The sequence below is a fragment of the Artibeus jamaicensis genome, unplaced genomic scaffold, assembly GCF_021234435.1.
Source record: "Artibeus jamaicensis isolate MK-2021 breed Jamaican fruit bat unplaced genomic scaffold, CSHL_Jam_final contig_3126, whole genome shotgun sequence".
NCBI classification, from domain to species: domain Eukaryota; kingdom Metazoa; phylum Chordata; class Mammalia; order Chiroptera; family Phyllostomidae; genus Artibeus; species Artibeus jamaicensis.
Window position 1 is genome coordinate 1,610,416 of NW_026521723.1, and position 144,179 is coordinate 1,754,594.

Consider the following 144,179-nt stretch of genomic DNA (forward strand, 5'->3'; position numbering starts at 1 on the left):
AAGTATGAAAGACACAGAGATGAGGACTGGGGGCGGGAATGGGAGGGAGGGGGGAGACCGGGCGGGGGGTGGGGTGGGATGGGAGAAATAGATAAAAAAAAATGTACTTGAAAAGTAACTAAATAAAATTTAATATTAAAAAAAAAGACTGAAATAAAGAAAATGGACAGTGATTTAGTAACCTGTGGGATAATATCAAGTAATCTAAGGTCCATATAAATGAAGACATCTTGAATTAGAAACTAGGCAAATAGAAGTCTATGAACTGACACACTAAACACACAGGTAAACAAATTAGGTCCACATATATTACAAATATATTTTTAAATGGAAAAATTTGCCAAGTCGCTTACTTTTCATGGTGTGGTTAGGGATGTGAGGAGAACTATATAAGGAAAGAAAGATTCTACAAATGAGAGGAATAGATATGAAATAATATTCTTTAATATATATTGCAATTGGATCATGACAAGGGGCAAAGAAATAATTAAAATATGGATTATTAATATATTCTACTTAAATGAGTTGCCTGAAAGATTCCGGAGAAACAACAGTAGTATTTAAATATAGGTCTATGAGCTCAATAATCATGTAACATCTGAAATTTAATTATGAATTTTTAATAGCTCAGAGATGATATTTAGTTAAAATGTGGTTGAAAAGAAAAAAATCTTCAATCTAAGTAACACATTAAAAATTTGCCCTGTCTTGTGTAGCTCAGTGGACTGAACACGGGCCTGCGAACCACATGATCATGGTTCGATTCCCAGTCAGGGCACATGCCTGAGTTGCAGGCCAGTTCCCAGCAGGGAACTCACGAGAGGCAACCATACATTGACATTTCTCTTTTTCTCTCCTTCCCTTCCTCTCTAAAGATAAATAAATAAAATCTTTAAAAAAAAGTTAAAAAAAAATCTTATGTTTTTCCACCTTTTCCACGGCTGCCTTAAATCTGACCTAAATGTGGCACTTCTGCTAAATTTAAAGGGCTTTCTGTTCTAAGCTCACCAAAAAGGAAGCATAATACCTATTGTGCAATATATCTAGAGATACATTTTAATAGTTTCAATAATTTCCAGAAAGTTTTCTCTAATAGTATTTTCCTACTAGTTTCCATTTTAAAATCTGATGATCAAAAACGGACTCAGATTTTGTGGTACCTAAAGCTTATATAGTTTGGGGGGACACTCTTAAGAAAATAATACAAAATTATGAATGAAATTAAATATGGAAGTCACTATTCATCTAGGATGGGGAAAATTAATAAAAATTATCATTTGAAAAAGCTAATAATTCCATCATAAAATCTAGAAATGGGTCATTTTTTCTAATACTAGGACATATGAGGTCTGTCTGGAAAAAGTCCACCATTGTTAATATAATGAGAATGGTTTGTGCAACATCCATCTAGCCTGGCAGCCAAGGAGAGTGGACTGGAATACACATGCCTGAACAATGATGACATCCATCATATGAACATTCTTCCACAGAGACTATTCACATGATTCAGAAGGCCACAGCTATGGGCAACTGGTGATTGGCAGCTTCATCACTGACAACATGTTCAACTCATGCATTATGTCTCCTGTTGAGTTTTTGGTGAAACATTAAATCACCAAGTGACTCAGCCCCTCTACAACCCAGATTTGGTACCCAGCTACTTCTGGCTTTTCCTAGAACTAAAATTGCCTTTGAAAGGGAAGAGATTTCAGACCATCAATGAGATTCAAGAAAATATGACAGGGCAGTTGATGGTGACTGGGAGAACTGTATGAGGTCCCAAGATGCCTACTTTGAAGGGGACTGAGGTGTTATTGTCCTATGTACAATGTTTCTTGTAGCTTATATTTTCTCCAATAAATGTCTTTATTTTTCAAAATACATGGCAGGATACTTTCTGGACAGACCATATTTGTACATAGTATTATTTCCTAGAATTTTTACTTCATACTATTTAATTGACTCTTCCTATAACAAATATTTTATAATATGACAGTCTACAAAAAGAGATTAAAATATTCATTTTTTGAGGCATTATAAGTTGATTTTTTTACTACTAATGGTAGTTACTATGTCAAAAACATTTAACTTTACTTAGATATACTTGATGTTCATAGTATTGCTAGAGGTTTGTGCCTCAAAACACATTTATGTTAATAAAATTTGAATTTATGTTAATAAAATTTGAATTTATTTATGTTAATAAATTCAGATTTGTGCTATGTATATCACATAAAAGCATGGAAACTTATAATTTTGTAGACTATTTATTGAGTATTTTTTAACTGGAGTTAATTTCTGTTTTACCCATGTCAATACAACTGAATCATCTAGTGTGTTATACATCTGACAACTGGAAGAATTTTCAGAATCTACTTTTTGTTTGTGTGCATTTCAAAACTTAGTTTTATTTACTTTTCAATAATTCTAAAGTATGCATCAATAGACAAATTTTTATCATGTTTTACCCTTCACCTTGGTGTTTGGTTGCTGGGTTTGTCTTTACAATGGACTATAGGTACATTCTTGACATTATAACATGAGTAGAGCTAGCAAAAATTTACTATACATGAATGTGACTGCAAATAACATAAATTAATTTCACTATGGCCAAAGTGCATGCATTTTCAAGTCAGCTTTTATTTTTTGGATCATACCCACATCACTTGATAGCCACTGAAAGGAAGGAGATATAATCGAGGGGAAGTCAGAGTGGAAAAGACAATGATTTCAATTGATTATAGTTAAAATAACTATTTAAAAATAACTATTTTAACTATATTTTACTAAATACTTGCATATTTTATTTGCAAATATTGCATATTTTACTAAAATTTATGACCCAGAAATATAGTGCTAGTGCCCGTTCTCGGCTTTGACAGTAAGGGGCCAGAGAGCTTGTTTTCCTGTGTGTATACGTTCCAATAACACTTTACTTACTGAACGGAGACTTGAATTTTATGTAACTTGCATGTTACAAATAGTCTTTTGAATTTTTTTGCCCCAACTGTTGACAAATATGAAAACCGTGTTTACCTTGCTGGCTGTACAAAATCAAGCAGTGGACCGAATTCAGCCTGTGGGCCTAGGTTGTCAATGCTGCTTTAAGAGTTTACTATCTAGAAGGAGACAGAAGAAAATACACAGACACTTATTTTAATGCTATGCTTTTAAGTCTTCAGAGTAGCATATATACACTTCTTTTAGAGCCGCCAGTAAGAAGGACTAGCTGTTCTGGAATGTCAGGGGGGATTCTCTAGAAGAAAAGGAAGGATTAAGACCCTGCCGTAGCTGGAGGTTGTCAGCACCTCTATAGAGAGAATTTATTTGAGCTGAGAACTGATGGGTGAGACACAGAGGCAGAGTGAGGGTAGGAGGAAGTGCCTCCCAATCAGAAGGAAGAGAAATAAAAAAAAAACAACTTACTAACCAATGTCACCCCAATAAATTCAATAAAAGAGATTTCTTAATGCCAGCCCTAGATGGAAGCAAGAGATATTGCATTAGCATAGCTAATATGGCCGACTGTGGTTCAGATGACATGACATTCTAATCTTTTCTCTCTTCACCCTTGCACTAAACTATGTGCATTTTCTACATTTAACATGTGGTCCCCTATCTTCCAAAGATTCTCCTGGTAGTGCCATTCATTACTAAAGCATTATCATATTCTCAGCTATGTCATATCCATCCATTGTAACTAAGGTCAAGATATCAATTCCAAGATATCTTCCCTAAATATCCAGCTCGATCCAAGTGCCTTTTAATCTGCTTTTCTGGCACTCTGCTCATATCTGATCATGGTGCTTTATTACATTGAATTTATTGATGTAGGGGTCAGTCTCTTCAGCTGGATTATAGCGCATAAAGGAAAAGAGCTATTTTTTTGGTTAATTGTTGTATCTGTGACACTTAGAATAGTTAAGTGACCATTGAATGTTTACTGATGATTTATAAGTTCAATAAACCTATTGAATAATGAACCCAAATTACATAGCTAACTTTGTGGCCTGCTGATGATCTGACTTGATATCAAAACCTCTCACAATGTATCATTAATATATTGCATAATATATCATTTTATGCATCTCCTTAGAAGAGGCCTCCTGAATATCAGTCGTCTTCACTTGCCATAAGACTATTCTGTGCACAGTATGAAACTGAGATCATTAGCATTTAACTAAATGGGTTTCACCATCTAGTTTACCTCCTACACTAATGCTGGACTCCCTCTTCCTATAGAAGTGATAGCTTCTTCTTCTCAGATTCTCTCTGTGGATACACCACCTCCTTTGTTACTTTCTCAGTCTAATCTGATCTTTTCCCTCATACTCAAGTTCATGAAGAAAGTCTCTGTCAAAATCTTTCTGCTGAAATAATGAACATGCTTATTCCCACAGGAGAAAACAGAATCCAGCACTCCCATGACTGTGCTATCTACCATGATACATTTATTTTTAGACTTTTTTATTAAGTGCCAACAGTGTTGTTGCATTAGAATTTTACAAGCGGGTAATAACATAAACCCTCCCACTACAATTCTTTCCAACGAAATCCACATTCAGTTTCAAAACATCTTTTAATAGCTGATTCTTTGTTAGAAAGGTGATGCACTGAGATCACAAGTTTTTTTTCTGTTCCTTGTTTGAATCTGGAATAAAATTGATCTCAGTCCTTAGGCCCAGGGCTCAAATGTGCTTTCCATCATCTGTTACCTTCAAGGAAGCATGGAGGTAAACATAGTATAGACCAGGGTAGGGATAAATGATTTTTTATTGGGGTAAAAAATACATAACATAAAACATTGGATTGCTAGAATACTGGTCTCTGTTGACAGCCATTCTCACCAACATACCAATAAGAGACAATATAAGAATTTAAAAATTTGAATGAGGAAGGGATTCTAGTTGTGGTAATGTCTCACAGTTGCTAGCATTTTGGGTTCTACAAACAATTCACTGTAAATTTCACCCCACTGGAATCTACGGTTTTACACAGAATGATTTATGTTAATTTTTCTTACAGGGCTTCTCTAAAAAAATCTAGAATTAGAACAATTTATACTGAATGCAAATATCTCCTCACTTTAATTGCTGAATTTCTTCTTTTTCAATTAATTTACATTTCCTAGAAGGAATGGCTAGTATTAATAAAAGAAGATAAAGAGAAAACTGGATGTTAGACTACTGTCTAGACACAGTTTATTTTCAGATGCCAAATTCTATATCATAACATGTTACCTTGTTTTATCAGTGATGTTGGTTTGAAATTTTAGGTTGTTCATTTTCTTAAGAAACATTGTGCAATGTTGCTATTGTTTGCTGTATTCAAATTTTTCTTAATATTATAAATGTATATTAGTTTCATTTTTTTCTGATATTTTATATGCACCCTTTTTGATTAGCTTGAACCAAAACCTCCTTCCTAATTTACTGTATCCCTTGACTAAGAAAAGACCAAGTATAATCTAACTTAATTACAGTCTCTGATGGAACGCAGCCCCTGTTAAATAATTCTCAGAATGGTTCAGGATTGGAGCCTTAAAAAAATATTTGGCATTCAGTATTTGATAAAACAGCCAGTTTTCTGGAGGCACATTTTACTTGCCCAGGATGAGTTTCAGGAACAATTAGATTTCATTAACCAGACTACACTATTTGGAGGGAATGTTTCTCCTGTACTGTGCTTGACTGTTGGATTGTGATAAGCCCTTTTGCTTTTGCCAGAAGTGACCTAGTTGATGTTGTTCCCTTTCAATTATGGTAGGAGCCAGGTGTCTCATGTGGTGTTCCTGCATTGATAACCACATAAGAACAATTCTGGCTTGCTTACTAGACCAAATAGCAGGAAAGAGCCACATTACAATGGAGATGCTTTTATTTACTTTGTTATAACAAAGTGTCCTAAAAGAACACCTGGCCAAGGTAGAAGTAAATTGGTTGAATATTTATTTTATGATCTTTTGAAAAATAAATCATAGACAATAATCAGGGCTGCCTCAATGAATACGTTCTTAGTGCTTCTGGGCAGGTAGAATAAAATGTTCAAATTTCACCTGCAACCTCATGTGGTTATTTTAGTTACCCGTTCTAACTCCTAAACATGCCACGTCTCCATTAAAGGCCCATTGGTCTTCACAGCTTAGTTGTTTCCTCTGGGCTCCCATCCAAGCTCTGCAGTATTAGAGGGAGCTCTGCCTGCTTTAGGTGAATTACGTAACCTCCCTGTTGGTGTTTCAGTTCTCTAATTTTTGTTCTCCAGTTTCTATAGAGACATTTATACACACACACACACACACACAAAGACATGTTAGCAGAAGAAGACTTTAAAAACAATCGAATCTATTGGGGAACCTCAATATATATTAAACAGATATATCAGTGGCTTTCCATTAATACAATTTTTTGGAATTAATTTATATTTTCTTTCTATAATCAATAGGAATATTGGAGAAGGTCCAATCAATGGGAATATTGGAGACAATCCATTGTAAACAAAAATTTTAAATTATATACTATAGATGACAATAGGCTTATACTGTATTTTATAACTGATTTCTTGTTGATTTCCTTTTATGATATCAATATGATTTTAGTTCATATATGGAATTACTTGTAACTTACACCAAATTTTTGTTTTTGTCATATGTATTTTATTTTGCATTGTGGCTTGCAATATGTTAGCTTTACCAAAACAGATGCCTTCTCTGTTGCTCCATTTGTTTGTTTTGGGTATCTATAGTAGGTGCTGGGAATACAAATATTTGGTGCATTAATTTGTTGAATATATTTTAAGGTCAAAATAAAATGATAATAAGAATAATAATCATTATTTTTTAAGCATCTGTTGGCCAGAAGAGATCTAGTTGATATAGTTCACATACAAAGTAGAATTATATGTGCTTTACAGATATAAACTCATTTAATACTTATAACCAAAAGATTAGTTACACTTACTAAAGTTCAGAATTGGTCTGGATCAGAGCTGAAATTAAACTCCATACATTCTACCTCCAGAGTAACACTCTTAAATGTTTTGTTTATATATTTTTTAATTTTAAGTATATTTTCTTGATTATGCTATTATAATTGTCCCATTTTTCTCCATTTAGTCTTCTCTGCCCTCCACCACCCCTCCCACCTGTACTCCCCACCCCTTAGTTCTTGTCCACATAAGGGGTACATATAAGTTCTTTGGCTTCTCTGTTTCCCATACTATTTTTAACCTCCACCTGTCTATCTTGTACCTACTATTTATGATTCTTTTTTTTAATTAATTTATTTTTTAATTTATTTTTTATTGATTGTGCTGTTACAGTTGTTCTATTCCCCCCTTCATTCCCCTCCACCCTACCCCCATCCCCAACATTACCCCCCCTTTAGTTTATGACCATGCGTCTCAAGTTCTTTAGATTCTATATTTCCCATACTATTCTTGCCCCCCCATCTATTTTCTATCTACTGTCTATGCTACTTATTTTCTGTACCTTCTCCCCCCTTCTCCTCCTCCCACTCCCCTGTTGCTAGCCCTCCTTGAGATCTTCATTTCTATGTTTCCAGTCCTGATCTAGCTGTCCTTTTAGTTTGCTTTTGTTTTAGGTGTGGTTGTTAATAACTGTGAGTTTGCTGTCCTTTCACTGTTCATATTTTTTAAACTTCTTTTTCTTAGATAAGTACCTTTAACATTTCATATAATAAGGGCTTGGTGATAGTGAACTCCTTGAATTTGATCTTATCTGAGAAGCACCTTATCTGTCCTTCCATTCTAAATGAAAGTTTTGCTGGATAGAGCAATCTTGGTTGTAGGTCTTTGGATTTCATGACTTGGAATACCTCTTTCCAGCCCCTTCTTGCCTGTAAGGTCTCTTTTGAGAAATCCGCTGACAGTCTGATGGGGACTCCTTTGTAGGTTACTGTCCCTTATCTCTTGCTGCTTCTAGGAGTCTCTCCTTCATTTTAATCTTGGCTAATATAATTATGATGTGCCTTGGTGTGTTGCTTCTTGGGTCCAACTTCTTTGGGACTCTCTGAGCTTCCTGGATTTCCTGGAAGTCTATTTCCTTTGCCAGATTGGGGAAATTCTCCTTAATTATTTGTTCAAATAAGTTTTCCACTGGTGGCTGTGCCTTTCCCCCCTTCTGGTACCCCTATAATTTGGATGTTGGAGCATTTAAAGATGTCCTGGAGGTTCCTAAGACTCTCCTCATTTTTTTGAATTCTTGCTTCTTCACTCTTTTCTGTTTGGCCATTATTTGCTTTCTTCTGGTCCACTCCATCGATTTGAGACCCAGTTTCCTTTTCATTGCTATTGATTTCCTGTGTAATTCCATTAATTTCAATTAGTTTTGCCTTCATATGTTTGTCTAATTTGTGGCTATAATCAACCAGTTCTGTGAGGATCCTGATCACCAGTGTTTTAAACTGTGCGTCTGAGAGTTTTGCTGTTTCTTCATCACTTAGATTAATAGGCTCTGGGGCTTTGAGATCTTCTTGAGCCATTTTTGGTCTGTTTGCGCCCCTTAAGTCTGAGGAGCAGAGCCTTGGACTCCCAGGTCGCTGGGTTGTGACTCTGCATATGGAGGTGGGGTCAAAGTGGGGAAATGGCGGCCCCCTCTGCTGTTTCTCACAGCTGGGTGAACCCAAGGTTGTTCACCGGGGCAGGGCCACTTAGGTCGCTGGATTATGATGCTGTATGTGGAGGCGGGGTTAGAGCGGGAAATGGCGGCGCCCTGCGCTGTTGATGGCCGCTGGGGCTGCTGGCTCTCGTCCAATCGCCCACTCCCTCACTTGTCTATCCACACACTAATGCACGACCACAGTCAACCCGCAGCCCTGCTCCCTTGCTGTTTCCCCACGATTGCTTGCTGAGTTGCCCACCAGGTCCAACCCTGAGCCTGGATTCCGCGCGCCTGAGTCCTTCTGACCGAGGTTTCCTGTGCAACCCCGCTCTGCCAGCTGCTGATTTCGCCCCTCTCACCGGTCAGGCTGAAGAATTTGTTGTTATCAGACTTCCGAAAAGTTCAATTTTCTGTGTTCTGGCTGTGTTTTCTGTCGCTAATATTTAGTTGTCTCTAAACTTGGTTGTGTGAGGAAGCACAGCATCTCCACCTATGCCTCCATCTTGGCAGAAGTCCATTTATGATTCTTATTCCCTGTACCTTTCTCTTATCTCCCCTGTCTCCCTTCTCACTGATGGGGGCTACCCATGTCACTGCGTTTTGGTGCTGTATGTGGAGGAGGGGTTCAAGAGGGAACCATGCTGCTTGCTGGGCTCTCGGCTGGCTTTCAGTCACTTCCCCCATTATCCCAAAGAAAACTAGGCCCCTGTTGAGCTGATTCCCAGGTGGGTTGGTTTTGTGTACATTCTATCACCCTATGGATCTCTCCAATAAACTCTCCTGGGAAGCTGGGAGTTTCTCCTGCTGCCACAACCCCCACAAGTTTTAAACATTCTGAATGAATGTTTCTTCTTTAATTCCTTGGTTGTTGGACTTCCATACAGTTTAATTTTCTGGCAGTTCTGGTTATTTTTTGTTTGTAAATTTGTTGTTTTTCATGTTGTGTGAGGACATAAAGTGTATCTACCTACACCTCCATCTTGGCTGCAACACTCTAACTGTTAATGCTGCACTAAATAACTCAAAATGAGCTAAACTTAAAATGATTAAAATTACATATTTTTAAATAAGAAATAAATTTAAATTAATCAAAATTAAATTTAGATCCCTGGCAGTGTGACTCAGTGGACTGAGTGCCAGTCTGACAAGCAAAGGGTCATGGGTTCAGTTCCCCGTCAAGGCATGTGCCCGAGTTGCAGGCCAGGTACCCATAGGGGGCACATGAGAGGCAACCACACATTGATGTTTCTCTCTTTCTCTTCCCTGCTCCTTCCCCTCTCTAAAAATAAATAAATTAAATTTAAAAAATTCAGTTTAGAAAATCAGTTTCTTCATCACAATACTCACATTTCAAGATGTCAATAGCTTCATATAACTAGTGGTTGTTGCATTTAACAGAGCAAATGTAGAGTATTCCATCATCACAGAAAGCTCTGTTCAACAGTGTTGATTTAGAATAGGTATTGGTTGATTTAGAATAGGTATTGGTTGATTTAGAATAGGTATTGTAAGAGGCTGGATAGATAGTTTTTATTCTTCACAGGCCCGGTTGGTCTCTTGCAAGTACTCAACACTGTTATTATAATGCAACAGAACCACAGACAATATTTAAAAAATGAATGTGACTGTGTTCCACTGACATTTTATGTACTGACAATTACACTTGAATTTTATGTAACCTTTACATTTTATGAAACATTTTTATTTTCTCTCAAGCATGAAACTTAAGTTTTCTGATCCATGGTTCAGAATTTCTCTAGTACTTTAATTCTAAAATGCTATGATTTATGGTATTCACAAATGTCAACAAAGTCATTATCTTATTGTGGAGCATTAATACGGACTACCCTTAAGACTTACTCTCCCATGCAGTTAACATAATTTGAATATTTTAGTATTGTATTAATTATTAATGAAAGTGTAGTTAATTGTTTGAAAACTGATCTCTCAAACTAGTTAATTAGTGATGCTAAAATTTATGTCAAATGTGTGTTTCAGTATTTACAGAACTTGGCAAATTTGCCGGCCATCAGTAGAAACTTGGCTCTAGTTTCTTTAGTAAGAGAATAAACTTAAAATTTTGGAAATATTTTCACAAGCAGTTGCTTGTTTTATAGGTATATTCAATGTACCATGTTGCTTAAATAACAAGGGTTAAACAATATAATCCATGATCATAAACACTTTTATAAAATTATATAACAAAATATTAAAAAAACTGGATTAAGATTGACTTTAGTTGAGATTTTATCAGCTAACATGTCTCTTGATGATATATGTTTTTCACAACTTTGTCACTTCTTTTTTTTAATTAGAATTTTTAAAAGATTTCATTTATTTATTTTAGAGAGGTGAAGGGAGGAAGAAAGAGAGAGCAAGAAATATCAATGTGTGGTTGCCTCTCATGTGGCCCCCACTAGGAACCTAGCCTGCAACCTAGGCATGTGCCCTGACTGGGAATTGAACCAGCAACCCTTTGGTTTGCAGCCCGTGCTCAATCCACTGAGCTATGCTAGCCAGGGTACAATCTTGTCATTTCTGAGAATAAATAATGGTTTACCATCTTTATTTGCATATAGGTATGTATTTTTCAAGTCATTTAACTACCAAACCTAATGAGAATTTACTCTGAATAGTACATTTTTATAACTTTCTTTCTGCATAATTATCTAATTGTAGAGAGCAAATTTGTTTATAATCATTTTCTGAGCAGAGTGAAGATTTTTTAAATGATCTAAAAGAAAAATATAATCCACAGATTGAAACCAGTGGTTTTCAATGTAAAGCCCAGGAGCTGCATCAGACCATGAAGTGGTGGTGGCAGGGGCTGGGAGTGAGAGAATGACTGGGCATATTACAAAGTACATTTAAATCACCAACAGATTCTAAAATGCAACAAGAGTTGAGAGCCGCTGATGTGACAAAACAAACAACCAATGTCAATATCTCCCAATTGTTTTATGATATTAAAATTGAAGCCTGAATTATCTCCAGAACTGTCCTAACACGTAATGCACTGCATAGAATGACACAGGAAGGGAACAGAGGGCCAAATGCTCCGCTGGTATAGTGAGCTAAAACTAGTTAGAAGGAGCTGCAAACTGGTTGTGGGCCTTAGAGAAATATATGTATAATTATACCCCAAATCCTGGACAGAGCTGCAAGAAATGTAAGAATACAAATTCCAGATTAGAGGTCACGGTGCTGGGACTCTGAGAGCTGATTGAAAATAAAGATCTTTCTGCCCTGGCCAGGTTCTCAGTTGGTGGGAGTGTTGTCTCGTACACCACAAGGTGGCAGGTTCAATTCCAAGTCAGGACACATACCTAGGATGCCGGTTTGGTCCCTGGTCAGGGTGCACTGGGGAGGCAGCCAGTCAGTGTTTTCTCTCTCACATCCATGTCTCTCTTCCCACCCCCACTTTCCCTCTTCCTCTCTCTCTGAAATCAATAAACACATCCTCAGGCGAAGATTAAAAAAATTAAAATAAGAATTAAAAATAAATATAAGGAAGTTCATTTAATTATTACACTAATTATTGACCAATTTGTTTAATATCATAAAATAGCTTATAATGGACACCAAATATCAGATTCTATAAGAGAACAGAGGGCATAGACAAAATAAGAACATGGCAATATAAAAAAGCATAAGATAAATAATGTCAGATTATTTCATATTAAAGAACTAAGGGATGAAAAATACTTAGGATCCAAAATTATAATGTTAATGCAATTTTTAAAATACAATAATTAAACTAAGTATTAAATAAACATTATTATCGATGGGTCCCTGAGAAGAATAAAGCATTCTAGGGGATGTATTCTATACATCCACATTCTAGAGATGTATTAAAATTGAAGCTAGTGTTCTCAGGGAATAAAAAATAGCAAGGGGCTTATCATTAGGATCAATTACTCTGAAAATGATATCAAATCCTTGTCAGGAAAATAATTGTCAATATTAAGATGAAATGTGAATTGTTATCATTTTAAACCATGTGAAAATGTCTAAATTTCTACAATTACAAACATTTAATGCTCTTTTCTCTTAGAAGATTAAAAATTCATACTGAATTTTATGTTAAGATATTTTTTTTAGTCCTATAACTGGTATTTTGACTTTATCAAGATCAGTTAAGGACACTTAGTCATAGTAAAAATAGGTATTTTATAACAGGTATATGGAATAATTTTGCATAACATGATAGAAAATATGAACATTAAGGTGATTGTATTTAGGAAATTGATGGGCAAAGACTTGTAAAGAGATGCAGTTTGTATATATCCATTTTAAAATCTCATCCAATAGATGTCATATGGATCTGAAGCAGGATTTTATGGAATAATAAAAAAGTAAATTATGGTAAAGTAATAAAATCTCCAGTAATGGAAGTTTAAATTTCCTGGTCTGCTGAGCTTTGAATTTGACAATTTTGCACTTGTGACCTATTTTTATAGATGTAAAATCCTTAGAATGTTAAAACATATGAGAGTTACATTAGTATAAAACTATTAATATGACCAAAAGTCATCAAGGAATCAATTCTGATGGTGGTTTCAGTTCTTTCTTGACAATATTTTTGTACCCAAACATTTTGGAAATGTGTCATTGAAGGATCAATTGTTTGTAGATCTCAGTATTTTCAACAGTACACGAATGGTCCTTCTATCGTGAATCTGATATATATAGTTATAGTACATTATTTGCTTTTTAAATGTTATGTACCACTCATATAGCATAGTTATTAGAAGTCAAGGGGGAAATAATATGCATAGCCAAAAAAGCATTAGTGATTGAGGCTTTCTGGAACATAATGCAGTGATCTGTCATTATGTTTTTTGCAACACAACAGATAACAGTGTAGCTTAATAGATATAAATGAACACATATTTATTGTTCAGAATGTGACCATATATTAATATATAGGCTAATAACAAATGTGCAAAAATTAACCAGGGAAGCAGAACCTGTAGAGGAGAGAAATGGAGAAATGCTATTTCTAAATATAATAGACCAGTTTGAGGAGAAAGGAAAACTTTTTTTACTTACAGTTAGTTCTTATATAGCTTTATGGTTCCTGAGATTTTGGTCAAGATCTGGTAAGAATATTCAATGGTACCTGCTGCTGCAGTGAATTTCACTTAGTACAGGGCTGTCAAACTCATTTTCACCTGGGGGGCTATATCAACCTCACAGTTGCCTTCAAAGGGCTGAATGTAATTTCAACCCCTTGATGGTTAAGGAGTAGTTACATTTGTACAGTCCTAAAATTATTTCAGCCCTTTCAAGGCAACTGCAAGGCTGATGTGGCCCCTGGTGAAAGTGAGTTTGACACTCCTACCTTGGTAAATAATGATAAGCCTACACTCTAACTTTGTTTTTGATTAGGTTAAGTGTAAGCTATGAATCTTGTAAGCTTAATTCACTACGTAATCAACACCTCTGAGATAATACATGTTGAGAGTGTTTGATTTTATTAGCTTTCAAAGACTAGATAAAACATTATCTTGATGGATTCCTAAATATTAGGATATAGTTCTAATTTTTCAGTTATTATTTCTCTAGATTTTCACAAAGTCCATATCTCAGATCAGTTTCCACAGTGCTTCCTTTATTTTAGATTGATGTGTTTAAGGTCAGAGAACTTTTCAATAGTGATGGGAACCTGGGTTTCTCACTACAGCTGTGCTCAAATTTGATGAGATGGTTTCATATGAAAATTTATGGCAAAGGCTCCAAAATCTTATGGTATTGATTGCAACTTAATTGGATTGTGTCTAAACTTACTGGATCATTTTCATGCCAAATGACCTAGTGCCCCTGTGATTTACTATCACTTGAAAAAAGTGCTCCTGATCAGGTGTAGAATTTCTATAGAGAGTGAAATTTAATTCTACTGTTCAGTTTTATGACCAAAGTTTAAATTACCACTTGGCCCTTACTTGTCTTTCTAACCTGACTTAATACCAGGTATCATTCTAAAATTTAGAGTCTAAATTGTCCATGCCCAACCAACCGTTTCCCCTGGCATTCATTCCATGAGCCACCCTGCCTTCTGTGTTTTGGCTCATCCTGCTTTTTCTCTTCAGAATTCTTCCTGCCCGCTTCCTGCCTCCCTTTCTACTTTCCTTTTACTTAAATGCGTCCTATGTGTACTATTTTCAGGGCCCAGTTTTTGTTCCAATTTACCTGAACTCTTTCTTTACTATCTCTCCTCTTGCTGTTTTTCCCTCCCATGAAATCCTCAATTAATTTTTTGCTCTTTGTCTGGAACTTGACCTATGGTCCACTGCTATGGTCCATTGTTACATATGTATTATATATGCATTATGTCCTGTTATTTTTTAATGACACCAGACTTCAAGGGGATGCCTGGGACAGAAGAATCTTGGTTCAGTCTATATAAGCTGCTAACAAAAATTCTCTGCATGCAGCCTTTAGGGGCCGTGTTTGTCCCGGTGCTAATATGTTGGCCTGGAAGAGTTGGGGTTACAAAGATTTATTAAGGTCAGTTTCTTTTATTCATCTCAAGTCATCATTTTAGGTTTTCCCTAGAACAACTACTTATTCAACAAGCACTGATTGAATATTTAGTGACTAAAGAGCACAGTTGTAGGTTCTGGTAAGAAAGTGATTAAAAAAAGAAAGAGAGAGAGACAGGTATTTGTCCCCATGGAACTTACATCTTAGGTTCAGAAAATTGCCTGGATGTTTTTGCAGTAAAAATGGCCTAGAGTTTATACCCTTCATATTAGAACATGAACTATGAACTTTCTTGTTCACAGGGAAAATCAAGTACTCATCACCATACTGCTCTTAAAAGCATAAGCTTGACATTGAAACTGTAGTGGGTTGGTAGAGCACAGTAATTAAGAGCACAGGGCCTAGAATACCAAATCATAGATTCAAAAAGTGGCTCTGGGGACTTCTGGTTTCAGCTCTGATTTATAAAGAGCTTCAAAGTCAACACTCCTCTCCCCACAACAAGGGAAAGCTGAACAGACTGAAAATCAAGGATGGCAGATCGCTGCCCTGGAAACAGAAGACACAGATGAACCCAGAGGGTCACAGATAAGACCTGCTTAGCTGGACCAGGACCGATGCAGGGGTGTCCAACCTGAGGCCCAACAGAAAATCTTAAATTTACATAACACGTGAGATATTTTTGTGATTACATGTAGCAATGTATTTAAATGTGTAGCCCAAGACAACGCCTCTTCCAGTGTGGCACAGAGATGCCAAAAGTTTGGACACCCCTGGTAGAGCCTAAACTGACAGGAACAGTTAATGGTAATTTCGATTCATTGCTGGTAGCTGTGTACAGAGTAGCATGAGAGGAAGACACTCCTGGGGACTGCAGCATTAAGGAAGCTCTGTAGTCACATGAGTTTTCATTCCCAGGAATTATGCCAGGTGCACCAAAGCACCAAGAAAGATCCCTGTGTGCATATGGTAGAGAAATAGTAAAATTGACCAATGTGAAATAATACCAGAGCATTATCTACAACAAATCTTGTTCTTCTGGGTAAAAGAGTACCAGAATCTTATCTCACTTAGGAGAAAGCATTTGGGTTACTTTGGACCTCTTTAATCCCCATTTACATCTACGGGGTATGGAAAAAAAGCTAAAGACATTTGTGAAAGTCCATACCCAAGAACACAGGCCCATTAAAAAGCTGAGATGTAATCACGAGATTATCAATCACTGCCTCTCTTCCACAGCTACTGCATTAGTTTTCTAGGGCTCCCATGATAAAATACCACTGACTGGATTGCTTGAAAAACAGAAATAAGTGTTTACAAAGTTCTAGAGGCTAGAAGTTCAAGATTAAGGCATCAAGAAGTGTGATTTCTCTGGAGGATTCTCTCCTTTGCTTGCAGATAACCGCTGTCTTGCTGTGTTCTTGTGTGTGCACATGCATCTCTGGTATTTCCCTTGTCTCATAAAGACACTGGTCATAGTGGGTTAGAGTCCACCCATACTATCTTATTTAACATTAACTACTTCTTTGAAGGCCCAATCTCTAAATAAGCTCATATTTTGAGACACTGGGGCTTAGGACTTTAATATGTGAATTTTGGAGGAATACAATTTAGTTCAAAATGTCTACCACACCAAGTACCCAGTATAATGACAATGGATTAGAGCTGAATTGCAGAATATGGACTGTTTCTTAGGAGTTTTTAGAGAAACTCAAAGCCAACAGGGAACAACAACAACAAAATACAGTAGAGAAATTTGAAATCCCTGCCTAGTACCTACAGCTGCAAAAAGAAAAGAAAATAAGCACAGCTTAATTCTTAGCCAGCTTAACATAAATCTGATGCTAAAAGTCTTATTACCTCAGTTTTGTATTACCCCATACATTTGGTCTGGCTTTAAAAATGTATAAGGCATAATAAAAGATAAGAAAAACACCAAAATCTGAAGTGACAAAGAAAGCATCAGAACCAGACTCATGTGTGACATAGGGGTTAGAATTATCAGAAAAAGAATTTAAAATAATTATAATTAATCTTAAGGATGATAATTAAAAAAAACAGACCACATTTAAGAACAAATGAAGCAGAGAGATAAACTATAAGACTAAAAGGATGTTCTAGAAATTAAAAACAATGTAACAAAAATAAAGAATGTTTTTATGGGCTTATCTGTAGACTAAATGGTCAAGGAAATAATCAGTTAGCTTGAAGTTAGGTCAATAGAAACTCCACATTAATATGCAAAGAAAAAAGATAATTAGAACAAATAGAGCAGAGCATCCAAGAACTGTAGGACAATTAGAAAACAGGTCACAGCTGTGTAATTCAGATATGAGAAGGAGATGAAAGAGCAGAGTAGGAGAAATATTTGACATGAGAATAACTGACAAGTTTGAAAAATTAATGAGATGCCAACCACAAATGAAGAGCAGGACATAAACCGAGCAGGACATAAACCAAAACATTTCCACTTAGTGATATTATAGTCAAACTGGGGGGAAAAAAGAAACAAAGAAAAACTTGAAAGAAAACCAACACTTTACTTGTAGAGGAACAAGAGTAAGAATTATAGTCAACTTCTTATCAGAAACAATGTAAGCAAAAAGATAGTGGAATGAAATAATTAAAGTTTTTAAAGAAAAAGACACAATCTAGAATTTATACCCAGCAAATTTCTCTTTCAAAAGTGTAAGAGAAATAATAACTTTCTGAAATAAATACAAATTTATACCAAATATAAAATGAAATAAATTTTATTTATATAGTGTATTTATGTATATATAATATACACAAGAAAGACCTTTAGAGATAGAAATTATATATATAGTATAATTATGTATATATGATGTATGTAAGGAAGAATGATATTCAAAATGAATAAAGTTAAAATAATTATAATTTTTAATTGATTCAATTATAACTGTTTAAAATAGTATCAATATATTGTGTATTTATACTATATGGATAAATGTAGTGAATGATAGCAATGTCATATGTAATAGGGAGGAATAATTGGAAATATTCAATTATAGGGTAGCAGTACTACATATGAGGTGGTTTAGTGCTACTCAAAAATAGACTTAGTTTAAAATCTATACTGCAAACTGTAAGGAAACCATACAAATTCTGTCTTTTCAAAAGATTGTATATGATAAAAAAGATTGATTTGCAGATGATAAAATTTAATCATGTAAAATGATCAATTAAAACTAGAAAATAGAGACAAGGGGGAGAAGAAACATCAAACAAATGCAATAAAGCAGGAAACAGTTGCCAGCTTGGTGGACATTATTTCAACTATATCAATAATCACTTTAAATGTAAAAGTCCTAACTGTACCAGTTAAAATACAGAATTATCAGAGTGGATTAAACACACACACACACACACACACACACACACACACACACACACACACAAACTCAACTCTAGTTTGTTTATGAGATAGAAATCTACTTCAAATAGAAAGACTTGGGCCATAAGTACAGAGAGAAAGATATACCATGCTAAAACTTATCAAAAGAGAGCTAGCAGAGTTATATTGATTTTAGACAAAACCAACTTTAGAAGAAGAACCACAATCAGAGATAAAGAGGGATATTAAACAATAATAATAATGGGTGTCATTTATATAATTCACAATTCTTAATTTATTTGTACTTAATGAAGGAGTCAAAATGCTTAAGCTAATCCTAATAAAACTATATGGAGGAATAGACAAAAGCCCTATTTTATACTTGGAGACTTCAGCGTCCCTCTATTATTAATTGACAGATCCAGAAGACAGAAAATCAGTGAACATATTTGCAGTGAATGGCATCATGAATTAACCAGACCCTCAGGTTACTCCCATAGCTCAGCTATTGTAAGTACTGCTACAGTGAATATGGGAAGGCATATATCTTTTTGAATTAGTGCTTTTGTTTTCTTTGGATAAACACCCATAAATGGAATTGCTGGATTATATGGTAGTTCTATTTTTAATTTTTGTGTGGAATTTCCATAATACAGTGGCCACACCAATTTACATTCCCACCAACAGTGCATAAGGGTTCCCTCTCTTCCACATCTTTGCCAACATTTGTTATCTTTTTGATGATACCTATTGTAACAGTTGTGAGGTGGCATGTCATTTTGATTTTGATTTGCATTTTCCTGATGATTAGTGACATTTGCATCTTTTCATGTACCTTTTGGCCATCTGTATGTCTTCTTTGGAAAATAATCTTTTTAGAATCTCTGCTCATTTTCAATCTTTGTTTTGCTATTGAGTTGTATGAATTCTTTATCTATTTTGCATATTAACTCATAAAATATATGGTTCACAGATATTTTGTCTCATTCAGTGCACTGACTTTTCATTTTATTGATGGTTTTCTTTGCTGTGAAGAAGCTTTTTAGTTCCATGTATTCTTGTTTAGTTTTCCTTTTGCTGCCCTTGCTTTTGATTTCAAATTCAAAAAATCTTTGCTAAGACTAAATCAAGGAGTTTGTCACATATTTTCCTCTAGGAGTGTTATGGTTTTAGGTCTTTAAGTTCAGGTTTTTAATATATTTTTAGTTAACTATTTATGATTTAAAATAGTGGTTCAGTTTCATTCTTTTGTATGTGGCTATCCAATTTTCCAACACCATTTATTGAAGAAATTGTCCTTTACCCATTGTATATTCTTAGATTCTTTGTTATAAAGTAACTTAACATATATATGCTGGGCTCTTTAAGCAGTTATATTGGTATGTATTCCTGCTTTTATGCTTACACCACACTGTTTGATCATTATAGCTTTGTAATGTAGTTTGAAGCCACCTTTATATTTTCTTTCTATATTAATATATATGTTTTCTTTTAAAGTTGTCAATAATTCTTTGTAATTTTACCTATGAATTCCTTGACTATAGACTGAGTGATTTATTCCTGGCTACTTATAGTACACATTGTTTTAAGAGATATTTTTAAATGCAAGCACATTTTTAAAAGACTTTATTTTTTCACTATTTTTTAATTTAATTATTGTTCAAGTACAGTTTTCTGTCTTTTACTCCCATCCCAGCCCATCCCTCGGTGCTCCTCACCTCTTTCCCATTTCCACCCCCCTTAGTTGTTGTCTATGTAAGACTTTATTTTTTAAAGCAATTTTAACTTTACAACAAATTGAGAGAAAGGTACACAGATTTTCTGTATACTCTATGTTCCCACATTTGTATAGCCTCCTCCAATATAAACATGAATCACTGATTGCTACATTTCTTTCTTTCTTTCTTTTGTTTTACCAAGGATGAGTTTACTTTGACATATAACATAGTATACTTTTGGGTTCACTGATATTATTGTACATTCTGTGAGTTTTGGACAAAAATATAATGGTGTGTCTCCATCATTATATATCATACAGAGTATTTTTACCGCCCCCAAATTGTTCTTTATACTGCCTACTTAACTTTCCCTACCCACTCCTGGTAACCACTCAACTTTTTCCTTTTAGTCTTCATAGTTTTGCTTTATCCAGAATGTTGTATCGTTGGAATCATACCATTTGTAGCCTTTTTCAATTAGCTTCCTTCACTTAGTAATATGTTTTTAACATATCTCCATGTCTCTTCAAAAGATAATGGCTCATTTGTTTTTAGGGCTCAGTAATATTCCATTGTCTGGATTAACTAGTTTATCCATTCACCAACAAAAGAATATCTGATTTGCTTCCAAGTTTTAGTAATTCAGATAGGTGTGTAGTGGTCTACCATTGTTGTTGCCCAAATCATTTTGTGAATGGCAACTTTTTTGCTTGAGAGATTTTACAGTCATTTCATACCTTTAGTGATGGTAGGACAAGATTGTATGGGTCTCTATTTTTCTCTTGGATCTATTTTGGTAATTTTACCACATTTGTGGTAAAAAATATTTGCTTTGGCTCCAAATATCATAAAGTGATAAGATGCAAAATATACACACAAAATTAGGAAGCTAAATATATGCTTAAAAACATTTATCTTCTTCAATATTATATACAGAACAGAACTGTATTTATCAGTTCTAAAGCCAAAGACAGTTTGAACTGTCTTCTCAAGTTTCTATCTATTCAGTTCATATGTTTAATTTAATAACAAGGATATAGTCTTATTTTATTTACTTTGAGTCTTCAACTAATTTTTAAGGAATGAGTTTTAATTGTGACCTCAGTACTACTATGTCCAGAGATTTTATTTTCTTTTAATAAGTGAAAATCAGGATGAAGATTTCCAAGATGATTTAATATTAATATTAATATCATCAATATTTGATATTAATGATATTAATATAAATATTAAAGAGTTATTGCAAACTGTCACTTTTATTTGAAATAATAGCTAAATTATGAAATTAAAAAAGGTTTTTCCATAGTCCTTGGAATGATGAGATTTCCACATGACATTTGGATTGGGATGTCATGATGATGTCAGGGACACTGCTAATTATTTAGAAAGTCTATTTTTGTTGTTGCCTGTTAAAGACAATGGTGCAAAGTACAAACACTGCTCCATAATTTTCTCAGTGATTTTTCTGCATGACTGTTGCCCTTAGTGGACAATTTATTAGTCAGCTCTGAAAACAATTGCAGCCATTGTGCATATTTAAATATAACAAACAAGGAATATAATTACAAATTAGAGAAAAATTTGTTTTTTTGTATTTCTTTGTGTAGAGACAATAGACTGTTTTCCAAGTTATTCTATTTAAAATTGTTTACTCAACACCTATGAGAAACATAGAGAATGAAGGGAATACAGTGATATGTTTACTCTAACACTGGAAGACAGAATTTTGTAATCTGGTTGTGCATTGGAAATTCTCTGTGGTCCCACAGAAGATAAAATGTAATAATAAGAGTAATTTGTTGAGAAGATACATATATTTGAACAGTAAAAATTTTTCTTCCTTATTTTATTCTATCTTATTGTTATTATCATCATTTATTATTATTTTGTAATTTATCCATTTGGAGGAGGAGTATCAAGCTACATAAATAGTGGGAATTTTCTGTTTTTTTATTATTTAGTTTTAGCATTTAACAGATCTTGCAACTGATTTCTATTGAAAAATCAGTATTTTGTCATTGTTCAGGGTAAAATTATTATTGAAAGACAAAACCTGCTTTTAAACATTTTTAGTTGGTTTGTTGTCCATTAATTTGCCCCTTATTTCTTTACTGGTTTTTTAAAATAATATTTTTATTTTTCAATTACAGTTGACATGCAATATTATATAAGTTTAAAGTATACAACATAGTGAATAGGCACTTGTATAATTTGCAAAGTAATTACTCTGATAAGTCTAGTACCCATCTGACACCATGTGTAGTTATTACATAATACTGACTACATTCCTTAGGCTGTACTTTACATTTCCATCACTCTTTATCACTATAAATGTGAACTTCTTAATCCCTTCACCCATCCTCCAGACCCAGCACCCATCACCCAACCCACTTCCATTTGGCAACCATCAATTTATTCTCTGTATCTATGAGTTTGTTTGTTTGCTTATTTTCTCAGATTCCACAAAAGTGAAATCATATGGCATTTGTCTTTCTGTGACAGACTTATTTCACTGAGCATGATACCCAGTTGGCCCATCCATGTTGTCCCAAATGTCAAGATTTTATTTTTTATGATTGAGTAATATTCCACTATACATACACCACCTTTTCTTTATCCATTTTTCTATTGATGAACACTTGAGCTGCTTCCATATCTTGTCTATTATAAATAATACTGCAATAAACAGAGGGGTGCATATATATTTTTTCAAATTGGTATTTTGGGTTTCTAAGATAAATAACCACAGTAGAGTTGCTGGATCATTTAATGGGCTATTTTTAATTTTCTGAGGAACTTTTATTTTACAATATTAGTAACAGTGATTTGCATTATCTTCTGTGAAATTAGCATCAGTAATGCTTTCACCTTTAAAAATAACAATTCTCCTTTGCTATGTCTTCTATTGAACTTTTAAAATTGTTATTTAAATATTCTTTAAAAATATTATTTACTTTTCTACTGTATGCATTCCATTGTGTAAATGTACCATAGTTTTTTGACCACTCATTTACTGATGGGCTCTTAGTTGCTTCTAGCACTTGGCTATTGTAAATTGAGCTGCTATGAATATTGGGGTGCATAGGTTCTTTTGAGTTGGTGAAAATGTCAATAAATAATATTTACTTAAAAATTAAATATTTAAAAAGATGAACATAATGCTTTACTGTTTTATTATGTTAATGGCCAAATAATGTAGGTGTTCTTATAGATTTTTCAATCATACAAACATAATTCAAATAGAAAAACAGTAAGCAACAAAACTAAAAAAAACACTTCAAAGATTTAATAACCTAATGGTAAAGAAAATACTTGCTCTTCAAACTAAATATTACATTGGTTCTTGGTGGTTTCCTTTCTGTTTGTTCTTTATGGGCATATTCTGGCTTTATTCATTTATTCAGTCCCTTATTTGTAAAGGATAATTTTTTTAAAAGATTTATTTATTTATTTATCTTTAGAGGGGAAGAGAAGGAGAGAGGGAGAGAAACATCAATGTATGGTTGCCTTTCATGCGTCCCCTGCGGGGAACTGGCCTGCAGGGAACCTGTCTGCAACCTAGGCATGTGCCCTGACAGGGAATCGAACCGCGATTGTCTGGTTCGCAGGCCTGCGCTCAATCCACTGAGCTACACCAGCCAGGGCTGTAAAGGATAATTTTTTTAAGTTGACTTTGAAACAGCCAATTAGCTATACTCAATCCTTGCCAGTTTTGCATCGATTTGTAAGCATTCATTTCTCCCTGTAAATGGGAATTAGACAGTCTTCAGACAAGTGTAATTGTTTAGATGAAATATACTGATACTTAGCATCTCCATTTTAGAAACAATAGGATAAAAAAAGAGAAATCATTTGTCTAATATCACTTCAAAAATGTGATTATAGAGGAAGAATCAATATGGCTCATTCTTACTCTGATTTTTAGATAACTCATTTCCCAAAACTCATTGGCAAAAATGATAAACTAAGTAACTACCTAAGAGTTAAAAATTACTTTGAAAATCTATCATTTTGAAAGAAATCACTTTATATCTTAGAACTTATGATCCTATAACCCTAGAAGTGTCATACTTTGCTATATGAACAAATCCAAGAATCCTTAATCACTTTCAAGATTTGCTGACCCTAATGCCAAGCATGGAAGAGGTCACTGAATGTAGAAGATTGACAAGGGAAAGAAAAGGTAAATGACAATGGAGCAGTAATATTTTCCTTACGTCCAAAGTGGAGTAATAATAGTATTTAAAAAGATTATTGAACTCAAATGCTTTTGAAGAATTAATGTTGATGGCAAAGAAAGGGAAAATGCTTGAAAATTACGATTTATCCTGTAGTAGCATGTTAAAATACCTGTCCTATTCTTGTGGGATGAGCATGCTTCGATATTAAAAACTGAGGATGACAGAACTCTGTATTTTATGGGATGAACAACAAGCAGGTAGGTGTGGCTTAAAGAGAACACAAAGAAGGTTAATGTCTAGGTCATTTCCTTATGGTAATATTTAGTTTGAAGAGCAAATATTTTGTTTACCATTAAGTTATTAAATATTTAAAGTATTTTAGTTCTGTCATTAAATACTGTGATAAATATGTAACATGTACTATTGTGATAAATATGTAACACATACTATTTCCTGTGTGATAAGAACTGTGCTAAACTGTCACATTCATTATAGTATATAGTTTCAGAACAAATCTGCTTTGCTGATGAGGAAACAAAAAGAGGTTCACAGAGAAGTGACTTGCTCAAGTTCAAGTTCAGTGAGAGATCTGGGATTTGAACCCAGGCAATCTGATTCCAGAGCCCTAATTCTTGATATGTAGGTGATATGTTAGGCTTAGAGCTGCCAACGTTTGTGGAATTCTGTTACTTATCATTCCAACCATTGTGTTTACAAAGAGCACCACCAAACTCTACTAGAGCATGTTCTTCAGGACACTTCTCTGAATTAATAACAGAGGTGTTTTATTATGCAAACATCTGATTAGAAGTGGATAGGTATATTTTTCCATTTTAGGCTAATGTTTAGGGAAATAAAAAGTCAGTCGTAGCTAGATAAGTTTCTTTAAAAAAGTAGCCAAACTAATAGTCATATATGCACTTACTTTTTAAATTTAACTTTTTCTGACTGAATTAAAGCCTCCTAAATGCAATGATAATTGTTTCCTTTATTTTATAAATTTTACATTAAACACATATGTACACTCTTACTATTTTCTATTGACTAAAATTTCAAAACTGGAAATAATTATATGCAATTTTATTCTAAGCATGAGAAAAATGTGATTTAAAAAATTTTTTTATTGATTATGCTGTTACAGTTGTTCTATTCCCCCCTTCATTCCCCTCCACCCTACCCCCATCCCCACCATTACCTCCCCTTTAGTTTATTACCATGTGTCTCAAGTTCTTTAGATTCTATATTTCCCATGCTATTCTTGCCCCCCCATCTATTTTCTATCTACTGTCTATGCTACTTATTTTCTGTACCTCTCCCCCCTTCTCCTTCTGCCACTCCCCTGTTGCTAACCCTCCATGTGATCTTCATTTCTATGTTTCCACTCCTGATCTAGCTGTCCTTTTAGTTTGCTTTTGTTTTAGGTGTGGTTGTTAATAACTGTGAGTTTGCTGTCCTTTCACTGTTCATGTTTCTTTAACTTCTTTTTCTTCAATAAGTCCCTTTAACATTTCTAGGAAATCCAGGAAGCTCAGAGAGTACCAAAGAAGTTGGACCCAAGAAGGAACACACCAAGGCACATCATAATTATATTAGCCAAAATTAAAATGAAGAAGAGAATCCTAGAAGCAGCAAGAGCTAAGGGGACAGTCACCTACAAAGGAGTCCCCATCAGACTGTCAGCAGATTTCTCAAAAGAGACCTAACAGGCAAGAAGGGGCTGGAAAGAGGTATTCCAAGTCATGAAATCCAAAGACCTACAACCAAGATTGCTCTATCCAGCAAAACTTTCATTTAGAATGGAAGGACAGATAAAGTGCTTCTCAGATAAGATCAAATTCAAGGAGTTCATCATCACCAAGCCCTTATTATATGAAATGTTAAAGGGACTTATCGAAGAAAAATGTTATTTTTAAAAGTTTTCCTACAGGATCTAGTTGCAGAAGGATATGGGAGAGAGATCTCTGAGATACATGTTTTCAGAAAACAAAGGGAACATTATTCAGAATACTACTCAGCTCTCTTAATTTTGGTAAGGTATTCAAATCATGGGTTTTAAAAATAGTCTTACAGTATCCAAGGAACTTATTGATTTCCCATACAAAAGATAAATATATCTTTATGGTCAGAAATCACATCCTCTCTCAATTCCCATTGTCTAATCCACCTGTTTTTCATTCCATATAACTATTACATCACCATACATGAGGTATAGAAAAAAATCACTAGGTAAGTGCTTGAATTCTGAATTAAGTAATTTTTTCCTGTTTTCATCTGAGTAATTTTACAACATGAGTGTTGTTACTATGGCATACGTCACTTTAAAATATGGTCCAGTTTCTGCTTTGGATATTCATGATGTTTACAAGAGGCTGTTTTATATTCACAACTGATGCTATCTGTTATATTACTACAAGATGAGTCATTGTTTTAATACTTCTACAAAGACTTAAGAATGCATTCAGGCATGCTCAATCAATTAGAAATAAGTTTCCCTTTGGATATCACAGAGGACTTTTTTCTATTTCTAATTTTCACAACAACATGTTTTTGATAAAATGTTGCAGATCAACAAATAGCCTGAAAGACTGATGGCCTCTCAAGTCCCCCAAACATCGCCAATGAGAATGATTGCTCCATGAAATTACAACTCTGTTTTGGAGAATGATTTCTTCAGAAGCCATGAAAATAAATGTATGTTTTAAAAAATACTTTATCACCTTTTAAGGCTATGAGGTTTCTGTAGACTAGACTATATACTCTTCTTTTCTCCCTCTTTTCATTTACTCATTCACTGATTCATCAACAAAACTACTGGGGACTTACCGTATTCCAGGTGCCATATTGCATTTCAAGAATGTGAGCATGAATTAGATGCAGTTCCTATCCTTCAGGGTTTTATAATTTATTTATTGAGATGAACAACTGAGAAAATAATTCCCTGCACAGCATTACGTGCTTGCTGGTAAATATTTACCTGTTATTAACATACAACAACCAAACACTTACTTGAGAGGTTCTACCATAGATGCATAACTTATGAAAAGTTTTAAAGACTCTAGCATAATCATATTCTGAAAATAAAGAGGTAAATTTATTTTTCTTGTACTGTATGATATAGGACAGGTAACCTCTTACTGTGATTGAAAACTCAATGTTTTGCTATTATAACTCATTTAAAGATGTATGTTCAATGAGGAGACTCATAATTTAAAAAAATTGATAAACCCCAAAGATCTCTCTTTTCTGGATGAAAAGCTATAGAAATAGGACTATTGTTACAGGATATAAAAATAATTGATAATGCAGAACACTGAATGGAAGCAAATCATGTTCCCTCCCCAGTATCTCCTCTATAGTTCTCCTTGTGAAAATTAAGGTGGTTTTTGAATATATATTTAGTTCTATAGTGTCATCTTCTAATTCATTTTTACACTATTGATCAATTCTTATATCTCTTGTTCTTCTTATGGTAGAAAATATTACAAGATTAATGTATTATTTTAAAATGATGGATACAAGTTGTTTTTCTTTTATGCATATTTTTTCAGGCAGCACAAATACTTCTAAAAACAGTCATTCATGATTATGCATATTTTATTTACAACTTTGCCTTTCACTTAAAATTTCTAAAAATAAATTAGAATTAGTGTTAAATTAGTCTGCTCATATGTGGTGATTGTAAAGTAGAATGTAGAATACATTTTCATGTAGTAACCTGTTATTTTGAAATACCTTTTAAAATTATTTCTCTATTTATACAAACATATTAAGTATGAAATAATACATACTCATAGTAACACAGTTATAATTAACCAATATTTATTTGATTTTGAGCAGAGGTGCTTCTATTCTTTTATATTTCTTAGACACTTGATATCATATTATAATACATGTATAGATTTTAATAACTTTTAAATTAACATTGTGAGTTTTTATATTTCATTAAAATATTCATATTTAATGGATGCATTACATTACATGATTTGGTTCATTTCTCAGTTGAATCCATACTTCAAAATATGAAATATTTTTGCTTACTATTTTGAACTTTCCATATACTCCCTTCCTCTTCCCTTACTGTCATCTGATCATTACTATAATTAAGGGAGCACCCTAACCTTGTCAAAGGTCAGTCCTACATGTGCTTCAGATCCCACGCTATCTCATCTTTCAAGATTGTAAATCCTAAAATTTCTCTTCTGCACCATCAATTCCTCTCTCTCAATTATATTGTCTTCATTAACATAAAATATTCTTTAAAGTCTTCCATCTATTAGAAAAACAGGTCTGCTTTTTCAAAAAGATAATTCTATTTTTTCCTTTCTTTTATAGCACAGCTTATTGAATGAGTTGTCAGAAACTTTATATTTACTTTCTCACCTCTATTTTCCCCTTTATCAAGCTCAGCCAGACGTGTACTCCTGACCAGACCACTGAACTTATTCTTCTTACCTAATTGCCAATGACCATCACATTGCCAAATACCAAATGGTTCATTCTCAGCTCTCAAGTGACCTTATTACTGGACTTATTTTGTACAGTTTGACCAATACTATTTTCTGAAAACAAATATTATTCTAGGTTTTTCTGTGTTACACTCCATTGGATTTTCTTCTGAACCACTGACTGCTCCACTTCAGCTTTTTTGGCTGGCTGCTTTTCTAGATCTGTTTTTCAGAACTTAAATTTGTTACCATTTCCTTCTCTATTTAAAGCTTCTTCTATTTTTGCTCGATCCCTCTACCCACTAAACTCTAAAATTTAAAAAAATAGAAAGAAAAAAGGAAAAAGGACTCATGGACATAGACAAGCGTGGTGATTGCTAGGGGGAGGGATATATAAGGAGGCTAAATGGTAATGGGAATAAATACAGTAAAGATTAAATTTAATAAAATAAAGCTTGTTCTAGAAAACCTTGTCCACTATCATGCCTTTAAATATCTAAATGCTAATTTACATTTTCAGACTGATCTCTCCCCTGAACTCTAAACTTATAGCCATCTGCTACTTTACATTTCCACTTTAACATTTAATAACTATCTCAGGGTTCACATACTCCAAATTAAACTTCCAGTCCACACAGCCTCGGGTATATACATCTCAGTAATGTCATCATCATCCACTAGTTGCTTAAGCCAAAAGTACCAGTTTCCAGAAACTTTACCCTAAGAATCCTGAAACACCAATTCAAAGGAACCTATGCACACCAATATTCAAAGCAGCACAATTTACAATGGCCAGTGCTTGAGGCAACCTAAATGCCCACCAGTAAATGAATGGATAAAAAAACTCTGGTACATTTACATAATGGAATACTACACAGCAGAAAGAAAGAAGGAGCCTTTGCAACAGCATGGATAGAACTGGAGAGCATTATGCTAAGTGAAATAAGCCAGGCAGTGAATGACAAATACCATATGATCTCACTTGTAAGTGGGATCTAATCAACAAAATAAGCAAGCAAGTAAAATATAACCAGAGATATTGAAATTAAGAACATACTGACAGTAACCAGAGGGGAGGTGGGAGGAGTTAATAGGGGGAAAAGGAGGAAGGATTGTCAAGGAACATGTATAAAGGACACATGGACAAAGCCAAAAAGGGGTAGGATTGAGGGTGGGAGTTAGGGATGGCTGGGATGCGGGGAAGAAAAGGGGGGAATGGAGACAACTGTACTTGAACAACAATAAGAAAAAGGGAAAAAGAAAAATCACCAGTTATTGTTGATTCCTCTTTTATCTTAATCTGCACAATCAATCTGCCAAGAAATCCTGTGTTCTTGAACTTATCATGTTTCTATGATAACAGCCCCCCCTTATCTGTGGGGGATATATTCATGACACCCATTGGATGCCTGAAACCATGGATAGTACTGAACCCTGCAAATACTATATATTTTTTACTATGCATACATACCTATGATAAAGTATAACTTATAAATTAAGCACAGTAAGACATAACAACAATAACTAATAATGAAATAGAACAATTATAACAACATATCATAATAAAATTTATAACAATGTGATATCTCAATATACCTTACTGTACTGTATGTACAGTGTGGATATACTGGGAAAAGGCATAATTTATGTCTTGGGCAGGACAGAGCAGGAGGGCACAGGTTTTCATCAAGCTAGAGCTGTGAGCAATTTGAAATGTATGAATTATTTATTTCTAGAATCTTTCATTTAATATTTTTGGACCATGATTGACAGTGGGAAACTGAAGTCATGGGTAATAGAAACTGCAGAAATTAAACCACAGAGAAGAGACTTTCCACCAAGGAGGAGGCCTAGGTAGATACACATTGTCTCCTCGTACAACCATAAGAAGGACAACAACAAATTTAAAAACAAAAAATAACCAGAACTGCCATAAAAATCAAACTTTATGGCAATCTGACAATCAAGGAGTTAAAGAAGAAATATTCATGCAGACTGGTAGGAGGAGCAAAGACAGGCAACTGGGGCAGAGAGTACACACAGCAAAGTGGTGGCTGGTGGACTGGGTGGTCCCACATTTGCGTGTGGATATGTGGGAGGAAACAACTAGGGAGTGAGACAGACTGCACAACCTAGGGTTCCAGCACAGGGGGAAATAAAGCCTCAAAACCTCTGGCTGTGAAAATCTGTGAAGGTTGCAGTGATGTGCAAAACTCCCAATCTCACAGGAGGGTTCATTGGAGAAGACCCACAGGATCCTAGAATGTACACAAACCCACCCATCTGGGAATCACCATCAGAAGGGCCCAATTTATTTGTACATAATGGGGGAAGTGACTGAAAACTGTAAGTCAGCCAAGATCTGAGCAAGATGTGTAATTCCCCCTCAGACCCCTCCCACACATATAGTGCCAAAACACAGTGACCTGGACAGTCCCGCCCTTGCAAATACCTAAATAGCTGCCTTTTACAGCATAACAGCTGTGTTGAGACAAAAGAAATATGGCTCTAATGAAAGAACAAATCAATACTACAAAGATAGAACTAAGTGATGAGGAGATAGCCAACCTATCAGAATTCAAAACACTGATAATCAGGATGCTCACAAAAATGGCTGAGTATGGTCACAAAATAGAGAAAAAAGTGAAGGCTATGAAAAGTGAAATGAGAAATGTACAGGTAACCAACAGGAAAGGCAAGGAAACGGGGACTCAAATCAATGATTTGGAGCAGAAAGAAGAGATACACATTCAACCAGAACAGTATGAAGAAACAAGAATTCACAAAAATGAGGAGATGCTTAGGAAACTCTGGGATAACTTTAAATGTTCCAACATCCAAATCATAAGAGGTGCCAGAAGGAGAGGAGGAAGAGCAAGAAATTGAAAACTTATTTGAAAAAATAATGGAGAATACCCTAATATGGCAAAGGGAATAGATTTCCAGGAAGTACAGAAAGCTTAGAGAAACCCAAAGAAGTTGGGCTCAAGGAAGCACACACCAAGGCACATTATAATTACATTACCTAAGATTAAAGAGGAGAGGAACTTAAAAGCAGCAAGAGAAAAGGAGACAGTTACCTACAAAGGAGTACTCATAAGCTTGTCAGCTGATTTTTCAAAAGAAACCTTATAGTCAAGAAGAGGCTGAAAAGAAGTATTCCAAGTCATAAAAGGCAAGGCCTTCCATCCAAGATTACTCTATCCAGCAAAGCTACCATTTATAATGGAAGGGCAGATAAAGTGCTTCCCAGATAAGGTCAAGTTAAAGAAGTTCATCATCACCAAGCCCCTACTGCATTAAATGTTAAAAAGTCTTTTCTAAGAAAAAGAAGATGATCAAAACTATGAACAGTAAAATGACAAAAAACTCACAACTATCAATAACTGAACCTCAAAAACAAACTAAGCAACCAACTAGAACAGGAACAGATTCACAGAAATGGAGATCACATGGAGGGTTATCAAGCAGGGAGAAGGATGGGGAAAATGGGGTAAAAGGTACATAGACTAAGAAGTATAAATTATAGTTAAAAAATAGAGAGGGGAATGTTAAGAATAGTATGGGAAATGGAGAAGCCAAAGAACTTACATGTACAGCCCATGGACATGAACTAAGAGAGGGAATGCAGGTGGGAGGGGGGATGCAGGGTAGAAGGATATAAAGGGGAGAAAAATGGGGCAACTATAATACCATAATTAACAAAATATATTTTAAAAAAGAAACCACAGAGAAGGGACTATTGTACATGTAATTTTCATCTTCCTACTACCGCCTTAGTTTCTCCCTGCAAGACCTTCTTTATTGGTTCTCCTTTTGCCCACTTGACTACTTTATCCACTTATTGAAATTATCTTTGTGAAACTCAGTCATATTTTTTCACTTATCTTCTTTGCTTATTTGCTTCCTTCAATTATGTGCTTCCTACTGAATTTACTAAAAAGGCCAATTTCATTATTCTGACCTTTGGATCTCAATTTAATCTAATCCTGCATATCACTATGACTTGGTTTTATACAACTCTCTTTGCACTTACTGTTTTCAGCCATGCTATCATTCTTCTAATTCTTGCTGTTGATTTAACGTGCTATGTTTTACACCTTTTGCGTTTGTTCTTACTTTTGGCATGACTCTCCCTCTTTCATCCATGCCTCCTATTTTTCCTATTTCTCCTATTTTTCAGCTTAAGTGTCACTTCTCAGCCATGGCTTTCCCTTAACCCACTATAAAAAGAAGGTTATCAATCTCTCCATAATGTTATCCGTTTTTATTTTTATATTTTGTTGTTTATTACTTTGTTATTTTTTAACATTTTAATCTTCTATGAAAATGTCAATTCTATGAAAGAAAAGACAGTATTATTCTCTGCCTTATACTTAGTGCCTAGAAAACATATGGAATTCAGGGCATAAAATGAAAATTTTTAAACAGATACATTTTTGTCTGAACTTCTGGTATTATCTCCTCAGAATAGATACCTCTAAGTGGAATAATTGAGGTATAGTTAATTGTTTTCTAGGAACTACCTATAGCAAGGTTGTTAGAATTAGCAAAAAAGAAATGTGACTCTGGCTAAATTTGAATTTTAGATGGACAGTGAATAAGTATAAGTTTTTGTATAAGTCTGTTTTATACCATATTAGGGACATTCTTACAAGAAAATATTCCTTTTTTAATCTGAAATTCAACTTCAACTGGGCATCCTGTGTATTACCTGGCAATGCTGTCTTATATACATTCCCAAGTGAAGTGGCTAAAAATGATGATGATATCATGGGCCCTCTTTCATCATTTTGTAAAAACATATGGTGCCTGCATGTGCACACACATACCAGAAATGGGTTCAATAGAAATAACAGAAAAATGTAAGTTTATACTTAAATTATAATATTTTTATATAATATAACTTTTATTTCATTGAAATCCTTCTTGAAGCCCTACTCATTCTATACAATTTCACTGATGCTCAGTGAACATCTTTCTGAATCCATGTGTATATCTTAACTAGGTCATAATATTATTTTGATCCAAATGGACTTTATTCGCCCTAGGAAAGCAATATCATGGAAGAAATATAATTTTGGTTAGATAATGTGGTATGTACATAAAAAATAACAATAGGCATAGTGTCACTTCTCTGTGGAATCTAGAAAACATTTTGAGAATCAAAGTCTGGGATGTGTTAGGTCACTAAGGGTGCTCAAGAACCCGGAAACTCTGGGAGGACAGTTTCTGATCTAAAATTTCCTAAATATTTACCTAATACTTGGCATGCTCTTTGGCCACTCTATAAAAGAATTTTAGCTTATAAACAGACATGGGATTAATTCTTTTTTTAAAAGTATAACTAGCAAAGAAAGTTAGAAATGAATTTAACTTTTCATTTTGCTATTGTGTTTTCCTCTCATTGTAAACTCATATAAAAAAGATGCTAAGTGTAAGAATTATATAAAAATATATTTTTTCATCCTTAATTAATCTATAATAAGGTTTTAACAAGTTAGAAACTTGAAAAAGAAATATGAAAACCTAGGAACCACATTAAATGAAACGACATTTAAAACTCTGAAGTAGAAAAAGATTCTCATTAGGGGGTCTCTGCATTTTAAAAGCATCAAAATTAAAATTGATGTAAGTAATTTTCATAAGTAGATGAAATTTCAGGGTTTTGGTAAATTAGAGACTGCATTAGGTGCTGAAAGTGTCCTGTCTATTGTCCTCAGCCAGAAAGGTTTGACTGTTTTATTTAACATTTCCATAAAATATAATGTTTTCTGAGATTTTACCATTATATTTGCTGGCAATGACTTTCTGTCATCTGTGACTTACATCAGCAGGGTATGTCATTATCATGAGTAACAGTGGGAAAGTAAGAAAAATACAAAGGAACTATACTGCAACTTCTGACTTCACCAGTTTGTAACCATTTTACATTTATATATAGAATTATAGAATAAATAATTATATTTAAGTTACATCTTTATTAAATTATAGTAGCAATGATTAATATGCACTGAACCCTCACTATAGTGTATTTAAGTATGTAAAGTGTGATATAAGCTTTCTGTCCTGTTTATCTCCAAGTGAACATTGTTTAATAATAATAATAACCTTCCAGGAAATTCACCATAAATTTGTAAATAATAGCTAGTGACTCATGTGGATCAGACTGTTCTTGCTTTTTTCTGTGCCTTTATGATCATAAATGTCATTGCCTTCAGGTTCAGGGTATCACAGAAAGAGCAAGGCCTCCAGTCTCAGAGGATCTGAGCTTGACTTTGTGTTATTAACTACATGTCAGTAAATAACTATAACTCATTTGAGTGTCAATTTATATGTATAATATGGAAAGTTGATAAATTAATAAGAAAAATAAGTAACCTAATACAAGACTTACCACCATAATTGATGTGTGTCGTAAATACTCCGAAATGCTACTTCACTTTCCTCTTCTCCCAAGAAGTTCTAAAGCCATTACTCTGTATTAACTCTTTACTCTTATTGAGTGCATATATGTGCCAGACGATATCCAATTATTTTATTTATATTGTCTTATTTAATCCTCACTATGCTTCTACAAAATAGTATCTACTATCTTTTTATCACTACTGTTTATGGAGGAAGAAAATGAAATACTGATGCTCAAAGATACTAGTCACCCTCAGATATTACCTTACTCTACTGTGTCTTCATTATTCACCTGATCACATAAAATTTGAGCACACAGTCTTTTCAGACATATAGTACATTACATAATACTCTCGATCAACTATATTTCAATTTAAGTATCAAAGTGTCTTAGTTGCCTAAGCATAATGAACTATGCTGGGCACTATGGAGAAATACCATACACATCTGACCAACAGTCTCTGTCCCCCAGAAAACTCAATATTGGGGACAATTTATATTGGCTCTAATCTCAAATCTATTGACTGGACAATGAGGCTTATTCTTTGATCACTAGAACAAAAAGATGTAAACAACCATGTTGTATTCATTTATTAGAAATTAGAAATTGTTAATACAGATAAATTGTCAAGATATGCAGCTGAGAATTTATACATACTAATGAAATCTGCTTGCCAGAGCAATTTATGAAGTTAAGGCAACTTAATTAGAAGAAAAAGAATAATGAATATAGAATTAACTCATGTAAGTAATTCTAAATTTACTTATTTTCAGACACAGGGAGTTCCATTTTTCTAACTATACTGCTGGGTGAAATCATAAAATTTAGATATGAATTTATTGCTATTTAATCCCAATTATAATGAGCACTTAAAGAAAAATATAGTTTGGTTTTGTCTCCTATAAGCATTGGAATTTGAAATGTCTTTTTTATTTTGTTTCTTTCAGACACATGAATATCAAGTTTTATCATCTGATTATAAGAGAAGTCACAGAGTGATATTTTAACAAAATATAATTAGAAACTGATAAATAGGAAACTTCATACAGCTTAAAATAAACTTCATGCAGGACAATAAATGTATATTTACTGCCATTTGCTATAGTCTCTTTGCTGTTCAGGGCCTGCATACCCCCATAATTTTAAGTTTCAGGATAATGGGAGCATCAAACAGTCAGAGTGACTTTAAAGTATTCTGCAATGTACTTTCCCATTGTAGCATAAAAGTTAATTCAGGTTTTCATTTCTGAACTGTAATAAGAAGTATATTATCAGGTAGGCATTTGCTTTTTCATTTCAAACAGAAAGATAGCGGTATTAGATTACCTGTAATACTATGTCTTTCTTTGGTTGCTCATTGGCTAAAATACAATCTACTTGATTTTGTGTGTAAATGTGGACAGTTCTCTACATTCTTAACACAGAAACTTGGATTATAAAGAAAACAAAGATGACAAGATAATTAAATTTCTAGCCACTGAAAGACATTTCTTTGACTTGTCCTTTCCTACCTTTCCTAGAGTATTACAATACTCAAGTCTCTATTAAAATAAATGCTAAAAATAATTTCTGGCTACATACTAATATAACTGAGTTTTAAAAGTAAATAGGTCAGGGTACTATAAACCATACAAGTATTGTTTGTCTCAATATTATCTCTCATGATGCTATGCATTTTCTTCAGCTTTTCTACAATTGCTCAAAATACTTTGTAAAGTAATTTTTGAAAATTACCATCACAGTGGAAAGCATGCTCATTTAAATATTCAAAGTTATGGCCAATCTACCATGATATATATTTTTAAAAATATTTATTTATTTATTTATTTTTTAGAGAGAGGAAAGGGAGGAGGAACGAAAGGGAGAGAAACATCAGTGTGAGGGAGAAACATCAATTGATTGCTTCTCTTGCGCCCATCACCCAGGCATGTGCCCTGACTGGGAATCGAACTGGCAACCTTTTGCTTTCTGGGGTGGCATTCAACCAGTTGAGTCATGCCAGCCAAGGTAATACATATTTTTAAATAGAAAAAGAAAGTTAGAGAAAAAAATTTGAAAAAAAAATTATTCCACATTTGAGTGTATATGTCTTTGTGCTGTTGAACATATTTTTAACATTTATTTAATTATTGTTCACATACAGTTTTCAGTTTTTTACTCCCATCCTAGCCCACCCCCCCAGTGCTCTCCACCTCCCTCCCATTTCCACCCCCCTTAGTTGTTGTCCATGTGTCCTTTATACTAGTTCCTGAGAAGATTTTTTAAAATAAATATTTCATTTTTAGTATTGAGACTACATAAGCTTGCCAGGGCTGCCATTAACAAAATACCCCCAAACTAGATGGCTTAAACAACATAAACTTATTATTTTAGAGTTCTGGAGGCGAGAAGACTGAAATGAAAGTGCTGGGACGATCGGCTCCTTCTGAGGGCTGGGAGGGAAGGACATGATCCAGGCCTCTCTCCTTGGTTTCTAGGCGGTCAACTTCCTGTTCACATGGTGTTTTTCTGTATGAATGTCTATCTCCAAATATTCCTTATTTACAATGCCATTGTATTGAATTAGGGCCCACCTGATTGCTTCACTTTAATTTTATTATCTCTATAAAATCCTTGTCTTGAAATAAGATTCCATTCTGAAGTAGTGGGGGCAAGGACTTAAATATATGAATTTGAAGGATACAATTCAACTTCTAATAGGGGCCTATGCTATAAGAATTTTGACTGAGAGAAGCCTGATAATATTTTCTCCTGCCTTCTTAGTTGGAGAAATATGAAAACGAACTGATATGGTTTTACAAGTATCTTATGAAATGTTTATATTTGCAGAAATTATTTCAATGAAAATTATTTTTAGATATATGGCTTTTATTACATATTTAATTTAAACTCTGATTGTTTCCTGAAATATTTAGCATGTAATTACAATATATTCATAAAACTCACAGGATTATAATAAAATATATTTTGGGAGGTAGTAACCACAAGATATCTTAGATTTTCCTTGAATTTAGTTAGTGCGCAAATCAGAGGTCCAACCCTATGGGAACATAGACTATGAACTATTGTGATTACTACACTGTGCACTATTTTTTTTCTGGCAATAGGGTAAAATTTTTTAAGGCTTAATTTATAAATGATCCTTGCTAATGTCTTTATTACTTGTGAAGTATTTTTATTGTTTTTCAGTTACAGTTGTCCCAATTCCCCCCCACTGCTCTCCCCTGCCCAGCCCACACTGCTCCCCCCCCCCCCCGCACTCCCTCAGTCAGTCCCCACCTCGCTGTCTATCACCATGGGTCCTTTACACATGGTCCTTGACTAACCCTTCCCCTTCTTTCCTTCATTTTCCCTCTCCTGCCTCCCATGTGAAGTATTTTTTAAAAAATATGTAGACTCAATGTCTGTTGACTGCATCAAATTAATATATATATCAGATCAATGGTAGTGGTCCTTACATGTGGAAAATCAGGCTAATATATAGCCATATGCTCATGTGAATTGTGGGTGTCCATCATTAACTTCTAAAAATTGTTAAGGGTTTGAAGAAATAACATCGTTGAGTACACATTGACAAGAGACTAAATCAAAAGAAAGAGTGATTAAAATGGGCAAGCTTGGTGTGAAAGCAAATTATGGTAGTCTTTTGAGTTGTAGTAAAGAATAGGGTTTAATTTGAATGATAATAGGGAGTGTGTATTTGTGTGTGTTTGGGGTGCTTATTGAAATATGATTTATATGCAATAAATGCACACATCTTTAGTGTTTAGTTCAATGAGAATTTTAATTTGTACAGTACAATCACCACCTAAAACCAAACATAGATTATTCCCTCCACACAAAACCGCATCTGTGCATGTTTCAATCAATCCCCTCTCTTCTAAAACAACTCATTGTTCAGACTGACATCATTGTAGACAAGCTTTGCTTGTATTCTTTTTTCAACATAATGTTTTTTAAAGATTTTATTTATTTATCTTTAGAGGGGAAGGGAAGGAGAGAGGGAGAGAAACATCAATGTATGGTTGCCTCTCGGGCGTCCCCTGCTGGGAACTGGCCTGCAACCCAGGCATGTGTCCTGACTGGGAACCGAACCGCGATTCTGTGGTTGGCAGGCCTGAGCTCAATCCACTGAGCTACGCCAGCCAGGTTAACATAATGTTTTTATAATTCATTTGTGTTGTTTTATATGCCTGCAATTTGATTTTTTGTTTCAAAATAGTATCTATTGTCTGAATATTTCGAAATGTGTTTATTCTCCTTTGATGGATATTTGAGTATTTTAAAGTGTTGGTTATTATAAATTAGGCTTCTTTGAGTATTTTACAAATATTTTTGTGGACATACACATACTTTTTCCCTCACTTCTCTTAGGTAAGTACCTGTGCCAACCAGCTTTTCAAAGTTGTTCCATATTACATTCTTATTAGCAATGAATAGGAGTTTCAACATGTGAATTTGTCTATATTGCCATCTTCCTCTAAGAGATTGTCAGAACTTTATGAAAAAGGCTTGCCTTCTACTATAATCTCTATGAGGGCAATAAGAACACAAACAGCACTTCTCTCTGACTTACACAGGACTGTCACACACAGTTGAAATTCAGGGTAAATTAAACTCTACCTTTCTTTCTATACCATTCAGCATTAAATCACATTGTGAAATGGTTCACATCAATGGCTGAAGACATTACTGAACAGCTTGCATGAATGGACTCACACAAAATGATAGGTGGAGAAATGCAAGAACTGACATTTTCTGAGGTGGGAGGGCATGGAGGGAATGGCTACTTGCGTGCACATGTGAGACAACTCCTGAAGCGGTCTTGAACTAATCAAGCTGGAATGCAGCCCAATTTCAGAAACTACCAGTGAAGGCTGAGCCTGAAAAAATACCACTGTTACTCCTTGGCAAAATGTTAAAGGAAAATATTGTCTGGTTGAACTTGGACCCTGTGTGACAGAGATTAAGAGACAGGTGCATGTTTTGCATTTGACCTGTATATATAGACTACCATAGAAAGAAAAATGATTTTCTTTCCTAAAAATGAGTTTACTTCTTTATTACTTTATTTAATAACTGGTTTCTAAATAGTTACAGTGGCCGGGTAATGAGGGACTGAAATTCAGAATTATCATTACAGTTGACAATTAAGTCACCGAATTTTTTTGTATTAGGTTGAAAAAAGTGTTTTGTGATGATCTTTGGTTAACTGAATATCATGAAGTGAAGTAATATAAACAAACAAGCAAACACCTTCGATGTGTCTATCATATATGACTTTGGAAATTTCCAGTAATAAATTTATAAAAACTTACCCACTTTAAATTAGCAGAAAGAACATTTTTTTTACAGAATAAATAGTCATCAAGGAACTGTTCCTTCAAATATTTTCTTTTTTACAGAGATGTCTTTATATTTATAATTTTTTGCAAACGTTTATTTATGTTGTTTATATGAGACTCTGAATACATTTTCATATAAATTACACGCCATGTGGTTGCTAGATCAAACATCAAACTCCATGTATTATCATACACAAAGCATAATAAAATCATAAGATGTCTGGGTTGGAAAGTTTATTCTATAATATTGGGTAAAATTGAGACTGGTGAAAATAATTTCAAGCTCCAATTTTAATTCAAGAAATACATTAGCCATGTCTTAGCAGTAGCAGATCAGATTTTCATGTATTTCTCATGCCTTATTTGCATTACTTTGGCCTCCATGTTGTCCCTGGCAATAGTTATATTAAGGTCCTTTGTGGGCTGACTTGTGAGAAAGCAGAGGTTATATTAGCCACCTATAAATTCACATGCGTCATTGAAAGATGTAATACCTTAACAGCCAAAATAATATCCTGTACTAAGCTAACTACGCAAAACCTGAAAAGTTAATAGGAAAGTTTAAGAAGAAGGAGTAGTCACGTAGTCAAAATTGTTGTCCACACAATTAATCAGTTAACTTTAGTCAGTCCCAAGTTGGAATCAGTTTCTCTTGCTCTCATTTTCCCTTACTTTCTTGGTAGTGGGAACAGTTTGAGAGCCTCGCCCAAGTTTTCTGGGTTAAAACAAATGGATTCCAATCATTTATTCTATATTTCTTTCACTTAGCTTAAAATTCAAAGTCCCTGAAAGTTCAACTGAACTTTCAAATCAAGATAATGATTTTCTGTACCTATTCCAAAGTACAGAAAAAAAATGGAAAGGAAGGCACCATTTACCAGAAATGACAGTTGGGGGAGATGTAGTTGGTTCTCCCTTCCCCCAAATATCAGATATTATTAGAATGATGAATGAATATTGAAGGATTGAAAGAAACAAGAAAACTCTACAAAACTTCCAGAATCACAATTCTGTTTGTATGAATTCAAGATGGGCAACATTAAATCATCCACTAACATAGGTTTTTAAATGACTGTTATGTCTAGTAAAAAAGACAAATTATAAAAACAGCAAAAAAGAAGATTCATGTATCAGTCATTGGGCAAAGTATATTGGGTATTGATAAAGAACATTTTTCTTTGTTTGGGTTTCGTTTTCTCATTATCCTGACCTGGTGTGAATACTAGCTCTGACATTTGAAAGCTTTGTGACTGGGGACACCTTATTTTACTCTCTGATCCTCATGCTTATTATCTTTAAAAGAAATAAATTCTTGCCCTGGCTCATGTGGCTCAGTGGATTGAACACCGGCCTGTGAACCAGGGGTTGCTAGTTCAATACCCAGTCAGGGCACATGGCTGGATTGTGGGCCAGGTCCCTGGTGGGGGGCGTGTGAAAGGCATCCACACATTGATGTTTTCTCCCTCTCTTTGCCTCTCCCTTCTCTTCTATCTAAAAATAAATTTAAAGCATCTTTAAACAATGAGATAAATTCTATTGTCTTCAAATGGTTATGCAGAATTAACTGCAATATATATATTGAAGTGTTTTGCACAGTTCTTGAAATAGTGTTATCTCCCAATAGATGGTAATTGCTATAAATATATTAATACTAGTAGTAGAATTTCTTTACAACTATTATTTAATTTTAATTAATTGGGTAACATGTTATTTTTTATTTGAAACTTTTTTATTTTAAAGCATAAAGGAATTAAAATATTTCATACATTCTCTTTCATCTTTGCTTCATTTATTTTTTTTCAACGTTTTATTTTATTTCATTCTTATTTTTAACTTTTTAAATTGTTAAAATTGTTCAACAATTTTAACAATTGTCTCCATTTCTCCCCCACGACTCCACCCCGACCCAGCCTTTCCCAGCTCCCACCCTCAATCTCACCCCCCTTTTGGCTTTGTCCATGTGTGTTGTTATTTATATCATAGAGAAAATTAACTAACTTTTATCAAGTAGATTCTACAATTTCCAGGCTATGAGAAAGAATTTTCAATCCCAATAATCAGCTATTTCATTTTTCTTAATGATTTCATAAGGGTGTTAACCACCTAAAAGATATTGAGAAAATTTCCCATTGCCCTTCATGGTAATGTTTCCATTGTCTTTTATCAATCCACAGAATATGGCTTTTTGAGCAAACACAGTGGTGAATGGAATGCGCAAATATATACAAAATTAGCAAGTAGACATATGGAGGATAAAGACAACAGGTGTTATCACTTCAGAATGTCATAGTTCTTTTTTGTCTTCATTTTAAATTTCTTTGCAGCCTGTACAGTGGAGAACTTTAGACATAATCTTCCAAAAATAATAGTAAAACCTTAGTCTGGTGTCCAGGCTGGTCCAGGAATAAATATTGCCAAGGAACACGGAACATGCAACATCGATGACTGCATTAGCTTGTCAGGGGGGCTGTAACAGAGCACAACTGATTGGGTGGCTTAAACAACATAAATTTATTTCCTGTCTGGAGGCTTAAAGTTTGGGGTCAAGGTGTTGATCAGGTTGATTTTCTCTCAAGCCTCCCTTGGATGTACATCTGCACATCCTAAACCAGACACTTAATGCATTAATCAAGACTTTTAAAAATATGTATATAAATATAACTTATGACTTGTTTTTTGCTCCCAGAATAGGGGAGCTTTGTTGGCCAAATAATATTAAATATCAATATTAAATTAAATGTCCTTCTTGTTCACAGAAAAACAAGGGCATTATTTGTTAAGGGTTCTATTATGCACATGAGATTTTGCTGTTATATTGTGGTTCAAGAAACTAGTATTAGTCCTAGACAAGACTTGAGAGTTAACTGAGAAATTGCTTTATCAGTGGCACCACAACTACCTTGTATTAAGCAAAATTCATTAAAATCACTGTTTCTTTCTGGAGAACTAAGTTTCATAGCTTTTATAAAATTTATAGGTCATATATATCAAAATCAACCTCTTGAACTGGCCTTTTGATTGGCTTTAACATAGTTTTGTAATATCCTACTCCAAAGTTTTTTTACTGATAAGTGCTTTGTTCAGTGCCAGTGACAGTGTTCTGTTAGACATGCAATGCAGGAGAAGAAAGCACAGAAATCTATGCTTTGAAACCTTGTTCAGTGCTTAGATAACAGTCATCTTTAAATCTATTCATAATATAAAAAGTCAGTAAGGAGCAGTGCAAGATGATAAATTGTCTGTTTTGGCCATTTTAAAGACTTTCCAATGGAAATATTATTTTCATAAATTCCAGCTATGCTAAAATGCAAAGCATAAGCCTGATAAAATAGTGCATATGGCTGTTCAATTAGATTATCCTCTCCCTCTTCAAGGAGAACTGCATCTAATGGGCCTAATTGCCTCTGAGAGCTTGGGATGCTTTTGTCCCCCCGACATGTTTTACATTTCATTTGAGCAACAAGAGCTTTCTGTGATAATGTCCTTCCACTTTAATAAAAGAATGGAAGTCTGATATTAATGTTTAAACAGGCTACAAAAATGGAAAATGTAAATATTTTTGAACAAGAAATATCAGCACAAGAGTGCTAAACTCTGCTGCTAAAATGTGGTAAACATGTGCGGGTTTTGTTTCAGAAAGGATACATACCTGGCAACAATACTGAACAAATGTACAAATATAGGAGGAGACTTTTATGCTGAAAAGTTCCAAAGATTTCTCTCAGTTCGTATGTAGAATCACCTGGGAGAGGATGCATCACCTCCAAAATCTGTGGCAAACATTCTGAATTTCACACGGAAAGATGAATTTTGGAGCGTCTTTTTAGCATGAGACCAGATTTTCCCACCTGAAAGCTGAAACGGAGTCTATTTTTATATATGTAAACAATGGGTCATGTTGCAGGGTTTTCAGGTGAATTCAGGAAACAAAGTATCTCAGAAAACACACCCACAAGAGCCATCGGTGTGTTCTCACTGAAAAATAAAGCACAGATACACAGGCATATTAAGTATATATAACTTGCAGTGGTGTGCATTTTATTATCCGTAATTAAAGTTTAGTATTTTTCCCAGGCTGGGTAGTTTGCTTAGTTAGAGCATTGCCCCAGTAGGCCAAGGTTGCAGGTTGGATGCCCCCGTGGGGGGGGGGGGATCAGTAACCTGATGGGGGGATCCAACCTGTAATAGTTGACCAGTGAGTGCCTAAGTAAGTGGAAAACCTGTAATAGTTGACCAGTGAGTGCCTAAGTAAGTGGAACTGCAAAACTCTCTCTTTCCCTCTCTCTCCTCTCACCCCTCAAATCAATAGACAGAAAAAATTAAAAATAAATACAATGTATTGTTCCTGTTGGTTATCATTTAGGGAGTATATAAAATTTGAGGTTATATGTGAGTTAGAAGAGAAGATGAGAGAGTATAACATATTCAGTTGGAGTCTGTGGTCACTGGCTCTTGTATAGGCAGTGGGGTGTGTCCTCTGACCACACTCTTCTTCCGTAACCCAGTGTCCCTACAGCAGATGAGTGGTGAAGTGAAGACACACATAGTATCTCTGTCACAAAAACTCATTTTATACTTTCTCTACGTAGCAAGATACTGCCAGGAGAACTCCCCTGGTGGTGTCTTTCTACCTGATGATAATTCCAGCCTTCTTCACTAGTGTCTAGGTTACCTGACATGCTTATAAACTATGATAGGAATAGCATACATGTGAAGAGCCAGCAAGAGAAAGAGCAAGAGGGAATTTTTCATTGAGGAGAGGCTATTTTTTAGCTTTTGTAACTATCTCTATTTCTCTCTGATTATTCTGATGAAGCTCACTAACAGTCAGGAATCTGTTTTCCCAGAACGAGTGCTCATGAGTTTCGAAGTTAGAGACTCACTACTTTCTTTTTATTCCTGCTCTTATACCTCTGTTACGCCTTTTACCACCAAACAGCCAAAGGACTGCAAAAGGGAGAAAATAAATAAAAGAAAGGAAGACTGATAAAGAAGGGGAATGGAGAATAAAGGGAGGGTTTGTGTACAAAGATGAGGTTAGAAAATAAGAAGGAAAGAGAACAGTATGGGGGTTATTAGGGTTTAGAAGAGAAATGACCACAGCTGTGATCTCATCCTGTTTGCCTTGCTTCCATTTTGAGGACACCACATATCACCAGTGTTTTGACTGACACTAAGTCCTGAAAACACAAAAACAAATCACATGAGTCAGTAAAGGGTTTGAGACATTTGAGAGCCCAGAAAACTAGAAGAGACCCCTTCAAGAAATAGGAGTACTTCCTAAACCCTAGTTAGTCTAATTTACCACCTAACAATCTAACATTTTAATTTTTATTTATTTTTTAAATTTTTTCTATTTTTTGCATTAACATTTAACCCTCTTATACCACACCCCCAATCCCCAAAATCACTGCACTGTTGTCCATGTTTGTGAATTCTAACACCTTTTTGCTTATTCAGTCTACCCTCTAGTCCCTCTAACACAGATATCTGTCATCCTGCTCTCCATTTATAAGTCTGACTCTGTTTTGCTTGTTAGATCAGCTTGTTCATTAGATTCCACATATGAGTGAAATCATATGGTATTTGTCTTTCGCTGACTTATTTCACTTAGAATAATGTTCTCTAGGTCCATCCATATTCTTTCAAAGGGTAAAATTTTCTTCTTTTTTATGGCTGAGTAGTATTCCATCATGTAAATGTTCCATAGTTTTTTTTTCCACTTTACCCATGGACACTTGGGCTGCTTCCATATCTTTGCAATTGTAAATAATGCTGCATTGAACATAAGGTTGCTTATGTTCTTTTGAATTAGTGTTTTGGGTTCCTTCAGATATATTCCCAGAAGTGGGTTTGCTGGGTCAAAAGGTAGATCAATTCTTAATTTTTTGAGGTATCTCCATACTGCATTCCACAGTGGCTGCACCTATTTGCATTCTCACCAACAGTTCAAAAGAGTTCCCCTTTCTCCATAGCATCACCAGCACTTGTTAGATGATAGCCATTCTGACAAGTGTGAGGTGATATCTCATTGCAGTTTTAATTTGCATTTTTCTCATGATTAATCATGCTGAGCATTTTTTATATGTCCATTGGTCATGTGTATGTTCTCTTTGGAGAACTCTCTATTCAGGTCCTTTGCCCAGTTTTTAATTGGATTGAGTGCTTTTGGTGTTGAATTTTGTAAGTTCTTAACAAATTTTGGATATTAACCTCTTATCAGATGTATGGACAAAAATGTTCTCCCATTCTATAGATTGTTCTTATTTCATTGATGTTTTGCTGTGCAAAAACTTTTTGTTCAATGCAATCTCATTTGTGTATTTTTTCTTTTGTTTCCCTTGCCTTGGAGATATATATATCTGATAAAATATTTCTATAAGCCATGTTTGAGATTTTCTTGCCTATATTTTCTTTTATAATTTTTAAGGTTCCAGGTCTAACATTTAAGTCTTTAATCCATTTCAATTTATTCTTGTTTGTCGTGTAAGAAGGTGGTCTAGTTTCATTTTTCTGCATATATCTGTCCAAATTTCCCTACCCCATTCATTGAATAAATTATCTTCATTCCATTGCATGTGCTTGCTTCCTCTGTTGAATATTCATTGACTGGTTCTCTGAAAAGTTAAACAAGGTAGACAAGCCTTTAAACAGACACATCAGAAAAAAATAGAGAGGGCCCAAATAAATAAAATCTGAATTGAAAGAGGAGAAATAACAACTTACACCAGAGAAATACAAAGGATTGTAAGAACATTATTATGAACAACTATATGCCAAAAATTTTGACAACCTAGGTGAAGTGGATACATTCCAAGGAACATAAAATCTTCCAAAACTAACTCAGGAAGAAACAGAGAATCTGAATAGGCAGATTACACCTAGTGAAATGGAAACAGCAATAAAAAAACCCACAACGAACCAAAGCTCTATACTGGACGGCTTTACAGGTGAATTTTACCAAACATTTTGGGAAGAATTAATAACTCTTCTTAAACAATTTCAAAAAATGCAAGATGAAGGAGGACTCCTGGGCCCATTTCACAAGGCCAGGATTATCCTAATTCCCAAACCAGATAAAGACACACACAAAAAAGAAAATTGTAGGCTAATATCCCTGATGTACATAGTGGCTAAAATCCTCAATCAGATATTAGCAAACTGAATAAAACAATACATCAAAAGATCATACATGATGATCAACTGGGTTTCATTCTGGGAAAGCAAGGTTGGTACAACATACACAAATAATAAATGTGATTTACCACATAAACAAAGTGAAAGATAAAAACCACATGGTCATATCAATAGCTACTGAGAAAGCTTTGATAAAGTCCAGCACCCATTTATGATAAACACTCTCAACAAAGTGTGAATAGAGGGAACAAACCTAAACATAATAAAGGCTGTGTATGCCAAAACCGCTGCCAGTATCATACTCATTGGGCAAAAACTACAACATTCCCCTTAGTACTGGCAACAAGACAGGGATGTTCACTGTCACCTCTCTTATTCAACATAGTACTGGAAGTTCTAGCCACAGCAATCAGATAAGAAGAAAAAGTGAAAGACATCCACATAGGAATGGAAGAAGTAAAACTGTCTTTGTTTGTGGGGGATATGATACTGCACATAGAGAACCCCAAAGATTCCACCAAGAAACTACTACATCTGATAAATAAATTCAGAAAAGTAGCAGGATACAAAATTAATATCCAGAAATCAGTTGTATTTTGATATGTCAATAATGAACTAACAGTAAAGAAAATTAAGAAAATATTCCCATTCCCAGTTTCTTCAAAAAAGATAAAATACCTATGAGTAAACCTAATCAAGGATGTAAAAAACTTGTATTCAGAAAACTATAAGACAGTGAAAAAAGAAATTGAAGAAGATACAAGTAAGTGAAAGCACATACCATGTTTATGGAAAGGAAGAATTAACAACCAACCCAATTAAAAAATGGGAAAAGGACTTGAGCAGACACTTCTCCAAGGAGGACATCCAGGACATCCAGAGACACATGAAGAGATGCTCAATATCATTAGCTATCAGAGAGATGCAAATTAAAACTACAATGAGATACCACTTTACACTGGTTAGAATGGCCATCATAAACAAAGCAACAAACAACAAGTGTTGGAGCGGGTGTGGAGAAAAGGGGTCCTTAGTTCACTGTTGGTGGGATTGCAGACTGGTACAACCATTATGGAAAACAGTATGAACAGTATGGAATTTTCTAAAAAACTAAAAATAGAACTGCCTTTTGACCCAGTAGTTCCACTGCTAGGATTATATCCTAAGAACCCTGAAACACCAATCTAAAAGAACCTATGCTCCCCAATATTCATAGCAGCACAATTTACAATAGCCAAGAGCTGGAAGCAACCTAGGTGCCCAGCAGTAAATGAATGGATCAAAAAATTATGGTACATATACACAATGGAATTCTATGCAGCAGAAAGAAAGAAGAAGCTCGTACCCTTTGCAACGGCATGGATGGAAATGGAAAGCATTATGTTAAGTAAAATAAGCCAGGTGTTGAAAGACAAATACCATATGACCTCACCTTTAACAGGAAGCTAAACAGCAAAACAAACAAGCAAGCAGAATAAAAACAAAGACACTGAAATAGAAAACAAGGGGACAGGGACCAGAGGGAGGAGGGGAGGGAATTTCAGGGGAAAGAAAGGGGAAGGATTTAGAGGAACGAGTATAAAGGACAGATGGACAACAACTAAGGGGAGTGGAAATGGGAGGGAAGTGGGGAGTACTGAGGGGTTGGCTGGGATGGGAGTAAAAGACAAAAAACTGTACTTGAAAAATAACAAAATAAAATTTTAAAATAAATAAATAAATATCACTAAAATGTCTAGCTGTCCAAAGCAATCTATAGATTCAACACAATTCCCAACAAGATTTCCATGTCATATTTCACAGATTAAGAGCAAATATTTTAAAAATTTATATGGAGCCACAAAAGGCCCTGCACACCAACAGTGATCCTGAGAAAGAAAAACAAAGTTGGGGGAATCATGCTACCTAACATGAAACTACACTATATGGCCACAGTAATCAAAATAGCATGGTACTAGCATAAAATTAGACACATAGATGAATGGAACAGATGAGAAAACCACTACATGAACCCACACCTTTTTCTTTTTAAATTTCACCTGAGGACATGCTTATTGATTAGAGACAGAGGGCAAGAAGGGGGGAGAAATGTTGATTGGTTTTCTGTTGTACACTCCCAGACAAGAGACTGAACCCTCAACCTAGGTACGTGCCCTGACCGAGAATTGAACCAGTGACCTTTTGGTTTATTGGATGATGCTCCAACCAACTGAGCCATACTGGCCAGGGCACGATCTACCACCTTTTAAAAATTCCAGCCATGGAGAAAACTGAAACAGAAGCTAGCCCTCAGGAAGCTCCATTCCTCCCACAGGTGCGCCCTCCTGTGGCCTGATGCAGGCCTGGTCCGACAGCACTCTGGAGGTGATAGTCTAACCTGTCCCCCGGATGTGCAACTCTTTCTGTGTTTTACCTGAAATTGCTTTTAGATAAATGTTTATAAAATTCTTCTTCTGATCTGTCACCACTTATGGATCATTTAAAAATGGATTTCTATTACAAGATAAAATACAAACTCTGAGTCTGAAATTCAATATCCTACCTCTACAATCTTTTCCCTGACTGCCTTTGTAAACACTCTCCAGTTATTTTATCTATTACAACATAAACACTGTCCCCACATCTTTTATCTGCCTGGTGAGCCTCACAAATTATTTCCACACTTGAGCCTTTGCTTACATTGTCCCACCCACCTGAGCTCCTTTCTTTGCCCCTTCAAATCCCAATTACTTTTCTTCATGTCCCATTTTCTCTGTCCGATAATAATTCCCATGACTCCTTTTTTTACATTCCCCCCCCCCCCCCCCCCAGTCCTCATCTCTGTGTCATTCATACTTGTCCCATGCACTTTCTAAATGACTGCTTCATAGCACTTATATTATTGTATTGAATTTGCCATGGGTATCTTTTTCCTCTTAATAAAATACAAATTTTGAGATAACTGATGTTAACTTAGAGTTTTCTTTTTATAATTTATGTTATCTGGTGTGGTATGATATTCATAGCATGCAGTTACAAACTATTCAATGAAATACAGACTTCAAAAATCTTTTGGTTTCAATCCTAAAGGTAAGTGTTTAAGGCCAAGAAATAACCTTAATAACCAAGTAATTGCAAATTAAGAGTAAAATAAATACTAAAACTGCAACAGTTTAAAGGCATATATGAGTTATACTATAACATGAAAGTAATTTACAAAATTTTAAATGTAAGTTATAACCTTACAATACCACACACCTTGTTTGATATTTAATAAATAAAAGAAAATTTTATAATACCCTTTGTTGAATTATAAGTCTTTATATATGCTTAAATTTTATTAACAATGTAACAAATTAAAAGTAAGGACAGGTTGACCTATGGTTAATGAACATCGTTCTGAGGATGCAAATTGTATTCCAAATAAAAATAATATAATAAGTAAAAAACACATTCATTTAGTGATATTTTAAATTATGAAGATGCCTCTGAAATTCTGAAAGTTCCCAATTAAATTATTCAAGTAGTTGGATGTTCTTAATTCAAGTATCACAGGCACTGTACATTGAGATGCCTTTAGTACATACTGTGATAGCAAAAAACATTTTTCCTATTTTGTTATCAAAGTTTTTGTAGGAAATATAGACAATAATAAAAAGGCTTATGCTATCTACAAGAAAAATATGGTTAGATCATTTTCTCCTTTCTAATAAAAACTTTAAAATATTTTATCTTTGATACTCTCTTCTTTTAAATCATAAACACATTCTGCAAGTTAAAGCCAAGAATAAACTTGATCTCTTGGTGAGTTTCAGGCATTTGACAATTACATAGGTCAGCTTATCAGGTAGGCATTGATTGTTAGCTTTAACCAGCAGTATATAAACCCTTATAAATATTTCATGCAGAAGTGAAACTGCACTTAGATGGATGATTAATAGTTCTGTTGTTGGTAATCTATTGTATCTCTTTTGCATGGAAAAAGCAATTAGAAAGACATTTCCGACTATCCTAGACAGACTTTAGATGCTTCATAGCGGAAAATTAAAATTTTAGACATTGCAAAGAGTGCAATAAATGTGTCGTAAGTCACCACATAATAATAATACCTGGGGGACCCGAATAAGTACATAAGACCACAATTTGACCTACCTTTCTTCCTTCTGATAGTCTATTTAGATAAAGCCATACAATTATTTATTGTAACAGTAGATTTTTGTGCATGTGTGCAAGAGTGTATCTCTGTGTGCATGTTGTGAGCAAGAGAAGAAAAAAGGAGAGAAAGAAAAAAAACTCACTGCAGAAAAGTAAATATTAAGCACAAGAAACATCAACTTTGACAACTACACCAAAATAAATTTCTGTGCATGTAGGTCATATATGTAGAACAACAATTTGGAAATGAATTTTACTATCAAACTTCCAGAATATTTTTATAAACTTGAGTAAAGTTGATTTTTTTCAATATGGAAAAAAATAACCTTGCCCTGACTTGTGTGGCTCAGTGTATTGAGTGCTGGCCTGCAAACCAAAGGGTCACTACTTTGATTCCCAGTCAGGGCACATGCCTGTGTTGTGGGCCAGGTCCCCAGTAAGGGGCACAAGAGGCAACTACACATTGATGTTTCTCTCCCTCTCTTTCTCCCTCCTTCCCCCTCTCTAAAAATAAATATATAAAATATTTGAAAGAAATAATCTTCTAATATCCTTAGAGTCATTTTACTCATTGTAAACTAGGTATTATAAATCAGATAAATCATTCTGGGTTAAAAACTACCCTATCAGGTTTCTGTCTGGAAATAAATTATGATTTGTATTGTTATTATTATCATCATTTACACTGAGGAAATGCTCACATTATAAGAAAACTTAAAGTTGAGCAGAAAATATTGAGTTAAGTTCATACTATTAGGAATCCATTGAAAATCCTTCACAGGCATTTCTTTGGCTCCTTTACATTAGCAAAGATAATAGTTTTTTGGTCTTTTTTTTAAAGAAAAGAAATCAGACCTACAGAGGGCAAAAGGTCTGAATTCAGTTATCAAATATATCTGCATCTTTTATTATTATTATTCCATGTAACATGATCAATATTTGAATGATGAAAATATCAGAATTATAATATTGTTTTATTTTATATTTTTTAAAGACTGCTTTTATTTTTTAGAGAGAGGGGAAGGGAGAGACAGAACGGGAGAGAAATATCAATTAGTTGCCTCTTTCAGGTCCCAACCAGGACCTGGCCTGGAACCCAGGCATGTGCCCTGACCAGGAATGGAACTGGTGACCTTTCATTTTATAAGCTGGTGCTCAACCTGCAGAGCCACACCAGCCAGCATTTGAAGATATTGTTTTAAAATTAATATGGTTGATAGCTATCTTATGCTGTTTTCAGAAATATAGACACAATTTCAAATACATAGAATATACATTCATACAATATATACTTTCAAATTTTAACTTCAAATCCTAAGTGGTATAACGGTAGTTTTCTGACTAGTATAACAAGGACTTATAATAAAAGCTAAAATTTATGCAGTGCCTCTTTCTTTTGTATTCATTGTACTTCATCCTCCAGCCCATAAAACAAAGCTTTGAATTGGTTAAAGGTGAGTGTTGAGGGTCATGGTAATAAAATTGAGGGAAGTGAATGATTGTTCTAATTTGCTGTTAAAACCTATGCTTTTTATGTATTGTCATCACTGTATCTGTTCTCAGAATTCTAACACTCATTTATATTAGGGTTTATGTCTGTGATAAAGTGATTTTGGACAAAAAGAAATGACAGTGAGAAGAAAAAGAGAGGAATGAGAGGAGGCCCTTATAAATAATTTTCAAATGGTACTTTTATGGGGAAAAGGTGGGATAACTATAACTGAACAACAATAAATAAAAATAAATAAAAGCACATCTGATACATATTTCATCATAGTTAAAATTTCACTTAGTTATAGGTACTATAGTATTTCCATATAGAAATAAAATTCCTACATAATGTTCTAAATTAACTAAATATATACCTAGCTGCTTCAGTGGCACCTAAATGTTCATTTTAATGGCAATCATTACTCCTCTCCAGAAAACAGGTTACTAAGAGAAGGCTTCAAAAACACAGGGGCCAAGACATGAAAACAACCAAAATGTCCTCTGATAGATGATTGGATAAAGAAGATGTGGTACACAAACGAGGTCTGTCTGGAAAAATCTGATCCATTTTTCATACAAAGAGAATGGTTTGCACAGCATAGATGTAACCTGGCAGCCAAAGAGAGTAGATGGAATGGGCATATGTGAACAATGACAACTTCAATGAGTACTTTGAAGTGGTGACAGTAGATATCCTTGAGTGAGCATGTGTAGTGTGTAGCTAGCTGTTGCATTCAAAATGAGTGAGTTGAGAAATGAATCTGCATCAAATTTTGCATTAAGCTTGAACATTCCTCTGCAGAAACTATTGAGATGATTCAGAAGGCCACAGCTATGGACAGCTGGTGATTGGCAGCTTCATCACTACAACACACCCACTCATGCATTATGTCTCGTGCAGAGTTTATAGTGAAACATCAAATCAATCTGGTGACTCAGCCCACCTACAGCCTCGATTTGGTGCCCTGAAACTTCTGGCTTTTCCCCAAACTGAATCACCTTTGAAAGAGATATAATTTCAGATCATTGTTGAGATTCAGGAAAGTACAACAGGGCAGCTGATGGCAATTAGAACTGTGTGAAGTCCCAAGGTGCCTACTTTGAAAGAAACTGAAGTGCCATTGTCCTATGTACAATGTTTCTTATATCTTGTATCTTCTTCAGTAAATGCCTCTATTTTTAATATTAGTGGCTGGATACCTTCTAGACAAACCTTGTATACAATGGAATACTACTCAGTGGTAAGAAAAGATAACATACAGCCATTTGAGACAATATGAACGAATCTTGAGAAAATTATGGTAAGTAAAATGTCAGACAAAAAGAACCATACTCATGTGTGGGGTATAAAACTGAAAGCAACAAATGAACAAACAAAAGAACAAAAACACTCCTAGATGCAGACAATAGTAGGGTGGTTACCAGAAGGAAAGGGCCTTGAGGTATAGTAAATGGTAAATGGGGTCAAATATTTATGGTGAAAGATCTGACTTTGGATGGTGGGCACACAATGCAATATATAGATAATATATCATAGAATTGTGTACTTGAAACCTATATAATTTTATAACCGATGTCACCCCAATAAATTAAATTAAAAATGCCACTTCTCCTCTCCAGAGAGAGGGTTGAGGGAGCCAGAGACATGATTTAGGTATTGTATCTCTGACAGCTTTGTGGCAGAGTCTATCCTTAATTGCCTGTCTAGCTGTGGGAACATTTTATTAGACACATTTATTTTTCCCTTTGCAACTCCTGTTCTGAAGTACTACCCTCCAAGTCAATTGTGTTGCTCTTTTCTCGGCCATGTGGATAATGGACCACCAATATAGTCATTGGTTATTTTAACTAAAAGAAGTATCTAACCGTATACATTTTATGAGAATCTAATTATTTGCTAAGAATTTGACTTACATTAAAAAAGGAGATTGACCTGATTTTATATATCTGTTTTTTAATGTACAACTACCTATAAAGAGCCATTTATATTTAGAAAATTGGTGTAAAACAAAATATGGCCACAGTTTTATCACAATTCTCAAATGGGCATAGATACACACAGCCTATCTCTGCCCTGGTTCATTCGCCTGCCTTCTCTCCTTATGTCATCAATAAAACTGCTTCCCTTCTGCACTCTGAAGAAAGAAGGCAAGATGTGGGCCACTTCATCTCTGAGAATGATTCTAGCCTTAGCATTTCTGATCCCTCTAGTGCTATTTTTCTGAATGGATTTGTTTTTGTTCAGTGATGTTTAGAGTTCACAAACCAAACTGCATGTGAAATATTGCCTACCTGCAAAGGCTCTCCAAGGGCACTAAATGAGGTAACTATTGCCGTGCAAGAATGATTGTTTCTGAGATAAGAGGATGGAACCACACAAAGGCAACACTCTCTAGGTAAAAATGAAGTGAGTCATTTGATGAATTTCAAGGGGCAAACTGAACAACTTTAAAAGAACTTTTCTAATAACAGAAAAGAAAACAGAATTCCTAGAGCTATGTGTTAGTTTACTTAGATTGGTCTCACATTTGCCAGTCCTAAATATTACTTTTTTTGTGTGTGTGTGTATATTCTTTTATTCACTCCTTTCTTCATTCCTTCCTTCTCTCATCCCCTCTTTTCTTCCTTTATTTTTTCTTCTGTCAAGAATTTCCCAATGCAAATCTCTTCTTCTAAGAGCATGTGACAATTTCTCCAAATTCACTGTGCTTTCTTTTTCTTTGAAATCCCTATAGATATTATCTAAATGTTTAATTATGCATTACCTTATAATGATTTGACATCATTTATTAACATAAATATTTTCTCTGCTGGCTTGTTGTAGCTCGAAAATCATTTGTGCCATTAAATTAGAAAATAAACCAATGTTTATATAACCTAGATTAAATATAATTATTACTACTAATGTGGAAACCCTATGTGAAATATGTGTTCATGTCTTTTATCACATCTATTCTAGCACATAGTCTTCTTATTGATTTGTAGGAGTTAATTTTATATTCCAAATGGAATTCTTCCTCAGCTATGTGTTACAAAATCTACTCTAATTCTCTCTCTCTCTCTCTCTCTCTCTCTCTCTCTCTCTCTATATATATATATATATATATATATATATATATACATTCTGAATGGATTTGTTTATTTAAAAGAAGGTACAGGATCATGTTTTTCATGAACTTGGGATGAGGAAGGATTTTTAAAGTATATTTTACTGATTATGCTATTACAGTTGTCCCATATCCCCTCCTTCATTCCCCTCCACCCTGCATACCCCCTCCCACCCACGTTCCCCCCTTTTAGTTCATGTCCATGTGTCATAAGTTCTTTGGCTTCTCCATTTCCTATACTATTCTTAACTTCCCCCTGTCTATTTTGTACCTGCCATTTATGCTTTTTATTCCCTGTACTTTTCCCCCCATTCTTTCCCATCCCTCTCCCTGCTGATAACCCTCCATGGGATCTCCATTTCTGTGATTCTGTTCTTGTTCTGGTTGTTTTCTTAGTCTGTTTTTGTGGGACCACCCAGTCTGCCAGCTACCGCCTCGCCCATCTGGTTTTCCAGCCACTGCCTTACTGCATGTCTTCTCTGCCCTGGCTGCCAGTGTCCACCCAGCGCCCAGTCTGATTGAATGTTTCTTCAACTCTTGGGTTGTCAGACTCCCATACACTTAGATTTTCTGGCAATTCTGGTAATTTTTTTGTTTTTAAATTTGTTGTCCTTCTTTTGTTTTTTCAAGGATACAAATTATATCTACCTAAGCCTTCATCTTGGCCGGAAGTTCCAGGAAGGATCATTTTTAAACAAAACATAAAATACAAACCATAAAGGAAATAATTGGACATTTTTACTACATTAAAATGAAATTGCATTTTATGTAAGAGCAAAGAAAATGAAGAAAACAAGTCATACCACTAACAATTATACTTAGATCAATTGGAAAATATCATTTCATTGTCTTCAGGCTTCTTTTTTTTTTTAATTTTATTTATTTATCTTTAGAGGGGAAGGGAAGGAGAGAGGGAGAGAAACATCAATGTATGGTTGTCTTTCGTGCGTCCCCTGCGGGGAACTGGCCTGCAGGGAACTGGTCTGCAACCCAGGCATGTGCCCTGGCTGGGAATCGAACCGCGATTGTCTGGTTTGCAGGCCCGTGCTCAATCCACTGAGCTACACCAGCCAGGGCTTCAGGCTTCTTTTTTTATGAAAATAAGCTATTTGTCATTCCTTTGCATTCAATTGATCTTCATCTTTGCTTTTACGACTTTTTTCCCCTTATTTGCTCTGCTATTTTACCAGGCCATGTCTAACTGTGGGTTTTTTTTTTATTAACTCTACTATGATTCTTTGAATTTTCTGAATCTGAGGAAAGATTCTAAAGAAAATCTAGGATATTACTGTGATCTCAGTGAAAATGGACTTACCTGAAATCTTTTTATTCTCACCTTCTCTAAATGTTATTAGACAGATTGTAGACTTAATCACTTATTCTCCCTGTTTATTTTATTTCTTTATGTTTTTATCTTTCTGAGTAATTTTTGTGGAACTACGGCCCATTGCATTAATTTTTTATGCAGTATGTCTAATTGATTTAACTTGAAGTATTAAAATTTAACATTTTAATATTGGTAGTATTTAATTTTCTATTTTAATACTAAGAATATTGAAATTTTAACATAAGTAACCTTTTTTATTTTTTAGACTTTAATTTGTGCTATTATTTAAAATTTTCATAGATATTTTGTTGATTTATTATTCATAACAACTTTAATATCCTTTGTTTTTTTACATGTAAATACATTCATTTCAACTACTCATCTAATGACTCCATTACCTATAGTGTAAGAATTAATCGTAAATTGATTCTTTGGCTTAACTTTTTTTTCGGGTTTACATGATTGTGTGATTCTTGATGAGTTTCATTACGTTGAATGGAGCTGTTCTTTGCAGTTTTATCCAGAGGAAGAAGCTTCAGTCTTTTTTTAAAAATGTCTTCCTCCAAACAACATTTACATTTGTTTTCCCTAAATTTTTGTCAGCAAACCAGTATGGGACTGCATTAGGAGTTAATTTTAGGAATTAATTAGGGAGGAGATCTATGTACAGTTGCAGATACTGCATTTCCTGATTTTTTTAAATGTAAGATTTACTTAAAAATAGTAAGATTTATTTAAACATATTTACTCTAAAAAATAAGTAGTTCCTGGGCAAAAATTTTGTTCCTCTGTATCCTGGAAGATGTTAGATCTGAGACCACGGACCCCATTCTGACCTTCCGTGTTGCAGCTCGGTGTTATTCACATGAAAATTGTTTGGGATTCACATTACTTGCTGGGGATACACATTTACTTCTCCATTTCAAACAGTACATGCTGATTATTTTTATAAAAATCCTTTATCTGTTGCCAATTCTTAAAATTATAATTTTATATAGGAAAATATCATGATGACTTACATACAATGAACTGATAAAATAAATCTAGAAATGATTGATCACATAAAAACATTTTTCTTCACCTCCATCAGGGTAAAATTTATTTTACCCTGGAAGCCTTGTTTCATATCCACTATCAACTATTTGAGATTGACCAAGAGGTCTTGGGTTATGTCCACACAGGTATAAAGAAATGGAAAAATGAAACAATGTCAATTTTTTTGCGATACTATAACACTCAAGGAAAGCATAGATTTAGGCACTATGACCTGTAATATTTCACCATATTGGGTGAACTCCTCAGATACGTATTCAATCCCATCTGCTCTCATGCAAATTTGACCCACATTTCAAGGTCAAATATTTGATTAATCATTTATAATGACCATTGCAATATTATTCTATAAAATTCCAAGATGAGAAAACATTTACCATTTGAACTCTCTAATTGCCTAAAACTAAAACTAGACCACTTCATCTTTCAGTTTACAGACATCAGGGAGCGGTCCACGTCCCTGTGAGGAGCCTCCCACAGCAACAGCAAAAACCTCTTATTTAAGATCAATCGCCATATACATTTTTCTTGTATGCATCCAGTTTACAACTCATTTTTAATATCATTTAAAAGTACATAAGCCAGTCCTACATGACATTTTTACTACCATTGTAATATCTCAAGTTTAATTTTGGCAGTAAATAGAGTATGGTGCAAACTTTGAAGCAAAAAAATAGAAAGAAAAATGAATTTAAATATGTTTTTGCTTTATATGATAGTTTGACTTTTGGGGGTGAATGACCTCTGTGCATGTAACAAATCTAAAATAGATTTTCAAATGACTTCTAGGTTATTTTAAAGGTGTTTTTTAATAAACACTACATTTTAGGAATCCTACCAAAATTAAAATTTTTATTTTTGAAATATTTCACAGAGTTATTGGTGCGTCAATTGATTTAATTGGCCTAGTCTATTAATTTGTATTTTTTTGAAAAGCCCCAAGTTCATTGTAAAGTTCAAAGATTCAAAATGATTATTTTATCTTTGAAGACATGTTTAGACATTAATATTAATGTTTAGAATCCATTAGACAGAAGGAAAAAACAGGTTCAAGGTCAAGACTCCTACATCATACAGACTTTGGGTTTTAATTTCTATACTGCATCTTCAAAGCTGGCTAATCTGGGCAGAATAACTTTCTCTACATCTCAGTTTCCTTATTTGTAAAAATTTGAAAATAGTTTGTATACAGTTATTGTAAGAGTAGGTGTTGTAGTACTAGTAAAGAGCACAGAGAAGTACTTAGTAGTCACACGGTAAATGCTATTTTTTTATTAGCACTTTTTTCTGGACTAGGACTGAGTTGGTGAGGGTTGACGGAAGATGGATTAGTGCTCCTTAAATGTGTGCAGGAACCCAAATCTAAATTAGGGTTCCCCAGAACTCACACCCAAGGGCACTCAGCTATTACCTTGGCAACGTATAGCAATGGTCCCCAAATTCTGTAGGTAAACCAAAGCAGCTATGACTGCATAGGTTGCTTTTTCTGACTTACAATTCTTAAACCTCAGAAGTTTTTTAGCATTAAACAGTGATATCAGTTTGAGTTTTTAACAATGAGTCAACTCCAAAAACATGATGAAATATGTGCTCATGTAAGATTCACAAAGATAATGATTATCATTATTGATAAAGTAATAATCAAGTTACTAGAGCTGTCTAACCTGTTTGTAAGGGTAGGACAATGATGCTTTCTTTGGCCCCTTTTTATCTCTCCCTTTTGTGTTACAAACAAATATATGTAAGTGAAAACTCCTGAATGGCTTTGAACAAAACAATAAAATACAGTCATTCCAGCCTAGTGACAGAGTTATAGTCTTTGAAATGCATTGCTTGCAATTTCATCATTGTGTGAATGTCACAGAGTGCATGTAACACAAACCTAGGTGACATAATCTACCACACAACTGGGCTATATGGTAGAGCCTATTGCTCTTAGGCTACAAGCTATGTAGCACGTTACTGTACTCAACACTGTGGACAACTGTAACAAAATGGTATAAACCTAGAAACCTAGAAAAGCCTAGAAAAGGTACAGTAAATATATGGCATAACAGATAAAATGGTATACCTGTGTAAGGTACCTACCGTGAATGGAGTTTGCAGGACTGGAAGTTGCTCTGGGTGAATCAATGAGCAAGTGGAGAGCGAATGTGAAGGCCTTGGCCATTACTGTACACTACAGTAAACTTTTTAAACACTGGCACACAAACCCTGTCCCCGCTGCCTTCTAACAGGGTAAGATATAGGGCATCAAAGCTGTTAATGCTGCTCCATGGACAGACATAGGCTGGATTGATTGGAAATATCAGGGAGAAACTGGCTCGAAGGGTGTAGGTCACCATAATAGTGACTGTCACCAAGGAGTGAAAAGATGGCTTGAGGATCAGTAGGAATGACAAATCAAGATGGAGGGATACAGAGATGTAGGGGATTGTCATGACAATGTAGTTTTGATGGTTGCATGGTGAAGCGGTGGTCAGATTAGGAAGCTTTGTGGTATTCATTGACCAGAAAAGGAGGTGCTTACCATAGGGAGGGTGTAGAACCTAGAACTTAACACTTTGACTTTGGAAATTTTTGGTTCCATTGACTCTGCCTGGCACAAAGGGTTCTTGCTGGCATTGTATTGATGGAAAGCAAAACTTAGCTATGTTTATCATTATAACCAGAAATTACATTTGAAGTACAGTGACAGGTTGGCTCTACACCACCACAGAAAGCTTTTACTTAAAGTGTGGGTGGCACTTAATTCTTGCTCAGGTACCTCCTGTGGACCTGTGACCTGTACAGGACCTTAGGTCCCCAACAAAGAATTTACAGCAAAGCACTCTTTAGACCATCGCATTAGATCTGGAAGGGTGTAGCACCCTGAGTAGGAAGCACTGGGAGGACTAGCTCCTAGTTGAAATAGGTCAATGGCTGACTCACTGAGCTTCAAAACGGAGGGGCTGTGAGTGAGAAGGAATCTGTTGCCCCGCCCCAGAGATATAGCTCCTGTAAGAGAAAAAAATCCACTTGAACCACATGTCCTCTCATTTCTTACAGGAAATTCAGCTGCATTATAATCTCAAGGGACCACTGTTGTGTATGTGGTCTGTCATTGACCAGATGTGGTTAAGCACCACATGACTATAATAAAAATGTTATTATTGCTATTAACTGACTTTATGAAAAAGACTCAAAACAAACAATTATAATAGGAATTGTGGTATTATATGTGTGAATTTGAAAAAAAAGATTTTTCAAGGACCTACTAGCTAAGGAATTTCACTTTTCATAGTTTTATATCCAAGAAAACCAATAATTTACAAAATAGGTGCATTTGAAGTTCATTCAACCATTATGTGTTTTAGTAATCCAATCTGCAAAGCTTTTAATTTCTCACTGTGTTTGGAAGCTGCTTCTGCCAAGCATCAGAGATCCAGCAGGGTGACGTCCACTTCTTGGCATCTAGTAAAGAATGTTTTAATGACCGAACTCTCACAGCATGCTCAGGCTGAATCATTAGCACTATGTAAAAACCATATGATTTACTTAATGTACTTTCTATGCTGCATATTTTGTTAGTTTTAAATGGTAGCATGCAATGGCTGCCTCAAATCATGTCACCTAAAAACTCGGTGGTTTCTGTACCTTATTGAGTTAGGGTATTTTAAAAATAAATTGCTAAACACATTAGAATCTTCAATGCAGTATTAAAACATTTTACTATGCAATAAAATTAGTTATGTGGAGTATTAACATTTCAATTTAAATGCATGATGATAGATGGAAATGAACGAGATGTCTACACCACTGATGTCAATGAAAGTTGATGTGGAAGGACTGCTATACAGTCATATTGCTTAATATTGTACAGAAGGAATCTAAAATAACTATACTACTTCATGAGATCAAATTCCAATCTGCTATTACCTGGGCTACATGCATGTTTCCCATTATGGCCATGGTGCCTGGTAGAGAGACGTATCTGAAATACATGTATATCAGAAGCTCTTTTGCCTGAACTCACCCAAGAATGCTTTCACAGAATATTATGTGGAAAGTGATCAGCATGTCAACTCCTTTATTGAGCTCCCTCTTCAAAAAGCTTTGCAAATGAGTTGCGGGCATTAGTGATTAATATTATTTTCTCTCTGATTCACTTACATTATATATTATAATGCAACATGTATATGCATTATAACATATAATTTTAATGTATAAATAACACTTACGATTACATTGGGACAAGACCAAAACCTAAGAATAATAACAGAGGAAACATTTGGGAACAAGCTGTCCATTAAAAAAAAAAACATTTAAATAGTTCAAAGAATAAAGCTATGATCATTTCTTCATATAATACAAAAAAAAGAAAAATAAACTATAGTCAAATACCAGTTTAATATACACATATAAATTGATTAAACTGACATAATAATATCTGATCATCTAACCTAATCTAATATATATGTATATATGATTAGAGTTCTTAAGAAAGAACAAAGCATCTATCTGTCTCTCTATAGAACAGAAAATAACATAAATAAATGAAAATAACTCACATTATTACCCAGTCTATGGGAAAACAAAGAAATTTAAATATTGCTAGCTTCAATATAGGCACCATGGGAACTATAACGACTATGAAAACTAGTTTGTCAGTATTGAACATAATTATAAATATACCTATTCTTTAACCCCCAAATAATATACATATATATTTTAATTCATATATACATATGTATATCTATTTTAGATTTAGCCTATGGAGACATTTTATATGTGAGTGAAATGACATATGCTTAGAAGATATTCATTTTAGCATTATTTAAAAAATAACAGATTAGAAACAACCTATATATGTATCCTTAGAGGACTATTTAAATAAATATGAGCATAGTAATTAGAAACACAACTGTTTGGGCAGTAATGGAAAGACCTCTAAGCTTCCTTAGAGAGTGAAAAAGAATATACGAGAGCACTTGCTATACCTACAGAGTAACTGGATGTAAAGGAGGATGCATTGCAGTGATAGAGCTGACAAGTGGGTGGCTGTGAGAACAAGACTCTTTGATGTGCACCCTTTTGTACCTTTTGATCTGGGAAACATGTGACGGTACTATCTGTCTGAACAGTTATGAAATCAAAATTAAAAAATAGGAATGGGGTCATTAAATTGGGTGAGGTATTCCCACTTTCAGGTAGTTGTTTTCTGTGGACATAAAATCAACATTGATACCTACATACAATGATTTCTTTAAAAGTCATACCTGGAACGTGTATTAAGGCATCAAAACACTGATAAGTAGTGATAGATTTACACTGATCGAAGTTCATAGCTGTGGGAATTGATACGCTGAAATTTCACATCTCTTTGTCTTTGTGTTTTGTTCATTGTACCTAAAATTTCCTTCTCCTGTGTCTCTTGTTTTGTTTTGCTTTGGAGAGACACTATTCTTTTTCAAAGGTGAGGTTTAAATATTGCTTTTAAAAATTCAAACACTGTAGACAATTAGCTTCTTGCTTTCTACTTTCCTAGGGCCTCTGAATATACATATATTTATATAAAATTTTATATACATAATAATTGTATTTTTCTTCTACTTTCCTCTCAGATACTATAAACTGCTTGAGATTAAGGATTGTACCTTGCTAATTTTGTATTCTCAGTATTAGGCGGTGTTTGGCACATAGTAGGAGAGCAATAAATGCTTTTGAAATAATTGAACAATAAATAAAATTCATAAGGCAAGTTTGCATGGATATAAACTAATTTAAAGAAAAATATAAGAATATAAAAGAAAATGGCTCTTCGTGCTATAACTATTCTTTATATTTATGACTGGAGTGAGGTGCAAAGGGGTGTAAAGAAATGCTATTAGAGGAGCATGGCAGCAACAATAATTTTGAACGGTGCGCTCAGACCTTTGTGCTATTCCAGTTTTGCAGGTCAGTTACCTGAGGTGAGTAAAGGTTATGTAACCTTCGCCAGACAAGACAATTAAAAAATTGAGGAATTAGGGTTTGACTACAGTCTGTATTTCCCCAAAGTTGTACAGTCTGCACTATGATTCACAGACACCCAAACCACGATGATGAAAAGGACTAAACAAGAATCTATATTCCAGAACCTACTTGCCGATCAGGAACCCTTGGGGCAATGAGGACAAAATACAGATAACTGGTTAGCGCCACATCTTTAGTGACCCTCAGCTGCGGGTATTCACGCTACTCAGTATTCATGTTGGATGTAGGAGATGACAAGATGAATCCAAAGACCATAACTTTTTCAAAATATATTTCTTGAGAGAAGGAAGCACTACCAAGTTTTCTATAAGGGTTTGTGGACATTCCTATTATTAGTCTTCTTAAGACAGTACACTTATCTGGCAACTAACATGCTTTGGATTTGCCTCTATCAAAGACTAGGTTGGTGAGTCCTTAAAATTTTACTTCCCAGTTTTTAAATTTAATCTGAGTGTTCTGAGTGTTAAATAAATAAAGAATTCAGTTTTAGTTAGCAATCCCCATATTACTTATTCTTATTTATTTCTAGCCCATTTTACTTAGTAATAGACACTTATTTTGCCTGGGATATTTTGCTCTACATCCAGTTAAATTTTTCACTCCTCATTTAATTGGTTTATATGTATGCAAGTTTTTGTTTGCATAGTTATTACATATCAGTGGAAATACCATTGCTTGTTCAAAAGCAAAAAATAATAAGAAAAAATAAAAACTCGGGAAATTAAGCTCAAACTTGCTTAGAAAAAAATTAGTTTGTTCTGTTCAATTAAGCTGATGTATGTGTTGTCTGTGATTATTCTATTTTATATAAAATTAGCAAAGTTATTATGTGCCTTAAATTATAGAAATGACATGGAAGTTCTTGATATGTATTAAATTGTTATAATGGAAGGTGATATCTGTAGACTTACATTTATTTTTATATATGACTGACATTTACAACTTTTTTGATGCTTGACATATGTTTACTTTACAAAGGTCATTACTCTAAAAGTCATGATTCTACTTTGACCTTGAGATGCTAAGATACAAATTGTTCAGATAAAGGTCATTTAGACATATTAAAATAGATCACTCAAGGTTTTATATGATAGAGACAATACATTCTGTGTTCTCAGAACAGTCCATTCTTACTGAAAATTATTCTTTGGTCATATGAATCCATCAGAAGTAAAGGGAAGAGAAGAAAAGTAGTTTATTTATTTCACAGTCTTAAGCTTTTTTCTTAAAAACCTAAGTCACAGATCATGAACTAGTGAAAGCTCAGTGTGTTATATCTAATGACAAGTTGAGCAGAAAAGGACAAACTTATGAGGGACACAGAATAGGAATAATTTATATTTCGTAGCACAGTTCTTTGAAGGAGCTCAAGGCAAGTGATGAAAAAGATGATACTATATACGAAATAATTTTTTCTCAGAGACCATATCTAAGAATAAAGAATACAAAATATTTTCTGGCACATTATGTTGTTTGCTAAGGAATTTTTATGGGCCATTTGTTCATCTGTGATCTGATCCTGACCTGATGTAGTGATAGGCAAGATTTGTACATTTCTCTGTTGATTGACTATTTACTCATTTATCAAGGCTTGTTTCAGCTCCTTCTTCTGTGAATTCCTCTTGAAATACTTCAACTCAAATAGCTGCTCTCTTAGAAGACCTGTTAGTCTTTTAATTAGTTAAAACCTTATGCGTTAGCCTGACCTGACAATCACTTTGACACTTGGACATCAAATCAGCCCTTTGTTGAAGGAAAACCAGTTAAGCAGCTTTTGTGATTGTTATTTTGTTTGGGAACTCTCAAAAGATATAGCATTGTCTTTTCTTGCTGGAATGGTATATACTTTAAATGTGATCAAGATGATCAAGTATATGTACCAACATGACTAAGTCATGTGGTGCCCAGATATATAAACATTCTGAGTTTATCTGTGACAGCGTTTCTTGATCAGATTAACACTTGAATTGATAGGCTGAGTAAAGCAGATTGTCTTTCTCCAAGAGAAGGGAGGCTTCATCCAATTCAGTGAAGGGCTGAAGAGAACAGAAAGGTTGAGCCAGAGAAGTTTTTCTCTTTCTTTCTGAAGGTCTGGAGCTGGGAGATTGGTCTTCTGGTTCTCAGACTTTCAGACTCAGACTGGGACTTACATCATTGGCCTTCCTGGTTATGGGCCTTCAGACTGCAGATCTCGGGACTTCTCAGCCTCTATAATCATATGAGCCCGTTTCCTACAGTATATCTCTTTACATATAGTTTATTGGTTCTATGTCTCTGAGAACACTGACCAATAATAGTGATCCATGGAGAATGACCTCTTAGAAACATATGTTCTGAGAGAGTTGGAGGAAGGGAGGAGAGAGGGAAGGAACTAACATTCACTGCCATTTTAGGATGTTTCATAAAAATCTCTGGTATGGACTTCATTTAACATATAAATCAAATCTTTCAATGCATGTGTTGAACTCCAAGGAATTATGGGAAAAACCAGTGTGGTCCAGATGTTCAATGGCAACTAAATTGAGTGGCGTTAATTCAAATGTATTATCTAAAACGAAAGAAAAGACTGTCCTTTTTTGCATCCTCTTTGCAACTCTAATTGATTTCTTTCCCTTTTTTGCCTTATATTTTCTATAAAAAGAATAAATAAGGGAAAGACATGAATATTAATTCATAGCTCTCCATATCATAGGAAAAAAGCAGAGCATCAGGGGACCTCTCTGGAAGCAGGGGAATACACATTAAGTTTTTAACAAAGGCCTAGATATTAGATGTTTTCATCCATGATACATTTTGAAGTCGAACTAGCCAAAAGAGAGACCATGTCTGCCAGTGTGCTCAGCAAGTCATCTAGACCTGACAACAGGCTTTGCAGCAAAGACTGGCTGTGTTATTGAAAACAGCATCACCCAGGAGAACGAGAAAGCCGGTGCTAATGCCCCAATGGCATACAGACAAAAGGTTTCATAGAGCAAAAAACATGAGTAATCATGAGTAAGGGTTTTGTGGGTCTTGGGTCTCACTGATGGGTCCTTGACCACTTATGCAGTGAATTTTCCTCTAGTGGAATGTTTCCCTATTGGTGTCACCTTTTCCAGTTTCAGCAAGATAGTAGTGGGGTGATCATTCATTCTGTGGGCTGAAAAACATCTCAACCGTGCCTGCCAATAGGTCACCTTGATGTGCAGGAGTGGGAGCTATACATCCTGTGACTTACTCACTGTGTACTCACTCTGCTGTCTTGGTTACTTGTTCTTCCAGTGGTATAAGTGGTCTGGTCCTGGGCTGGGCACTTCTGCAGTAGTTAACAGGGAGCCAAGTGACTTCCTTCTAGTGTCCATTAATTTAAACAATTTACAAATCTTTGCATTAAGCATATTTTTCTAAGGGTATTAACTCTCCAGTTTCAGGGGTTTTTTTATTCACAGTTAACAATGTTAACTTATAACTTACTTATTTTATATGTGCCAATTCTTATTCCAAACATTTGTTACTAAGATCAATGGCATTAAAAGTGGATTTTCATACCCTTAGAGTCCTCAATGTCTTCACCAATGTGTGGAGAGTTTTAAGAGATGAGGATGTCTTAAACCTCATTCTAATGCTGATGGATCTGTCTGAGAAGCTAGGAACTTGTGAGGGAAGGCTTAATGTTTTTCCTTTCTGTTTTTTCACAATCTCTCTTCTTCCTTGAAAAATAAAGACATGAATCTAACTCTCTTGAGAGTTATTACAGTGCGTAGTCTCCTGATAGTGCACTGAATGTAAGATACTTTTACCATCTCTTTAATCAAATCACCCAAACTCATCTTATCTATGTCTGTAAGGTGTGCATTTGCATTGATTTTTTGCATAATTGTTTACATTAAAGTTTGTAATTTTGTCATTTTGATTAGATGTGTGTTACTTATTAGTCATGTGCCACTTAATGACAGAGGTGCGAGTAAGTTCTTTGAAATGCGTCATTACATGATTTTGTTGTGAACAGCATGGAGTGTACTTGCACAAACCTAGTTGGTATAGCCTATAATGTAATCGTATGTCTAAACTTTTAGACAACTGGCAACACAATAGCTTTGTTTATATGAACGTAATCACACACACATAAGTAATGCCTTGCACTGAGGTGTCACTATGAAACTGGAAAAGCCAGTGTGTGTGCCTCCTGTCACTACCAGAACCAGTAAGCAGAGCCAGGGATTGAATCTTTGTGGGTGCTGTATCCAAATGGCCAGTGATCTGAAAAGATGGTGGATTATATACTCTAACAGACCATTTTACATTTGCTTTCAAGCCAGATTTTTCATAAGGAGAGAAAAATGTAGGTAAGGGATTTGGAATTGAAGGGGAAAAAAAGTATAGGTAAGGGATTCGGAACTCAGGAAAGGGGTTAATCAGATAAAGATTGCAGTCCAGCACTTTCTCTAATATCCATTGAACAGTGATTTTCTATCCAGATCCTGTGTCCTGTGTGATTTCCTTTATCTGTCTCCTTGGTGGTAGACTATATCTCCCAGGAACACTTTGATCACTTATGGTCTTTTCTGGAGCACAAAGGTCGAATTGCTTGTGGTCTCCTGGAGTCAGGTGGGTCATACCTTCAGTTCCTAAAACGATAGTTTTTTACATGCATTAAATAATAGGTTTATTGTCTATTACCTAAAACTAAACTTTTCCAGTTCTTGAGTTCCCCTAACAACTAGGTGATGTGAATTCTTCAGCTCCATTAAAATGTGGTGGGGCCACTTCCATATATGCAGATTATGTGGTATTTGAGTGTAATTGTGTGCTAGTAATAATTGTGCTAAGAATAACTCAAGATAAAACAGCATATTTTAACCTAAAGAAATTTGAATTTTTATTCCCTGAGTTATAGTATTCAACAAAAAGTTTTTGTAGCAAACAAATACATTGTTAGGGTAAAATTTTGTGAAATATTGGAATGTACACATAAGCTAAGAACATATATAACAAAGTTTCAGACTAAAAAAGACAACTTGTTTATATTGTTATGGAATAGGTAATACACTGTAGGTATCAAATCATGATGGTATTTATGATCAAATCTCTATTGAATGTCTTTGAGAGGAATGTTCATCTTTCACTCAATTTTTGCTTACTAACAAGAACTGTTCACTAACAGGAGCCAGGATTCCTTGGAATAATGGACAGCTTTAGGTCAGAGACAGGAAATATACAAAATAATGCTGGGGTTGCTTTTTTCACATGACAGAAAGCAAGTGAGCTGTAAAAATGCAAACAAACAAAAAAGAGGAGAAACTGAATGGGTCAGGTCAAAAAAAAAAAAAGGCTTCAAATTGCCAAAGATGAGAGGATAAAAAAAGAATAGGGAATACAGTTAATTTAAGAATATTCAATAATATTAAATTGTCTAAAATGTTATGAAAGAGAAAGGAGAAAGAGGAAGGAGAGAGAGAGAATCAACGAAGTCCCAAATACAACTGTTTAGCTTCTATTAAAACTAACTGGGATGCTGATAACTTACTTGGATATATAAAAGAAACCCTTAAACATAAATTCTGCATTTCTTGCTCAAACCACATTTTAGCTTAATCTAATAGTCATAATTGTTAAGGGAAATTCCTTTTTACAGAAGAATTCAAGCAACTAAATATGGATGGAATTCTATAATTTTAGAAGTACTGTTTTATAGCTTCTAATCGATTTTTTAAGATAATAATCATCAGTGGATATAACTATAAAAGGAATGAATGAGAATAGACTTTATAATGCAGGGGACTGACTCATCAGTTGAATCCACTCAAATCTTTGTGTGCCTAAAAAGTGGTTCAATTATTTTTTTGTCCTAATAATAATATGCAATGTAAAGCCCCTGATACACCCTTGGAGACATCGTTGTCAAAATACTTTTACTATTACCTAAAACTAAACTTTTAGCCTAGAAAATGGTTAATTTTTATGAAAAAATATAGGGGATAAAAGAACAAGCTAAATAATACTGCAAAGAAGCCAAGTGACAAATTCAGAATATGAATGAGAATTCTGGTGGGTAACTGGTTCAATTCTGTAAAGAATTATAGGCACACACACAAAAACTAAAATGAAAGCAGGACATCTATAATTTAAAATATTAAGTGCTATAACATCAAATGGGTTATATATCAGGTGAAACTGTTTTGAATAAAATAACTTTAAATGAATTTTTTGAGAAAAATGAAAAAAATTGACTCTGAGCTGCTCTAGATGATAGCAAGGACTTACCATTATGTTTTTAGGTATGATGACAGTTATAACAGAATGTGCATAATATTTAGAAATGCATATGAAATATGAGAATAAATGACAGCACTTGTTTACAATACCACAAAGAAGGAGAAAGAATAAAACAGGATGAAGGAAGCAAAATTCAAATAATTGTTAAATCTGGATAATGGACAGAGTATTATTGCACTGTTCTCTTTGGTGTAGCATAATTGACTAATAAAATTTGAAGTTTAAGGGCTCAATTTGTACAGTAATGAAGAAATATATAATTTGTAGTTAATTAAATATATGATACAATTTGAATTTCAACATAATGTGTAAAAATTATAGTACTTTTCAAAGTTATTTTAGAGAGTATGCAAAATGTTGAAGAATAAGGCCACAGTATACCACCTATCCTATTGAACAATGCAGATGGCCTGACCTTGAATTTAGTTTGGCATCTATAACCTATTTAAATGTGGTTAGATACTATAACCAAAAAACAGTTAATATGACTGCAAAAATTGTAGGGTTGGGTATTTATTTATTTACTTACATATTACTTAATTGACTGACGATCTGACATGCAGAGTTTTGTTCCTGGGGTCTAAGTGAAAATTCCTTATCTGACATCTTTCTCAGGAAAGATTTCCTCTATTGACTGTTCCCATGTCTTTTTGCAGCAGAACCTGGGATATATTTTAACCCTGTTTCAGTTTCCTGTGCGAACTTGAACTTAAATTTGTAAATTTCTTGCTTCCAACTGTGTGACATGTAAATCATATTTAATTACTTTAAAATGGAAATCAGGATTGTGTGTTGTGAATTTAGTTGTAAAATATACCTTTTTCTACCAGAGCAAAGACTATTTCCAAATATGGCACACATTTAAACAAACTTCATGATAAAATACTCTACTTATAAGAGCAGGCAGTGAGGGACAAAAACCCTATCATCTCACCTTTAAGTGGAACCTAATCAACAAAACAAACAAGCAAGCAAAACATAATTGGAGACTTTGAAATAAAGAGCAACCTGACAGTAACCAGAGGGGAGGTGGGAGGGGACAGTAGGGAGAAGGGTTTTCAGGAACAACTATGAAGGACACATAGACAAAACCAAGGCAGGCGGTGGAAGCAGAGAAGGGAAGTGGGGATGGCTGTGGTGAGGGGTGAAGAGTGGGGGTAAATGCAGACGACTGTACTTGAACAACAATAAAATAATATTTAAAAAAAGAGCTTTCCCTGAGGTAGAATATTTTTTCAATTTATTTTTAAATTACAGTTCATATTCAATATAATTGTGTATTAGTTTCTGGTGTACGGCACAGTGTTTAGACAATCTTTTACCATATAGAGTGGTCCCTCTAATAGTTTAAGGCCCCACCCTGGCACCATACATTGTCATTACAACATTATTGACTGCATTCCCTATGTACTTCCCCTCCCTGTGACTATTCTATAATACTAACTTGTACTTCTCAATCCCTTTGCTTTTTCAGCCAGTTCCTCAGTCCCTTTCTTCTCTGGCAACAGTCAGTCTGTTCTCTGTTTCTATGGATCTGTTTCACATTTGTTTATTTATTTTGCCTTTCAAATTCCATGTATCAGTGAAATCATATGATATTTGCCTTTCTCTAGCTGATTTATTTTCCTGGGCATGGTACCCTATAAGTCCACCTCTGCTGTAAAAATGGTAAGGTTTCATTCTTTTTTCTGGCCAAGTAGTTTTCCAGTGGGCATATGTACCACAGCTTTTTTATTCACTTGCTTATTGATGAACACTTGTTTTGCATCCATATCTTGGCAATTGTAAATAATGCTGCAATGAACATAGGGGTACATGTATTCTTTTGAAATAGTGTTTTGGATTTCTTAATATATGTACATTATGTATATATTTCTTAATATATATAATAGAAGTGGAATTGCTGGGTCATAAAACAGTTCCATTTTCAATTTTTTGAGAAACCTCCATAATGTTTTCCATAGTGGATGCACTAATCTGCATTTCTAGCACTAGTGCCTTTGGGTTCCATTTTCTCTACATCTTTGTCAACACTTGATATTTGTCGATTTATTGATGATAGCCATTCTGACAGGAGAGAGGTGATATCTCATTATGGTTTTAATTTTCATTTTTCCAATGAATAGTGACATTGAGCATCTTTCCATGTTTATTGGCCATCTGTATGTCCTCTTTGGAGAGATGTCTATTCAGGTTCTTTGCCTATTTTTTTAAGTAGATTGTAAAGAGCTGTATAACATAGTTAATTTTATTGGATTCATCTATGCATATACATGTACATATATATATACAGACAGAGTCACTACACACATATAGACACAAATATATTTAGTCAGCTATCCAATTAGTTTAAGAAAGGTTTTTCCTTTATCTTATTTTACTGAATATTCAAATCAATGGCAATACATAAAGTTTTTCACCTATTAATTATAATATATATAAATTACTATTAACACCTTCTTACACCACCTACAAGAATAAACTCAAGATGAACTAAACATTTAAATGTAAGACTTGAAACAATAAAACTTCTAAAAGGAAGCATAGGCAGTATAATCTCTGATATTTCTCTTAGCAATATTGTTTTTTGCCATATCTCCCCAGGAAAGGAAAACAAGAAAAATGAACAAATGGGACTATATCAAAATGAACCTTTTTTTGCACAGCAAAGGAAATCATCAACAAAATGAAGAGACAACCTACTGAATCAACCAACCCAATGATACACCTGATAAGGGGCTGATATCTAAAATTTGTAAAGAACTCACAAAACTGAACACCAAAACCCCCCAAAATTCAATTAAGCAACTGTTTTTAAGCAAGTGTTTTATATGAGATTATGACAACTTTTTTATTGGCCAGCAGATGGCATGATTTAGTGCTAAATTACAGCATCAAAATACAAGTTTCAAGTTGTATTGCAATGAAATACCATTTCTTGGGCAGCAAATGCTAATGAATTGGGGCATTACAGGCCCTAATTCTCTGGCAAAAATATTGAGAGTGAAGTGGATTTTGCATTTGCACTTATAACACTCAGACATTTACCATAAATCTCTCCCTTGAATAGGACACAGCTGCTTCTGTATTAAGTCATTTTAGTGGCATGAAAGGAAAATTCAGTGAAAGATGTGTGCACCATTATTTCACATTGAAATTGTTTTTCATTGTACACTTTTGAAAGGATTTGCTACTTGAGGAATATGTTACGGTAAACCTGGACTGTGGAGTGCTGGTGTGCTCTTTTTCTATTATATTGAAGAAAAAAGCCATGGGATAAAGCAGTTAGGAGGGGAGGGTGGGCCCAGCAGCACACCGACTTCACACTAGTGGTTGGACCGAATCAGTCCTCAGGACTTGCATTTCACAACATGCAATCTCCAGAGAGCAAAGTGTACACAAATCCTCAGAAATAGCAAGAGTGGAAGGTAAAAGGGTGTGTCGCTGCTTCAATAGAGCCCTCTCTACCTGTGTTCATGTCAGATCCATGCACCACTTGCATGGGGGGAGTGAAAATTAAGGTGTTGGAGTGCCCCAAGGCCATCTAGGGACAGTTAGGCAGAGAGGGCCCTAGTGAGCTTCAGAGACACAGCAGACAAGGTCTCACAAGAGCCTTTCATCTCCAGAAACTGTACAGCTGAGTCTAGGTTTAGATAGAGTCATTAAGTGGGGCTTACAAAAGACCCTGAGCAGAGAACAGCATAAAAAATCAGGCTTATCTGCGGGTGAAATATGGTGTTTCTTCATAATGTGAATCAAAGGTTTTAAATGGGCTCTCATTCTAAAATGTCCTTTCCTTCACAATCTTTCTTATCCTTTAAATTTTTATTTTTAAATAATCTACTCTGGGAATATTTTAAAGATATCCTATTCTTTTTTAATCTCTTACTTCAACCTTTAATTTTCCCCTTTCTTTACAAATAATACTTTAGAGATTTTATGTTTTCTCTTTCCTAATATTGTACATACTTCCTCATCTTCCCACTTTTCCATCCAAAGGTAGATGGGCCCCAATGTGAATCTTTAGATGGAGACTGATTTCACTTTTCAGTTATTTTCAAAGGGATGTTATTCCATGAACTTTCCTTTTTCCCTCCTATTTCTTGACATTCTCCTCTCTACTGACATTTTTTCCTGCGATGTAAAATAAACACATCACTCTTATCTTAAAACGATACTCTCTCTTGATCCCCATAGCCCTGTAGCTTGTACCCTGTGCTTGTTTACCTTCAGAAATAAGATTAGTGATTACAAAAGAGTTCACCAATTCTCCATTTTTACTCACTGAAATTGTGCCTCCCCTATTTTGTTACTGAAGCTCACTAAAGTTTATAATATTATAAGCAATAAAAGTTTATAAGATCTCACATTTCCTGTATTTTGGACACACATTTGTTCATGATAATCACAACCCACAGTCACAGCTGACAGAACAGAGATAGACAGGCACCTGACTCCTGCTTTGTTAATCTGAATCCCTCCGGGCAAAGGAGTGACCTAGAGAGAATCAGGCAGCATGTGTACCTGAGCCCGAGACCTGTAAACTCAGGACTTATTAGATGCCAGGTTTAGCTGTGCATACTGCAAATAGAAGAGGTCCATCTGTATGGATATAACAGAACTCTAGAGATAAGTAGAGAGGAGCAGAGGGCGCAGTGTATTATAGATTAGCTGAGGTCCCAGTGGCTATTCTATTCTTAACTTAGAGTTCTTACCACTGACTGGCTAAATTTTTGACCCTGAATTTCACAAGGTTGCCTATATCGTTATTCCTTCTCCTTAATCTTTCAAATTGGTTTCTAATACTAGTAACTAAAGAGACTTGCTCAGGAGATTATTATTCTGTTTCCCATTATATCATGGTTTGACCTATATATTTTATGCTGTATTTAATTTTTAATTATTTTAAAGAACTTGATACATTAATCTTTTAGAAGCTAACAATTCAAGTTCATTACATAACATAGAAAAAACAACTAGAAAAATTAAATTGAGAAGAATTTGTTTTACTTTTATTGTGAAAACAATTTTTTATAATGAGGAGTGATATGAAAACTAAGAAAATTCTAATCTAATTTATTATGTTATGGAATAGTTTATAAATTATATACTGGGATTTATAGCTGCTGTTTTATTTCTTTATCAGTTGCAATGGAAACATTAGTGTTTGGTTGAATTAGATACTATAACTCTAGCTACAAACCTTGTCTGATGTATCTACTCAATCCTAGAGTCAATAATACATACTGATTTGCATGCACCTTTAACAAGATTAAAAACCATTAATAAAATTAAAATCTATATGTAAAGGCAAAATAAAAAAGCTACTTTGTTACCACTGAATTGCCGTTCTGGTAGAAAATAGCAGCCAATATGGCATAGACACGCTGTTCAACAAATTAGAGGCAAACAGGCCAACCAAATAGCTAATCTGGTTATAAACAAGTATGATATGTAGGTAGAACAGAAGTAATATTTGAGATGGGACATTTGGCTGCATAGTTTCAGAACACTATGGAAATGAGTAATGATAGTATTCCCATAGACATGCTATTAAATAATTTCTGTTGAGAGTCCTTTTGACTCGGAAGTGATAGATATTCATGGTGAATGTCTGAATCCAGAGGGGGCAATATTCCCTAGTCAGTATAATAGGGAAGACAGCTAGATGCCTTTTTCATTCCATAAGAATGTTACAATATTTTTAAAATATTAAGGCATAACAAATCTTGTGTTGTGTTTTTTGTTTTTGCTTTTATCTTTTTATCTTAACATTTCACTTTTTCAAAAATAATTTGCTGTCTTTTTTCTTTATTTCCTCTTGTTCTCCAGTGCTTTATTTCAATGAAATTTTCTATTTTATCAGTATAGCTATTTTTAGCCAGTTCTTACATATCCAATTAATTTAACTCATACCATGATGTAGATAGACTACTAGTAACAAGGAGTTTCTAGTCCTGACTGGCTAGCTGAGTAGCTTAGAGTACCATCCCGATATGCCAAGGTTGGGGGTTTGATCCCTGGTCAGTGCACATGCAAGAATCACATAAAAAAGTGGAACAACAAATTGGTGTTTTTCTACTCTCTCTCTTTCCCTTCCTCTCTCTCTAAATATCAATTTTAAAAAAGTTTCTCCCTTCATCTGTACCTTCAGTTATCAATTATTTTTTATTTTTATTTTTTTTTATTTTTTTTCTTTTCTTTTCTTTTTTTTTTTAATTTTATTTAGTTATTTTTCAAGTACAGTTTTTTGTCTATTTTTTCCCATCCCAGCCTCCCCTGCCCCTTGCTCCCCACCCCCCTCCCATTTCCTCCCCCCCCCCTTAGTTCTCGTCCCTGTGTCCTTCCTATTTGTTCCTCCAAATCCCTCCCCCTTTTTCCCCTTAACTTCCCTTCCTTCTCCCCTCTGGTCACTATCCCCTTGTTCTCTATTTCAGTGTCTTTGTTTTTTGGGTTTTTTTTTTCTGCTTACTTGTTTGTTTTGTTGTTTAGCTTCCTGTTAAAGGTGAGATCATATGGTATTTGTCTTTCAGCACCTGGCCTATTTCACTCAGCATAATGCTTTCCAGTTCCATCCATGTTGTTGCAAAGGGTAGTAGCTCCTTCTTTCTCTCTGCAGCATAGAATTCCATTGTGTATATGTACCACAATTTTTGGATCCATTCATTTACTGATGGGCACCTAGGTTGCTTCCAACTCTTGGCTATTGTAAATTGTGCTGCTATGAACATTGTGGTGCATAGGTTCTTTGATATTGATGTTTTAGGATTCTTAGGATATAATCCTAGCAGTGGAATTGCTGGGTCAAAAGGCAGGTCGATTTTTATTTTTCTGAGAAAAATCCATACTGTTTTCCATAATGGTTGTACCAGTCTGCACTCCCACCAACAGTGAACTAAGGACCCCGTTTCCCCACAACCCCTCCAACATTTGTTGTTTGTTGCTTTGTTTATGATAGCCATCCTGACTGGTGTAAAGTGGTATCTCATTGTGGTTTTAATTTGCATCTCTCTGATAGCTAATGATATTGAGCATCTCTTCATGTGTCTCTGAATGTTCTGTATGTCCTCCTTGGAGAAGTGTTTGTTCAAGTCCTTTTCCCATTTTCTAATTGGGTTGGGTGTCTTCTTAGAGTGGAGTCTTGTAAGTTCTTTGTATATTTTAGAGATTAAACCTTTGTCTGAGGTATCATTGGCAAATATGTTTTCCCATACAGTTGGTTGTCTTGCTAATTTAATACTGTTTTCTTTAGCCATACAGAAGCTTTTTATTTTGATGAGATCCCATTTGTTTATTCTTTCCTTTACATTCCTTGCTCTAGGGGACATATCAGTAAAGAAGTTGCTGCGTGAAATATCTGAGATTTTCTTGCCAATGTTCTCCTCTAGGACTTTAATGGTGTTATGACTTACATTTAAGTCTTTTATCCACCTTGAATTTATTTTGGTGTATGGTGTAAGTCGGTGCTCAAGTTTCATTTTTTTGCATGTAGCTGTCCAGTTCTCCCAACACCATTTGTTGAAGAGGCTATCTTTACTCCATTTTATGTTACTGCCCCCTTTGTCGAATATTAATTGACTGTAGAGAGTTGGGTTGATTTCTGGGCTCTCTGTTCTGTTCCATTGGTCTATGTGCCTGTTTTTATGCCAGTACCAGGCTGTTTTGATTACAGTGGCCTTGTAATACAGTTTGATATCAGGTATTGTGATCCCCCCTACTTTGTTCTTCTTTCTCAAAAGAGCAGCTGCTATTCGAGCTCGTTTATGGTTCCATATAAATTTTTGAAGTGTTTGTTCTATGTCTGTGAAATATGCCATTGGTACTTTAATAGGTATTGCATTGAATCTGTATATTGCTTTGGGTAGTATGGACATTTTGATAATGTTAATTCTTCCAATCCATGAACAAGGTATATGTTTCCATTTGTTTGTGTCTTCCTTGATTTCGTTCTTCAGGGCTGTGTAGTTTTCTGCATACAGGTTTTTTACCTCCTTGGTTAGGTTTATTCCCAGATATTTTATTTTTCTTTTTGCTATATCAAATGGGATTTTTCTCTTTATTTCTGCTTCTGCTGATTCACTGTTGGTATACAAAAATGCCTTTGATTTCTGGATATTGACTTTATAACCAGCTGTTTTGCCAAACTCATCAATTAGTTTGAGGAGTTTTTGGGTAGAGTCTATAGGATTTTCCATGTACACTATCATGTCATCTGCAAACAGTGACAGTTTTGTTTCCTCCTTTCCTATTTGGATGCCTTTTATTTCCTTTTCTTGCCTGATCGCTGTGGCTAAAACTTCCAATACTATATTAAATAGAAGTGGTGAAAGTGGACAACCTTGTCTTGTTCCTGATCTTAGTGGAAAAGCTTTTAGTTTTTTCCCGTTGAGTATGATATTGGCTGTAGGTCTCTCATATATGGCCTTTATTATTTTGAGAAATGCTCCTTGTATTCCCACTTTGCTGAGTGTTTTTATCATAAATGGGTGTTGTACCTTATCGAAAGCTTTTTCTGCATCTATTGATATGATCATGTGATTTTTGTCTTTGCTTTTGTTTATATGATGTATTACATTTACTGATTTGCGAATATTGAACCATCCTTGCATTCCTGGGATGAATCCTACTTGATCATGGTGTATGATCTTTTTGATATGTTGTTGGATGCGATTTGCCAATATTTTGTTGAGGATTTTAGCATCTATGTTCATCAGCGATATTGGCCTGAAGTTTTCTTTCTTTGTTGTGTCTCTATCTGGTTTTGGAATTAAGATGATGCTGGCTTCATAAAAAGAATTTGGGAGTTTTCCATTCTTCTGAATTTTTTGAAATAGTCTGTGGAGAATAGGGGTTAGCTCTTCCTTAAATGCTTTGTAGAATTCTCCTGTGAAACCATCTGGTCCGGGGCTTTTGTGTGATGGGAGTTTTTTGATTACTGCTTCAATTTCTTTTGCTGTTATTGGTGAATTTAGATTTTCTGCTTCTTTTTCACTGAGTTTTGGAAGATTGTATTTTTCTAGAAATGTGTCCATTTCCCCTAGGTTTTCAAATTTCTTGGCATACAGTTCTTCATAGTAATTTCTTACAATCTCTTCTATTTCTGTGGTATCAGTTGTAATCTCTCCTTTTTCATTTCTGATTGTGTTTATTTGTGTCCTCTCTCTTCTTTTCTTGATGAGCCTACTTAAAGGCTTGTCTATTTTGTTTATCTTCTCAAAGAACCAACTCCTGGATTCATTGATCCTTAAAATTGTGCTTTTAGATTCTATGTCATTTAATTCTGCTCTAATCTTGGTTATTTCCTTCCTTCTGCTTGCTCTGGGCTGTCTTTGTTGTTGTTCCTCAAGTTCTTGCAGGCGTAGGGTTAGGTTGTTTGTTTGAAATGTTTCTATATTCTTTAGGTAGTCCTGTATTGCTATAAACTTCCCTCTCAGGACTGCCTTCGCTGTGTCCCATAAGTTTTGGGTTGTTGTGCGATCATTTTCATTTGTTTCCAGAAATGTTTTGATTTCTTCCCTAATTTCATTCTTGACCCATTCATTGTTTAATAGCATACCATTCAGTCTCCATGTTTTTGGGTGCTTTGGGTTTTTTTCTTTGGGGTTGGTTTCTAATTTCAGTGCCTTGTGGTCAGAGAAGATGCTTGGTATGATTTCAATTTTCTTGAATTTGTTGAGGCTCCTTTTGTGTCCTATCATGTGGTCTATCTTTGAGAATGTTCCATGTACATTTGAAAAGAATGTGTATTTAGCTTCTTTGGGATGAAGGGCTCTATATATATCAGTTAAGTCCATTTCATCTAGGGTGTTGTTTAATGCCACAATATCTTTGTTGATAATTTGTTTGGAAGATCTGTCCATTTTTGATAGTGGGGTGTTCAAATCCCCTACTATGATTGTGTTGCTGTCAATATCTTTCTTGAAGTCCTCTAAGATTTTCTTGATATATTTGGGTGCCCCTATGTTTGGTGCATATATGTTTACAATGTTAATGTCTTCTTGGTGGATTCTTCCCTTGAGTATAATGAAATGACCTTCTGGGTCTCTCTTTACAGCCTTTTTTTTGAAGTCTATTTTGTCTGATATGAGAATTGCTACCCCAGCTTTTTTTTCTTGTCCGTTTGCTTGGAAAACTTGTTTCCAGCCTTTCACTTTTAGTCTGTGATGGTCTTTTGTCCTGAGGTGAGTCTCTTGTAGGCAGCATATGTGTGGGTCATGCTTTCTTATCCATTGAGCTATTCTGTGTCTTTTGATTGGAGAATTTAATCCATTTACGTTTAAGGTTATTATTGATAGGTACTTATTCATTGCCATTTTTGTACCTGTGTTCCTCTCTGTCTCCCTCTTATCCTTCCTTCCCTTAAAGCAGTCCTTTTAGTATTTCTTGTAGAGCTGGTTTGGTGGAGGCATATTCTTTTAGACTTCTTTTGTCTTGGAAGCTCTTTATTTGGCCTTCTATCTTGATTGAGAGCCTTGCTGGGTAAAGTAGCCTTGGTTGTAGGCCTCTGGTTCTCATTACTTGAAATATTTCTTGCCATTCTCTTCTTGCTTGAAGTGTTTCCATTGAGAAGTCGGTAGCTAATCTTATTGGGGCTCCCTTGTATGTTATTTCTTTTTTCTCCCTTGCTGCCTTTAAGATTCTCTCTTTGTCTTGGAATTTTGCCATTTTGATGATGATGTGTCTTGAGGTGGGCCTCCTTGGGTTCCTCTTGATTGGGACTCTCTGTGATTCCTGGATTTGTGAGACTTTTTCTCTTATCAAATTAGGAAAATTTTCTCTCATTACTCGTTCAAATACGTTTTCTATCCCTTGTTCTTCTTCTTCTCCTTCTGGTATTCCTATTATTCGTATATTATTACGTTTCATATTGTCTTGCATTTCTCTTAATCCCTCTTCATTCTTTCTGAGCCTCTTTTCATTTTCTTGCTCTTTCTGTGAGATGCTTTCTACCCTGTCCTCCAACTCACTAATCCTATCCTCCGCTTCATCTATCCTACTTTGGAAACTTTCTACTGTGTACTTCAATTCGGAAATTGTATTCTTCATTTCCTCTTGTCTCTTGCTGATGGTTTCCATTTCCTTTTTGATGTTGCTGTAGTTTGCAGAGAGATCATTATAATTTCCCTGTAGTTTCTGGTAGCTCACTGTGAGCTCTTTGAGCTCTTTGAACTTCGTAATAACCAGTGCTTTGAATTCACTGTCTGATAGTTGATCAGCGTCTATTTCATCTAACATTCTTTCTGAAGTTTCTGCTTTTTCTTTCATTTGGGGATTGTTTCTTTGTCTTCCCATTGTTTGAGACTCTTCTTGTTAGTCTCTGCTTCCAAAATTGATCTGTTCTGAAACACTGGTTTTATGGTGTAAACTTCTGTGGTATGTTCCTTGTGAAGTTCAGTGGTACAGACTCCTTGAAGTTTCTTGATGTAATTCGTCTCCACCTACACTCACGCTGGTCCTTGCACTGGTCTCTGCGTTGGTCGCCTACCACTGCTGAATGTCCCGGCTCTAGTAGCCGCCTCCTCAAGCACCCAGGCCCGTTACTAGGGCAGTGGCACAGAGGCTGGGAATGTCCTGGCTCCCGTATCTGGCTCTCTCTGCCGCCCAGGGCCGTCACAGGGGCTTGGAGTGTCCCGGCTTCCGTACCTGACTCCCCGGCGTCCAGTCCCGTCGCTATGGCAGTGGCACAGGATTTGAGAGCTTCCCGGCTCCCGTAGCTGGCTCCTCAGCTGCGTCACAGGGGTTTGGAGTGACCAGGCTTCCGTACCTGACTCCCCGACGTCCAGTCCTGTCGCTATGGCAGTGGCACAGGATTTGAGAGCTTCCCGGCTCCCGTAGCTGGCTCCTCAGCTGCGTCACAGGGGTTTGGAGTGTCCGGGCTTCCATACCTGACTCCCCGGTGTCCAGTCCCGTCGCTATGGCAGCGGCACAGGATTTGAGAGCTTCCCGGCTCCCGTAGCTGGCTCCTCTGCTGTGTCACAGGGGTTTGGAGTGTCCGGGCTTCCGTACCTGACTCCCCCGGCGTCCAGTCCCGTCGCTATGGCAGTGGCACAGGATTTGAGAGCTTCCCGGCTCCCGTAGCTGGCTCCTCAGCTGCGTCACAGGGGTTTGGAGTGTCCGGGCTTCCGTACCCGGCTCCCCGGCGTCCAGTCCCGTCGCTATGGCAGTGGCACAGGATTTGAGAGCTTCCCGGCTCCCGTAGCTGGCTCCTCTGCTGTGTCACAGGGGTTTGGAGTGTCCGGGCTTCCGTACCTGACTCCCCGGTGTCCAGTCCCGTCGCTATGGCAGTGGCACAGGATTTGAGAGCTTCCCGGCTCCCGTAGATGGCTCCTCAGGGTCTAGGCCTGTCTCTATGGCGGCGTCACAGGGGCCTTTGGTGTCCCAGCTCCTGCAACTGACCCTTCCGTTGCCCAGGCTAGTAGCTATGGCATCGGCACAAGGGTGTCCCCGCTCTGGTTCCTGACTCCTCTGTCTCCCAGGACCGTCACAGGGGCTTGGAGTGTCCGGCTTCCGTACCTGAGGCCCCGGCTCCCAGGCCTGTTGCTCTGGCGGCAGTACAGGGGCCGCGTTAGACCCAGCTCCGGTAGCTGACTCTGCCGCCGTCTGGTGTTTCAGCGTCGGTCACAATCTCTGGTCTTTTAATTTCATAAATGCTGGGTAACCGATGGTTTATTGTGCTGTTTTTCCATAGATCTGCCAAGATTTTCACCCATGAGTACAGGAGCTAGTATCCGCTCCATCTTACTCCGTCGCCATCTTCCCAGCATCTATCAGTTATCAATTATTAACTTTCTACCATGTTCCTCGCTTTGGAAGTTACTAAGACATGGAGTCTGCTCTTTTAGGAGATCCCATAGGCAGACCTGAAAAACAAAAGCTGCTATGAACAGTTGGTTATCTTAACAGATGTATTCAGAGCTTATACATACAAATTGGAACATGGCTAACTCTAGCTGGTGGTGGAGGTTAGAGTAGTTTTATTGTTAAATTTTAAGGGGGGATGTGTAGAAAAAAGAGGAATACATCCTGAGGAAAAGGACTATTTGAACACTTGAAATTTTGGAGTTATTATTGGCAAATAATTCACTTTGGTTGTATCATAGAGTGTGCAAGCAAGGGTATGTCAAAAATGATGCCAGAGAGAAAGGAAATGGTTTAATCATAAAAGACTTTGTATAATATGATAATGTGTTTCATATACTTTAGGCAAAGGAAACTATTTTAACAGTGGAAAATTGTAAGGGTGGAAAATTGTAACCCATCCCACAATTCTTTTGACGTTGTTTCTGTTAAGTGCTGACTCTGACTAATATTTAGCTTGTAGATAAATAGCATGTTTGCATAAGAATCCTAGAAACTAACTCCAAAAGATACAGACTCCAACCTTCACGCATCCCCGCTCTGGGAGATTTGTTGACGTTCAACCGTGGAACCAGGATGACGTGGGACCAGGATGACTAATTCAGGATGATGCACACTGGGCCATCACTGTCCTTATCAGAATGGACTGTGCTTGTCTTCATGCAGAAAACTTTTCAACCCCCTCCCTTGATCTCTTTCTTCTTATTTCTTTCCCCTTCCTTATAAAAACTTCTGTCTCCACTGAGGCACAGAGATGGGCTTTGTGACATGAGTCCTCCATCTTCCCAGGAGATGGGCTTTTAGACAAGAGTCCCTTGTCTTTTTAGGGAGTTGGACTTTGAGACAGTCCCTTTGAGATAACCCTCCTCCCAAATGGCTGGCTTCTGAATAAACCACTTTCCTTTACATCAGTACCTGCCTATTGAGGACTGGCTTTCAAGGTGGTAGGCAGCCAGACCTGCATTCCATTACAGTTTTCAGCGACCCATCCGTGACAACATGGATCTTCACAAGGCCCAGAAGGCCCAGGTTGGGAGTTCCAGCTGATCTTGCACTCAGTTACCCTATGAAATATTTTTAAACCCTGGAGCAGAAACACGGGTTTATATTTACAGAAGATTCAGGCTTAGACTTGGAATTCATGGAAGGTATATTTTGGAAAATGACATGTTAAAAGACAATTATCAAAAGAAGGTAAAAAAATCAGACCTGGCTGGTGTAGCTCAGTGGACTGAGCGTGGGCCTGTGAACCAAAGAATAACAGTTTGATTCCCAGTCAGGACACATGCCTGGGTTGCAAGCCAGTTCCCAGCAGGGGATGCATGAGAGGCAACCACACATTGATGTTTCTCTCCTTCTCTTACCCTCTAAAGATAAATTAATAAAATCTTTTAAAAAAGAAGGTAAAAAAAATCAGGTAAAATACTGAGTGTCATGCAACTATAAAACAAACAGATGTTGAAGATTGTATTTCAGTCATGACAGAAACATACAGATGTTATAACTGGTTGAAAGACCAAATACACAAATGCTTAAATACAGTCCATAATTTAGGTCATGACTTACCTAGGGAAAGATAAACGCTCTCTCCTGGTAAACTAAAGACTATGTAAACATCCTAGGTTCTTATAAAGTTGAATTGAGAGTATACCTAAATTTAGCATATTGATATTGCAGACAATATCAAATGGGTGAAATTTCTTCTGAGATTGTGACACCTCTTTACGGGTTGACAGTGTCCCCATAGGTAAGTGACAGTAAGTGATCACCTCCCCTGGGAGTTCCAAAATAAACAGATTTTCTGAAACCTGAAGAAGACTTGTCCCTAGGAATGACTAATATCTGTGTATGAGCGATCTGCACAAACCTTGGGATTTTAACTCCACTTCATGGGAACCATCAAAAACCTATTGTCACTGAAAAAAGGCAAGAAAAGGAAATTAAAGGTATACATTAGGAAGGCATAAAACTACCTTTGTTCACACCAACATGATTATTTATGTAGAAAGTCTGAGAGAATTAACTAAAAACCTTTCAAAACTAATAAACTATTATAAGCCATGTTGCAGGATAAAAGATTATTATACAAAAGACAATCACATTCTTCTATACCAGCGATGAATGAGTAGAATTTGAAATAAAGAAGACAATATTATATATATTAGCATGGCCCCAAATAAAATTCTTATACATAAATCTAACAATCTGCGCAAAAATTACATGAGAAAAATATAAAAGTATAGTGAATAAAATAAAAGAACTGAATAACACAAGATGTTCCATATTCATGTGTAAAAAGACTCAATATTATTAAGATATCTGTCCCTTCCCACTTGGTCTGTAGATCTAGTGCATTTCTAACCAAGACTCCAGAAATTTATTTTATGGATATTGAGAAACTCACCCTGAAGTTTATATAGAGAGGGAAAGAACACAGAATAACCAACACAATTTTAGGGGAAAAACAAATATGGAGGACTGATGTTATTCAACTTCAAGACTTACTATAAAGTTATGGTAATCCAGGTGGGGTAGTACTGGTGAAAGAACAAATAGATCAGTGGAACAGAATGAAGAGCCCAGAATAGTTATCTGAATTTTGACAAAAGAGCAAAAGCAATACAATGAAACAAAGAGCATCTCAACAAATGGTTGAACAACTAAATATACACATACAGAAAAAATAATGAATCTCAACACAGACCCTATATTCTTCACAAAAATTAACTCAAATGTAAAATGTATTTTGACCCAAATGCAAAACACAAAACTATCTCTTAGGAGATAACCTAGATGACCTTGGGTATGGTGATGCCTTTTTTGATACAAAACTAAAGATGTAATTTATGAAATAAATAATTGATAAGCTGAGCTTCATTAAAACTAAAACTTCTACACTGTGAAAGACACTGTCAAGAGAATAAAAAGACTACCCACCAACTGAGAGAAAATATATGCAAAACACAAACACAACAAAGGTAATATATATTACCCAGTGTATACAAAGAACCCTTCATACAACAATGAGGAAACAAACAACCTGATTAAAAAATGGGCAAAATACTCAAAGAGACATCTCACCACTGAAGATACACAAATGTCAAATAAGCATATTAAATATGTTTCACATAATATGTCATTGGACAACTTCAAACTCGAAAAAAAGACAATTAAAATGCATTACACACTTACTAGAATAGTCTAACAGGGAAGACTGACAACATCAAATGCTGGTCAGGATGCAGAACACCAAGGGCTCTCATACATTGCTGATGAGAATCAAACTGACATAGCCACTTCAAAACACAGTCTGACTGTTTTTTGTTTTTACAAAACTAAAATATGCTCTTAGTTGTAGCTAGTAAAGCCCAAGAGGTGTCCAGAGAAATGGAAGTCATTTATTTAATTGTAGCATAAGTTATATCTAGAAGGATGATAGAATAGTATGTTTTTAAAACAGAGGAAGGGAGGTAGGGGGAGAAGCTTCATTGACCTACTGAGAAATGTTTGCTTTTTGAACTGAGGCAATCAGGTGTCACTGAAATATTTTAAGCAAGGAATTGGCATAATATTATGTTATTTTAGAAAGGTTGATCTATCAGCTATGGGCAGGGTGGATTGTAAGAGCTTACCATAAAAATAGAGTGATTTTAAGTTGGGGCAAGATGTAAACCTAAATAACAAGACAAACAAGCAAGCAAAATATAACCAAAGACACTGAAATAGAGAACAGGCTGACAGTGACCAGAGGGTAGAGGGGAGGGACTTTCAGGCGAAAGGGGGAAGGACTCACAGGAACTAATAGAAAGGACACATGGACAAAAACTAAGGGGGGTGTAAATGGGAGGAAGGTGGGGAGCACTGGGGGGGTGGTTTGGAATGGGAGTAAAAGATAGAAAACTGTACTTGAACAATAATTATATAAATAAAAATTAAAAGAAGCTAAAAAAAGAAGTACAAAGAGGTAGTTACAGACTAGCCATGGGGATGTAAAGTACAGTATAGGATATGGAGCCGAACAACCTATGCATGACCCACTGACGTGAACAATGGTGCAGGGATTGCCTGAAGGAGTGGGGTGTACTGAGTGGAGAAGAGCAAGTGAAAAATTGGGACAACTATGATAGCACAAGCAATAAAATATAATTTAACAAGTTTTTTTAAAAAGATGTGAAGTTTAAGAATATTATATTTGTCTTATCACATTTTACTATCTACCTAATAATACCTATTCTCATGTATTATCATTTTGAATCTGGTTACTAGAAAACCAGATCAAGAGGTTAATGGAAATCAGAAAGAAAAATAGGAGTACCATATTTTGAAGAAAATAAGAATTCTTTGGGTGGACTTTATGTAAGATAGGATAAAAAATGAAAGGTTGATTTGGATTGATCACATGTTTTTAATTTTAGATGTCAGAGAATGGTATGGCAAAAGTAGACATGTCAGGTGAAAATATGGTTTGAAGGAAAAATAATTAATTTATGGTCTGCTGAAATTTAGTATTTTAGGACATCTCCAATGTGTGCATCTAGAAATATAGTTAGACTCTAGGTACTGGGCAGTATTATTAATAAAGATTTGGAAGTCGTTCATATATACATTAACATCTAATTTATGAGACCATATTAAATTACTTAGTGACATAAATTTACACATGCATTTTCTTCTAAGCTCCAAATCCAACTTATCACATTAAAATAATTTCTCATTCATTTCACCTACTCAAATAAGAATTTGTGATACTTTGAAAGCAGCTATGTCATCTGTGAAAAATAGAACCAAGTAAATCCAAGGGTAGTCAAATTTGTCAACTGAGGAAAGAAATAGTAAATTGTTCAGGAGGAAAAAAATGTTTTCAAATATCTAAATGTGTTGAGGAAAGTAGCCATTTAAAAAAATTATGTACCTTCTTCAATAGATTACAGACTGTCAGAGATCAAGAACGACATTTCATATGTAAAACTGGTATACTAATTGAAGTACCTTGGTCATTGTAAAATACTTATTGACGGAAGAAATAATTGACTACACTATTTCAAAGACTCCTCCCAACAGAAGCAATAGTGCTGAGAACAAAAATTGTAGAGGCTGGCACATGAGAATGGGAGCCCTGGCTGTGGTATGTGCCAGAGATGTGAGTTTGGAAAAACATAGCTAACTTCATAAATATAATAATAGCTACCTAACAGGTATATAATGAAGAATAAATAAAATAATGCATATGAGGAAAGTAATGAAAATATAATTTATACTCAATAAAATTAAGATGAAAACAACTCTATTCGATAATGCATATTAATAGAAGCTTGATGTTTCTTCCACTCTAACCTTTTACTCCTAAAAAGAATTTATATTGATATATTTTAGTTGAGTAACAATATACTGACTGGGTCACAGTACCTTCAGTGGAGTTCCAGCTCTTCTGAAAAAGGAGGATAAAGTTGATGCCCACATAGGTCTAGACTGTGGCATGCAGTCTCTTTTTTAATGAAACTAGAGAATAAAGTCAAGTTGAGAGGTGTCTGTGCTTTGAGATCTGTTTCTCCACAAGGACACCTGGGGTAGGAGTCTGGGACAGTTCTATTTCAGGTATTGGAGGAAAAATAATCTTTCATTAGAATATCATTCTCGAGATACCTTCTTGATGGCTGGTATGCTTTACCTTGACTGGTCTTTTGTGCCACCAAAACTGTGATAGTATAATTGAATATTATTGTGGACTGAGGGATAGTAGGTTTGGAAGAAGTTCCTCTGTCCAAATGAGTTTCAGGCCTTAGAACTGACTGATTTCATTAAAAGCAGTCCCCCTAATTGTCCATTCAAGGCATATGGAAGATTATGTTAGCATTTGTGACCAGACATCATAATAATATAGAATTAAAATGGGGAGAATGAAGAGGTTACTGTTACTTCTCTGAACCAGGAATTTGAAAGTTTTTTTTATCTTTTTCCATCTCTGTATTATGTATTTGTATATTTATTGTTTCCCTTTATAATATTGTATTTTTACTTTGATTTCTATTATATATATATATATATATATATATATATATATATATAAAACCAGACCTACTATTTACAGTAAGTATCCTTAATTTATCTATAATATTGTGCATTCCAAAAGTATTTATAAGAATCTTCTCTTTGTAGGTCAATATGCTAAGAGCTTGGAAGCATGCCAAAAGGAGTTAGATACACATTGCCCTTATGACACTCCCAGTGTAATATGGGAGAAACGTAGTATAGATAATATAATAATATGAGGGTAAGTGTTCTAAAATCTGAAAATTGTGATGACATTAACATAAAATAGGTCTCCTTGAAATACAAGATGAAGAGTTCAGTTACACATACAAAATTTGAGATAAAGGCAACATAAATAGGCTGAATATTAAAAAGGCCAGCACTGAGTGGAGCAAGCTAAGGAGTATATGACAACAAAATAAATAAATCTATGAAAGCAAGGATGTAAAGAAAGACTTTTTCATGGCTTGAACTGCAATACATTTTTGCAACAAACTCTCAGGTTCTTCTTTGGCTTTCACTTTTTTTAATAAAAATATTTATTGATCATCAATTATACATGTCAGGTCCTGTGGTATTGGCCACTGAATAAAATAATCTAAAAACCTCTGTTTGCATGACGTTTACAATCTAACGAATCACACAAAGCAAGCAATTTAAAATCATGCAGAATATTCTATATCAGTATAAGAGCTTTGGAGAAAGTTGGACAACATGAGTACAGAGAGTGCTAAAGTTGGGAAGGAGAATCTCTAGTTAATATGGATCCTTGCTAAGCAGGTTACAAATCTTGAAGTGTGTTGGATGGCTGGGGAAGGGACACTTGTGGCAGAAGGAATAGGCATATATATTCCCTGAAGTGGTGACATGTTTGAAATATTCCAGTTGTCACCAGATGGGACTGGGCAAGGAGCAGGTCTGCCTCGGGCCAGCCTGTAGTATGTGGATTCTTGACTTGGTAAAGTTTCACAACATGAGTCCAGGTGACTTTGAGAGTACATTTATTAAAACTGGGGACAGTGAAACAAGGAAAAAGAAGAGCAGGAGAGCCTAGTCAGTCACTGAGAAACAAAAGTCACAGTGAAAAAAGTAAACCAAAATTGGGCTACTGTCAACTCAATGGAAAGTCAGAGAAAAGAGGGTCTTAGAGACACAGTCAGGGGTTTAGGCTGGGAGGAGCTGCTGCTGCCCATTGCTCCCTGGTTGCAAGCCTCCTGGGGTCCCTTAGAGTTTAGGAGATGCTTGCCTGTGGGGAAGGAAGAGGAGAAAAGGAAAGGCATGAGTGTGCTCACATTGGGAGAGAACAGGCTGTGTCCTTTGCCTTGAGTGTCTTAAAGAGTAGGGAGTTTCGAGGAGGTCTTAGGGGAGATTCATTCCCTTAACTCCATCTATTCTTGGGTTCTATTGGCACAAATGGCACTAATTGGATTTCTGCTATCTATCTTCCTGAGTAGGGTTATTTAAGCTATTCTCCCTCTGGTTAGGGAGAAGTGTAAACCATTTTACTTTTAAGTGTCCTTGGTTACGCAGGTAGGATTTTGCAGTTTACTAGATGGCTGTAAACTGCTTGGCCTTTTTTAATTTCCCTACTCCATTTTTCCTGGCTGTCTCACAGTGAGTCTAATGTAACTGAATGAGAAAGGTAGAGAGGAATAGATAGCTGTAGAAATTAATTTGGGAGTGAGAGGGTTGTATTGGGTAGAGACATATTGTAAGAATGTTGACTTTCTCTGAGTGATGAGTAGGATGTCATTTTGAGCAGAAAAGGGAGTGGCATGATCTGAATTACCTTCTTGCTGTGTGTAGAATAGAATACAGGGAGACAAAAGAACAGAGCAGGGAGATGAGTTAAACATTGATGGAAATAACTCAAACAAAAGATGAAGATGGCCTGATCCAGCATGTTAATGTGTAAATGATGCAGAGACATCTGGTCAGATTGATGGGGGGAGTAGGGAGGAGGGCCGGAGGAGGTTGCCTGAGGCAATGGTAAGCAGTCTAGGACAGGGTTGGCTGAGCTGCTGAATGCCCTCAGAGCACACGGAATTAAGGGCCAGAAGATTTAAAATAAAAGGAGGGCAGAGGTTGGCTCTCTGGCTCTGTTCCTCAAGGATGCATGGATGATCATGTTGCAGCCACCTGTGTTTCCCATAGGACAGTATTTTGGGTGTGAGAAGAAACTGGGGTGCTGCCTAGGATTGGGCTGGCCTGGCAGAGGGTGGCAGGGTTATTCTTTCGGTGTTCTAGAGAGACAGGCTCTGAGGCAGAAGCCTGCCATTCTTCCAAAATTGTGTAGCTTTTGTACCTTATGTTTTAGTTTATAAACTGATCCTATAGAAATAAGATAATTAAAAACTAACAAGGAGGATGATAGGAGAACTCAGGAATTAAATGTTAGCCATGATTGATAGACTTAAATAATTAAAGCTGTAACTAAAGTGTTAAAGAGTTTAACTTTGATTGTTAGGCTTAAGTGACTAATTCACTTAAAGCTGTTATTCCAAAATTGTGTAGCTTTTGAATAAAGACTCCTCTCCTTTGTCACCAAACCTTTGCCTCTGGAGAGGGTAGTAGTAGGCAGCAGGACCCTGCTCACTGTTCAGTAACATAAATGCTTAAATATAATGATTTCAAGGTATATTTTGAAAGTTAAACAAGTTGAATTTGCTGATATGTTGACTATGTGGTTTGAGCGACAAGTTCTTTTGCTCCAGGCAACTGGAATAAGTGATGTTGACTTTTACTAGGATGGAAAATAAAACATATTTAGGCAAACAGCTGGAATTTTGTTTTAGGGATTTTAAGTTTGAAATGCCTATTTTATATTCAAGCAAAGGCAGTTTAATATTTAATTTTTGTATTCAAAAAGGCAGCTTAACATTTAATCCTGGATGAAAAGTCAGGTCTAGAATCATGAATGTGGGGGCTTCTCAGAGTGTGGAGAGAACTTAACACCTTGAGGCTTGGTGGGTGTGAAGAGACAGGGAGAAGAGAGTAAACAGAGTGTCCATGGACTGGATGAGAGACTCAGGTCTCTCCAATGTTTACAGAATTTGAGCTAAAAAATATGCAAATTAGAGAGTGAAACCAGTTAGTAAGGAGGAAAAATAGGAGAAAGCAGAGATGGAATCTGAATAAAGTTTTTTTTTAATAGAGAAATAGCTTATGATATCCAATGATGCTCATAGTTCAATTAAGATATGGATTGAGAATTAAACATAGGATTTAGGGACAGGAAAGTCATTGAGGACTTGATTTTGCATAACCAATAAGAGTTCAGCCAAGAAAGAATGGAAAGAGTGTGACAAAGGAGTAGAATATCCCAAAATGGTATTGTGTTCATTCAGGGTTTCCTGCTGCAACAAAAGAGTAACTTTTTTTCTTCCTCCCAGCAAAAAGACTTTATTATCTTGTAGGCCCCAACTAGAATTCCCTAAGCAACTCAAATTGAAATCCATTGGCACCAAAATTGTCTACATATCTTCCCACTAATAAAGTACATTTCTTAAAATTGCTTTGTCAAAAATTAAAATAACAAAGGGCAATGTCCATGCAATGAAACACAGATCCACCTTTTATGACAAGTGAATTGAGCAAGGTCCCAGCAGGACACTGTGGGATGATGAGTGCTTGATGGAGAGTTACCTTTCTTTCTTTTACTGAATTAGTCTCGTAAGTTTCCTTTTTTTCCCCAGTGAAAGCTAGTTCTTAAACCCACACAGTGTAATGTGGAATCTTACTCTCTGGAGTGTGAAGGGATATGGTATATTCTTTTAAAAGTGCTGCAGTATTCTCTTCCTATATCCATACTTGGAAATGTGACTCTGAGTATCTTCCCATAATGTTACAGAATCTTTTCCCCACCTCTTTTTCTGGGCTTGCTTTGTCCAGCAGAATGTTAGAGAGGTGACATTGTGTTGATATGGAAAACTTTGAAAAACCTCTGTTTAACCTTTATTTGCCCAGGCGCCCTAGAGAGAATGATGGGGCCGTCTGGGAGGGCGGGTGGCCGGATAGTGAGGACTAGAAATGAAAAGAAAAGCCCTGGGAGACCTTTGCTCACCCAAGACCCCAGGCGCCATAGGAGAACAATAAGGCTGTCTGGAAAGAGCAAATAAAGCAAATAGCCAGATAGTTACTAGGACTAGGGCTAGCACCCCCTCAGATAGAACCAATTTTCACATTTAGCCTTTGAACTCTGCTTCTGCCCCGAAGATAGAACTAATTACCGCATTCTGCTTCTGTATCCTGCTTTGCCATGTAGATAGGAAGACCCCTAATCTACATATTCCCCAAGAATCCTTTGTTCGGGGCTCAGAATTTGGAAATGACTCTTCTGGGCCCGTGCACATTAAACAATAAACGTCGTACTCCAGAATCCCTCGGTGTCTGGTTGCTTCGTTTTTCTATAACAGTGTCAGTTCTGAGAGTATATCTCAAGAGACCTGACATACTTAGGTTTTTTATTTAAATACTTTGTGCAGATGAGACCATTCTAGACAAGCTAACAGATCTACCACCTTACTGAGAAGCAAGAATGAGCCAAACCTAGATCAACAGAAATGCCCAGCTGACTGAACACTTATGATTAATGCAAATGTTGTTTTGTGTTTCCACATTCTGGTATGGTTGGTAATACTATAATAAATAGCTCTTATGGAAAGCATATGGAAAATGCCTTTGAGCTTTCCATAAAGGGGCATAAAGAAATGGAGAAAGGGGCTGGAGAAAAATATGGGGACAAAAAAGATTTTGAAATTTTGCATACATAAAACTCCTATTGTCTACTATTGGAAATGAAAGAATAGACAAGGGGAAATAATTGAGAATATAGAACTATTAGAATGCAAATTCCATGAATAGAGGATTTTTGACATTTTTTTACTGTTGTATATCCAGTGTCTAGACTAGTATCTGTCAATTAGTAATTGGTAAACAATATTTTGTTGAATAATCAATAAATATAAGATATAGAAACATAGACATATCTCTGTATGAATTATCTAACAATATCTTAAATTTTACATATTAAATGCTGAACTCCTGAGTTTGTCCATGAAAATCTTCTTCTCAGAACTATACTCATTAGTTTTATTACGATTCTCTTATTATTATTTTCTTATTTTTATTTTAATTGTTGTTTAAATACAGTTTTCTGCCTTTTACCCCCAGCCCAGCCCACCTCCCAGCCCTCCCCACCTCCCGCCCATTTCCACCCCCCCTTGTTATTGTCCATGTGTCCTTTATACTTGTTCCTGCAAACTGTCACCCTTTTCTCCTGAAATTCCCTCCCCTCTCCCCTCTAGTTGCTGTCAGCCTGTTCTCAATTTCAGTATCTTTGGTTATATTTTGCTTGTTCGTTTGTTTTGTTGATTAGGTTCCTGTTAAAGTAAGATCATATGGTGTTTGTTTTTCAATGCCTGGCTTATTTCACTCAGCGTAATGCTTTCTAGTTCCATCCATGCTGTTGCAAAGGGTAGGAGCTCTTCTTTCTTTCTGTTGCATTGAATTCCATTGTGTAAATGTACCATAGTTTTTTTTTATCTATTCATTTACTGATGGGCATCTAGGTTGCTTCCAGCACTTGGCTATTGTAAATTGTGCTGCTACGAACATTGGGGTACATAGGTTCTTTTGAATTGGTGATTCAGGGTTCTTAAGATATAATGCCAGAGGGGAATTGCCAGATCAAAAGGCCGTTCCATTTTTAGTTTTCTGAGGAAATTCCAAACTGTTTTCCACAGTGGCTGCACCAGTCTGCATTCCCACCAATAGTGTACTAGGGCTCCCTCTTCTCTACAACTTCTCCAGCACTTGTTGTTTATTGGTTTGTTTATGATGGCCTTTCTGATTGGCGTGAAGTGGTATCTCATTGTGGTTTTAATTTGCAGAGCATCCTTTCATAAGTCTCTGGGCCCTCTGTATGGCCTCCTCTGAGCTTATTTTTAATCCTCGATTATAAGATGTGTCTTGCTTTACTTTTCATTGTATTTTAAGATTTGTAAATGCATTCCAATCACTGTATTTTGTGTTACCCATCAGCAAAATCTACATTTTAATTATGTTAGAAAATACTATCCCAATCCACTGTATTTACTAGATGTAAAATACTGAATTCCAATATGTTGATTTGCAAAGGCTACAAACATTACACTCCTTTATTTAGCACTCAGTTGTCCTGACCCTGAAGTTTATAAGTATTTATAAATAATAAATCATCATTTAAAATATTAACTAATTCCCATTTTATTATATTAATAAGGATAAAGAAACCAAGTATTACAGTTTACAGATGACAGTTTCCTGAGTACTGAGAAGAGAAAGGTAGTCAGTGCATTAGCTGTGAGGGAAGTGAGGCATGAGTATGGCAAATGGAGAATACCAGTACCATCTTTAACAAAAGTTCAGCAATTCCAGCATTATTTTCAATTTTTTTCCATCTTTGACTTCATAATTGATCTCATTTAATGTATACCCACTTCCAAAAATACAGCTTTTTATGTTTTTCAGAATTTTAGCACTCATTTTATATTTACAGATAATAACAGAGAAAATGAGAAACTGCCATTTTCTTCAGCAGCAGAGGAGTAAAACAAAGTAATGCGAAAGAAAAAAGACACTTTAAATTACTCAGTGCTACTCATTCTCTGTTGTAGGCCTGGTTGTAATTTATAGTCTTTGACAACAGCTCACTTAATATGCAAAGTTTATCATTTTGTCTGATTAGTAATACTTTTACATCAAGGGCTGTTTCTGCACCTGCAGGGGACAGCTGAATGTGACTGGAAAGAACAGTCCTCTTTAGTTTCTGATTTTATTTATTTGGGTCCTCTCTCTTTTCTTCCTGATGAATCTGATTAAAGGCTTGTCAGTTTTACTTATCTTTTCAAAAAACAATCCTGGATTTACTGATCCTTTGAATTACTTTTTTAGTCTCTATGTCATTTAATTCTGCTCTGATCTTGATTATTTAATTATTTCTATTCTGGCTTTGTTGTTATTCTTTTAGTTCTTATAGATATAGGGTTAGGTTGTTTACTTGAAATGTTTCTATCTTTTTTAGGTAGGCCTATACTGCTATGAACTTTCCTCTTGGGACTGCCTAGCTGTGTCCCATAGGTTTTGGGCTATTGTTCATTTATTTTCATTTATCTCCACAAACTTTTTTATTTCTTCCTTGATCTCATTGTTTACCCATTCATTATTTAATAGCATGTTATTCAGTCTTCATGAATTAAATTTTTTTTAGTTTTTCCCTTGAGATTTGTTATAACCAATACAACAGAGATACAAAGGATTGTAAGAAATTACTATGAACAACTATATGCTAAGAAATTTGACAACATGAGAGAAAGGAACAGATTTCTAGAAACATCTAATCTTCCAAAACTAAATCAAGAAGAAGCAGAAGGCTGGAATAGACCAATGATAGCTAAAGTGAAATTGAAGCAATAATCAAAAACTCCCAGCACACGAAATCCCTGGACCAGACAGCTTCACAGGCAAATTTTACCAAACATTTAGGGAAGAGCTAACTACTGTACTCCTCCAACTATCCAAAAAAAAATTAAAGAAGAAGGAAGATTCCAAGCTCTTTTTATGAGTCCAGTTTTATTCTAATTCCAAAACCAGATAAAGACACAACAAAGAAAGAAACTACAGGCCAATACCACTGATGAACATAGATGCTAAAATCCTCAACAAAATATTGGCAAACCAGATCAAGCAATACATTAAAATACAATATACACCATGATTAAATGGGATTCATCCCATGGAAGTAAGGATGGTTCAATACTTGTAAATCAATAAATGTAATATACCACATAAACATAATGAAAGAAAAAAATCATATGATCATATAAATTGATGCTGAAAAAGCATTTGATAAAGTATAGTACCCATTTATGATAAAAAAACACTCGGCAAAGGAGGAGCATTCCGAAACATAATAAAAGCCAAATATGAGAAACCTACAGCCAACATTATACTCAATGGGAAAAAAACTAAAAGCTTTCTCACTAAGATCAGAAACAAGACAAGGGTGTCCACTTTCACACTTCTATTCAGTATAGCATTGGAAGTTCTAGCCACAGTGATCAGACAAGAAAAAAAATGAAAGGAATCCAAATTGGAAAGGAGGAATTAAAACTATCATTATTCACAAATGATATAATAGTGTACATAGAAAACCCTATAGGCTCCATCAAAAAACTACTCAACCTAAAAGTTTGACAAAATGTCAGGATATGAAGTCAATATTTAAGAATCAAAAGCATTTTTGTATACCAACAACCAAATATCAGAAACAAAAACTAGAGAAAAAATCCTATTTACTGTAACAACAAGAAAAACAAAGTGCCCAGGAATAAAATGAATCAAAGAAGTAAAAGACCTGTAATGAGAAAACTACAGAACACTGAAAAAAGAAAGGAAGGGAGAAACAAATAACTGGGAGCATATACCATGTTCACTTCCATGGAGCCCATCCATTCCTCTACTCATTAAGGCTCAAAGCTTCTGTTACAATAGCTGATGTTTATTGAGTCCCTGCTGTTTTGGATACTATAGCTATTTCTCTTGTACATAATCTCTGCCATATTTTACTTTTTTGAAGACCTGCAGACTTTGCCTTATCTTTATGCCTCTCAAAATTTCCTACAGAAACATATATGTTTAGTTAAAACATGTTTGGCACTAAACCTTTATGAAAATGTACTCAATTCTATATTTTCTCATCCTCCAGACTTCTAATTTTTGCAATGTCTTAATTTAGTTCTGGAATTTTTTCCCTATCTCTCTGTTTGCTTCCTGAGTAATCTCATAGATGATGAAAGCTCACAAGTTTATATTTCTAGCACCAGCCTCTTCCACGAAATCTATCCAATTATATCCAAATTTCTAGTCACCATCTTTACTTGGATACCTAATAACTGACTCAAACTTAAGGTATGGAAAACCAAAGTTCTGGTCTCTACATTTCTTAACTTCACCGAAATCTTGTTTCACCAGGAGTCTGTTTTCCTCTCAATAAATGTCAGTTTCACTCTTCCAGCTGTGCAGGCCTTAAAAATGAAACTACTTTTACATCCCAAAATTAATCCTCTTAATTTTATTTCAAAATAGGTCCAGAGTTCTCCACTTCTTACTATTTCCTATGCTGTCTTTCAATGTTTTATCTCTCATTTGAATTATTGCAAGAGCATTCTAAACTGGTTCTCTGTTTTCACTGTTGCTCCCCTGCATTCTATTTTCCATATATTAATTAGAATGACCCTACTAAAACCTCCTCCTATGCTCAAATCATTGCAATGAGGTCCTTCAAGTGTCCTACAGTACTCACCCTGTATTGACTTCTAGTGCTCCCTTTTTGACAATATCCCCTGCCATTTTCTTTCTTGTTCCTTTTGTCAAAATAAGTGGGAAAAAAAGATAAGTGGTTCTTAAACCATGGTGGTGGGGATGATATTGGTCTCCTCCTTTCCAGGCAAGGACATTTAGCAACATCTGAAGACATTCGGGGTTTTCACAACTGGAAGTATGTTGTATGTATGGAGAGATGGTTGCTACTTATATCTAGTGGGGTAAGGCCAGGAATGCTATGAAATACCCTACAATGCACTGGACAACCGCCCAGGACAACTGGCCATAAATACCAATTGTAGAGAGGTTTAGAATTTTTGTTTTACAAGTACCGTATGCCCTTAAGATTACCATATTAAAATATATTAAGAACATAAGAATGCCGTACCTTCTGACCTTTCCACTAAATGTTGCCTTTTTCTGGAACATTTATTTTTCTAATATCTTTCTCTAGAACACTATTTTACCAATAGATATATGCTTTTATTTTATTCAGATTTTTCTCAAACACCATCTAAGAAAGTCTTTTTATATAAACCATAATGTCTGTCCTCGAAGTAACTTCTATCAAAAAACTATTTTCTATCAGAGAGATTCTAATTAAAACCACAGTGAGATACCACTTTACACCAGTCAGGATGGCTATCATAAATAAAGCAACAAACAACAAATGTTGGAGAGGGTGTGGGGAAAAGAGGACCTTAGTTCACTGTTGGTGGGAGTGCAGACTGGTACAACCATTATGGAAAACAGTTTGGAATTTTCTCAGAAAAATAAAAATTGACCTGCCTTTTGACCCAGCAATTCCACTGCTAGGATTATATCCTAAGAATCCTAAAACATCAATTTCAAAGAACCTATGCACCACAATGTTCATAGTAGCACAATTTACAATAGCCAAGAGTTGGAAGCAACCTAGGTGCCCGTCAGTAAATGAATGGATCAAAAAATTGTGGTACATATACACAATGGAATTCTATGCAGCAGAGAGAAAGAAGGAGCTACTACCCTTTGCAACAACATGGATGGAACTGGAAAGCATTATGCTGAGTGAAATAGGCCAGGTGTTGAAAGACAAATACCATACGATCTCACCTTTAAGAGGAAGCTAAACAACAAAACAGATAAGCAAGCAAAATAAAAACAAGTACACTGAAATAGAGAACAGGGGGACAATGATCAGGGGGGAGAGGGGAGGCAATTTACGGGGAAAAATGGGGAGGGATTTGGAGGAACAAGTATGAAGGACACAGGGACAAGAACTAAGGGGGGTGGAAATGGGAGGGAGGTGGGGAGCAAGGGGCTGGGTGGGCTGGGATAGGAGAAATAGACAGAAAACTGTACTTGAAAAATAACTAAATAAAATTTAAAAAACAAAACAAAACTATTTTCTGTTCTTTAGTGTACTGATATGTATGCGATATATTATATATTGCTTGTATATTTGGGATCTGTCTATTTCTGTCCACTAAAATATGTCCTCCATTACAGTGTGGTTTTGATCACTACTATACCCTTTATCCTTAGAAACTAGATTGGCATCTGAAACATTTCAGGCACTAATAATATGATGAATGAATGAATAATGGAATGAAAGAATAATTGTTTATCCAAATACAATTTATCCTATTCAATTAATTTCCTTTTATCTACATTTTAAATCCCCAAATTCTAAAAACTTTTTTCCTTTCTATTTTTCTTTACAGAGTTGAGTACTCGCACCTGGTCTTCAGAATTTGAAAATGATTCCTTTTCTGCTTTTACATAAAACTGTCAGTGTTTGTGTTTGCAACTCTAATTACTTAGCATGAAATGCCCACCACACACAACATAAAGTCTATTAGTACAATTCTTCTGAATTATTAAATATAATTTATGCACTTGGTACTATTATGCATTTGGTACTTGTGGTTTATGCATTTGGTACATAAATTTTATGGCAGCATATACTTTTTAAATCAGACTATAACAATCTTTTCTAAAAAATCACAAGCTGTGACAACCTTGGCTATAAATACTCAATTCAAATTACCAAAAGTATCTTCTTGATATTAAAAAGTGGATCAAACTCATCACTTAAAAAGTTACATTATAAGAACCATGAAAAGATTTACTCTTTTTTCTTCAGACATATTTTTTAATCTAATAAGATTTAGGAATCTAGAGTTCTATATTAATTTATTAATGAGTGGTTGTTAAGTTTAATAGAAATTAAATAGGCAGATTAATCATTAACTTGAGATGAAAAATAGTTCTCTAATATTGGAAAATGTGGGTCCTGGGTCCTATAGGGAAACAACGTTGAGTTTTATATCCTTAATGGGAATAAATTTTATTCTGTGATGAGTTGGGTAACAAATATGTAGGTATACATATATTTATTTATATAAATGTTCTTTACTAGCTTGTTGCTTATATTTTCATGGTATGTTTTGAAGAGCAGAACATTCTTATGATAAAGTTCCAGTTAATATTTTTTGTTCTTTTACTCTTTGTGCTTTTTTGTGTCTTATTAAGATATCTTTGCCTAAACCATGCTCATAAAGGTTTTTTTCTTCTTCTTCTTCTTCTTCTATATTTTCTTCTAGAACTCTTGTAATTTTAGCCTATGACAGACTTGCAGTTAATTCATGATAGTGTGATGAAATTACAGATATTGATTTCCTCTTTCATTTATAAATTTTCCGTTGTTTCTGCTTGAAATATCTTAGAAATTGGATTAAAAATGAACTGACTATATTTGTCTGTCTAATTTTTAAAAATATTTTATTTGTTTGTTTTTAGAGGGAGGGGAAGGGAAGGAGAAAGAGAAGGAGAGAAACAGCAATGTGTGGTTGCTTCTCACACAACCCTTACTGGGGACCTGGCCTGCAACCCAGACATGTGCCCTAACTGGGAACTGAATCAGAGACCCTTTGGTTCTCAGGCCCGCACTAAATACACCCACAAAGGTTGTGCTTCTAATTTTATTTTCTCTATAATGTTTACTTGATTAATGTATCTAATCTCACACTACAGCACAGCACCACACATTTGATAACTTTATAGTAAACCTCAAAGTCAGTTAATGTAAGCCTATTAACTATGTTCTCTTATACAATTTCAGAATTAATTTCTACAAATAAACTTAAAATATTTACTGCAATTGATTTGCATCTGCATATCAATTTAGGGTTATTTGATGTTTTTACAATATTTTACCTCTCAATTCATAAGCATGATAAATATCTTGGTTTTTTAGATCTTCATTAATTTCTCTTAGTGACATGTTTCAGTTTTAAATGAATATGTCTCACACATACTTTGTTATGTATTACTCAATATTTTAATTTTATGCCACAAAATTATTATATAATTTTATTATAAATTTCAACAGTTTATTGTAATTATATAGAAATAAAATTGATTACTATTATTAAATTTTGCTTTTTTTCTTTAAATTTTAATTATGAAAAAAATGAGGTTATAGGAAAATTACAAACATAGTACGGAAAATCTAGTATATCATTCAACAACTCTATTATTGATATTTTATATAACGAGGGTAATTACCAAAACAAGAAATTTATGTTGTTATAATTGTATTAATTAAACTAAAGACCTTACTTAGATTATACCATTTTTTTTACTACTATAACTTTATGTTTCAGATTCAGTTCAGGATTCTGCATTGCTTTTAGTTGTAAAGCCTGGTTACACTCTCCAGTATGAGGTAGCTTCTCGGTCTTCCTTTGCTAATGATTCGTATTGTATTATTGAATAGTGCTGATCAAATATTTTGTATAATGTATTTATTTTGGGTTTGCCAAAATCTTTTTTCTTATGATTTTATTAATATTATTCATTAAAATTATTGATTGACTTTACAGGGAGAAGAAGGAAGAAAGACAGAGAGAAACATTGATTTGTTGTTTCATTTATTTATGCATTCATTGGTTGATTGTTATATGTTCCCTGACCGGGAATCAAACCTGCAACCTTAGCATATGGGAACAATGCTCTAAACAACTTAATCAGCCAGGTCCTGATGTTATTTATTTTTGACAAAAATACCACCGAAGTGATATATTTCTCACAGTGCATCATATTAGTGTATATGCTATGAGCTTATGTCTTAATACGCATCATGTTAACTTTATTCACTTGGCTAAATTGATGTCTACTCTGCTTCTCCCCTAGAAATGACTTTTTTCCTTTATAATTAATGAATATCTTCTGGGGCATACTTTGCAAGTACCTGTTTCTCTACCTGCTTAAAATGACTAGTTTTACCTTGGTAGATGTTACCTCCAACAAATTGTTACTATAGTGTTCTCATGGTCATTATTTTTACCCTCATCCAAGGACATTTTTCCATTGCTTTTAGAGAGAGAAAGGGAGAGAAATAGAGAGAGAAAAAAAAACATTGATATAAGATAGAAACATCAATCAGTTGCCTTTTGTATGTGCCTTGACCAGGGATCCAATCCACAACCTAGGTATATTCCCTGACTAGGGATTGAACCTGTGACCTTTTGGTTTGTGGGATGCAGCTCCAGTCAATTGAGCCACTCTGGCCAGGCAAAGCTGTGTTTGAGGAAAGACTTCAGGTATTCAATATCCAAATCTTGTGATTTCTGACTGGAGGTAATAAAACCACTCATGGTGGTTTTTATCTCTATCCTCAGTGGACTGAATTTCATTTTCCCTCAAATTCATATGCCGAAGGTCTATCCTAAAGCTCTGTCTATGTGATCTTGTGATGGTATTTGGAGATGGGGCATTTGGGAGAAATAATTAGGTTCAGATAAGATGATGAGATTAGTTTGATATAGTCCAACTTGTTTATTTTTTTTGTTGTTGCCCTTGTCTGCAGAGACACATCCAAGTAGATATGGCTAACACCCACTACTGGCTATGTTATCTTCTGAGATTTTTATGGCTTTAGGTGTTATATTTATACATTTAATACATTGTGAGTTTATTTTTGTATATGGTGTGAGAAAGTCAGCCACTTTTATTTTACTGTATACATATGTTGAATTTTCCTAATGTCACTTACTGATGAAACTGTCTTTATCACATAATATATTTTGACTTCTTTATTATAAATTAATCAACAATATAAGCAAGGTTTTATTTCTGGGCTCTCTATTCCATTGAGATATATGTTTAATTTGTACCAGTACTATACTGTTTTGACTATTGTAGCTTTGTAGTATAGTTTGAAATCAGGAAGCATAGTACCAACACCTCCCACTTTATATTCTCAAGATATTTTTGGCTATGGGGTCTTTTGTGATGCCATATAAATTTTAGTATTAGTTCTATTTTTGAGAAGAATGTCATATTTTAATAGGAATTGCATTGAATTTGCATATTACTTTGGGTAGTAAGAATATTTTAACAATATTAATTTTTCCAATTGATGAGCATGATATAGCCTTTCATTTTTGAGGTCCTTTTCAATTTCTTTTTTTAATGGCTTATAGTTTTCCAAGTACAGGTCTTTTACCTCCTTGGTTAAATTTATCCCTTGCTATTTTATTCTTTTGATATAATTATAAATAATATTTTCTAAAATTCTTCTTTTGATCATTTTTAGTTTATAGAAAAGCAGCAGATTTCTATCTATTAGTTTTGTGTCTTGCAAATTTACTGTTTTCATTTATTAATTTTAATAGTTTCTGGGTGGAGTCTATAGAATTTTCTGGACATAGTATCAATGAATCTGCAAATAGTGACAATTTTATTTCCTCCTTTTCAATTTGGATACCTCTTTTTCCTTGTCTGATTGCTGTGGTTAGAGCTTCTAATACTATGTTGAATGAAAGTGCTGAGAGTCGGCATCCTTGTCTTGTTCCTGATTTATGGGAAAAGTTTCTAGCTCTTTATCCCTGAATATAATATTATTTCTCTTTTTTTATAAATGGTCTTAATTGTGTTCTCTCTATCTTCACTTTATTAAGAGTTTTTATTGTAAAGTTACATTTAATTTTATCACTTTTCTGTATGTATTGAGATAATAATATGATTTTCACCTTAATTTTGTTGATATGATGTATCACATTGACAGTTTTGTGGATATTGAGCCATTCTTACAAACCTGGAATAAATGACACTTCATGTATAATTCTTTTAACATATTGTTGAATATAATATATTACTTTATTGTTCAACCCAGTAAACACAAGTAGTTACAGAATTTCTAGCAATATAAATGTAAGAGAAAAATGCTAATTAGAAGTCTTCTTGCTTCCAGGGGATGCATTGACAGTCATATATACATCCTTATATATACATCTATAAATATATTTTATTTTTTCTTGCTTAATCTTTCCATTTTTATTTTTGCATGCTTTATTGCACTATCTAGTATTTCTGTAGGGTACCTTGCCTTCCTATTTTTAGGGGGATGTTAGTTATTTTGTTTGTCTATTGTTTTTGTTTTTATAGATGCCCCTTTTAAGAATAAACATTTTTTTTTAAATTCCTAAATGATTGCCTCTTTTTTATTATGAATAGATGTTTATTGCTGTCAAATATTTTTTTTTAATCCATGAAGAGTATTGTATGGAGCTTCTGCATTCCTTCTTTTGTCTATAAATTTGTTTCTTGTGATGTCTTTGTCTTGATTTAGGTCTATTTTTATTTTTATTTTTAAAATATATTGTATTGATTATGCCATTACAGTTGTCCTATTTCCCCTCTTCATTCCCATCCACCCTGCACACCCCCTTCCCCACCATTCCCCCCTTTGGTTTATGTTCACATGTCTCATGTTCTTTAGATTCTATATTTCCCATACTATTCTTGCCCTCCCCCTATCTATTTTCTACCACAAGGGGAAGAGAAAGAACGAGAAGTGGAAAACTTATTTGAACAAATAATAAAAGGAGAATTTCCCCAATCTGGCAAAGGCAATAGACTTCCGGGAAATCCAGGAAGCTCAGAGAGTCCCAAAGAAGTTGGACCCAAGAAGGAACATACCAAGGCACATCATCATTATATTAGCCAAGATTAAAATGAAGGAGAGAATCCTAGAAGCAGCAAGAGATAAGGAGACAGTCACCTGCAGAGGAGTTCCCATCTGACTGTCAGCTGATTTCTCAAAAGAAATCTTACAGGCAAGAAGGGGCTGGAAAGAAGTATCCCAAGTCATGAAAGGCAGGGACCTACATCCAAGATTGCTCTCTCCAGCAAAGCTTTCATTTAGAATGGAAGGACAGATAAAGTGCTCCTCAGATAAGACCAAATTCAAGGAGTTCATCATCACCAAGCCCTTATTATATGAAATGTTAAAGGAACTTATCTAAGAAAAAGAAGATAAAAGATATGAACAATGAAAGGACAGCAAACTCACAGTTATTAACAACCACACCTAAAACAAAAGCAAACTAAGAGGACAGCTAGATCTTGATTTAGGTTTAGACTAATGCTAGGCCCCAATAAATGAGTTGGGAAGTGTTCATCCTCTTTTTTATTTTATAAGAGATCATGTATATTTGGTATTGTTATTTTTAAAATCTTTGGTAGACTTAGAAAGTAGAGCTATTTGTGAATGGAATTTTCATTTTTGGAAGGTTTTAAAAATATCTGTTCAATTTTTTTTAATAAATAGGATTATCCATTGAATTTATCTGTGCTTTGTGAGTTTTAGTTTGTTTCTCTCAAGGAATTGGTCCATTACATCTAAAATATTACATTTGTGAACCTAGAGTGGTTGTTTCCTTTAGTGGTTGTGCTTTTCGTTTTTTGTAGCATTGTTTATTATCTTTTTAATATCTGTGGAGTCAGTGAGGATGTTTTATCTTTCAATCCAGAAATTGACAATTTCTTTCATCTTTCTTTTGTGCTTGGTCAGCCAGGCTGAAAATTTATCAATTGTGTTTATTTTTACAAAGAACTAGCTTTTGGTTGCTTTGATTTTATCTATTGGTTTTCAAATTGTATTGACTTCTCTGATATTTATAACTTTCTTCCTTCTGCTTGCTTTGGATTCAGTTCAGTTTTTTTTCCTCTAGGTGCTTAAGGTGAAGCTAGGGTTACTGATTTTATTTATTCTTTTTCAATATAAGCATTTTTTCATATATTATAAAATAAATATTGCTTTAGCTGCACATATAAATTTTGTATGTGTGATTTTATTTAATTAAAAATAAACTTTTCCTTGAAGCTTCTTTTTTGAACTATGGGTAAGATTTCACAAAATCGTTATCATAGGCCTGAAAGCACTGTCTTTAAAAAGGTTTTCTTGCTATATTTAAATTGGCTGTTGCCTGAGAATTTGGGTTTTAGGAAGGTTGTTACCTTTTCCTAACTGATAAGAATGACTCTCCATGTCTAAACTGTTTATATAAGCAATGCAGTCTATGCTGAATACCTGATTTCCTTTGGGGAGCCTGGAATTTGGGTACATGTTAGGCAGAGTAAGCTTATGTGACCAGCCTCCTAATAAAAATCCTTGGGACCGGACTCTGATGAGCTTCTTTGGTAAATATTTCACACATGTTACTATTTGATGCTAGAAGAAATAAATACAACTTGTATCTCTACTGAGAGATAGTTCTTGGAAGCTTGTGCCTAGTTTATCTAGACTTTGCCACATGCTCGTTAACCCTTAGTTTATTTCCATTTCTGTTGTTTTACTGTAATCTTAAATACATTTATATTGCGGATGATATACAATACATATATTTTACATTTTTAGTTTTAAAAATGTAACTGAATTAATTTTTCTCAGTTTAAATTTTTTTTATCAAAGACTCTCCCACCTGCATCTTGGTTGGCTGACACCTCAGTCCTCTTCAAAGTAGTAACCTTGGGACCTCACACAGTTCTCCTAATCACTATCAGCTGCCCTGCACTACCTTCCTGAATCTCAACAACAGTCTGAAATCTCCTCCCTTTCAAATGTGATTTTACTTTTGTGGAAAGCCAGAAGTCACAGGGCACCAAATCTGGGCTGCAGAGGGGCCAAGTCACCTGGGTCATTTGATGTTTCACCAAAAAGCTCTGTAGGAGATGTGGTACATCAGTGGGCATGTTGTCATGATGAAGCTGCCAATCACCAGTTGCCCATAGCTGCAGCCTTCTGAATCATCCAAATAGTTTCCTCAGAGGATTATTAAAGCTTAATGCAAAGTTTGATGCAGATTCGTTACTCTGTGCATTGGCCTGGGGTACACATGCTTAATCAATGGTGCCTACTGCCCCCACTGACTAGTACAGTGAAGTTGTCATTGTTCATGCATATGCATTCCAGTCCACTCTCCTTGGCTGCCTAGCTACATCAATGCCTCACAAAACATTTTTATTATATTAACAATGGTTACACTCTTTCTGGACAGATCTCATGAATGATGAATATCCCATGTGTACTTGTAAAAATATGTATTCTTCTCTTGAACTGAACATTTTATAAATATTAAGCAAGTTAATTTGATAAATCGGATTGTAAAGATCATCTATATCATTGTAATATCATTAAAAAATTAGTGTTAGTGTGTCTTACTACACTTGCAAATTTTTCTATTTCTTATTCCAGATCTATCAGTTCTGTCTCATAAAAATATATTTGTTCTTGATAATATTTCTTTTTTGAAAACCAGATTTCTAATATTACACAGATACTCTAGCTTTCTCCTGGATAGTTCCTGCATACCTTTTTAAAATTAATTTACTTTTAATGTGTTGTTATATTTATATAAATATATATATACATTTATATAACATTGACATTTAAAGTGTGCTGCTTATAAATGGCATATATCGGATTTTTACTTTTTCATCTAATCTATTTGCATCATTAAATTGGTACTTTTAGATTATTCAAATTTGTTTTTATTTTTAAATATGTTTTATTGATTATGCTATTACAGTTGAACCATTTTTTTCCTTTTATCCCCCTCCAGCATCTGACACCCCACCATTAGTTCACATCCATGGGCTGTACATGGATGTAACAAGTAAGTTCCTTGGCTTCTCTGTTTCCTATACTATTCTTAACCTCCCCCTGTCTATTTTATGTCTATCAGTTATGCTTCTTATTCCCTGTACCTTCCCCCCATTTCCTCCTCCCCCTCCCCACTGATAATCCTCCATGTGACGTCCATTTCTGTTATTCTGTTCCTGTTCTAGTTGTTTGCTTAGTTTTTGTTATTTTTTTAATTTTTTCTCATTGGTAGTTATGAGTTTGTTGTCTTCTTCATAGTTTTTGATATTCTATTTCTTAGATAAGTTCCTTCAACATTTCCTATAATAAGGGCTTGGTGATAATGAACTCCTTTAACTTGACCTTATCTGGGAAGAATTTATCTACCCTTCCATTTTAAATGAAAGCTTTGCTGTGTAGAATAATCTTGGATGGAGGTCCTTGACTTTCATAACTTCAAATACATCTTTCCAGTGCCTTCTTGCCTATAAGGGTTCTTTTGAGAAATCAGCTGATAGTCTTATGGGAACTCCTTTGTAGATAACTTTCTCCTTTCTTCTTGCTGATTTTAAGATTCTCTCCTTAACTTAAATCTTGGGTGACCTAATTATGATGTGCCTTGGTATATTCCTCCATGGTTCCAATTTCATTGGGACTCTGGGCTTCCTGAACTTCCTGGAAATCTATTTCCTTCACCAGATTGGGCAAGTTTGCTTGTATTATTTGTTCAGAGAAGTTTTCAATTTCTTATTCTTCCTCTTCTCCTTCTGGCGCCCTTATGATTTGGATGTTGGAGTGCTTAAAGTTGTCCTGGAGGTTCCTAAGCCTCTCCACATTTTTTTTGAATTCTTGTTTCTTCATTCTGTTTTGGTTGGATGTTTATTTCTTCCTTTTGTTCCAAATCATTGATTTGAGTCCCAGTTTCCTTCCTCTCACTGTTTTTTTTCCCTGTATGTTTTACTTTATTTCACTTTGTGTATCCTTCATTTCTTCCTTCATGTTGCAACCAAGCTCAATCAATTTAGTGAGCATCCAGATTACCAGTGTGTTGAGTTCTGCATCAGATATGTTGTCATTCTTGTCACTTAGCTATTTTTCTGGAGTTTTGATCTGTTGTTTCATTCGAGCCATATTTATTTGTGTTGGCATAACTGTTACATTGTAAGGGGATGTAGCCTTAGGTATTCACCAGGGCATTAGCATTATTTGCTACATTGTGGTGCTATATGTGGGGGAGGGGTCAGAGAGGGAAAAATGCTGCTTGCACTGCTCTAGCCCCACTTTCCAAGGAACTTTCTTGGGAGAGTTGGAGGTTCTCACACTTTCACAACGCCCACAGTATTTTACAGCTAGAGGTTTGAGTCTTTAGTTTCTGGGTCAACCAGCCCTGCCTCACCCACCTGATCCATTGCCTTGCTGCCGTGGTCTTCTCTGCCTGCCCACTGCCCATCTTCTCCCTTCTACTCATCTGAATAAATGTTTCTTTAACTGCTTGCTTGTGGGAGTTTCTTACAGTTTGATTTTCTGGCCCTTCTGGTTGTTTATTGTTTTTAAATTGATTGTTATCTTTCTTTTGGTTGTGCAAGGAAGCAAACTGTTTCTACCTATGTCTCCATCTTGCCTGAGATTAAATTATTCAAATTTAATGTGATTACTAATATGATTGTATTACAGTATTTCAACATGCCAGTTTTCCTATATACATCTGTTCTTTGTTTATTTTTTCTCTTTTCTCTCTCAACTTAGTTTAATAGAATACTTATTATGACTGTTTCATCTCTACTATTTACATTATTTTAACTTCTTTCTTAATGCTTAATGATTGCCTTAGTGTTAAAATACATATCTTTATTATTATTTTTGATTGATGAGTGTTTATTTATTAGTGCAGAGTTCTACAGGTCCAAGGCCATTTTCTCCTCATCCTCTTTCTTTAATCAGAATCAGGGGAATCACAATCTACCTTTAAATAATATAATACTAGTATGCTGTAAATAAAAAAAAATACAATTATATTTTTGAGTTAGATAATCAATTGTAGAACAAGTAATAATTAGGAATAAAGAAAGTTTATCTTACCCTTCCTTGATTCAGTTCCTCTGGTCTACCCACTTCAGAAAGAAAATTTTTGTGTGACTATTGAATGATCCTTTTTATTTCTTTGTCTCTGACCCAGGAGTTTCATGTTCTCTTCAGCATATCCATAAAATCTTGGTAGATGAACATGTAAATTTCCAACAAAGGTAAAATAATTCATGAAATATTTCTGCCTTTAATAATTCATGAAATATTTCTGCAAAGCTTTCTTTTCACCGGTAATCTACTTCCCAGATTCCAGCTATTGCATCCTCCCGGAACACTGGTTCCTATCTCCTCACTTCAGTGAGCCCACCATTCTCTACTTGATTTTTCCCTGTCGGCATTGTGGTCCAGAAAGTGCCTGAAGGGAGGAAGCTGCAGTGACTGGAGAGCCAATTTCTTGCTTTCCATTCCTCAGGGGTCATAGCCTTCTTGTCTTAAGTTTGAAAATGATTGCTTTATTTTATTTAATACAATTTTCTGTGTTTAATTGTTTTGTTTTATTTTTTAATGTCAAGAAGACATATCTGGTATCAGTTAAATGGCTGGTTAGAGTTTTTATAGTTTTGGTTTTAAAATTTTAATTAAGTTCATTTTAGTTAGTTTAAGTTAATTTTTCTATGGTCAAAAATGATCAAAATTGTTTTTTATTTTTTTTGTATTGGCTTTCTGGGTAATCCTAAGAAAAGAAATGTGGTCTTTGAATACCTTACCTTAAAAAATTATTATCATTACCATTCTGTGGCATTGCTAGAATATTCCAACTTTATCTCCACTTGCCTGCTATTAACTTTTGCATTATTTAATTTAGTATATATATATATATATTTAATTATTTTATTGTCATTCAGTCACAGTTGTCTATATTTACTCCCCCACCAATTCTCCCCAGCCATCTTATTTAGCAAATACTCTATTCTAAACATTCGAACACACTACAGTTACTTTTTTGTATAGTTAATATTTATTCATATTTATCTACCTATTTACTTTTGTTGGTGGTCTTTATTATTTCCTGCATGTCATATACAGAGTGGAAAATTGAAAAAAAAATAAGGAATGGAATGAGGAAAAGAATGAAATTATATCCCGATTTAAAAAAAAAAACACACATTTTAGAAGAAACATATATGTGAATCTGAAGAAAAAGAATAATGGTAGGATTTCTATGAAATATTTGTTTTGAGGTTAAAATACATTAAGGAATCTGAAGTTAACCATAACATCATTGATTTGGGTTTACCATAAATGTTTACTATATGGAATCACTCCTATAATTGAGTCAAATGTATAGAAGGGCTATCAAAAAGCATAGCTTCACTTTTCCATAATTTGTTAAATATGAACTTGTTAGAAGCAACAGATTAGGCTTGATCATCTCTCAAGGAGATTTTCAGGTCCAAGGATACATGTATTGTGTAAGGAGACTCTCCCTTAGGCTGTGGTACTGTGAGACTGCTCTGTTGGCAATTTGATTTAAAATCAACAGATAAACAGTAGAAAATCTTGGCAAAACTCAACAACAGAGTTATATCAACACTGTAGTTAGAAGTACAAGTAGAAAAATAGTCATGTTCACTGCTCGCCATCATGTCTAATTAAGATTCTTGGCTGCAAATTAATTCCTGGCAACAGATATGGTATAATTGTGCCAATCCAAAACAGTTTTATAACCTGATACCTTAATATAATACCTGATAATTTTATGCACATTACACTTGTAATTACCCAAAATTATTTTGATTTTGATTGTATCTTCTACTTAGCTGAGTTCTTAAAAAGGGAATTTAAAACCCAGTTTGTACTGGAGAGGCTGTAAATGAGCAGATTATATTTCAAATGTTGGAGTTGCTGGACAACTTATTGCATGCATTCTTATCACAAGAAAAGGAGGAACAGTATCTTCTGCATTTGAAAGAAATTTACAGCACAAAATTTTAAAAGACACAAAACAAGACCAAAAAACTTTTTCACTATTCTTTTATATTTTAATAGTTATTATTGTCTTTATTCAAGACAATAATGAAATAATTAGGGACATTTTAAATACTCCCTAGTGTATCCATTTTTCTTTTCAAAGTGAATAGAACGTTGGCTACAGATAAAAAATTACAAATTTAATAATTAACAATATTTTCCTAGTGCATAAATTAATCTTCAGAAGTCAATTAGGTCTTTGGAAGTAATATAAACTCTTTCAGGTCCACTGAGATCTTTTTCTACAAACTATTGTTGTGTTATTAAAGAGAGCCTAGTAGAGTCGAATAATTAATTTATTTCTCAACATGTCAATGTTACTCCTGAGGATATACACATCAACTAGTAGAGTAAAACTGACGGTGATTTCCTGGGCTCTGGTTTCCTCCCTGTGTCCCAGCTTTAATGGTTCATATTCTAATATGATTTAGCATAAAAGTTACATGGAAAATGTTTATTTTGTCAGATGCTTAAAATACTTGACGAGGAAAAATAGGAATAGATGAGAAAATTAAGGTTACTTCAGCTGTATTTAAAACTTGGTCTTCCTTGTTAAGTATAGTAAGTATATTTGATCTTCATGTGATAAGCCAAAACATACTCTATGATGCTTAACTTCTAATAACATTGTAAACAAAACCCACCCTTATTTAAATATCCCAGGACAAGAAAATTATAGTCTTAAAATAATATTTTATTCCTGACTTGGCCAAATACTTCAATGACTATAAGCACTGGGTATAAAACAGATAATTCTCAGCAATGTACATGTATACACCAAGAACTACTTTGTTGGATTTCTGTAGCTACAATAAGACAAATATGCTATATCATTGTCTTTTGTATTATTGTGCCTTCATTGTTTAAACAATGAAAAATACATAAACAATATTAAGAAAGTCAAAGAAATTGAGTGTCCAACCCTTATTTAATATTAAAATAATAAATTATGTATTGATGTAGAAATTTTATTTCCCAATTTAGCCCAATTTTATTTCCTTGCTCTACCACCCCCACTCTTAGAAGCAGAATATCTTCCTAGAAATAATTTCTCAAATATTATCATCTTACAATTATTTAAGCAAACCATTAGTTGTGAATCTTAGCAGAAATCTAACTATATTTTCATAGTAATTATTTGGGTAAAATGCAGACTAATGGGACAAAATCTGTGGAAATGAGACTTCTCAAATTGTACAGAATTTGGACAGATTTTGCATGCACAGCTCAGTACGTGTGCATGTTTTTGTTTTAGCATGGATCTCTAGTTTCAACTGATTTCTTCATCTTCTTGTACCAACAAGTTGGCTCAGTGCTTGACTCCTATTACTGTGATGGCCATCAGTTGTGTCTGATTTGCAAAGTTTTTGATCATCCACATCTATAAAAAAATATTGCTGAGAGTGCGTCATGTCAAAACTTTCACTCTGTTATAAACGTGCCCTGCCAGATGTCCACAGTAATGTGGTGACTACAAAACGCTTCATTTTCCAATTTTAGAGTGAAAGGATGTTAACACTTTGTGTGTTAACCAGTGGAAATGATATTGATTTGGACAAAAACTTCTATGGTTTTTTTTTTGTAAAATAGAAGAGACATTTTCCATTTTCACCAATAACTTCATTGATTTGGATATTTTTAGTATGTCAGCTATCTCCCACATGGCATAACATTGGTTGTTTTCAATTAATGTTTCAATTTGATCGCTATCAACTTCAACTGGTCTACTCGAACATGGAGCATTGTCCAGCAAGAAATCTCCAGGCTGAAACTTTGCAAACCACTTTTGATATGTCTATCAGTCACAGCACCTTCTTCATACACGGCACAAATCTTGTGTTGTGTTTCAGTTGTGTTTTACCTTTTCTGAAGCAATAAAGCATAATATGCCAAAAATGTTACTTATTTTCTTCCATCTTCAATATTAAAATGGCTCCCCAAAAATTCACCCTTTGGTAAGTTTTTTTAAATGTGTGCCAATATGACAGCTGTCACAGTACAGTCTAGCAAAATTGTTTGAAATGAAGGTAAAAACAGCTAAATGCTACTAGAGCTATCTTATAGAAAAAGAAAACAAACTTCTTGGCCAAGAGGATACATAGGACAAACTTTTAAATAATAAAAGTTGTTTCTGTTATTGTATATTGTATTATCTTACAGCTAAATGAAATCTAGTATTTAAAAATTGAGGGGGAAATGCCCTGTTTAATAAAATAAAATGTTTAATACAATAATTTGCAACAAAATAACTTCTTAGTCTGTTTTTTCTGCTTTGTAAAAAATATCCTTTTGCATTGTTTAATGTCTTCTCTCGTAGAGAGTTAGTCTGCCATGTACTTGTTTTGAGTTCAGTATACATAGCTACCTATCTGACAAAGCAAAGGCTTTTCTTTCTGAAACATGGATGTAAAACTGATGTTTTCTGGAAGTCACACATAAAAATATATTGTAATTCCTTATTTTTCATTATCTAAGAAGAAAACCAATCTAGATTTCTTAATTTCCTCATATTTCAATTATCCTTGCTTTAGAGGGGCAAAGGGGAATCCTTAACATATTCAATGTGATTGGACATATTCCGTGGAATAAATAGGATATGAAACTTTTTATCCTTGTGCATATTTTAGTTTATTTTGAGTGATTTTAGTTAGGGTTTGTTCAATGGGTAATAAATACGATAAATAAGGAGGAACATAAAGCAATTAAGGCAAATGACATAAGTAAGTTGAAAAGGAAATTAGACATTTTATTAAAAAAGAATGTCACACAAAGAGAATGAAGTAAGAATATCAGGACAAGAGAGGTAAGTGAAACTGATATTTTAAAGGTGGGTGGGAAGATGGGACCAGTGGACACTTTCTACCCTGTAGTTTCTTATGTCTCATTGGAAGAACCTATATTTTAAGATAATTACAGTCATGGAAATGGTAGCAGCTGCATTTTGGCAACTTGGCATGAAAATTACTAGCTCTTCTATGGTCATGTAAGCATGAATTGATGAGAGATTTGAGAGAGGACTGTCAGTATCTTCTGCTTGGAAGACCTAATGAGCATTGTGAAAATTAGTGCAAGTATTTTGACTTAGTGCAGTCTGCAAAGGTTCACATATTCTGAATCCAAAGAATCTGAAATTTTAGTTCATATTCCTAAAATAGCACAGTTTATACATTTACAGGGACCATGACATTGTTAGATATCCCAATTTGTCAAATAGGTTATATTTTCTCTTAAGTTACACTTACTGAGTTTAGCATGATCCCAATTCTAAACAGCTGCAAATGGTGTCTAATTAGGTCAGAATGTTTTGTTGTCAAGACTCTCAGTTGCTTACATTGGCTTATGAAAAGGTCATTATGAGAAAAAGGATCTGAATAGCAAAGAAACTCCAGCTGGTTAGCTATTATTTTACTTATGCAATGGAACCAGCTATTTCTCTGCCAGTATTCAGTTGCTTCTAGAAAAGTTATTCAGAGATCTATAAAGATATTCTTTTTTTTTATTTTCTTCATTTCATGTAAAATTCATATTTATTAACCTTCCGGTATATTTGAAACTTCCTGTCAAATTATGTCCATCCATGCATTCTCTCAGTAGTATTTATTGTGGAGCTATGATATACTTGGCACTACATATTATCATTGTTCTCAAGGACTGTGTGATCTATTCTGAGAAATAAAATACATAGTAATTATAAAGCTCAGTATGAACCCCTCTGAGCATGTAATTCTAATTCAAATTTTTATACTTTTACAAGCTCAATATTTAGAATTATAAAAAAATAGCTTTTTCTGTTATCTTCTCTGTTTTTCCTCACCTATAATAATTAAATTATATTTTATTCTAATCATAAGGGAAAAGAAAGATAAAAAGCAAAACTCCAGATTTCCCTTATTCCAACTTATTAAGGCTTTGGGGTCCTGCTCTGTGAATATCAGTAAATTTACAAGTTAAAAGTAAATGGTCACATGTACCAGTGATTGAGTTACAGGAGTTTTAAAGCATACATTAAGTAAGCCTGGAGAAATTGGTATATCTTATAAATCAATTCAGTAAATGGTTAATTGGCACAAAGAGGTTGACTCTGGGCTTACAATGTAGATAACAATTGCTTTGAGACTAGTGGGCAGAGCAGAAGGTACCTTTTGTTTTTCTCAAAGGAAACTGAATCCAACATTCTTTATAGTACCACAAAATTGCTTTGAGTCCTTATAATGGTAGGACTTAGTAGAAGCACACTGAAATAATGAGATAAATAACATGGTAGGAAATATTGTTTACTGTTTCAGGGTTCTAACTGCTAACACCAGCATATAACCCAGAGATTAGGAGAGTAGTAAACTAAAGACCTGTCTTCAGATTTTTTTCTTCCAATTTTTCTCCCTGTAATCTAGTCAAAATAAGTTTTTCACTGTCTGCCTCCCCCTTACTTGAGTTCTTCATGAATTCCATTTCTGGAATGCCATTCTCATTCTTTTTTGCCAATCCAAATTCCTTGTGAGGTTCATGATTTGGCTCATTGCATCTTTCCCTCAACATTGGGCCCTATTTTATTCTTGTTTGTTTTAACTTCTTGGTGATCTCCAGAAGTTTATGTTTGTAATTTCCTCAGTCTTTCCAGCGAATAACATAGGTACACAGATAACTTAAAAATTAGCTTTTCTTGAAGCTCTGTGCTTGTTTATAGAAATGTGGTTTAATTGTACAATTCCTATATAATTATAAATACAGGTATATGCAGTATACATGGTAATTCTTGATATTTAAATGTTTCCTATAAAATAATATATATTTGCTTTAATGGTAATATATTTTACTCATTTTAATGGTATGTATAAGCAAAAAATTGACTATTAGATTAATCACAGGGACATAAAGTACAGCATAAGAAACATAGTCAGTAATATTGTAATAAATTAGCATGGTGCCAGGATGGCACTTGAAATATCAGGGGGATCACTTTGTAAAGTATATGGTTATCTAGGCACTACATTGTACACCTGAAACTAATATATAATATTGAATGTAAATTATGATTGAAGAATAAAATTTAAAAAAAGAAATAGTTACACAATATGATGCATGATCACTTGTTCAAGAGAGATATGAGTACTTGAGGGACACACCATGGGACATGTCCCTGGGGCAAGGAGCTCAATTTTGGCCTGACAAGAATAGATACATAATAAAATGTACAAGTGAACTCTTACTTATCCCTCAAGACCCAGTTAATTACTTGCTCATTTGAAAAAACATCTTTAGGTCTTGACTACAATGCTAGGGAATAATCATTAGATTCTTGTTTTGCCATTTTGTCTTATACATGGCCATGTTACAGAACATAAGACATGTATTGAAATCATTTATTTTTTGTTAACTAAATAAAACTGTGGGATCAGAAGCCATGCCTCAGTTTGTTTAGTATATATAAGTATATAAATTCACTGAAAAATAAATTTTGATACAATTATGTATTTTAGATGTGGGATATTTCCCCTTGACTTTTTAAATATATACACAGCAGAATATAAACTATATGATGTTTAAAAAACTAAAAATTTAATTTAAAATATTCATATGATTTAAAATTTATTAGATGTTTCTATGAATTATATTTTTTCTTTTGGGTTGATAAAGATAATGTGAACAGATTCATTACAAAATAAAAATAGAAAACATTAGATGTGGAGATTCTTTTTTTTTTTTTGTCTGTGTTGTGGGTGTAATTAATCCCCATGAGGGTGGACGCTACTAAGTGCTTTAGATGACAACCACTTCTTTGTAATTCCTGTTGATTTCATTTTCAAAGATGCTTCACAGATTATTTTGAAATATATGGCTATATGGGGGAAGACAGAACTCCACAGTGATAACATTAAACACAGGCATATACATTCACAGAGCCCACAAAACACAAAATGTGCAGAAGCATCTGGAGGGTTCTTTTTTCTGGTAGCAAGTTAGGAGACAGGAGGATGAGCAAAACTGGCAGTTGGATTACACTGACAAAGGCAGAGTGATTCATGTAAAGAATGAGCTGTGAGTAGGTCTGAGAGTGACATGGGTAATTGCATTTCACCTCACTGGCATTGCAGCAGTCTTAAAATTAAAGTGATTAGATACACAAAAATGTTAAGTTGCATAGTGCTGCAAAAAGGTGTTTCAGACTTAAAAAAATGTGTTCTACATTAACCAGTGCTGTTGGAGAAATGTGGGTAAATGATGCTCTTTCATTTGATATACTAGCTTGGCATAAATAGTATGGTTTTTAAGGACTATTGGCATAAATAGCTAATAGTGTGGTTTTATAGATTATTCAGTTTGTGAAGGTAACACATGTAATATATGTATGTGTATACATATATTACACATATATGTATATGTGCATATATGAAGTCTTCCTGGAAAAAGTAAAACCATTGTTAGTATAATGAGAATGGTTTGCATGGCATTGATGTAACCAAGGAGAGTGGACTGGAATGCACATGCGTGAATAATGATCACTTCACTGTACTAGTCAGTGGGAGTGGTAGATGCCATAGTGAGCCTGTGTACCGTGTGGCCATCACATTCAAAATGACTGAGCAAGTAGAACAACAAATCAGCACTGAATTTTGTGTTAGGCTTAAACATTATTCCATGGAAATTATTCAAATGATTCAGAAGGCCTCAGCTATGGGCAACTGGTGACTGGCAACTTCATGATGACAACATGCCCACCCACTCATGCATCACCTCTTCTGCAGAGTTTTTTTGGCAAAACGTCAAATCACCCAGGTGACTCAGCCCCCTTACAGCCTAGATTTGTCACCCTGAAACTTCTGGAATTTCCCAAAACTAAACTGATCTTTGAAAAGGAAGAGATTTCAGATTGTCAATGAGATTCAGCAAAATACGATGGGGTAGCCGATCATGATGAGGAGAACTGTATGAGTCCCAAGGTGTCTACTCTGAAGGGGAGTGAGTTATCATTGTCCTATGTATGATTTTTGTATCTGGTAATCTTCTTCAATAAATGTCTCTATTTTTCATATTACATGGATAGATACCTTCTGGACAGACTTCATTTTGAGTGAAACCAACTTCTAATTGATTATTTTTGTCTGTGCTTAAAACACAGATATGTAGAAACAGATGTAAATATAGACATATAGTTACAGCATACTTATATCCATGTATACATTTACGTCTGTGTGTATATATGTGGATGTGTGTGGATGTGTTATGTTGATTGCAGTGTAAAATGGTATTACCACTTTGTGAAACTATTAGGAAGTTTATTTTAAGCATTAATTGCATTGTAGCCCAGTATGCAGAGGGAATAAAACCATGCGGCTACAAAAATTGTGTGTTCAAGAAGGTTCATAGGTGTCTTGTTTATAAGACACAAAACAATAGAAATAACCCTAGTATCTATCAGGAAGAGAATGATTAAATTAATTGTGATATATTTATAAAATAAAATATTCATAATAAAAAAGAAGTGACTACATACAACAACATGGGTGAATCTCAGGATAATATGTTGAGGAAATAAGCCAGGTATAAAATAGTAATTTATGAGTCTTTTCATATAAGGACCTTTATATAAGGTCCAACAACTGACAAGTCTGTGATGATAAGAGTCAAAAGTGGTTGCCTCAAGAAGGTAGGAGCCAGGAAAAATTGGATAGTGGCACAGACCTATTGGGAAGATGGAAATATTGTCTTTTTTTGGAGGGTAGTGTTTATATGGGCATAAAGAATTATCAAAAATGTATATGGGTATATAGAATTGTTTCTAGTCTGGGGTGCTTATGAGTAAGGCAGCTATATATAACCTTGTCAGGATTTGTTTTTGCTCTGCAAATAGATATAAATTTCTACTATGTATATTCTTGGAGTTGAATTGCTGAGCCATAAGGTATACAACTATACAGTTGCTAAAGTTGTTGCCAAATAATTTTGTGGTTCATATGTTATTTATTTCTGATTTCACTTGCTAAAATAATGTAAAAGTTAATGTTATATTCTCTCCATATATTGAAAGTATTATTTACTGTTTTTTGCCTTATGTCTTTGGCATTCACATTTGGTTAATGTAGTTTTTATCTTTATATCAATATAAAAGTTTCCCTTTCCGTTTGGTGTCCTACATACACATATTTGTTTAAGTGATCATTTATTTTATTTATTTGGAATTTATGAGCTTTCTGAATATGCCTTTATTAATTCTGAAAATAATTTTAAGCAGTATATTTTAGCCATTCTTTCTTGCCATTCTCTCAGTTCTGTTATTCTAGAGATCCAGTTAAATAGCTATTCTCAGCCCATCCTCCATGACCTTCTCTTCTTAAGCTTCCCATCTCTTCATTTTATTGTAGCATACTAGTTAATTTCTCATACATAGATTCTCAGTTACCCATATTTTCTGGACCATGAGATGCACCTAGGTTTTACAGGAAAATAAGAAAAAATTGAAGCAAAAATGTTGTAAAACATTTAATAACATAAATAACAAAATATTTCACCAATGTAAATGTAAACAAAACTTAGCAGCATTAACAGCCATCATTCCTCCCAAATTTGGGGGGGGGGGGGCTCACCTTATAGTCCAAAAAATACGGTACTGATTTTCTTTTTATCTGTGTTGAATATGCTTTGAACTCTACAATGAACTTGAAATTTCAGTAATTTAGTGTTGTATTTCTAGATTTCTTTTTTATAAATTTTATAGTTATTTTTACTAGATGATTGATCTTTATTATCTTTACATTAAATTATGTTTTATTTTTATACATGGAATTTTCAGAATTCTGCAGTTTTTACAAATCTGATTTTTTAAAAAATTTCTTTATTCCTTCTTTCCTTCCCTCTTCCTCTCTTCTTCTCCCTTTCTTCTACTTTTTTCTCCTTCCTCCCCTTCCTCTTCCCCTTCTTCTTCATCTCCTCCTCCTCTTCCTCCTCCCTTTGTCTTTTATTGTATTTTGTGAGTTGTGTGATTTTAGTTTATGCTTCACATTCTATTAAACTCTTTGTGTGTGAAAATGTTTGAAAGTTAACATGTATTCTTTTGATGATAAAATTTAAATATAAATAAATAAATAAATAAATAAATAAATAAATATTGTCACAGTTGAATTATAATTTCCAGATCCCATGCCAAGTATAGTGTTTAAGAATTTTCTGGGGGGGTTGCTTTAATGCTCTTTTTATTATCAAAATTAAAACATGCATGTACCTACACTATGACATCTTAATTTATTTTTCTCATCAGTGTGGTCTCAGTGCTAGACAGAGACCACCAATCTGACTTTCTTTCTCATCATTCTGTAACATTTTCTTGTTCCCTCATTTATATCCCCTTAAAATTTATGCTTTAGAATCTCGAGTACGGAAGATGCTTCCAGGGCTCACACCAGCTCCAATGGAAAGAAAATGTATAGCTTTGTTCAACCAAAGGCAGGTAGCAGTGTTGTTTCCAGCACTGAAAAGTTGTATGTCTTGGCCAATTCAATCAACCTCTTTACCCCACAGATTTCTTATAAGAACAATGTCAATGATAACACTTACTATCGTTTTAATTATTGAATGAGAAAAGTATTTACGTAAAATATTAAGGTAATCCTTATATACTGGTACACAATGAGCATTCATTCCTTTCCTTCACTTGGACTGCTGGTCTGCATCCTCTTCCCAGAATTCCTATACTTTGCCTCTTATCTTCTATTAGGATCTTCCAGTAGTCTCTTTCATATATTACTACTCATTTGGTTCCCAAGCATGAACTACACCCTGAGTTTTTGCTTTTTCTGATCTTCCCTTTGCTCCACAAGAATCTGGTAATTCCTTCCTGAAGCTAGTGTATGTATGTCTACAAATACATGTCTCTGCACATTATCTTTCTGGGTTCCTTTACTGGTTCTCTGGTTCTCTCATCAGTATCAGAGAACATATTATATCTTTGAATTTATAGCTCATTATGTATGGTCTGCATAGTAAAACTACTTAATAGATTAAGTAAAAACAAATGTAAGGTTATTGAGATGATGGGTTTTGTAATTGGATATATATGGAGTGAAATCATGAATCTCCCACTCAGTGAGGACAGACATTTACTGACATGATTTTTAAAACTTTCAAGTGGGCACAGTGATACTTGTTTAACAGTATTTTTAAAATCATTTTGATGTGTTTTTACCATGCTCTTGGTAGACTGACTGAAATATTTGTCTTTGTAAAATTATAGTTGTTAATATTTGATGGCAAAGGAATGAACAATTATTTTAAAACAATTCCATTTTAAACAGTGACTGGAAGCTTCCATTCACAATGCATATATATGTGTAATCTAAACATAAAAAATGTAGAATTTAACATCTTTGCTTCAAATCCCATCCTCATTATGATTTCTTTTTTTAATATCAAATACTTTGCCAAGCCATCAAAGCTTTGAAATAATCTCTGACTTCCTCTTCTCCATATTCTGGAGCAAAGAGTCATCAGTTCCATGTATTCATTCATTCAGTAGAATGGGCCAAGGGAGTGACTACCATTACAAGTGTTACTTTCACTGTTTGATAATAAAACTTGTATAGTACTATGGGCAAGCTAATATGGTTTATTCTATTTCAACAAGAATTTTTCAAGTATTGCCATATGTTTAACTCTGCTGAGCATTCTGAGTTTTAAGGCAGCTGACCACAACAAAATGTCATTTATGAAATATATTTCAGGGCTAGATTTTGTAGAACCAGAAATTAACCTAGTAGTTTAGAGTACTAAGCAATTAATTAAATTAAACTATTTGAAGAAAGCATAGCTCAAATTGGAGGACTTAAGGTGAGATCAAGACTTGTATCAAAGAAACTAGTGTCTTATACACACACAAAAAAGAAACTGGTTTAATAATTTAGTATCTCGTTATTGAATACCTAGCAAGCTAAAAGCCAAAGAATAATAGTGCTTCACTTGAAAGAATCTTTCTGAATATTTGAACTCATGATACTTGAGGAAGAAAAATATGGGACAAAGTATTTTATTTATTAATTCTTTTAATTTAATCTTGGCAGACATCCACTGAATTAGTGCCTGAAATAGTTCTTCACATACTACAATTTTGAAAATGAATTTTCAAGAGAAGGAAAAAAAACTATGACACTATTTGGTAATCAGAGTTTTTCATTGATATCTTGAATCTATTCACCAGCTTCCCAACAATTGGTAGAAATGTCATATTTTGATCTATCAAAATTTGAAGGGTACAGATGAAGAAAGACTCTGGTATGACATGCCCTTCCTTTGTTTTACCTACCTGAGGACTTGATGCAATTCTGCACAGATCCAGATTGTTCATCCTGATATTTTTGTTTCTTTAGAATCTCAAAATAATCCTGAGGAATTTAAGGAAAAAAATTTTTAACTAACTTAACTCTTTCATTGCTGCACAGAGCATTTCACAGTTTATTTTCCAGGACAAAATATTTTTGCATAGAGATGACATCTTTATGAATAAATGTATCCCAGTTCCCCTCTGAAGCCTATTTCCAACTTATCTGCTACATTTAATTAGGCATATTTATATAACTTAATGCAGCCTTGCAAAACATTTTCAAATGTAATTAGATCTCAACATCAAATTAAATCATGGAACTGCAGAGTTCCAAACTGAGCCATTTAGATGGTTTTCTCTATATGTCCATCAATGTGTCTGTATATACATACATATGCATGTCATGTTTTCTTTTTCTGATGTTTTAGTCCATCTGAAGAGACGTCTTGTGGACCTGCAGCACACACTGGTGAACACTACGTGTTGCTACCAGTTTCAGTCCAGTTATTTTAATCCTATACGTTTGACCAAATGCTGCTGATGTTAAATGTTTAGCAAATCAGCCAGGCCATCAAGGGCTATATGTTCCTGGCTATTTTCCTATTTCTAATCTAGAAGGATGCTTTCCACAGCCATGTTCATTGCCAAGACTTAAACACATTCCATGTTATAACACCACTCACTTAGTGTCTATGTCTTCTACTTCCTTTTATTTGTTCTTGCATCATTATTGCAAATCTTCAAAGAAAGGTGACAATTCAAATAGTTCCTTTTTTCTCTAAATGGCCCCCAACACATAGTTAGTACTCCTTTCCTTGAAATGACTTCAAGTTTCCTCGGGTTAATATTCCAACAAGGTGTGCAAGGTTTTTCATCATCTGCTCCTGTTTAACATATTTGGCTTTACACCTCACTTTGCAATTCTACAGCAATATGATTAACATTACCTTGAGTTTCCTGGACTTGTCATTCTCTTTTTCTACTTGGCCTCTGCTTATGATATTTTTTTGACTGAAGTATTCTTTATTAGTCAGCTCCTCAGCTTTTTTTAATAGCTGTCATTTATGACACAATGCCCATTTTCTGACAGTACTGTACATCACCTGCTTTTTAATAGTGAAGTTCATTAAGATTAATTTAATTTAGAGAATTTTTGTGATAGCCCTTGAGATAATTGGAAACAAATGAGATGGTTTCAATCTAGAGTTCTACATACTGAAAAAATAAAAGAAGGCTAAGTCTACAGATTTGGTCCCTGCAAAGAAAAATGTATTTGATATAAGGAACAAAATCATGTGTATAAATAGAAAAGTTTTTCTGAATATACCTTTTACTATATGTTAATTCCAGAAAGAAATAATTACATATCTAGAAATAACTATGTTCTATTTTCAGCTCTATAATTTGCCATGTTTGTGGCATCGGGAAAAATTTTTTATATTGTCTAAAGCAATTGCTACTGATAATTTAAGATATTTAACAAAGAACTTAGCACAATTGTAGGCACATATAATTACTCAGTAAATGTTAAAGATAATTTCTGGCTATATTCAGCCTCAAAATAAATGTCCTTACTAAGCTATCCAGTTTACTATATAAGTCTTTTTTTAAATTCTTACTCAAGGATTTGCTTTGTATTGGTTTTGTGCTCAACCAGCAACTGAACCCACAACCCAGTTATGTGCCCTGACCAAGAATTGAACCCATGACCTTCTGGTGTATGGGATGATGCTCCAACCAACCAAACTACCCAGCCAGGGCTGTAAATGCCCTTTTTAGCAACTGTACTATAAGGCATTTAATAAGGTAAACCTCCAGTTTGTTAAATTATATCATTTGTCTTTCTCCATTTATTTATTTCAATTGCCAGCCCAGTGCTTTACACTGAGTGAATGAACAATCGACATTACATTGCATGAATGTAAAATTAATGTTAAGCTCTGGCTGGTATGGCTTTAGTGGATTGAGTGTCTGCCTGCAAATCAAAGGGTCGGTGGTTTGATTTCCAGTCAGACACATGCCTATGGTTCTGGCCAGGTTTCCCAGTATGGGGCACACAAGAAACAAACACATATGGATGTTTCTCTTCCTCTCTTTCTCCCTCTCTTCCCCTCTCTCTAAAAGATAATAAATAAATAAAATATTTAATAAAATAAGATGAGTGTTTATCTGGTCATTTTGTTAAAGATAAACATAATGTTTTAATAATACATTAAATATTTACAAGACACACACATTTTATAAAAATATTAACAGGTACACATTTTACTGCTATTTTCTTTCTAGTGATTAGGACTATTTATAGATTAAAGTGATAAAAGTCAGATAAAATCAAAGTGGTACATGACATGTGAATTAATTAAAAACATATTGTTTTAAATCTATATCCACAGAACAAAAACATCTATTGTTATGTAGGGAAGGCTAAGCCATCTAGAATTTTTTGGATAATTACAAAATGTTTGCTGTATCTTTTCTTTGATGATTTCTTTGCAAAGTACAATAGACCTCTGCATTGCACATTTGTATGATATGTGCATGGAGGATGCTTACTTACCTCTTTCAAAAGAGCTCATTTATGTAATACACACCAGGAAAGGATACTGAGTCACAGGGAGGTCAAGGAAAGGAGACTAGTTATTAAAAGTGAGTTGTGTGAATTTAATACTTGCCAAAAGAAGAAATTAGTTAGAGTTTAAAATGCATTTATAAAAATATTGTTACATTTTCATAGCATTTCAGGTACTGAATATAAGTAATAATATGCAATAATAATACAAATTATAATGGTATGTTCCCACAAGTCCTCTATAATTTCTACTTAAAATTAAGTGTGATACCACAAAATGTGTACAGTTGTATCAATTCTTCTTTTAATATGTTCTTAAAAACCATTTGCATCTATTTTTCTGTTACCTTTCAGAATGCTCCATAAAATTCAGTTATGATGTTAGACATTATGAGAAACCATCAAAACTTATTTAGTTAATTCAGTGGATGTTTCAATACAGTAAAAATCCAAAAATGGAGCCACCAACTATTGAACCTATTGCATGCTGCTTGTAATGCATTTGATACATGCTCTTCATATACTTCTTATGTATATGAAGTCATTCTTCTTATGTATATATTTGCTCCCTAAAAATTTAAAATACATTTTAATTTCACTATTAGGTAGAAACTCTGTATTTTCATAACCAGTTATTACGATTTCTAGTTGTTTTGTTGTCATTATAATCCACTGCTTTGAATCAAGGCATTGGTTCAAACCCTTCATTACATTTTAAAAACCAGCTCACTGATAGAATCAGTAGTAATTATGAACTTAGATTATTGATTTCTTACAGCACTTATATAAGAAATTATCCACTAGTGTATTCAAAGTGTAATCAGACATATTTAATCACATAAAATTATATTTCCTTTAATTCCTGCCAAATGGAACATTAATTACTACTGGACCATGAGTAAGTAGATAATAAAAGTGTGAAGGCGTCAAGGGAATCATACGGAAAGGAGAAGGACAAAGGAAAGCTGGACTAACTGCATTTAGTTGGGCCAATCTCTGACCAACATTTCACTTCAAAAGTCAACTGATGTTTGAAAGAGTAAGAAGCTTGACTTTATTATAAAAACGACAGGCAGCTTAACAATTACAGTACCTATAAAAGAGGAAGATTCAAGATCATAGGCACAGACACATTTTAGACAAAAATTATTTCTCTTTCAACATTAGCTTGAAAACATTTTTATCTTGTAGCAGAAGGACTTGAGCACTATTCCAGTTCCTGATTTTGTCATATACATGAATGAATGGGTGAGCTAAGAAAAAGACTTGATAATGTGATTAACATATAGTGAAGAAGAAGACACTGATATCTCAGGACTGAGTTTACATTTCGTCTACTTTCATTAACATGAATGTATTATGCTTATGAAATTGGATTTATACTATAAAGTTATTGGATTTATACTACATAAACTAAACTATACATATAATCTAAAGGATGTTCTAGAGTTTTTCTGACTTTGCTTGGAATGAAACTTAAATATCATATTAAAGAAAAAATAAAAGTCAACCAGAGTCTGAGTCTCTTATGGACTGGCCTCTCCCTCTTAGGAAAATTCTCCTTTATTTATTTAGTTATTACATCTTTACATTGAATTTACTGGGGTGACATTGGTTAGTAAAATTGCATAGGTTTCAGGTGTACAATTCTACACTACATCATCTGTATATTGTATTGTGTTTACTACTCCAAGTTACATGTCCTTCCATCACCATTTTGCTCTTTTATGCTTCCTTCCATTCCCACCTTCCCTCTGGTAATTACCATACTATTGTTTGTGTCCATATGTCTTTCTTTTTTTCTTTGCTTAATCATTTTGCCCTTCTCACCCAGCCTCCAACTCCTTCCATTCTGACAGATGTCAATCTATTTCTTGTACCCATGAGTCTGTCTTGACTTTGTTGTTTATCAGATTTGAAAAATATATATTAGTAAAAATATATTTTGGGGTCAGAACTTGTTTTTTATATTAATTCTTGACTAACATGAGGAAAATAACAATATGACATTAGAAATACCTTAAACATAGCCTTGGTAAGAGAGAATACATTATCTAAGATTTCTTAGTGAAATTCCTTTGCTTATTAATGTACTCAAGTAACTAGAGGGGTAAGCTTATTCATGACTTTTAATACTGAAATCACAGACTCTTGAATTTTCTGTATTGTCTTAAAAGGCCAGCTGAAAAGCAATGTGTGAAGAATGATATATGGGTCAAATTTAAGTTTAAACATGGGCACATTGATTCAAATATTCTAGTGGGAAGTTGAATGTTAAAGTCAAACCAGAGACTGAGTATGAGACTGCATCTTTATGTAACTGTTAATTGCATTCTTTGTGTGTCAATAAATCTATGTATGCTTTCCCTGTTCTCCTGACAATGGGTTCCAGTGAATATATTTGCTTAGGCTATTCAGTATTTATTATTAATTACATTCTTAGGCCTTAAGGCTTTCTGAAATTTCCTAAGAGCACAATGTGACATCTGAATTATCTGAAGATTCAATCTTTGCATGTGTCAGTGTGAATGAAATAAAGAAAAGTGTTCTTCTCTATCCCTAATACTAATCAGTGACTAGAACCTTTTAAGTTCTTGGATATCTTTCCCAGTGACACTCTTCACATCATGAATATTTTAAGATAAATATGAAATGACTAGCTGAGAAAACAGAGGACTCAAAGACAAAATTATTACTCTGATTTATAAGGACCTAAAAGAGCTGGCCCTCCATTACTTTTTTATTTCTTTTATTCTTTCTGTTTGAGGCATACTTGTCACTCTGATTTTTGTGTGTGTTTATGTGTACATGTGTGCATTTTTCTGAGAAAGCAAGGCATGGTAACAAATGGGAATCTTTGTGATTGTTGTATCTTCAGCTTCGGATGATCATCTCTCAGAGATCTTCACAGTTCCCTCTCTCACTTCATTAGAAGTGTACAATAACACCACATCAGCAGGAGGCTTTGCTGTCATCCTACATAGAATTTCAATGCCTTTTGCCCCAAATTTAATAGATTATTCCCTGCAATATATTTTCTTGTTAGCACTTAATACCACCAGGATGAGCAAAAGTAGATTCACAATTGTTCGTATAAAAAATAATGCAATAATTAACAATAATAATAGAAGAGTACATTCCATATTTTGTGTACTCACAACTGTAAACCTAAATTTGTTCCACCCTATACACATATCACATAAAATTATTATGTGATTATTAGATGGTATATGGAGGCTTTGTTTAAATCTTTTGTCTTTTTATAATTTTTATTGTTATGGTTTTAAATTATTCTTTATTTTTCCATTACAGTTGATATACAACATTATATTAGTTTCAGGTGTATACCTCAGAGATTAAACATGATATAATTTGCTAAGTGATCATCCCTATAAATCTCGTACCCATCTGACACCATACACAGTTATTAGAATATTGTTGACTATATTCCCTATGGTCTATTTTATATTCCACATGACTGTTTTATAACTACCAATTTGTACTTTTTAATCCCTTACCTGATTTCACCCATCCCCCAAACTCCCTCCCACCTGGCAACTGTCAAAATGTTCTCTGCATCTATCAGTCTATTTCTTTTCTGCTTACTCATTATTTTGTTTGTTTTTATTTTTGATTCAATTATTGATAGATATGTATTAATTGCTATTTTATTCATATTTTAATCTCTTCTTCTTCCCCTCCTCTTTCTTCTTTTTCTATTCTGTCTTCTTTTACTCCTCCTCCTCCTCCTCCTTCTTCTCTTCCTCCTCCTCCTCCTCCTCCTCCTCCTCCTCCTTGTCCTTGTCTTTCTCCTTCTCCTTCTTCTTTCTTCTCCTTCAGGAGGACCCTTTAAGATGTCATATAATACCAGTTTGGTCATGGTAAACTCCATTAGCTTTTTCTTTTCTGGGAAGCCCTTAATATATCCTTTTAATCTAAATGATAACTTTGCTAGGTAGGATATTTTGGTTTTAGGTTTTTATTTTTTATTGCTTTGAATATTTCTTGCCAATCTCTTCTGGCCTACAAAGTTTCCATTGAGAAATCAGCTGATAATCTTATGGGAACTCCCTTACAGGTAACTGTTTTTTTTTTTTAATCGTGCTGCTCTTAAGAGTCTCTCTTTGTCTTTAAACTTTTGCATTTTAATTATGATGTGTCTTTGTGTGGGCATCTTTGAGCTCATTTTGTTCATCTTATGGGAACTCTCTGCATTTCCTGGATTTGTATGTCTATTTCCTTTAGCAGATTAGGAAAGTTTTCTGTCATTATTTTTTAAATAGGTTTTTAGTTTCTTAATCTCTGTCTTATCCTTTCAGCATTCCATGTAGTGAATGTTGATATACTTGTATTTATGTCTGTGGCTTCTTACACTACCCTAATTTTTTTGACTCTTCTTTCTGCTGTTGTGATTGGGCATATTTTGTTTCCAAATGCTTTTTGATTCTTGGCTTCATCTACTCTACTGTTGATTTCCTTTCAATTATTCTTAATTTCAGTTAGTGTATCCTTCATTTTTGACTGTTTTTTTTATGGTTTCCATGTGCTAGTTTATGCTCTTGAAGTTCTCTCTTAGTTCATCCTTTTCTGTAAGTCCATCGAGCATCCTTATAACCAGCATTTTGCACTGCGTCTCTGGTAGACTTTTTGTCTTCATTTTGTTTAGTTCTTTTTGTGGAGTTTTCTTCTATTCTTTTACCTGGGACATGTTTCTTCATCTCCTAATTTTGGCCACCTCCCTGTGTTCATTTCTTTTCACTAGGTTGAGTTGCTATGTTTGCCAGTCTTAGTTGAGTGGCCTAATGTAGTAAGTGTCCTATAGGGTTCAGTAGCACTGCCTCCCCATTCATCTGAGCTGGTCATTTGAGGTGCACCCCACCCCATATGTGCTGTGGGTACCCTCCTATTTTAGTTGAGCCTTGATTGCTGTTGGAATATGAGTTGAAAGGATTAACTCCCAGGCTGATCAGCTGCAAAGACTGCCTGCAACTTCTAAGGATGATCAGCTGTGCAGAGGCCCACACACAGACCAAAACTTACTTCAGTGGGGCTTTGGTGCCTGATGAGTCCTTCCAGGGAGTGTGTCACTTGTGGAGGTGGTTGAGTGATGTGTCAATGTGTTCTGAAGCTGTCCACTGGGTGTGCTGATTCTGGGGCCTCCCAGAATGGTATATAGCAGGCCAATGGTATATAGCAGCTCTGTGCTGCCTGGGGCCACGCAACATAAACTACAAATGAATCTGAAATGCCTAATGCTTGTGCTGGGCCCAAGAGAGACCAAGCTGTGAACCAAGGCTGGCTGCCACTAGTGATGGTACTGAGGCCACTTAGTTAGAGGTATGGGGCATTCTGAGGCCAGGTGCTGCTTGTTTGAAAGATTTTAGGAAAATCTGAAATGTGAGCCCCAACAAGGCATTTGTATGGAGAAGCCACTAGAAATAGCTTGGGTGGGACTGCAAGTTAGTGGGGTGAGGATCTCAGAGAATCATCACAGTGGGATGAACAGTGATAGCCATGTTGATGGAGACAGGACATGGTGCCATCCTGCCAGCTATGTGGGGAAAGGGCTCATCAAAGGAACAATGGCCTCTGCCAGCATCTCTGTGTGAGAGAAACCTGCCCCTCCAGCTCTCACCCTGATACCAGATGATTATTCAATTTCTCCATACATGTTCCTAGTGCCTTTGGAGCTGCTGCCCCAGGACTGGATCTTAGAAGGAGTGAGTCAAAGTAAATACATGTGTGGGCCATTTAAGAGAAAATTCCTGGGACTCCAGTAGCCTTTTGTGTCATTCAGCCACAATCCCTACTGATTTTTACATGCAGAAGTTATGGGGCCTTCTCCTCCTATCACTGGAAGCACTGGCTAGGGGCCACTGATCCTCAGGGGGGACCTCTGCAACCAAAGTATCTCTCCTGATTTTGATCTTTCACACATGGATGTAAAACCAGCCTGTTCTGCATTTCTGCCCCTCCTAATATTCTTGATATTTTTTTAATCCATAGTAGCAGTATTTTGGTTCAGCTAGATTTCAGGTGGTTATAAATGATGGTTGTTCTATAGTTTTTATATTTTTGATGTGGTTATGGGAGGATGAATGCACCCACTGCATTACCTACACTGCAGTCTTGACCCTGTTGTTATTATTATTATTATTATTATTATTACATTTTAATGGCATTTTTAACATTTTATTTATTTATCTTTAGAAGGGAAGGGAAGGAGAGAAGTACAGAAATATCAATGTATGGTTGCTTCTGGTGCAACCCCTGCTGGGAACTGGCCTAGCAACCCAGGCATGTGACCTGATGGGGAATCGAGCTGCGATATTTTGGTTCGCAGGCCGGTGCTCAATCCACTGAGCTACACCATCCAGGGCTATTATTATATTTTTAATCTTATCTTAGTAACTCAAAAATATTCTAAATTGTAAGCTAAATTCATTTTGTGATGCTTTGTAGAAATTCTGCTGATCAATGTCACATCACTGATGAAGTGTATATTATGGTTTCAGAGATATTAACAAATACTATTTTTTTAGAAATTTAAAAACCACATTTTTATTTATCATTGTTCAGACACAGTTGTCTCTTCCCCCCCAGCTTCCCCATACTCCACACATCCCCACCTCCCATACTTGATCCTACCCCTGTTTAGCTTCATCCATGTGTCCTTTGTACATGTTCCTTGGCAAATAGAGTGAGGGTCCTTGAAATGGAGTATTTATCATATTTTTTGTCTCACTATAATGAATGTTTTATAAGGGCAGAAATGTTTTAATGCTTTTTTCACTGTTATGTACATTTATAGTACTTATTATTCTTGTGACATAACAGTAGGTATTCAATAAATATATTTTAAACATGATTTAAAAAACTATTTATTTATTTATTTTTAGACAGAGGGGAAGTGAGGGAGAAAGAGAGGGAGAGAAACATCAATGTGTGGTTGCCTCTCACAACCACAACCCAGGCATGTGCCCTGACTGGGAATTGAACCAATTACTCTTTGATTCTCAGGCCAGCATTCAATCCACTGAGCCACACCAGCCAGGGTTCAATAAATATTTTTGACTTGGTAAATACTTGAATAGATTTTAGTAGTTTTATAGTTAGTTATTCTATAACTAACTATAAATATTTGAAATGACTTAAAATTGTTGTAGCTCAATATGTTTTATCTTCTCTCTCTCTTACAGTACTGGGAAAGCACATAAAAGATTTTAAAAGTAGGTATTCATTGATTTGTATCAAACTGAGGACAAGTCAATTTGATACATTGGAATTTATGGAGGCGGTGTGTGTGTATGTGTCTTTATGCATGCAACAATTTCAGAAGACATGAATTTTTGTGATTAATTAGGGTTAAAGTTGTCTGTGAGTGATAAAATAAAGTAATTTAAAAGTAGAAGTGGGATGGGGAATTCTTGAGCTATTGTGGCACCTTATGGTGCCCAGGACACAAGTTTCATCTAACTTGTTGCCCTACCCTGCACAGCCTGCAGGTCAAAGATCAATTTATAGTCTACGAGGACACTCCCAAGCTCCAGCACTTTGTTCTCCAGCCAGCAGAAGGTAGAAATACAAAAGAGAAGGATATAACCCCTGCCACTTAAAGGAACGACCTGGAAATTGCACATAGCTTTTCTTCTTATGTCTTATTAGCCAACAATGCCACGTGACCACATATAGTTAAAAGAGAAAATGCAAAATTTCAAATCATTGGTCTGAATGGGCAATGTCCTATTACTTAGAAAGAAGTAAATTAATCTTATGGAATAGTTATTCTCCACAATAAAACGTCTATGAAGATCTTACCACATTTAAAATGTAATGTAGCTCCCCATGGAAGGCATCCCAGAGTCCTATCTTCTAGCTCACAGGCCAAGGCTTCTCAGGGATATGCTAGATATAGGTCCTCGTATTCTAATAGCCTATAAACTATACCACAATTTAAAATCTCCTGAATATTCCTATTCCTACGACTCAAGGGTAGAGACAGGACAAATACAATGAAACAAAAAATGAAGGGTGGCAAATTCACAGCAGTCACATCCTGAAGGGAAAGACTAGAAAAGACTTCCTTTTATGACAGATCATTTCCTATAGGCTCCATCATCTGAGCTTTGCAGTGGTGAGTGCAACCCACATGATGGTGTCTGCTTCCCTACAGGGTTTCCTGCTTGCCTGTGACTGGGCTTGCTGCTTCTTAATGATGTAAGCAATTATAGGCATTTTCAGACAAGGCTTGTAGTTTTGACAGTATAATTTCCCTCAAAACTTGATAGTTTTTCCACTGATTTGTTTTTTTGTGTGCTAGAACTCTCTATGTGCAAAAATTGCAGCCAAAATATTGTTAATATATATTAATTTAACTACTTGGAGAACATCTGCAACATAGATTTGGGTGGAAAAAGAACCAACTAAATTTGGTTTTTGCTACAGAGAATAAAATGAATTTGAAATTGGCTTGGGGAGACAGTCTTACTATGTCAAAGTCTATGTTTGAGAGCCACCGTCAGTAATGGCTTTGGTTTGGCGTAACAACACATTTGTTTCTTCAGTCCTCTGAGTCCCCAAATAATTGGACTTTCAGTCAATGAAAATTGCCCACTGCAGGTCCAGAATGCTTTCATAAGAAGGGTAGTAATCTTTTTCAACTCTAGTTTTTGGCTGGTAAATGTAGTCTCAGTTACACTCTCTTGTTAAGCATGTAGAAATAGCTAATGAATACCTACCTACATTTTGAAAATTTTATTTTATCTAGTACTATGGTCTCCTTTAGCTTAGGTTCTGTTATTTTTAACACAATAATCCAGGCACCAAACTCTTCATTAGTTCAGTTTAGGTTCGGCTGTTACTGGTGCAGAATGCCCACACTAAAACTTATTGCAACAAAATTCTAATAGGTAGTCCTGGACTCCCCACAATGTCATACCTATGGGTTCTTCTATCAGAAGGCAGTAGAATGTGACAGTTGAGAAGATGGTATCTGGTGCAATACTGCTCATGTTCAATTCTCACTTCACCACTTACTATCTTCATGACCCGGGACCTACAACTCCATCCCCGTGCTTCATTTTTACAACTATACAATCAAAATAATATCAAATGATTCTGAGGGCTGTGAGAATTAAGCATGTTAATACACATAGCTATTCAAAAGCTATCCCAAAACTAGTGTTTTAAAATATTAACCATTTCCATTGTTCACAATTCTTCAGATTAGCAATTTGGGCTGGTTTGGGATGTGTGTGGCTGGTCTCTAGGTGGGGCTTCCCCATAAGTCTGTGGTCTGCTGGTAGGCCCACCAGACCCTGGGCCTAGCTTGTTCATCATGAACTTATTGAGGAAGCCAGGGGTTGACTGGGCCTTCTATTGATGTATTTTGTCATCCTGCAGTGAGCTACCCAGAGATTATTCCTGTAGAAATGGTGGCATGTTCAAGTGTACAAACTTTTGTCTAAACCTAGGACCATATCCTGTTTGCTGCTGCCACACTGGCCAGAAGGAAGAGATAGTTCATCCCATATTCAAGCAGTGGAAACTCTATCTCTTAATGGGAGGAGTTGTAAAGTCCTATTACAAGGTGAGTATATTTATAGCATTATTTGCAATTGACTACCACTGTGATTATTATTGCTATTGTATTGAGATTTACCATAATTAACATCATAGTCTAGTTCTAAACATCAACACTTGCATTCTAAATATGAAGCAAAAATATCCACTTCCTTTAAAGGACATAATGGTGAAATGTTTCTGTGCTAGGCAGAATAATGGACTACAAAGATGCCACTGGAAATTAAATTTGTTGTTTTCTAACAAAGGAGAATTAAGTTTACAACAGAATTTAGGTTGCTAATCAGCAGACCTTGATTTGAAGAATTTATCCTGATTATCTATACAGGTCTAATATAATCACAAAAGTCCCTAGAAGTGAAAAAAGGAAGCAGAAGTTTCAATGCCAGAGTCAGAAAGACATTTGAAGATTTTATGCTGCTGGCTTTGAAGATGAAGAAAGAAGCCATGAACCAAGGAATGCAGGAGACCTCTATGAGTTAAGAAAGGCAAGGAAACAGATTTTTCTCTCAGAGTTTCTAGAAGGAACATGGCCCTATAGATACCTTGATTTTACCCCAGGGAGACCCATTTTAGACTTCTGACCTCTAGAACTGCAAAATATTAAAGTCATATTGTTTTAAGCTGCTAAGATTGTGGTAGTTTGTTGCAGCAGCAAAAGTTCCACACTCTAAAAAAAAAGTTCCGCACTCTACTTTTGCTTAACTGCTGAAACTTGGTAGTATGACCAAGCATAACTGTAGGAAAAGTTAGGGAATATAAGACTTTTTTCCAGGTGACTATGTGCTTAGATAATTTTATAAGTTTTATTTCTGTGGAAAAAAAGAGAGAAAATACAGGCTCTTCATGAGTGTGGCCAGTAGGGTGATAATATGGGTGTCATAATTTATAGTTTTAATTTGAACATTTCATCTAAAATGTCACATTGTGTGCTTGAGTGCGATATTGTTGTGTTACAGAATAACATACTTTTGGTTTTATAATAAAAGATTTTGTAATAAAACAGGGATATTATTTGTGCCAGACCCTGTATATGTGAGGCAAACTATAATATCTGCCACAGTGGCATTACTAATTTTATCGGTATAGAACTCATCCAATTTTAAGCATTTTAAAAGTATGTATTCCAATAACTGAGAACCTGATTACCAGTATAAAATAAGAGACAAAGAACTGCCTACAAACCTACAATGCTAATGGTACAAATGTGAGCAAAAATAAACATATATTTAGGTGTTTTAAATGAGTTAATATATGTAAAAGCCACATAGCAGCAGCTGACATATAATGAACACTATATAATTTCTAGCTAGCATGATTTTTGTTTTTATTACTGTGACTCTGCAAATAATACACACATTATCTGCTTCCTTCAGTTGCATTGTTTTTATTTTGAGGGGAGCTAGTTCCCATACATTTTCGATTCGGGGTAAACAGTACTCCTGAAGCTAATATTTAAACCTAGACTTTTATTCCTTTCTAGAAAGCAGAGAATCCAACCACATATTCTGTTCCACTTGGATCTTGATTTAAGCTGCTTTATCTCTGCAGGTACTGATGATCATTACAGCAAATTAAGCACAGTGTCTGTGATTATAATTGGTATAGGGATAAATAATGTATAGACCCAGGATAAGTGGGGAAACAAAACGTGTAATCAAAGACAAACTAAATTAAGGAATATTATAAAAATTAATAGCAATGTATCTATAAAACTAATTTTAGGGAACTCAAAAATAGGTATTGTTTCATTTGAATATATTTAGACTATATTAAACTCCAATGAGAAAAACAAGCTGTGTTTTATGAACATCTAATCTGTTTCCAATATGTGTTAGTAAAAGCACTGCTTGTAAAAGGAAATAAAGAATATTTACTACATATGTAGTTCTTGCAATAGAGGCTTATTCAAAACAAAGTATCATATTTAGCAAGCACTTCAACTGTAATTCTATCATGATAATTGTTCTTTGGATTTTACGGATGCAATAATTAAGGCTTAGAAGAGTTAATTAATTTACATACTCACATGCCTAGCAAGTCATACTAGATTTGCCCATCTTTTAAGTTCCTATTGGCTATTTATACCTTTTTTTTTTAATTTGAGAAATGTGAATTTGAGTTCCTTCCTCATTTCCTAAATTGGAATGTTTGTCTTATTGCTGAGTAGTAGTCATTGTTTATGTATTCTGGTACAAGTCCCTGATCAGATATATGATTTGCTCCAATTGTATGGACTGTTTTTTTTTTTAATTAAGACTTTTTAAGTGTTATTAATTCATAGCAAAATTGATGAGAAGACACAGAAATCCTCTATGTACCTTGGGATGTAGACAAATATATAATAAAATGTATTCAGTATTATGATATCATACAGAGTATTTTCAGTCCCCCAAATATCCCCTCTGTTCTGTCTATTCACTCCTTCACCAGCCCCAAACCCTGGCAACCACTGATTGTTTTCTGTCTCTATAGTTTAACCTTGAGAATGGAATATGGTTGTAATCTTATGTAGCATTTTCTTTTCTTTTTCCTTTTTGTCTTTTGGTTACTTTTAATCTTTATTATAGTTTTACATTATTTTTGTACCATTATACAACCCCTCAGCAAACTCTTGCCCATGTCTATGAGTCCTTTTTCCTTTTTGCTCAATCTCTCCATCACCCAACTTCCCCCACACAGCCCCAGCTGTCGTCCTGCTCTATCTCTGTTCATTGATTCCACATGTGAGTGAAATGATATGGTATTTGCCTTTCTCCAACTGACTTACTTCACTTAGCATAATGCTCTCCAGGTCCATCCATGCTGTCACAAAGGGTAAAACTTTCTTCATTTCTATGGCTGGGTAGTATTCCATTGTGTAAATGTTCCATAGTTGCTTTGTCCACTCATCTATTGATGGACAATTGGGCTGCTTCCACATCCTGGTGATTGTAGATAATACTGCAATAAATATAGGGGTGCTTATGTTTGAATTAGTGTTTTGAATTCCTTTGGATAAATTCCCAGAAGTGGGACTGCTGGGTCTAAAAGCAGATCCACTTTTAATTTTTTGAGGTATCTCCATACTGCTTTCCACAATGATGGCACCAATCTTCATTTCCACAAACAATACAAAAAGGATCTCCTTTCTCCACATACTCAGCAGCACTTATTGTTTATTGATTTTTTATGATATCCATCCTGACAAGTGTGAGATGGTATCTCATTGTAGTTTCAATTTTCATCTTTCTGATGAGAAGTGACATTGAACATCTTTTCACATGTCTATTGATCATGTGTATGTCCTCCTTAGAAGAGTGTCTAATAGGGTTCTTTGCCCATTTTTGATGGGGTATTTTGTTGTTGTTTTTTGGGGGTGTTGAGTTTTGTAAGTACTTTGTTAGTTTTGGATATTAACCCTTTATCAGGTGTTGCCTGGGCTCATGTGGCTCAGATGTATTGATGAAGATGTTCTCCCATTCTGTAGGTTGCCTTTTTATTTTGTTAATGATTTCCTGTGCTGTGCAAAACTTTTTAGTTTGATGTAGTCCCATTTGTTTATTTTTTTCTTTTGTTTCTTTTGCCTGGGGAGATATATCTGATAAATTATAATAAGCAATGCTCAAGATTCTGCTACCTAAGTTTTCTTCTAGGATTTTTATTGTTTTGGGTCTAACATTTAAGTTTTTAATCCATTTTTGAGTTTATTCTTGTGTGTGGAGTAAGGAGATGGTCTAGTTTCATTTTTCTGTATATATTTGTCCATTTTCCCCAAAACCATTTATTGAATAAACTACCTCTAGCCCATTGCATGTGCTTGCTTCCTTTGTCAGATGTTAATAGACTCTAAATGTGTGGGTTTATTTCCAATTCTCTATTCTGTTCCATTGAATTATGTTCTGTTTTATGCCAGTACCATAATGTTTTGATTACCATGGCCTTATAGTACAATTTTATAATTGACTTCTTTCACCTAGTAATATGTATTTAAGTTTCTTCCTTCATGTCTTTTCATGACTTGATGGTGCATGTCTTTTTAGAACTGGATAATATGTCCTTGTCTAAGTGTACTACTGTTTGTTTATTCATTCATCCACTGAAGGAAAACTTGATTACTTCCAAATTTTGGAAATAATGAATAAAGCATCTATAAATATAAGTGTCCTACGGGACATATGAGTAAAAAAGTTGCTGTGTGAAATATCTGAGATTTTCTTGCCAATGTTCTCCTCTAGGACATTAATGGTGTCATGGCTTATATTTAAGTCTTTTATCCACCTTGAATTTGTTTTGGTGTATGGCTTAAGTCGGGGCTCAGATTTCATTTTTTTGCGCTTAGCCGTCCAGTTCTCCCAACAGCATTTGTTGAAGAGGCTATTTTTAGTCCATTTTATGTTGCTGCCCCTTTGTCAAATATTAATTGGACATAGAGATTTTGGTTTATTTCTGGGCTCTCTGTTCTGTTCCATTGGTCTATGTGCCTGTTTTTATGTCAGTACCAGGGTGTTTTCATTACAGTGGCCTTGTAATACAGTTTGATATCAGGTATTGTGATCCCTCCTACTTTATTCTTCTTTCTCAAAATTGCAGCTGCTATTCAGGGTCATTTATGGTTCCATATAAATTTTTGAAGTGTTTGTTCTATGTCTGTGAAGTATGTCATTGGTACTTTAATAGGTATTGCATTGAATCTGTAAATTGCTTTGGGTAGTATGGACATTTTGATGATGTTAATTCTTCCAATCCATGAACATGGTATATGTTTCCATTTGGTTGTGTCTTCCTTGATTTCTTTCTTCAGTGTTTTGTAGTTTTCTGCATACAGGTCTTTTACGTCCTTGGTTAAGTTTATTCCTAAGTATTTTATTTTTCTTTTTGCTATATCAAATGAGATTTTTTTCTTGATTTCTGCTTCTGCTTTTTCATTGTTCTGCTTTTTCAAGGTATACAAAAATGCCTTTAATTTCTGGATATTGACTTTGTATCCTGCTGTTTTGCCAAATTCATTTATTAGGTTGAACCATTTTTTGGGTAGAGTCTATAGGATTTTCCATGCACACTATCATGTCATCTGTAAACAGTGACAGTTTTGTTTCCTACTTTACCATTTGAATGACTTTTATTTCCTTTTCTTGCCTGATCTCTGTGGCCAAAACTTCCAAAACTATATTGAATAGAAGTGGTACAAGTGGACATCCTTGTCTTGTTCCTGATCTTAGTGGAAAAGCTTTTAGTTTTTGCCCATTGAGTATGATGTTGGCTGTAGATCTCTCATATATGGCCTTTATTATATTGAGGAATGCTCCCTCTGTTCCCACTTTGCTGAGTGTTTTTATCATAAATGGGTGTTGTACCTTATCAAAAGCTTTTCCCACATCTATTGATATGATCATGTGATTTTTGTCTTTGCTTTTGTTTATATGATGTATTACATTTACTGATTTGTGAATGTTGAACCATCCTTGCATCACTGGGATGAATCCCATTTGGTCATGGTGAATGATCTTTTTAATGTATTGTTGAATGAGTTTTGCCAATATTTTGTTGAGGATTTTAGAGTCTATGTTCATCAGCAATATTGACCTGAAGTTTTCTTTCTTTGTTGTATCTTTATCTGGATTTGGAATTAGGATGATGCTGGCTTCATAAAAAAAGTTTGGGAGTCTTCCATCATTTTGGATTTTTTGGAATAGTCTGTGAAGAATAGGGGTTAGCTCTTCCTTAAATGCTTTGTAGAATTCTCCTGTGAAACCATCTGGTCCAGGGCTTTTGTGCTTTGGGAGATTTTTTATTACTGCTTCAATTTCATTTGCTGATATTGGTCTATTCAGGCTTTCAGTCTATTCAGTCTATTTTGTAGATATGATTTTCTGACTCTTTTGTTTTTCTTCTGTCTCAGGAACATCGCTCCCCCTAGTATTATTGGAATATAATGGGCATATAACATTGGGTTAGTTTAAGGTATATGATGTGATTATCTGATATATATGTATATCAACTGTACATACATATCAAAATAATTACCACAGAAAGGCTAGTTAATACACATATCACCTCATATATTTACCTTTGTTTGCATGGTGAGAACATTTAAGATCTACTCTCTTAATAACTGTTAAGTATATAATACAATATCATCAACACTAGCTACCATGCTGGACAATTAGATTGCCAGAATTTATTCATCTGATAACTGGCAAAGTGCACCCTTTGACAATTTTCACTCACTTCGTTCATCTTCCCAACCCTCTCCATCCCTGACAATCAGCAGTTCACTCTCTGTTTCTGTTTGCCTGTTTTTTTTTATTCTACATAAAAGCCAGAGTATGCAGTATTTGTATTTCTCTTTTACTTATTTCACTTAGCATAATCCCATCAAGGATCATCCATGTGGTTGCATAAGGCAGGATTTATTTCTTTTTATGGCTAAATTATATTCCCATTACACATATTTCATACCTTTTGTAAATCTTTCACAGTCCTTGAATATTGTTTTTTTTCTTCTTGTGGATTTTATTGCTATATTCTCTGCTTAGAGATTCCTCAGCTGTGTCTGGTCTACTAATAAGCCCATCAAAGGCACTCTCATTTTCTGTTACAGTTTTTCTAAATCTCTAACATCCCCCACCCCTCTTAGGCTTTCCATCTCTCTGCTTACAGTGCCCATCTGTTCTTGCATTCAGTTTACTTTATTCACTAGCATATTAATCATAGTAGTTTTAAATTCCTGAGTTTATATAACTCCTCCATCCCTCTGTTGCTACTTTTGATGCTTGCTCTGTCTCTTCAAATTGTGGTTTTTCCTTCTTGTTATGCTATGTAATCTTTTTCTGTAGTCAGACATGATGTGCTAGGTCAGTGATTTGTAAATTGTGTGCTGTGGAACACTGGTGTGCTGCAAGAATTTTTAAAACACACAATGCCTGACTCTTTAGTCAGGGACACTGACCTCTTTTCCCTTAGATTGTCAAACTTAAAAAAATTACAAACTCCATCACAACAATAGCCTCTGGTATGAATGGATCAAAATTATACCTATTTTTGTCAGATTGACAAAAATAATATATTTTAATGTGCCTCAGAATTTTAGTATTAGTTTATGTGTGCCGTAAGATGAAAAAGGTTGAAAAATCACTATACAAAGTAAAAAGAACGTCTGTAATAATGTAATGGTGGGTTGTGGTGGGGGAGAAAGCATTCTATGGTCTTATAATTAGGTTTCAGACTTTCAATGAGTGTATACCTCTTCACTGTGAACTTCACAAGAGTTTCCTAGTTTTTTCTCTTTCCCTTTAGGTGGGACAGTTTGGCTAGAGTGGATTTGCATTGTGGATTTCTTTTTCTCAGGTCAGTTAAGCTCTGATAATAGATCAACAGATTCAGCTTTAGTTAACTAGTTTCCCCTGAGGAAAAAATATGAGGACTGGTGGAAAGAAGGGGAAG